A 144,179-nucleotide genomic window follows, 5' to 3' on the forward strand; every position below is an offset into this window, starting at 1 on the left:
ATCCAGAAGACATAAAAGTATGTCATCTGCAAACATACAAATTTTATGGGGAATCTCACCCACAACTGGGCCCACTATTTGGCTGTTTGTCCTAATTTTTTCCGCCAAAGGTTCAATAGCCAGAACGAAAATTAGTGGGGACAGGGGGCAACCCTGTCTGGTCCCGTTGGTAATATTAAAGCTAGAGGACAGGCAGCTGTTCACGAAGACCCTTGCGGAAGGACAGGAATACAGGGCAAGTATGGAATTCAAAAAGATAACCACAATGGAGCCTATCGAACGCTTTCTCAGCGTCAAGAGAAAGCAACAATAAGGGCTCTAGATTCATATTACAGTACTCCACAATATCAAAAACCCTTCTTGTATTATCCGGTGCCTGCCTCCCCGGGACAAATCCCACCTGATCGGCTGCCACCAAAGCAGGAAGCAGAGGAGCCAAACGATTGGCGACTAATTTAGCGTATAGTTTAAGGTCAGTGTTTAAAAGGGCTATAAGGCGAAAGTTCTGGGCCGAGGTTGCAGGTTTACCAGGTTTGGGGATCGCCACTATTCTCGCCTCAAGCATTTCCCTAGGGAAGCCCTTGGATTCCGAGGCTTCACTAAAGACAGTTAACAGTACAGGGATAAGTTCTGACTTGAAGCATTTATAGAAGGTGGAGGGATATCCATCCGGGCCAGGGGCTTTATCTCGTGGCAAAGAGTCGATGGCAGCCTCTATTTCGGAAGTGGACCAGGGAGAGCATAGAGACAGCGATGTCTCGGTCCAATTTTGGGAGATTGATGCTGTTCAGAAAGTTATCTATGTCGGCTGTCGTGGGTTGGTAAGTAAGTGGGTCTGAGTTGAGATTATATAGCTGTGAGTAGTAATCAGCGAAGGTATTCGCAATGCTAAAAGGGTCCACCACTCTCGAGCCCTGGGAGTTAATTAGAAGGTTAATTTTTGCCCTGGCTCTATGGCCTCTTAATTTCCTCGCCAAAAGGCGCCCCGCTTTATTCCCAAAAATGTAAAACCGCTGATTTAATTTGGCTAGATTCTTTTGTACTTCTTGCATAGAAAATGAATTAACTTTATCTCTAGCTTGAACCAGTTCTTTATGTAGAGCCCTATCTGAGGGGTTCGCTTTATGGGCAGACTCCAATCTAGTTAATTCTTCTTCAGCTAGTAAGCGCTCTTTGATTTGAGCCTTTTTGAACCTGGAGGCTGCCTGAATGGCAGAACCTCGGATTACCGCTTTGAGCGAACACCAATGAATGAATATGGAGGTGTCGTTGGGGTGATTAGTAGAGATATAGGAAGTAAGAGCGTCCTTAATAAACTGAAGGGATTCAGGGTGGGACAAGGCCGATTTACCCAGTCTCCAGGGGCCCGGGGGAGCTCTATAGCGAGATTGATCCCAGGAGATAAACAAGGGGGCATGGTCCGACCAAGTAATGGGTAGTATTTCAATTTTACGTAGAGACTCTAAAATCCATTTATCTGTTAGCGCTAAGTCTATCCTAGAATAAGTTTGGTGAGGGTGAGAGAAGAACGTATAATCTCGCTTCCCTGGGTGCTTAGCACGCCAAGCATCATGTAGGTCAAATTCATTAATGATCTGCCTAAACCTGGAGGAGTCGTCTGCTGCTTGGGTCCCCCTTCTAGAGCAATAGCCCGATCTATCAATATTGGGGTCCAAGACCATATTGAAGTCTCCCAGAACAATGAGGGCTCCCCTTGTATGCTTCTGCACCAATGCACAGAGTCTCCTTACGAACTTTACCTGCCCAGTATTTGGAGCATAGCAGGCAACCAGGGTTACCTCCACTTCATCCAATTTACCCACTAAAATTATAAATCTGCCCTCCGAATCAGAGTGTTGAAAAGAGAGTGTGAAAGGACAGTGAACAGAAAACAGAATTGCAACACCAGCTTTCTTAAGGGGACCATTGGCTGAATAACACTGGGGATATCTAGCATCTAAAAACTTAGGAGGGGACGATTTCTTAAAGTGTGTTTCTTGTAGTGCAACTATATGAGCCTTCAATTTATGGAAGGTGGCCAGAGCAACTCTGCGTTTATGGGGGGAATTGAGCCCCTTCACATTCAGCGATATAATGTTAACCATAATCTAACTTGGGTAAAAGTTTAACTCTATCTAGGCAGAGTACAATCTCATAATAACTCACCCACACCGGGACCCCGAGAGGAGGGATAGTAAGAAGAAAGGATAGGTTAAGCAGGGAGAATAGAGACAGAGATGTAAAGACAGCGACTCTCAGAAGAGTCACCAAGCAAAAAATACCTCACACATAGTTCAAAAAGGGGGGTAGTGGCCTAACACCCCAAGGTAGTTAAATCCAAACTAGTATTAAAACAGGCTTAAACAGACTATACTAAACTCTACCGATCTCCTTAATGCCAATATCAAACATTGGCCCTTATTCTGGTTGGTGCGGTCAGAGCCGCACACGGGGCTCCGACCGCACAAACCAAGGGCCGCCCACCGGACGGATCGCCACGGCCGTCCGTACACGGACGGCTGGCGATCCGCACAAAAATGGTGGAGGCTACGCCTCCACCATGGTGGGAGCTGCCCCCTGCCTTCGATGGTCGACGACCATCGAAGGCAGGCCCGCACGCCGCGGCAGCTCCCGCAAGCTCAGACCACACGGACAATCGTCCGTGTGGGAGCTTGTAAGGGGGCTGAAAGCTGACATCCGGCGACGTCAGCTTTCCGCCCCCATGTCATGGTAATGAGGGCGTCATGCCCTCATTACCATGCATACGCCCCGCGTTTTCATGGGAACGCCCATGAAACGCGGGGCGTACACATAGGGAAATGAGGGGCTGAAGCCCCTCACGCCCCTATACGCCCCCTTTGCGGCGGACGAAATCCGTCTGCGGCGAAGGGGGCTGCACATGCGCAGAATGACCTCTGCGCATGTGCAGACCACAAACATCGGCGGTACGGCCGCACGCGGGCCGTACCGTGCCGATCTGAATAAGGGCATAGCAGGAATAAGATAATAGAAATGCGGACACAGAGCCCTTGCTCATAGGTTGAAACATAACGGGGATCAGGAGGCCCCCTGCGGAGGTCCCCACGTTAGTTTTAATATTACAATATATTTATATATTTAAACAACATTAGACCAAGTGCTGAGGCCCGCCACAGACAGCAGGCCCTCCGCTCACTCCTCGGCACGTCCCCCAAGTCGGCATAGACTAGTGAACAGATACAGTGCGCCAACAGGAGGTATAGGGCGCATCTTAGAGGACACCTGGAGCGCTCCAAGGAGAGACCGGGGCCGGTCCGCCACATGCAGTGCAATTAACGGTTTGCTACATCAGACATGGCTAATAACATAAGTACGTTGTAAAACAATTATGCTCTATATGCTTAATTCAACAGGATAATTAGGGCTATGTGGGCACTATTAATAAAAGACGTATCACAGGGTATCCACTTTCCAAATAATTTGGGAATACCACCAGCGAGAAGGCGCCATTGGGCGCGTCCTTCCCCACCGGTGTGGACTTACTCCACCGTCGACCAGTCCTGCTGAAGCCGGCGGTTTGGAGAGTCCCCTGGGTGAGTTACCGGGATGTTCCATTTCTGCAATATTTTCAAACTGTCCTCCATTGAGGAGATAGAGATGGTTGACCCCTCACGTACAATCAGTAGTCGAGTCGGGAAACCCCAACGGTAAAGGACATTGGCCTTCCTGAGCGATAAGGTAATAGGTTGTAGCGCTCTCCTCTTAGCTAAGGTTGCCTGCGACAGGTCCCCAAACAACTGATAGGAGCCCAAGGCAGCAGCCGTCTCAGAGGAGGGTCTCGCCGCTTTTAGGAGAGCCTCTTTAATGTGGTAGAAATGTACACGCATGAGGACGTCTCTGGGTGCACCCTCAGGGGCGTTCCTGGCTCGTGGAAGCCTATGAATCCGGTCTATCAACAGGTCGGAAGCCGAGGCCGATGGAAGGAGCTTCTTGAAAATATCCAAAGTCACATCATGAAGGCTACTGTTAGAGACGTTGTCAGGAATGCCCCTTAGCTTAAGGTTATTCCTGCGGGAGCGATCCTCCAAGTCTGCAACTTTATCCCGTAACAAGGCGACTTCCGTCTCCAGATTAGCATGAGAGTCAATCAAATCGTTATGGGAAGCAACCACCTCCCCCATTTTCAACTCCAAAGCTGTCACGGCTAAAGGGCTGGATGGAGTCGTGTGGTGCACAGAAGCCGGAGACGGACCAGGAGGAGTAGGATTGAAACGTGCAGGTTTAATAACAGATTTCATAAATGATAAACTTCACTCAAATACTTCTTTAAGTGACAGTTGGGATAAATTAAATAGAGTCCAGCACAATATTAATAACGAGCAGGTAAATCTGGAAACGTGTACATGATGAGCCAGAGTACATAGAGGTCAGGAGAAAACTTCCTTGTAGCAAGATGCAGGGAGCAAGGCACCAGAGTCAGGGGAGAAAGAGCCAGGATCCGGGAATCAGCTAGGAGTTGTGAATGACTTCAAAGACTCATTGCAGTGACACTGAACAGCCTAGGCAGATCCCTTATATCCCCAGGGGACGGCTGCCATTGGCTGTCAGCGCAGGATGAGGAGGGAACCTCCACTCTGGGCCAATCTGTCTCCTGCCCTCAACCAAGATGGTGACGCCGGCCTCCCGGCACCACTATCTGCAAAGACACCGCTACCCGACGCTCCCCTGCTGCCATCCCTACCCAGAGCTGCCGCTACCCGCACACCGCAGACCGGAGCCTGCACACGCTAGCCGGCGGCGGGCGCGGACGGGTGAGTACTGTACCCGCCGCGCTCCGTCGCGGCTACGTGTGACAAAAGCATCCGTACATTCTCCCAGTTCGTTTATGGAACGCTGGCACGACTGTAGGGATGTACGTATTTCCGCGGATACTTCATCTTTCAGTTGTGTAAGTAGAAATTTCAAGGTGCCAACTGTCAGCGCCTCATCATCAGGAAGCTCCCTGCGGGTTGGGGTCTCCAGAGGAGAAGACAGGGAAGGGGCTGACGTAGGGAATAGTGAAGTGGGAGACGAGGTGGATGTGGAAGGTGGAGCATTTTCAGATTTAGAGGATCTTGGAGACGGTTTGAAAAAAGCCACCTGGGACACTGTCTTAGACACCTTGTTTTTGCGCGATCTCATAATGGCGAAGGCAGGAACATAGACTTCTCTTAAATCAATTCCTTAATAGGGTCAAGGGGGTCGGTAGCAATTTCACATAAACAGAACTGTCAGGCTGCACTCATGCAGAAAGAGGACAGTCTCACAGCATCCGCCTTGACATAATGGGGTGTATGGGAGGCCGTCACATCAAATGTACACAAGACCCATTCCTGAGCACACTGACTCCCCAATGGGCTGAATGATAAGGTAGGGATTCACAGCTAGCAGGAGGGGGGTGAGATCACTGTGTCCCGATCAATTCTGGTTGTAGCAGTATAGTGAAGTAAGGAGCAGTAGTGTAGATTCAGAGTAGGTGGCGCACAGGAGACACTTATTTTGTGTACCCACTATCTCATGCCCAGGCTGAGCTTACCCTGCAGTACAGTACAGAGGGGCTTGCCACCCAGTATGTGAGTGAAGGCAGTGCAGTACAGTAATATGCCCTGTGAGGTGTTATATTAATGTAGGCTAGGGTAGCTGTAAAGAAGGCACTGAGTGCCACTTACTGCAGCTTGCTGGGGGCAGCTGGGGGTCTGCAGGAATCCGTGTGGAGCACAGTATGCCGGGGAAGAGCAGCAGAGGTCTTAGGCTGCAGCTCCGGATCCAAGATGGCCGCCATCTCCCTGAAGCAGAGGGGATCACCGCAGGGAGGACTCCTCGGGCGACAGCAGCAGATCCTCAGCCCGCTGCCAGCCTCCTCCCGCTCCTGGGTGGGCTGCACGGGCTGCTGGGGGTCTCTGCTTCACTCCTGCCACTCCGGGCGCGGCGGGCTGGACCCGGAACCGCGTCGCGGGCAGCCGCAAAACTCGAGGCCCCGGCTCCACCACCGCGAGTAAGCCGCAACCCGCGGGGACTCCGGGAATGTCCCCCGGCTCTGCGGCACTAGTCAGCTGTGCGAGGGGGCCCCGGGCAAGTGATCTGGGGCAGTTGTGGGTAGGGATGAGGCTCTGGGCACCAGGTTTTGGCCTTGATAGTAGGCGCTCCAGCAGCCCACATCTGCTCAGCTCAGCGTCCTGGCCACGCCCCCCCCAGAAATGTGTTTAAGGCTAGGCTTTGGGGTGGGAGGGTTCGGTTGGTACTTATGTAGTATCTGGGCTGCCGATTTCTAAATCGGGTACATCGCATCGCATGCGACCATCGGATGCGATGCGATGCGATGACCCGATTTTTCCATAGGAATCAATGTTAAAATGGACTGAGTCCATTTTAACATGGAATTCAATGGGAAAAAGGGGTCCTTTTCATACCCCTACTATCCAAGTGGGCATGGAGATGGATATAAACCTGTGGCGAGCGTAGCGAGCCACCGAGCCCGAAGCGTGGCGAGCGGACACAGAATACCGTCCCCTCGCGGGGCTCGCTTCGCTCGCCACGCTTCGGGCTCGGTGGCATCCGATGGTCGCATGCGATGCGATGCGATATCGCATCGCATCTGATTGTATGCCTTAACTTAAGGCATACAATCAAAAAATCGGCAGCCCAGATACTACATAAGTACCGTTCGGGTAAGTGAGCAGAGTACTAGGGTTAGTCTGTGTGGTTGGGGGAAGGTTAGGGATAGGAAGGGGCTGTAAAGTATACTTACAAGACCCCTTTCAGGATTCCGTCTTACAGGATGCCGGTGTTGGTTTTCTGACTGTCAGCATCCTCACTGCCACTCATTCATGTGTATTTCATCTCTTAAGGCCCCCATACACTACACGATTTGGGCCCGATTTCACCCGATTCTGGAGGATTGGGCCAAGAAATCGGGTGAAATTGCCCAAATCGCGTAGGGTATGACATCCAATCTCTTCCGATGCGTGGTCCCGTGCGCATCGGATCAGATCTGGATGTCTGACGGTCTGCACATAAGAAAAATCTTATGTGCAGCCGGCATTGAGCTGGTCTGGGGGAGTGGGGACCAGAGACCGGAGAGCAGGGTCGGGTCCGTGGGTGATGCAGAGGGAGTAGTCAGCTAGTGGCAGGAGAGGTGGCGGGGAGCGGGGTCCGGTCCAGCTGCAGGAGGGGTAGTGGGCTAGCGGGTGGACTGGAGAGGTAGCGACAGGCGGGGAGTGCACTGTACAAAGTAGAGTCCATGTATCGGCAAGCGGGAGAATAGGAAACAACCTATTCAATAGACTGTGTGGGCAGGGCAGTCGCTGATTGGCTGAGCTCTCGGGCAATCAGCGTCCGCCCAGTCTCTCCGGTCTCTGGTCCCCGCTCCCCCAGACGGACCCTGACCCCCCCCCCCCCCCCGCCGCAAGCTCCCCCTAGACCCTGCTCTCCTGCAGCTCCCCCGGATTTGAATCGATCCGATTTATCATATGCAAAAAAATGGCACATCAAGTGCCAAATCATATCAGGAGCTGCCGGGGGGAGCTCAGTGGAAGTCGGGGCCGACATTAGGCCGACTTGTCCTAATGTCCCGGCAAAGTGTAAAAAATCACACACATCATCTATAGGGATGTGGAACCATTTGTAGGCAACAAGTAGATGGTTCCCACACAATACAATATGCGATCACTGACTACACTAACTGCATAACACTGACTGACTACGCTAACTACGTAAGCTCCGGCTCGACGGGCGGGAACACTAAACTACGCTGGCCGCGGGAACAATACGCCTATTTTGACAGGGACGCTACGTAACGGGCACCGCAATAACACACAAGTACCAAAAAAAAAAAAAAAGTAATTTGACATATTAATAAGAGTAGGGGTGTAGGCAGGCGTATACGGAAAGAGGTTAGTGTGTGCTCTTATTGGATCATAGTAAAATCGGGGTCTTAATAGCATAATGGAGCTGCTAGGAGACAGCCGTCATTCCGCGTCATGTGACATGTTTACGAGAGCAGGGGGTGTAGGCGGGCATATTTGGAAAAGGATGAGCGCGTGCGCTATGGGGATCACCGTTACATCGGGGTCTTAATATCGCATAATGGAGCTATTTTAATGCTATTTTGGCTTCAGGATGGCGAATTAAAAGGCCGTCATTCCATAGGAGGAAGCCGTCATTCCACGTCAGGTGACATGTTTACGAGAGTAGGAGTGTAGGCGGACATATTTGGAAAAGGATGAGCGCGTGCGCTATGGGGATCACCGTAACATCGGGGTCTTAATATCGCATAATGGAGCTATTTTAATGCTATTTTGGCTTCAGGATGGCGAATTAAAAGGCCGTCATTCCATAGGAGTAAGCCGTCATTCCACGTCAGGTGACATGTTTACGAGAGTAGGAGTGTAGGCGGACATATTTGAAAAAGGATGAGCGCGTGCGCTATGGGGATCACTGTAACATCGGGGTCTTAATATCGCATAATGGAGCTATTTTAATGCTATTTTGGCTTCAGGAAGGCGAATTAAAAGGCCGTCATTCCATAGGATGCAGCCGTCATTCCTTGTCACGTGACATGTTTACGAGAGTAGGGGTGTAGGCGGGCATATTTGGAAAAGGATGAGCGCGTGCGCTATGGGGATCACCGTAACATCGGGGTCTTAATATCGCATAATGGAGCTGCTTTAATGCTATTTTGGCTTCATGATGGCGAATTAAAAGGCCGTCATTCCATAGGGTGCAGCCGTCATTCCGCGTCAGGTGACATGTTTACGAGAGTAGGGGTGTAGGCGGACATATTTGGAAAAGGATGAGCGCGTGCGCTATGGGGATCACCGTAACATCGGGGTCTTAATATCGCATAATGGAGCTGCTTTAATGCTATTTTGGCTTCAGGATGGCGAATTAAAAGGCCGTCATTCCATAGGAGGAAGCCATCATTCCGCGTCACGTGACATGTTTACGAGAGTAGGGGTGTAGGCGGACATATTTGGAAAAGGATGAGCGCGTGCGCTATGGGGATCACCGTAACATCGGGGTCTTAATATCGCATAATGGAGCTGCTTTAATGCTATTTTGGCTTCAGGATGGCGAATTAAAAGGCCGTCATTCCATAAGGTGCAGCCGTCATTCCGCGTCAGGTGACATGTTTACGAGAGTAGGGGTGTAGGCGGACATATTTGGAAAAGGATGAGCGCGTGCGCTATGGGGATCACCGTAACATCGGGGTCTTAATATCGCATAATGGAGCTATTTTAATGCTATTTTGGCTTCAGGATGGCGAATTAAAAGGCCGTCATTCCATAGGAGAAAGCCGTCATTCCGCGTGATTCTGCATGTAAAATATGTGTAATGGTCTTAGCAAGAAGTATACCTAAAATATAGTTGATATGTCCAATAATTTCAGAAATATTAATATAAAAGTCATTTTCTCCCATTATAGTCAATTGGCATTCCTTATCTGCAGACAACACTGTCATTCCACTGTGCTATTTTAATGCTATTTTGGCTTCAGGATGGCGAATTAAAAGGCCGTCATTCCATAGGAGGAAGCCGTCATTCCACGTCAGGTGACATGTTTACGATAGTAGGAGTGTAGGCGGACATATTTGGAAAAGGATGAGCGCGTGCGCTATGGGGATCACCGTAACATCGGGGTCTTAATATCGCATAATGGAGCTGCTTTAATGCTATTTTGGCTTCAGGATGGCAAATTAAAAGGCCGTCATTCCATAGGAGGAAGCCATCATTCCACGTCAGGTGACATGTTTACGAGAGTAGGGGTGTAGGCGGGCATATTTGGAAAAGGATGAGCGCGTGCGCAATGGGGATCACCGTAACATCGGGGTCTTAATATCGCATAATGGAGCTGCTTTAATGCTATTTTGGCTTCAGGATGGCGAATTAAAAGGCCGTCATTCCATAGGAGGAAGCCGTCATTCCACGTCAGGTGACATGTTTACGAGAGTAGGAGTGTAGGCGGACATATTTGGAAAAGGATGAGCGTGTGCGCTATGGGGATCACCGAAACATCGGGGTCTTAATATCGCATAATGGAGCTATTTTAATGCTATTTTGGCTTCAGGATGGCGATCTAAAAGGCTGTCATTCCATAGGAGGCAGCCGTCATTCCGCGTCACGTGACATGTTTACGAGAGTAGGGGTGTAGGCGGACATATTTGGAAAAGGATGAGCGCGTGCGCTATTGGGATCACCGTTACATCGGGGTCTTAATATCGCATAATGGAGCTATTTTAATGCTATTTTGGCTTCAGGATGGCGAATTAAAAGGCCGTCATTCCATAGGAGCAAGCCGTCATTCCGCGTCATTCTGCATGTAAAATATGTGTAATGGTCTTAGCAAGAAGTATACCTAAAATATAGTTGATATGTGCAATAATTTCAGAAATATTAATATAAAAGTCATTTTCTCCCATTATAGTCAATTGGCATTCCTTATCTGCAGACAACACTGTCATTCCACTGTGCTATTTTAATGCTATTTTGGCTTCAGGATGGCGAATTAAAAGGCCGTCATTCCATAGGAGGAAGCCGTCATTCCACGTCAGGTGACATGTTTACGATAGTAGGAGTGTAGGCGGACATATTTGGAAAAGGATGAGCGCGTGCGCTATGGGGATCACCGTAACATCGGGGTCTTAATATCGCATAATGGAGCTGCTTTAATGCTATTTTGGCTTCAGGATGGCAAATTAAAAGGCCGTCATTCCATAGGAGGAAGCCATCATTCCACGTCAGGTGACATGTTTACGAGAGTAGGGGTGTAGGCGGGCATATTTGGAAAAGGATGAGCGCGTGCGCAATGGGGATCACCGTAACATCTGGGTCTTAATATCGCATAATGGAGCTGCTTTAATGCTATTTTGGCTTCAGGATGGCGAATTAAAAGGCCGTCATTCCATAGGAGGAAGCCGTCATTCCACGTCAGGTGACATGTTTACGAGAGTAGGAGTGTAGGCGGACATATTTGGAAAAGGATGAGCGTGTGCGCTATGGGGATCACCGTAACATCGGGGTCTTAATATCGCATAATGGAGCTATTTTAATGCTATTTTGGCTTCAGGATGGCGAATTAAAAGGCTGTCATTCCATAGGGGGCAGCCGTCATTCCGCGTCACGTGACATGTTTACGAGAGTAGGGGTGTAGGCGGACATATTTGGAAAAGGATGAGCGCGTGCGCTATTGGGATCACCGTTACATCGGGGTCTTAATATCGCATAATGGAGCTATTTTAATGCTATTTTGGCTTCAGGATGGCGAATTAAAAGGCCGTCATTCCATAGGAGCAAGCCGTCATTCCGCGTCATTCTGCATGTAAAATATGTGTAATGGTCTTAGCAAGAAGTATACCTAAAATATAGTTGATATGTGCAATAATTTCAGAAATATTAATGTAAAAGTCATTTTCTCCCATTATAGTCAATTGGCATTCCTTATCTGCAGACAACACTGTCATTCCACTGTGCTATTTTAATGCTATTTTGGCTTCAGGATGGCGAATTAAAAGGCCGTCATTCCATAGGAGGAAGCCGTCATTCCACGTCAGGTGACATGTTTACGAGAGTAGGAGTGTAGGCGGGCATATTTGGAAAAGGATGAGCGCGTGCGCTATGGGGATCACTGTAACATCGGGGTCTTAATATCGCATAATGGAGCTATTTTAATGCTATTTTGGCTTCAGGATGGCGAATTAAAAGGCTGTCATTCCATAGGAGGCAGCCCTCATTCCGCGTCAGGTGACATGTTTACGAGAGTAGGGGTGTAGGCGGGCATATTTGGAAAAGGATGAGCGCGTGCGCTATGGGGATCACCGTAACATCGGGGTCTTAATATCGCATAATGGAGCTGCTTTAATGCTATTTTGGCTTCAGGATGGCGAATTAAAAGGCCGTCATTCCATAAGGTGCAGCCGTCATTCCGCGTCAGGTGACATGTTTACGAGAGTAGGGGTGTAGGCGGACATATTTGGAAAAGGATGAGCGCGTGCGCTATGGGGATCACCGTAACATCGGGGTCTTAATATCGCATAATGGAGCTATTTTAATGCTATTTTGGCTTCAGGATGGCGAATTAAAAGGCCGTCATTCCATAGGAGCAAGCCGTCATTCCGCGTCATTCTGCATGTAAAATATGTGTAATGGTCTTAGCAAGAAGTATACCTAAAATATAGTTGATATGTGCAATAATTTCAGAAATATTAATATAAAAGTCATTTTCTCCCATTATAGTCAATTGGCATTCCTTATCTGCAGACAACACTGTCATTCCACTGTGCTATTTTAATGCTATTTTGGCTTCAGGATGGCGAATTAAAAGGCCGTCATTCCATAGGAGGAAGCCGTCATTCCACGTCAGGTGACATGTTTACGATAGTAGGAGTGTAGGCGGACATATTTGGAAAAGGATGAGCGCGTGCGCTATGGGGATCACCGTAACATCGGGGTCTTAATATCGCATAATGGAGCTGCTTTAATGCTATTTTGGCTTCAGGATGGCAAATTAAAAGGCCGTCATTCCATAGGAGGAAGCCATCATTCCACGTCAGGTGACATGTTTACGAGAGTAGGGGTGTAGGCGGGCATATTTGGAAAAGGATGAGCGCGTGCGCAATGGGGATCACCGTAACATCTGGGTCTTAATATCGCATAATGGAGCTGCTTTAATGCTATTTTGGCTTCAGGATGGCGAATTAAAAGGCCGTCATTCCATAGGAGGAAGCCGTCATTCCACGTCAGGTGACATGTTTACGAGAGTAGGAGTGTAGGCGGACATATTTGGAAAAGGATGAGCGTGTGCGCTATGGGGATCACCGTAACATCGGGGTCTTAATATCGCATAATGGAGCTATTTTAATGCTATTTTGGCTTCAGGATGGCGAATTAAAAGGCTGTCATTCCATAGGGGGCAGCCGTCATTCCGCGTCACGTGACATGTTTACGAGAGTAGGGGTGTAGGCGGACATATTTGGAAAAGGATGAGCGCGTGCGCTATTGGGATCACCGTTACATCGGGGTCTTAATATCGCATAATGGAGCTATTTTAATGCTATTTTGGCTTCAGGATGGCGAATTAAAAGGCCGTCATTCCATAGGAGCAAGCCGTCATTCCGCGTCATTCTGCATGTAAAATATGTGTAATGGTCTTAGCAAGAAGTATACCTAAAATATAGTTGATATGTGCAATAATTTCAGAAATATTAATGTAAAAGTCATTTTCTCCCATTATAGTCAATTGGCATTCCTTATCTGCAGACAACACTGTCATTCCACTGTGCTATTTTAATGCTATTTTGGCTTCAGGATGGCGAATTAAAAGGCCGTCATTCCATAGGAGGAAGCAGTCATTCCACGTCAGGTGACATGTTTACGAGAGTAGGAGTGTAGGCGGGCATATTTGGAAAAGGATGAGCGCGTGCGCTATGGGGATCACTGTAACATCGGGGTCTTAATATCGCATAATGGAGCTATTTTAATGCTATTTTGGCTTCAGGATGGCGAATTAAAAGGCTGTCATTCCATAGGAGGCAGCCCTCATTCCGCGTCAGGTGACATGTTTACGAGAGTAGGGTTGTAGGCGGGCATATTTGGAAAAGGATGAGCGCGTGCGCTATGGGGATCACCGTAATATCGGGGTCTTAATATCGCATAATGGAGCTGCTTTAATGCTATTTTGGCTTCAGGAGGCGAATTAAAAGGCCGTCATTCCATAAGGTGCAGCCGTCATTCCGCGTCAGGTGACATGTTTACGAGAGTAGGGGTGTAGGCGGACATATTTGGAAAAGGATGAGCGCGTGCGCTATGGGGATCACCGTAACATCGGGGTCTTAATATCGCATAATGGAGCTATTTTAATGCTATTTTGGCTTCAGGATGGCGAATTAAAAGGCCGTCATTCCATAGGAGAAAGCCGTCATTCCGCGTGATTCTGCATGTAAAATATGTGTAATGGTCTTAGCAAGAAGTATACCTAAAATATAGTTGATATGTCCAATAATTTCAGAAATATTAATATAAAAGTCATTTTCTCCCATTATAGTCAATTGGCATTCCTTATCTGCAGACAACACTGTCATTCCACTGTGCTATTTTAATGCTATTTTGGCTTCAGGATGGCGAATTAAAAGGCCGTCATTCCATAGGAGGAAGCCGTCATTCCACGTCAGGTGACATGTTTACGATAGTAGGAGTGTAGGCGGACATATTTGGAAAAGGATGAGCGCATGCGCTATGGGGATCACCGTAACATCGGGGTCTTAATATCGCATAATGGAGCTGCTTTAATGCTATTTTGGCTTCAGGATGGCAAATTAAAAGGCCGTCATTCCATAGGAGGAAGCCATCATTCCACGTCAGGTGACATGTTTACGAGAGTAGGGGTGTAGGCGGGCATATTTGGAAAAGGATGAGCGCGTGCGCAATGGGGATCACCGTAACATCGGGGTCTTAATATCGCATAATGGAGCTGCTTTAATGCTATTTTGGCTTCAGGATGGCGAATTAAAAGGCCGTCATTCCATAGGAGGAAGCCGTCATTCCACGTCAGGTGACATGTTTACGAGAGTAGGAGTGTAGGCGGACATATTTGGAAAAGGATGAGCGTGTGCGCTATGGGGATCACCGAAACATCGGGGTCTTAATATCGCATAATGGAGCTATTTTAATGCTATTTTGGCTTCAGGATGGCGATCTAAAAGGCTGTCATTCCATAGGAGGCAGCCGTCATTCCGCGTCACGTGACATGTTTACGAGAGTAGGGGTGTAGGCGGACATATTTGGAAAAGGATGAGCGCGTGCGCTATTGGGATCACCGTTACATCGGGGTCTTAATATCGCATAATGGAGCTATTTTAATGCTATTTTGGCTTCAGGATGGCGAATTAAAAGGCCGTCATTCCATAGGAGCAAGCCGTCATTCCGCGTCATTCTGCATGTAAAATATGTGTAATGGTCTTAGCAAGAAGTATACCTAAAATATAGTTGATATGTGCAATAATTTCAGAAATATTAATATAAAAGTCATTTTCTCCCATTATAGTCAATTGGCATTCCTTATCTGCAGACAACACTGTCATTCCACTGTGCTATTTTAATGCTATTTTGGCTTCAGGATGGCGAATTAAAAGGCCGTCATTCCATAGGAGGAAGCCGTCATTCCACGTCAGGTGACATGTTTACGATAGTAGGAGTGTAGGCGGACATATTTGGAAAAGGATGAGCGCGTGCGCTATGGGGATCACCGTAACATCGGGGTCTTAATATCGCATAATGGAGCTGCTTTAATGCTATTTTGGCTTCAGGATGGCAAATTAAAAGGCCGTCATTCCATAGGAGGAAGCCATCATTCCACGTCAGGTGACATGTTTACGAGAGTAGGGGTGTAGGCGGGCATATTTGGAAAAGGATGAGCGCGTGCGCAATGGGGATCACCGTAACATCTGGGTCTTAATATCGCATAATGGAGCTGCTTTAATGCTATTTTGGCTTCAGGATGGCGAATTAAAAGGCCGTCATTCCATAGGAGGAAGCCGTCATTCCACGTCAGGTGACATGTTTACGAGAGTAGGAGTGTAGGCGGACATATTTGGAAAAGGATGAGCGTGTGCGCTATGGGGATCACCGTAACATCGGGGTCTTAATATCGCATAATGGAGCTATTTTAATGCTATTTTGGCTTCAGGATGGCGAATTAAAAGGCTGTCATTCCATAGGAGGCAGCCGTCATTCCGCGTCACGTGACATGTTTACGAGAGTAGGGGTGTAGGCGGACATATTTGGAAAAGGATGAGCGCGTGCGCTATTGGGATCACCGTTACATCGGGGTCTTAATATCGCATAATGGAGCTATTTTAATGCTATTTTGGCTTCAGGATGGCGAATTAAAAGGCCGTCATTCCATAGGAGCAAGCCGTCATTCCGCGTCATTCTGCATGTAAAATATGTGTAATGGTCTTAGCAAGAAGTATACCTAAAATATAGTTGATATGTGCAATAATTTCAGAAATATTAATATAAAAGTCATTTTCTCCCATTATAGTCAATTGGCATTCCTTATCAGCAGTGTCATTCCATTGTCATTCCACTGTCATTCCTTTTAGTACATCCCGGGTCACATACATATGACCCACTTGCAATTTCTTTTGACCAACAAGGATTTGGGCAGAAATAGGGCACTAAAAGGGGCATAGGTCCCAGATATCATTTTGAATAAGTACCTGGTGTCCTGCAAGGGTTAAACAGCGTTGGTCAAAAAATATTACACTTGAAACCCACACAGGGTGGTCACTTACATGTAGCTGTAGTTTGCAAGGGTTAAACAGGTCTGGTCAAATAACTTATACCATACATTAATGTATAATCAGTTTAAACTTTATATACTTTAATATAAATCAGTGGTGCAAGTAAGGTGGTACGGCGTACCTGTAAGAAATATATTGCTGGTCACCGTACTGACAGAACGGAAGCGCTGACAGCTGGCCACAGAGCGATGGGCTGCCAGGCTGTCTTCTGAGCAGGTCCACGGCTATTTAAACTATCGCCAGCCAATAGGAGCTTGCGGCCCAGCAGCCAATCAGGAGCGGCTCCTATCGGCTGGTGACCAGGAGCTATATTTCAAACAGCCATGGACCAGATCAGAAGGGATGCCGGACAGTTTCCCGGCGGTCCCCGAGTGTGTTCCACCACCTCACCAGAACCACTTTAAGCACTGGTGTGGGGCATAATGTGAAGTGTGCAATACCGTGAGGGACATAATGGGGGAAATTTACTAAGGCTAATACGCCTAAAAAACTTGTGCCCTATCTCACATACCTATGAAAAGAATAATGCGGGCCACATAATGCCACCCTTAATGCAAATTATGCCCAACGGTGCAAAACAACCCAGTACCCAAAAAAAACAGGACAGTGTGAACCAAAGACGTGCCGCAAAGATTTAGGGCATGGCTTTGTGGGACAGGGAATTATATACACCCTAATGCCCATTACACATTATGCCACACACAGTAATGCCCATTGCACAATATGCCACACACGGTAGTGCCCCTTACATATTATGCCACATAAATGCCACTTACAGTACCTACATGCTCATTGCTAGAGTTTTCATGCACGATGCCAGGGGTTTCTTGCTCATTGCCAGGGTTTACATGCTCAGTGCTAGGGGTTTCTTGCTTGTTGCCAGGGATTTCTTGCTCGATGCCAGGGGTTTCATGCACTGTACCATGGGTCACATGCACGGTGCCAGGGGTAATATGCACAGTGCCAGGGGTAAAATGCATAGGGCCAGGGCTTACATGGACTGCACTCACTGCTGTCTCTCTTAGAGCAAGTCCATCCGTCTGCGACTCCAGGGCGCAGCTATTTAAAATATTGGCTCCTGATTGGCTGCCGGGCCACAAGCTCCTATTGGCTGGCGATATTTTGAATAGCCGTGGACCTGCTCAGAAGACAGCCGGGCAGCCCATCACTCTCTGCCCGGCTGTCATATCGCTTCCGTTCTGTCAGGTGAGCTGGCATGCAAAACATCAGCTGCGGTCGGGGGGAAGTGGTAAGCGGACCTGCAATATATTTTTTACAGGTACGCCGTTCTACCCTCTGCCCCCTTACTTGCACCACTGATTTATATTAAAGTATATAAAGTTTAAACTGATTATACATTAATGTATGGAATACATTATTTGACCAGACTTTTTTAAACCTTGCAAACTACAGCTACTTTGTCCATTCAAACAAATCTGTTGCCCATGCCAACATTACTGCCTATTTTTATACAAAATGCCTGTAGGTCAAATCAAATTTTTGGTATGTGATATGTAAGTGACCCCCCTGTGCGGGTTTCAAGTGTCATACTGTTTGACCAACGCTGTTTAACCCTTGCAGGACACCAGCTACTTATTCAAAATAATATCTGGGACCTATGCCCAGTTTTGTGCCCAATTTCTACCCAAATCCTTGTTGGTCAAAAGAAATTGCAAGTGGGTCAAATGTAAGTGACCCCCCTGTGTGGGTTTAAAGTGTAATATTTTTGACCAACGCTGTTTAACCCTTGCAGGACACCAGCTACTTATTCAAAATGATGAAATCTGGGACCCATGCCCACTTTAGTGCCCGATTTCTGCCCAAATCCTTGTTGGTCAAAAGAAATTGCAAGTGGGTCATATGTACGTGACCCCCCTATGCGGGTTTCAAGTGTAATATGTTTTGACCAATGTTGTTTAACCCTTGCAGGACACCAGCTACTTATTCAAGATAATGACATCTGGGACCTACTGTATGCCCAGTTTCTACCCAAATCCTTGTTGGTCAAAAGAAAATGTGGGTCATATGTACCTGACCCCCCTGTGCAGGTTTCACGTGTCATACTGTTTGACCAACGCTGTTTAACCCTTGCAGATCACCAGCTACTTATTCAAAATTATGAAATCTGGGACCCTTGCCCACTTCACTGCCCTATTACTGCCCAAATCATTGTTGGTCAAAATAAATTGCAAGTGGGTCATTTGTAAGTGACCCCCCTGTGTTGATTTCTGCAGTCAAATTTGTGGTTCAAGATTCATTAACCCTTGTAAAAGTGATTGTCCTGAATTGTCCTGAAAGAAGCTGGAGCTCGAATAAGAAGCTGGAGCTCGAATAAGAAGTGAATAAGAAGCTGGCCAAATAAGAAGCCAACTTCAGCCTCGTCCTATATACTGTGTGTATATCACCCCCTCCTATATACTGTGTTTATATTACCCCCCACACTCCTATATACTGTTTGTATATTACACCCACAATCTTATATACTGTGTGTATATTACCCCCACACTCCTGTATACTGTGTATATATTGCCCCCCATTCCTATATACTGTGTGTATTACCCTCCCCCCACCAAACTTCTATATACTGTGTATATATTCCCCCCCACACTCCTATATACTGTGTATATATTTCCCTCCCCCACCACACTCCTATACACTGTGTGTATATTACCCCCACTCCCATATACTGTGTGGGTGCCGGACGGGATCCTGACTGTCAAAACACTGACAGCCGTGTTCCCGACGGGAGGGAGAATAGAATAGGCGTGCCCGCAAGGGGCTTAGTTGCGCTCACCATGCTGTCTGGGTTCGGCCAGTCGGGATCCAGACGTCGGACTAATGACTGTCGGGATCCCGACGTCGGGCTAATGACTGTCGGATCCCGACTGTCGGACCCCTGTACCACACCCATACTGTGTATATTCCTTCTCTTCCTATATACCATGCTGATATTACCCCCCTACACGTACACTTCTATATAATGTGTGTATATTACCCCCCCACTCCTATATAGTGTTTATTATAACCCCCACACTTCTATATACTGTGTGTAAATTACCCCCCCCCCACACACACACACACTCCGATATACTGTGTGTATATTACCCCCTCCTAAATACTGTGTGCATATTACCCTCCCCCACACTCCTATATACTGTACTGTGTGTATAGTACCCCCCACTCCTATATACTGTGTGTATATCCCCCCACCCCACCCTCCTATATACTGTGTGTGTATATATTACCCCCCCCCCATACTCCTATATACTGTGTGTATATTACCCCACACACACAGTCCTATATACTGTGTATATTACCCCTCCTCCTATATACTGTGTATATTACCCCCACACTCCTATATACTGTGTGTATATTACCCCACACACACAGTCCTATATACTGTGTATATTACCCCTCCTCCTATATACTGTGTATATTACCCCACCATTCCTATATACTTAGAGTGACCAACCATCCCGGTTTGCCCGGGACTGTCCTGATTTAGACCTCCTAAATACCGCGTCCCGGCCAAACCCATTCCCGGGACGCAGAAAGTCCCGTTTTAACTAAATTGTTGGTGTTGTTGCCTGGTGACATGACGGGCAGCTCACTGCTCTATCCGGCCACACAGCATTAGACTTGGAGTGTGGGAGGGGAAGCTGTTACGCGGTGTGCGCCGACGCCTCCCCATCATTGGTTAGTTCGGCCGCCGCGTGACCGCGTCCCCTCCCACTCTCCCAGTAATGCTGTGCAGCCAGCCAGGGCGGGTGCAGTCAGGCAGCATTACTGGGAGTGCGGCGCCTGTGCCGCGTTAATGACCTGCTGCTGCCTGTACTGGTGAGCCCCTGGCGTGACTGAAGGAGGAAGGTGAAGGCAGTGACCCGACGGCTGCTGGAGGCTGGAGCCTGCGAGTCAACTCTGCGACTCTCTGAGACTGTCAGTCTGCTCTGCGTCTGCGACGGTGTGCTGCTGAGTGTGCCCCCTGCCTGTATATGCGGCCGGGTGAGTCACTCTGTGAGGGGGAGGGTTGTCGAGCCCGCGACCCCCTGTCCCGGGTTGGCCCTATGGAAAGTTGGTCACCCTATATATACTGTTTATATTACCCGCCACACTCCTATATACAGTGTTTATTATTACCCCTCACACATCTATATACTGTGTGTATATTACCCCCTCCTAAATACTGTGTGCATATTACCCTCCCCCACACTCCTATATACTGTACAGTGTGTATATTAGCCCCCCCCACACACCCTCCTATACACTGTGTGTATATTACCCCCCACTCCTATATACTGTGTGTATATTACCCCCCCCCCACACACACCCTCTTATAAACTGTGTGTATATTACCCCCCACTCCTATATACTGTGTATGTTACCACCCCACACTCCTATATACTGTGTATATTCCCCCCACACTCCTATATAATGTGTGTATATTACCCCCCATTCCAATATACTGTGCATATTCCCCCCACACTCCTATATGTGTATAAATTACCCCCCCATTCCTATATACTGTGTTTATATTACTCCCCACACTCCTATATAATGTGTGTATATTAACCCCCCCATTCCTATATACTGTGTGCATATTACCCACACACTCCTATATACTGTGTGTGTATTACTCCACACACTCCTATATACTGTGTGTATATTACCCCCTCCTATATACTGTGTGTATATTACCCCCTCCTATATACTGTGTGCATATTACCCTCCCCCACACTGCTATATACAGTGTATATTACCCCACACACACTCCTATACATTGTGTGTATATTATCCCCCACTCCTATATACTGTGTGTATATTACCTCCTCCTATATACTGTGTGTATATTACCCCCACACACTCCTATATACTGTGTGTATATTAACCCCCCCCCCACCCCACACTCCTATATACTGTGTGTATATTACCCCCCATACTCCTATTTACTGTGTGTATATTACCCCCCCACACACAGTCCTATATACTGTATATATCACCCCTCCTCCTATATACTGTGTGTATATTACCCCCACACTCCTATAGAATGTGTATATTACCCCCCATTCCTATATACTGTGTGTATATTACCCCCCCACTCCTATATACTGTGTGTATATTACCGCTCCTCCTATATACTGTGTGTATATTACCCCCACACTCCTATATAATGTGTGTATATTACCCCCCCCATTCCTATATAATGTGTATATTACTCCCCACACTCATATATACTGTATGTATATTACCCCCCACACTCCCATATACTGTGTATATTACCCCTCCTCCTATATACTGTGTGTATATTACCCCCACACTCCTATATAATGTTTGTATATTACTCCCCACACTCCTATATACTGTGTGTATATTACTCCCCCCACTCCTATATACTGTGTGTATATTACCCCCCCACACTCCTATATACTGTGTGTGTATTACCCCCCCACTCCTATATACTGTGTGTATATTACCCCCACACTCCTAGATACTGTGTGTATATTACCCCCCCATTCCTATATACTGTGTGTATATTACCCCCACACTCCTATATACTGTGTGTATATTACCCCCACACTCCTATATACTGTGTGTATATTCCCCCCCCACTCCTATATACTGTGTATATTACCCCCCCACACTCCTATATACTGTGTGTAGATTACACCCCACACTCCTATATACTCTCTGTGTATATTACACCCCACTTCTCCTATATGCGGTCTGTATATATTACCCCCACTCCTATATACAATCCGTAGATTCCCCCCCCCCACACTCCTATATACTATCTGTGTATATTGCTCACTCCTATATACTGTCTGTGTAAGTTGCCCCCTCCTCTACTCCTATATACTGCCTGTGTATATTACCCCCACACACACACAAACTCCTATATTCTGTACTGTACATATCCCCCTCCCCACTCCTCCTATTTACTATCTATTACCCCCCCCCCCAATCCTATATACTGTCTGTGAATATTAGCCCCCCCACACACACACACACACACCTATACACTGTGTGTATATCATTACCTCTACTATATACAAAGGTCAATGCAACTTTAAGTGTTTGATTTGTAGATTTCAGCACCGTCGCCGTGCCATATTCCCAATAACACGCCATGTGAGGGCACTGCCATGATGGCTGTGCATGCATGAATCACATCAGGTAATTTTTTACTTATATACTGTGAATCACTGTATACTGTGGGAGGAGCATCAGCTGTCTGTAAGGGGAGGAGCTCACTAATGTGGGAGGGGCGTCACTGTTTAAGGAGAGGAGCTCACTTAATGTGGGAGGAGTCTCAGCTGCCTGTAAGGGGAGGATCTCACTAATTTTGGAGGAGTTTAAGCCATCTAAGGGGAGGGGGTTCACCATAATTTGAAAGGGAGCTTCAGACATCTAAGGGGAGGAGCTCACTAATTTGGGAGTAGCTGCATTAAAAAGATAGTCCATAGGACACATAATGTAATGGAAGATATGAGCCACTTAGCCCAGGCATGTCCATACTATGGTCCTCCAGTTGTTGTGAAACTACAAGTCCCATCATGCCTTGCCACAGTTTTGCTATTAAGGAATGCTAAAACAATGGCAAGGCATGCTGGGATGTGTAGTTTCACAACAGCTGGAGGGCCACAGTTTGGACATGCCTGACTTAGCCCATCACATCTACTCTTTTTGGTACCTTCAGCCCTGTATGAGCCTTCGGACAACACTTAAAAAGAAATTATTTTTTTTCCAACTTTTTCACAAATTCCCACATCAAATACAATTGGGAATAACAGAAATTATGGACAGGAAAGAATGTCACTTTGTGGTGCACCTTGAGGAATTTTATTAAGATATAACCTATTTTTGATGTACGGTTAAAAGATATAGCGAATAAAAGACACAGAACATGAAAACATACACAACATTTTTAAAGAAGGATATAGGTATTCTTGCAACGTGGGGCCCCACACTCCTAAATGTCAAATTATAAAATATATATATATATATATATATGTTGTCTAGTCAGAGGTGCAATATATAAAGTAGATCAAACTGTGCGGCGGTGTAGTGAGCTTGTAGGCTTGTAATGACTCAGGACAGTTCAGAATCAGTCTCTGCCTGTTAGTCAGGTCACTCATGGATTTTGATAATCCCTAAGAGGAAAATTAGGCACGTTTAGGCGTATCAGCAGTATAGATGTATTGGTTCATATACAGTACTAGTCAGGTTATGATACCTATCAGGAGTATCTAGTGCTAAGTACTAAAAGCTGAAACGCTGTGAGTATAGACAATCCCCTTGGGTCCCGTGTATCCTGGGGTGCACAGCGCTCCACACAGACACGCCGTCTCACACTAAATATAGGACGGGAAACCCTGGTGCTATACTTAACGTGCGCTCTATCGCGCTTCACAGTAATGGGATAGTAGTTCACAGACCGCTCGCCATTGTACACTCTGTATAAGGCTGGAGGCAGCGGTGGTATATTAACAAGCGTTCTGTTGCGTCTCCCAGCCAACCGGCTGATAGTTCACTAGCCGCTCGCTGTCTTACACTACATACAAGACGGGAGACAGCAGTGATATGCTGACATGTATTCTCTCGCGTCTCACAGCCAACGGGCTGATAGCCTAGCAAACCGCTCGCATCGCACTTTTAAACTATGTGGAAAAATATGCACACAAACAATAAAAGCGCTCCCAAATAACACCATGTGTATATTGAAATAAATTGGTACTGTCCCTTTAAGGAGGTAGTTCCCTTTTCCTTTTGATCTCCAAATCAAGATCTGAAATAAGAACTTGGTTCTATGCAGCCCATATCGCATGCATATTGCCAAGAGAAGGCACTAATTTAGTGCAGATGGTATTACATAAAAGTGGAGTTACATAAGGTATTCAGTGCACTCACACTATCCAGAAGGATAATTTATAGCATTCAAGGTCTCCCACTGGCAAAACAGCAAATCTTCCTTCCAGAAGGTTTGGTAACATGGAGTGAATAAAAAGGAAACAGTGATAGTGCAGATTGATTAAACACTGAACCTTTTAATACATAATACACTCACATGAAGAAGACATAAACAAAGCATATGTGTATCCCCTGGGCAAACTGGAATCACGTCCCACCAGACAGCTCCCTGGAGTGGTAGTTGAATTTTCACTGACCCTCCGGAAAGGTCAGACTCAGGAAACCAATGGAGGTGCGCATCCAGTAGGTCCAAAGAAACGGGGTCCACACAGTCCTGATCACGCTAAACGCGTTTCGGAATTCACCTTTATCAATAGCATGCCTTAAGCTTCTCCCCACAATCTATTTATTGACCCGGTAATTGCGCTCACTTGCGGTACTGAATAGTTTTTCTCTATCCAGATGAACTGCCCGGCTCTTCTAAATCCATTTAAATAAAGAAAACGGACGGTGGAACGCATAGAACCCGGAACTTCCGGATATTTGAGACGCACCGCCATTTTGGATGAGTAATGCGCATGTGCAGGAAGCGGCAGGTGCCACAAGTGAGCGCAATTACCGGGTCAATAAATAGATTGTGGGGAGAAGCTTAAGGCACGCTATTGATAAAGGTGAATTCCGAAACGCGTTTAGCGTGATCAGGACTGTGTGGACCCCGTTTCTTTGGACCTACTGGATGCGCACCTCCATTGGTTTCCTGAGTCTGACCTTTCCGGAGGGTCAGTGAAAATTCAACAACCACTCCAGGGAGCTGTCTGGTGGGACGTGATTCCAGTTTGCCCAGGGGATACACATATGCTTTGTTTATGTCTTCTTCATGTGAGTGTATTATGTATTAAAAGGTTCAGTGTTTAATCAATCTGCACTATCACGGTTTCCTTTTTATTCACTCCATGTTACCAAACCTTCTGGAAGGAAGATTTGCTGTTTTGCCAGAGGGAGACCTTGAATGCTAAATTATCCTTCTGGATAGTGTGAGTGCACTGAATACCTTATGTAACTCCACTTTTATGTAATACCATCTGCACTAAATTAGTGCCTTCTCTTGGCAATATGCATGCGATATGGGCTGCATAGAACCAAGTTCTTATTTCAGATCTTGATTTGGAGATCAAAAGGAAAAGGGAACTACCTCCTTAAAGGGACAGTACCAATTTATTTCAATATACACATGGTGTTATTTGGGAGCGCTTTTATTGTTTGTGTGCATATTTTTCCACATTGTATATTTGTAAAAGTGTACCGGATGTCACTTTTTTGCACTCACTCTTAAGCTGCACCCCATCTATTTGTGCGCACCCTTACCATTTTTCTTCTATTTTCTTCATTGTACTCCACACTTTTAAACTAGACAGATCAAAATTTATGGTACATGTTAATGGGGAAGGGGAGCGGGGGTAGCCCACGAAGTGTACGGTCAAATTGGGAATAGTAACTTGGGCAGTGGTATCGGTGACGGACCCTGTCCCTGAACCAGCACGTCGTGGCGTACATTTTCACTAATCTGCCACAGACTGACAAAACCTTGTTTCGACCATTTTCATGTCAACCTCTTGTTCAAGGGAAATAGCTGACAATTGTGTCATTTGTGGAGTCCTGTAATGTGTACCCAGTACAATGGTCATGTCTTACCTTATAAAAGTACAGTGACTATCGTTATAAAAATCATGTGTCATATATAGGCCTGGAACTGCTACTGGTTGGACCGAAACACACAAAATAACACGCACACACACACGTCTTTGCAATGTGACAATTATTTATTATATGTAATATGTTTGTTCACACAGAGGTTGCACAATTCAATCTATCTCATCATACGCATCCCCACCCCGACATGCTGCGCAGAAAGAACTTTAATCATCCAACACGTTTGCAAAATAATTCTTTCCGTTGTTTGTCTGGGTGTAAAAGTTGATGCAACTCATTCAATAAATCCCTTTGTGGAAAGGGGAGGCAAATGCCTAAAATCCACAATAGACCTCTCATATATATATATTCCTTTTTGTTAAATCAGTAAAATTACCAAAATCTTTACATTCTTAATAAATATCCCCTATAAATTCCCTTTATTAAAAAAAAAAAAATTAGCAACAACCTTTCCCTTTCAATATCGCAGGGATCTCGTCGGTACGACAAAAACAATGACGGCTTCCCGGACAGACATTAGCCATCTCGCTGTATGATATTATCCTGGCCCCGCTATATGTTACAGGAACAGACAGTCTGGATAATGCGGAGATGGGGCCGGTTGATGTATTGCTAACTGTGGAGCTTGCAATCCGCTGCACTGCAGCGTGGCACAGCTCACTCATAAAGGACACGTGAATAAGACGAACGTTAAAATATGTGACCTACAAATATTAGCTAAACTGCATCAGTTATTTGCAAAAACACTGCAAATATTGTAGTTTGTATCCATTGTCTCCCTAACGCAGGGATAGAGAACCTTTAGCCCTCCAGCTATTGTTAAACTATGCATCCCAGCATGCCCTGCAACACATGGCCAAATAGCAAAACTGTTGCAAGGCATGCTGTGATGTGCAGCTTAACAACAGCTGAAGGGCCAAAGGTTCCCGATCCCTGATCTAACGTAAAACTCTTGTGCATTTTGATTGTAACCGTCACCACACACGGTGGAAGGAGCAGAAAATGACATCACTGCAGAACAATGATGTCACAACACTAATTGCATCAGGTTGAGAGATTAATAATGACGCCGAGTAATATGGGCCTAATTCATGTCTGTACACTACTGCATCAGCAAGTGCAATTCTCTCATCTCCGCTCATGTCAACAAGGGAAGCTGCCGACCCCAGCAATAAAGAGATGCCCACCGGCGCCATCGCCATCATGCGCACACGTCGCTGCCTATATGCAGAAACATTGGGACTAAGGCAGGGGTTCCCAATCTTTTTTGATTCACGGCACCCTAGAGAATCAGAATTTTTTTCACGGCACCCCTAGGTCCCAAAAAAATTAAGTAGATTGGGTTTATATGCGATTCTTAGCGGCAGTTATGTGGTAAAGGGCAGGATTTGCTTCTGTTTGTACACATTCTATGATTGGCAGCCACCAGCACTGGTTTTGCTCATAAATAATTAACCATTAATAATTTGAGTTGGTCCTGGACCACCAACCCGCGGCACCCCTGCATGTGTCCCGAGGCACCCCAGGGAGCCGCAGCACACAGTTTGGGAACCACTGGACTAAGGGTTGGCTTATGGCTACGTAGATTGGACATGGCAGTAGCGAGGCAGGCCGGAAGTTTGATGACAAATACACACCCGGGAATTAGCATGACACGTCTGCATTTTCCCAGCTGCTCGCTGTTACCACATCCAAATGGTCACTTCCTGTCAGTCCTCATTGTGAGTAGAATTTCAGCGGCACTTATGTATTCACATTGCGATTGAAGCACTGGCGCAGTGTGCCAATAATCACTCTGCTGCGAACGAACTGCCCATTGCGTACAACTGTCGAGTAGGCCCTCAGTTCCTAGTGAATTAGGAGGAAATGTATCAAACCTCTGAAGCTGGTTAAACACTGGATTACTTTGTGAGCGATATGCACGATAACGAGTCGTAAGGACAATTTTGTGTGTATCGTCCAGTGTATAGGTTCTCTATTGTAAATGATGCGCTCTTCCGCTGTTTTATTGATTATCGCCCAGCCTGCAAATTCGCAGCTTTTTAGTCCCCAATATTGTTTGTCTGGGAGTCCGGGATGTTCAACGTAACTAGTCAACCGATATCGTTCATGCTGCATGTCTTCCATTGTGTGCCCAGTTTTAGGAGGGTAGAACTTGCTCATAGCAACCAATAAGCTTGTTGCCATAATTTTATAAATTGTACAGTACTTGATAAATACAAGCTAGAATCTGACTGGGTTCCTCTATGATCTGCTGCAAAACGCCTGCGCCACCTACAGCCAAACAGGTGCTTAGATGTAGCACATGTAGGCAATATTACCCCCCCCCCCCCCCCATATAAATTGTTGCATTACTATCATCTTAATGCTGTGCATTGCCTACCTATTCTTTTACAAATATCCCTTATAAACCCCTCTGTAATAAAGACTCTGCCACCTCATTATTAGAAAGTGCTACAAGCAGCACCGCAATATACTGTACCGGCTCGTTCCAAGTATTTACAGCATAAAGCTACAAAAAGGGAAACACTTACAGAAATCGGGATAAACCTACACAATGCAGACAGTAATGTTCTACCACGGACTAGCGCTAAAACATAGGCTGCACAAAGCTCTGCACAGCTATCCCTTGTATCATAGTGCTTCGAAAAGGACTTCCCTTTAAAGGATATATAAAATACACACAAGTATGGGTTCTCTTATTAGACCAGGGGTCCCCAAACTATTTTGCTCTGGGACCCCATCAGACAATAAAAATAATTACAGGACCCCAGCAAGTGACTGCAGAAGGCCATGATGTGTAGTCAGCAGACAGCACATACATGTACAGCATTGTGGAGGCACAAAGTGATGTGAGGAGTCTAAAATAACAGACAATTCAACAGACTTTTTAGACTCCGATTAGAAAAGCCATCAGACTGATGGTACACAACATAAAGCCGCGACCCCATGATGAGAAGGTCGGGACCCACAGTTTGACAACCACTGTATTAGACTATTTATTGCTGCATTTCTACCATTCAACTGAGTTACTGTGTGACTCTGGGAGCAATACAGGGCAAAACTGGGCACTGTGGGGGGATTTCCATGATGTGGTTTCATGGATTAAAAAGAAAAACCTTTAGCATCTAAGGATATCCCCCCCCCCCTTCACATCATGTCACTGCCCCTGTCACATACAGCCCTGTCCTCACTGACACATCACTCACCTCTGTATGTACTGCTGCTGGGGACCCTGCTCCTCCCACTATAAAACTCAGTCTGTGGCTTCCTGCTGCCTCCATCCCCCTCCTCACATCATGTCACCTCCCCTGTCACATGCAGCCCTGTCCTCACTAACACATAACTCTTCTCCTGATATACTTGGTGCTGTTGGGTACCCTGCTCCTCCCACTGTATAACTGCAGTTTTGTCACCTGCAGAACCCTAGCCCCCAGACTCTGTAATTCCACTGATAGCCGGCTTCCTACACAGATGACAACAGAGAGTACTAGCTTGCCTGGCTACTTTAAGTTTACACCAACCATTAATATAATAGTAATCCAGACTACAGTAGAGTGGGCATTGCTTAGCAAGGACCCGCTAGACCCGTCACAACCCCTAGTGGCCACCAGCTACATTACACAGTAACAATAGCATTTTCCGCTAAGTAAGAGCCTGCAATATGTACACACACAGCCTTACAATGGTCCCATCAGTTACCCTGGCTGTTTAGCCAATACGGCTTACTGCCCCCAAAGAGATAATTCGTCCGGGTCTAAATCCAGCCTACAGTAAACAGGACCGATCCAGAGACTCCGGACCACGGGAATGGTGGTATCTGGGCCCAACACAGGTGCCAGAATGACCAAACTAATAGTGTGTCGTAATGGAGGGGACAGGGCGGGCTTCTCTTATGTACAATAGACATTAATATATATTATGTAAACTTGGTGACACACAAAGTACTGTATTATGTATCCTGTCCTCACCATACTGACATAATAAAATGTTGATATGACAAGTAGTCTCAGCTATTCTCACAGTATGTATATACCTGTATAAAAGTACAAAGTGGCGGCAGAACCGGACAGCGTCCTCGGATCAGTCTCACAGCTTCATGCGTTCACGGATGCATCTAAAAACCACCCACTAAAACTATAAAAACATTGCAGCATTCCAAAGGTAAAACAATTGGGGCAACAGAGGCCCACCCCCCGATGTGCCTCAATCTGGCCAGGGGAGAATAAAAATCAGGTCTCAGTGTGCTAAAAGATAAACTTTTCCATACCTAAAATGTTTCCAAAGGCGAACACCCTGGATCTGCCCAAAAGACACCAACTTTCAGCAAAGTTCTATCCAGTGCACTATAAACTCCGTCAGATTAATCAGGCTGGAAGAACTAGACAGCCGGGAAGTGCGCACTTTTTGTACCAGGTATGATAGCTCATCGTCTAAAGTAAACCTTTCAATGAGAGCCATATGACGCAGGATAAGATACAGATAACAGCGCCATTTCCACGCTATCGATATCACAGCTCTAAATATGCAGAGCGCTTAAAAGCCAAGACTCTAGGAAACAGCCGACAAGACCCTAGAACAAATCTTCACCTAGAGTATAAGCAGGACAAGACCTGAAGCAGATAGGACAAAATATACAAACATGATAACAGCGAGTCGCTAGACTGAGCACTGAGCGATCTGTACATATACAGCCAATGCTCTGAAGTCCCTTCTGATTACAGTACAAAAGTTCAAGTTTCTATTGTATAGAAAGAGAGGCAGAATCAGAGATTCAACCCCGTGCCTGGATCCGTACGTGTCACGGTTATACGGATCAGAAGAAGCTCACAGTGGAAAATCAGAATAAAGACCTGCAAAAGTTAGAAACCTAAATAGAGTGGGTTTTCCAGAGCCCACAAGCAGGATGTCAAAGTGTTATCGTATAGCTGGATACAATAAGATTAATGCAACCTTCAGTTAAAAGTCCAACAGGCAACTAAAGCGCAGAAATGCCGTTGGTGACGTGAGGCGCAGCGCGTGCAGGCTCATCAGAGTGCACGTGAATTTGAAATGAAGGACTGTGATAGACCACAGTGATCAAAGGGGTGCGCCAAGCGGAGTACCAATAAATAAAGATATTGCCACTTATTACAGCTGCCAGCGCATTATCGAACCACAAATCTCAGCATGCACCGGTCGCAGCGGCAGAGCCTAAAGTTGCATACGCCTGCTGTACCGTATACGTTTATAGCACGTAAATAAAAGCCACCTCAGAAAATTCACTGGCAGCAGGCAGTTGCATGGAAGTCTTATCAGCAAGTATGGGGTTAAATAAGGCAATATGTGCGATTGTCCGCAGCAGCCCTTACATGGTCTTAGGCAAATGAAAAGGGGTGAATTACAGCACCCAAATCTTAGTGCTTCTATGACAAAATAACACCCCAACATCCTGCAGCACCAAAGGTTCCGTAGGAAAGGACTGGATAAAAACAAAAGAATGGCTAAATGCTTTCAAGCCTAAGTGAGTTGCGCTCCGCGGAGATCTGGAAGCCGCCTCCCTAGTTTCTGTAGCTCGCTGGTGTCAAGGTGGCCTTAGTCCGTGAACTGGAAGATGGTGTTGGGGTTATTGCTGTCGCTGCGGCTGGCCGGCTGCAGAGTCTTTGAGGGCGAGGTTTTACCATGTGAGTGGGAGGAGTGCGAGCTCTCGCTAGAACTGCTCCGCGTCTCTGTGCTCGTGCTGGTCTTCTTCATCTTCCTGCGCTTCGCTAACGGGGCTTTGTCCACATTCTGGAGGAGGAACCCTTCCCGCTTGAACTTGTTGAAAGCCTGAGGAGATAGACACAATATCAGTTCAGCATCTTCATTCTGCGGAGAGTTACGCCGGGCCAACCTGCACTAAATCACAGCACACAGGGATAGAACAGGACACGTCTTATCCTGCAGAATGGGTTGCATCTAATTTCTTGTCTCAGGCATCAGAACAAAAAGAAACACTATGTGGTAGATGTATCAAGACAAGACATAGGCGAGGATGTAATGAGAGATTATTCTGGTCTAATATTTATGTACAAAATTGGAGTTTGTAACTGGAACACAAAACAGGTCGATAAAGTCAGACAAGTTGAAAAAGACAGCAAACTTGTATTAAATAGAAATAAAATAATTTCTAACCTTAAAAATGCTAAATATTTTTTTATTTGTCAAAATAGCTCATGTTCTGTACATGTAATTTGCATTGGGAGCAGACACACAAACAGCTTTTGCTGATTAAAATGATATATAGCATGCCTATATTCTGTATGTAAATGTGATTGTATTTGCATAAAAAATGTTCTGCTACAGTGTTTCCCAGCCAAACAGTAACACTTTTTGTTATGCAGATACAGTTGCATACAATATGTGGCTTGAAAGTAATTGTATCTGTATCACAAATGTTACAGAACGGAAAAGTTGCTCTCCATTATATGAACTGAGTTACGAGTTATATTGTCCAACTTAAAGCAACTTTTTTCAGAAGTGCTAAATTCGGCTCTCATTACATGGAGATATTTCTGTGGGCAAAGCTTGATACAACTCCCCTTGTGTGAGCCTTTGCTTATCAGAGTTTCAGCGGTAGACACTTTGTGGGTATGTCAAAATCTCATCAGCCCAGCAGGTTAATATTAGTGTTTCATTATTAGGAGGCAGATTTCTCAAGGACTTACATCACACTTTTTAGGAATGCCAGGGACTCACTTGATGAGGTCATGTGACCATGGTAGGAGGCCCCATATTTTTTGGAATTACCTTTTTTACTCTAATATTTTCTGTCAGCCTCAGTGCTACAATCAGATGGGAACTTTTAAAAAAAAAAAGAGTAACATATAACAGTAATCATCTCACATGAAATGTGGCTTTCACATGCGTGTGTACGGATGCTCCGGCTGAACCCAAGACGTCTGGGGTCATAAGAGGGTTGGAAGACAGCTGGCTGCCATCCTGAAGCCATTCATTATACCTCAATGTAGACATCTTAATTCTTTTATTTGGATCCACAGTAAGAAGCCCTGAGCAGAGAGATAATGTACAAGTGAGGACACCTCGCCTGCAGCAGCTTACTCACACAGCGGTTATGGAGCAGAGAGATAACGTACAAGTGAGGACACCTCGCCTGCAGCAGCTTACTCACACAGCGGTTATGGAGCAGAGAGATAATGTACAAGTGAGGACACCTCGCCTGCAGCAGCTTACTCACACAGCGGTTATGGAGCAGAGAGATAACGTACAAGTGAGGACACCTCGCCTGCAGCAGCTTACTCACACAGCGGTTATGGAGCAGAGAGATAACGTACAAGCGAGAACACAGCAGCTGTGGCAGCTTACACACCAAGCGGTTATGGATCAGAGAGATAACGTACAAGTGAGGACACCTGGCCTGCGGCAGCTTACACGCTCAGCAGTTATGGAGCAGAGAGAGAACATACAAGTGAGAACACAGCGCCTGCGGTAACACATGCGCCCAGTGGTTATGGAGCAAAGATAATGTACAAGTGAGGACACCTTGCCTGCAGCAGCTTACACGCTCAGCGGTTATGGAGCAGAGAGATAATGTACAAGTGAGGACACCTCACCTGCAGCAGCTTACACACCCAGCAGTTATGGAGTAGAGAGATAACGTATACAAGAGAGAACACAGCAACTGTGGCAGCTTACACACCAAGCGGTTATGTATCAGAGAGATAATGTACAAGTGAGGACAACTGGCCTGCGGCCGCTAACACACCCAGCAGTTATGGAGCAAAGAGAGAACATACAAGTGAGAAGACAGTGCCTGCGGTAACACATGCGCCCAGTGGTTATGGAGCAGAGATAATATACAAGTGAGGACACCTTGCCTGCAGCAGCTTACACGCTCAGCGGTTATGGAGCAGAGAGATAATGTACAAGAGAGGTCACAGTGCCTGCAGCAGCTTACTCACACAGCAGGTTTGGAGCAGAGAGATAATGTACAAGTGAGGACACCTCGCCTGCAGCAGCTTACACACCCAGCAGTTATGGAGTAGAGAGATAACGTACAAGTGAGAACACAGCAACTGTGGCAGCTTACACACCAAGCGGTTATGGATCAGAGAGATAACATACAAGTGAGAACACAGCGCCTGCGGTAACACATGCGCCCAGTGGTTATGGAGCAGAGATAATATACAAGTGAGGACACAGCACCTGCAGCAGCTTACACGCTCAGCGCTTCTGGAGCAGAGATAATGTGCAAGAGAGGTCACAGTGCCTGTGGCAGCTTACTCACTCAGCGGTTAAGGAGCAGAGGTAACGTACAAGTGAGGACACAGCGCCTGCAGCAGCTTACACGCTCGGCGCTTCTGGAGCAGAGATAATGTGCAAGAGAGGTCACAGTGCCTGTGGCAGCTTACACACTCAGCGCTTCTGGAGCAGAGATAATGTGCAAGAGAGGTCACAGCGCCTGTGGCAGCTTACTCACTCAGCGGTTAAGGAGCAGAGGTAACGTACAAGTGAGGTCACAGTGCCTGTGGCAGCTTACACGCTCAGCGCTTCTGGAGCAGAGATAATGTGCAAGAGAGGTCACTGTGCCTGCGGCAGCTTACTCTCTCTGCGATTATGGAGCAAAGATAACGTACAAGCAGTGGCTTAACTACCGAGGGTGCAGGGGATGCAACTGCTATGGGGCCCGGCGGCTGGGGGGGCCCGAGGTCCCAGCAGGCCATCCCCTGCACCCTTTTTATATTATTCTTTATTTTTTTTTTATTGTTGGGGCAGACTGGTGCCTGCGGGAACACTGTCTTGTGCTCCCTTCAGTGCCTATGACTCGCCAGCGGCGAGGATTAAGAGCAGAATACCCGGTGCTGAAACTTGGAGCACTGTGATGCCGGACCCGGGGAGAGGGAGATCAGCGCATTCTGCGATTGTGATCTGGCGCCCCGGCAGGTGAGGGAACCCTCCGTCAGCCCTGCGATGCCGGGGACAGGGAGATCAGCGCTGGCAGTGCTCGGGAGCTGGCGTCCCAGCAGGTGAGGGAGCCCTCACCCTCAGTCAGCCCTGCGATGCCGGGAGAAGCAGTTTTGCGCCCCGGCGCCAGTGAAAGGGACCCCCCAGCCAGCCTGGCTTTGAGCTGCCGGACGGGGATACACAGCTAAAGAAGAATGCCAGAGATGGGAGCCCTGTGATGCCGGGAACAAGCAGTTTTGCAGTGCTGGCGCCGGGCATCAGAAGGAGCTGAAGACCCGGCACTGGAGATGGGAGCCCTGTGCTGATGAAGGTACATGTCCTGCTGATTGAACTGTGGACAGAGCCCCCCTGGCTTCTGCCACCCCCCTCCCTGTCCTCTACAACCCACCTCTTATCCTCTACCCCTCTCTCATCCTCTACACCCCCTCTCATCATCTACCCTCTCCTCACACTCACATTCTCTAGCCCCCCCTTGTCCTTTACTACCCTTTACCCCTCTCATCTTCTAACCCCTCATAACACCCCGTCTCCCCCTGACAACCTCTGTCCCCCCTTTCTCTCCATGGCACCCTCTCTCACCCTCTCCCTTTCTATCTCTGACATCTTCTTTCTCCCCCTCTCTCCCCCATTCTCTCCCTGGCACCCTCTCTCTTCCCTTTCTCTCCCTGGCACCCTCTATCACTCATTGGGCCGCATTTATCAAGCAATATTTGCGGTTAAATCCCCGAAAACATCAGTTCTCTCTCACTGTAAATAGCACCATGAGAGAACTCCCTGGGGCTATTCTAGTAAATGGGATGCCAAGTCCTAACTAGTGGATTTCGGCTTACACCCCAGGAGAGGTCTGAGCAGAAATCTGGCAAAACTACTGTATCTCAGCAATGCTGCTTTGAGCCCTAATGCGGTGTAAACAGCATGGTGGCATGGCACATTAGTTGGAGAATGCCAGTACTTGCGACTAAACACCCGTGAGTCCCGGCATTCTCTGACATAACAGCATGCTGATTCGACTAGCCATGGGAGCTCCCTCCTGGCACTATGCTGAATTAAATTGCCACCCCAATAGGCATTGATGTGACAATGGTGGTGGTGGTGGTGGTGGTGGGGGGGGTTTGCTATGGGGCCCAAAATGTACTAGTTACGCCTCTGCGTACAAGTGAGGACACAGCGCCCGCGGCAGCTTACATGCGCATCGGTTATTGAGCAGAGATAACGTACAAGTGAGGACACAGCGCCAGCTTATGCGAACAGCGGTTATAGAGCAGAGATATCGTCCAAGTGAGGACGCCGTGCCTACGGCAGCTTACACACTCAGCGGTTATGGAGCAAAGCTAATGTACAAGTGAGGGTTCAGAGTCTACGGCAGTTTACACACTCAGCAGCCATGGATCAGAGATAACGTACAGATGAGGACTCAGCACCTGCGGCAGCTTACGCGCTCAGTGGTTATGGAGCAGATAGATAACGTACAAGTGAGAACACAGCGCCTACGGCATCTTACGCACTCAGCGGATATGGAGCAGAGATAACGTACAAGTGAGGACTCAGTGCCTGTGGCATCAGAGGTGTCCAGCAGTTATGGAGCAGAGAGAAAGTGTACAAGTAAGGAGCCAGCGCCTGCGGCAGCTTACGTGCTCAGCAGTTCTAGAGCTGATAACCCGTAGGCCTTGTATACCTTGTATCAAATCTTTTGCCTCTTGAGACACGTTTCTCCAACTTTCTCCATCAAAAGAGAAGTCTCCTTGCTTTATCTTCTTCATGATTTCCTCAGCACTGGCGTACATCAGCACTCTCTCATGACACTGAAACGGCACCTGCCCCGAGAGCATTGTATACTGGGAAGAACAAAGAAATGTTACATCAGACATGCCGAATGCACAGACTCCTCAGTTGCAGCAGTAGAGAGAGGGGACAGTGAATTATCAGAGGCATAGGTATCAAGGGGAGCAAACAGGGAAAGCAGCTGAGAAGTGCAGCAGGATGAGTACTGGCAGAAGTGCCATTGCAGACAGCAGAGATGGGCACAGAGTGGAAGATGTGCCAGTGATGAGGTCACCAAATTAGTAGAGGTATATGTAGCATGGGGAGCAGGTGTGGAAATCAGCAGAGAAGTGTAGCAGGTGGAGTATGGGCAACATGCAGTGGGGGAGATCGGGGCAGAGAAGCTGAGAGGGAATATGGCCAATGGATCAGGCTGAAGGCATTTTCTCAGTTACTGAGGAACAATCAAATAGAGATTAGATCAGGTGTGTGGGGTGCTCCTGGCCTGAGAACATATTTGGTCACATTTACATTTTGCGTTTCCATAAAAATAAATACTAAGCATCTAGATAAAACTGACCATCTTCCTGGAACCTACATCACCCCGTCCAGGCCCACACTAAATGGACTAAGTGCAACATCCAACTCATCTACAGTATACTGTATCTCTGTCCTATACACAGCAGCAGCAAATGATTCTGGGCTCAGATTTAGCTCTGTCTCACAAGTAGCTGGGATGATCAAACCTCCCTGAACCAGGGGGCAGCCATTTACACCTTCTACCATAAGTAAATTACTGTAAGGTGTAGTTTTAGGTGCACTTCTATGTATTCATAAGTCTACAAAAATACAATTAATATTAAGATCACGCTAGATCTGTTTTAATTACAAATCATTCTCCCAGATTTAGGAGCAGACATGAATTTCCACATCTTGCAGGGAGACTCGAAGCAAGGGACCGAAACACAAATCTAATCCAGGTACGTAAAGACAGGGACAGCCTAACAGCCAGCAATGCTCACTGCGCAAAGACAGGGACAGCCTAACAGCCAGCAATGCTCACTGCGCAAAGACAAGGACAGCCTAACAGCCAGCAATGCTCACTGCGCAAAGACAGGGACAGCCTAACAGCCAGCAATGCTCACTGCGCAAAGACAAGGACAGCCTAACAGCCAGCAATGCTCACTGCGCAAAGACAAGGACAGCCTAACAGCCAGCAATGCTCACTGCGCAAAGACAGGGACAGCCTAACAGCCAGCAATGCTCACTGCGCAAAGACATCGACAACCTAACAGCCAGCAATGCTCACTGCGCAAGGACAGGGACAGCCTAACAACCAGCAATGCTCACAGCGCAAAGACAGGGACAGCCTAACAACCAACAATGCTCACTGCGCAAAGACAGGGACAGCCTGACAACCAGCAATGCTCACTGCGCAAAGACAGGGACAGCCTAACAACCAGCAATGCTCACTGCGCAAAGACAGGGACAGCCTAACAACCAGCAATGCTCACTGCGCAAAGACAGGGACAGCCTAACAACCAGCAATGCTCACTGCGCAAAGAGGCTTTCATTTATTATCTTACTAAAATGACCCCCAGACTCCAAAGGTCACACGACTCGTCATAGCCGTTGTCATTCAGGAGCTCCGGTGCAGCGTAATGCAGGGTGAAGCAGGGCGTTTTCAATGGCTGGTTATCCGGTGGTTTTAACCGCGCAAATCCGAAATCTATAATTTTTATTTCAGAATTGTCGCTGTCATCTGTGAAGAGAAAATTCTGGGGGTGGGGAAACAGACAAAATCATATATCCCAAGTTCAATGCGAAAGTAAATTTTAAAGCTATAAAATGATAACTCAATTATACCATGGGGCAAATATCGCATTATAAGTCGGGGCAATAGGATACCTGCCTATGGGGGAAATTTACTAAGATATGAGTTCTATTTCACATGTGATGTTGCTATGGACAACAAATCAGATACTATCCATTATCTTCTAGAAGGTGCTAAATAAAAAAGAAGTGGATTCTGATTGGTTGCCCCTAGCAACATCCCATGTGAAATAGAACTCACAGCTTAGTACATTTCCCCCTATGTGTCTTCCATCATCTCATGGTGTATTAATTAGATTATTATTAGGACACATCCAACACCAATAAGTATACTACAGAAGGAAAACTGATACACTGTAACAATGTATCTGACGACATGGAAGCTTCTGGATACACCTGACCATAAAAGTACCTCCGGCTTCAGGTCCCTGTGCACAACCCCAACATCGTGCATATGGCTGACTGCGGAGACCAATCTGCGCATTATGTGGCTGGCTTCCGCCTCGCTGAACGACTTCTTCTTCTTGATGCGCTCAAACAATTCTCCTCCTCTCAGTAATTCCATCACCAGGAAGGTGTGAAGCTGTGATAACAGGGACAATGGTGATTATAGAAGTACATGAACGCTGACACAATGATCTGACTGCAAATTTTCCACCCGACCTCGCCATTTCCAGCCATGCCTGCTTCTCCAAATGACATTGAACACTCTTACCTGGTCATGGTGGACATCAAGCAGCTTCACAATGTTGGGATGGCTCTCACATAGCCTCATGGCTGCTATTTCCCTCTGGGTATTGCTTTCCATCCTACAGATGTAAGACAGACAGAGATAAGTCTCTGTAGGAGACGTGGGATCAGGCTGTACTGGTAAAAGGTAGAACATTGCAAGAATCGAGGAAGCAGCCAGGTGTGCGGGGAAAGGCCCCCTGAGGGAGCAGCCAGGTGTGCGGGGAAAGGCCCCCTGAGGGAGCAGCCAGGTGTGCAGGGAAAGGCCCCCTGAGGGAGCAGCCAGGTGTGCGGGGAAAGGCCCCCTGAGGGAGCAGCCAGGTGTGCGGGGAAAGGCCCCCTGAGGGAGCAGCCAGGTGTGCGGGGAAAGGCCCCCTGAGGGAGCAGCCAGGTGTGCGGGGAAACCCCCCTGAGGGAGCAGCCAGGTGTGCGGGGAAAGGCCCCCTGAGGGAGCAGCCAGGTGTGCGGGGAAACGCCCCCTGAGGGAGCAGCCAGGTGTGCGGGGAAACGCCCCCTGAGGGAGCAGCCAGGTGTGCGGGGAAACGCCCCCTGAGGGAGCAGCCAGGTGTGCGGGAAAACGCCCCCCTGAGGGAGCAGCCAGGTGTGCGGGAAAACGCCCCCTGAGGGAGCAGCCAGGTGTGCGGGAAAACGCCCCCTGAGGGAGCAGCCAGGTGTGCGGGGAAACGCCCCCTGAAGGAGCAGCCAGGTGTGCGGGGAAACGCCCCCCCCCCCCTCCTGAGGGAGCAGCCAGGTGTGCGGGGAAACGCCCCCTGAGGGACCAGTCAGGTGTGCACATACCTTTTGCTGATTATCTTCACAGCATACTCCTGCTGGGTCTTCTTGTGCAAGCATTTCCGGCAGATGGAGAAACTGCCCTCGCCCAGGGGCTTATCTTTCAGATCAAGCTCATAGTGCTGGTAGAAGGAGGATTCCTGTCAGAATAAATGAATGACAATGCCAGGCGGTTACCCCACACGGAACGGTGACTGGACACAGCCATGAGATGTTGCGCTGGCTAATTCTGCACATTTATATACAGTATAAGAGATCTTTTCTGCAACACAGGGAAAGGGCATCTGGTGCCAGCATACGGCTTCCAATTAGAACACGGGTCAGTTTAGAGCAGCACAGAACAAAGGAGTGACCTCAAGCACAGAAAAGGTTAGATACACACAACAGGTCTGATTGTTTATTGGGGGTGTTAATTGGGATGATTATTCGCCTGGACCAGGTATTCCATCCCAACCTCGGTCCTCAAGCCACACTAACAGGACAGGTTTTAGGGATATCCAGGTTTCAGCACAGATTACATTAAATAACTGAGGTACTAACAGAGGCCCTTATTCTGATCGGTGCGGAAATTCCCGCATGCGGACGGACCGCCGATGTTGATCGTCTGCGCATGTGCAGAGGTCACTCTGCGCATGTGCAGGCGATTTCGCCGCACGGATTCTTTATACGCCGCACAGGGGGCGTAGAGGGGCGTGAGGGGCTACTTAGCCTCATTACCCTATGCATACGCCCCCCGTTTCATGGGCGTTCCCATGCAAACGCGGGGCGTATGCATGGTAATGAGGCCGTGACGCGTGTGTACGGGGCGGGCATCTGACATCGCCGGATGTCAGCTGCCCGCCTCTATACATGATTTCACACGGACAAGTGTCCGTGTGGTCTTGTGTTGCGGGACCTGGTGGAGCGTGCGGCCCTGCATTCGATGTTCGGCGACCATCGAATGCAGGGGCTGCTCCCACCATGGAGGAGGCGTATCCCCGTCCAATTTCATGCGGATCGCCACATATCCGCATACGGACGGCAGGTGGCGATCCGTATGGAAGGCGGGGATTCGCCTGCATGGTTGCGGCCGCATATTCTGATCGGGCCGCACCGATCAGAATAAGGGCCAAAGTCATCTGTGCTCAAGCCTAGATATCACCAGCACCTGGACTGTTATTGTGCCTGGAGGACATGGCCTAGAGCAGTTGTGGTTGAACATGATTGGTGTAGCGCTCGAATTACCTCTGTGCGAAGGGGCTACAGACCTAGAGTGGTCCAGGCTCTGGTTACAAATTGTTAGCAGGTGGGGAGGTACTGCGCTCACCTTCTGGGTGTCTGTACAGTGTGAGCTGAAGACTGTGCGTGAACTTAGAATATTAAACAGTGTCACTAAAAGGTGACCTGTGGTTTGACAATAAGTGTCATTAGCTACCACTTATTGTCAAACCACAGGTCACCTGTTAGTGACACTGTTTAATATTCTAAGGTCACGCACAGTCTTCAGCTCACACTGTACAGACACCCAGAAGGTGAGCGCAGTACCTACCCACCTGCTAACTAGAGCAGTTGTGTCAAACCCATGGCTATCCAGCTGTTGTGGAACTACTCATCCCAGCATGCCCTGCCACAGTTATAGCAATCCAATTTTATGAAATCTGTGGCAGGGCATGCTGGGATGTGTAGTTGCACAATGCCTAAAGGGCCATTAGTTTGACCCCACTGGCCTAGAGGAAGGTCCCCACATCTGTGCTACACAATTTATTATATTTTTGAGAAACAGGCTAATGGAAATCAGGATTCACCCACACTAGACGATTTTTCCACCTGGAAGTATGGTCAGATTATTACAACATGCTGAGATGGTAGCTGAGATTTTCTGTCCTGTCCTACAGATTGGGTTTGTGGGTAACATCTGTCTAATGCCCAAACAATAATTTATATACACTATACTATATAATAGGCATATTACCCGTTTAGTGGTAAATCGGCCCAATAATTGTATTGGGCCGTTGATATAACTCTTGCTCCACCTACACAACCAGACGACAGATCTCGCCCGTACCGCAGGAGCACACCCCTGGGCGACTAACTATAGATCCCTGTGGTTTGCGCTTTACACATACTGTAGAAATAGAATATGGGAGTACTTTGCTGACTTGGCGTTTGGGATATGGTGCTTTATTTTTTTATGAACTACAATTTTACGGGGCCAATAAATAACGAGGGGAAAAAACATTTGGTACCCGACACCCTGACGTCTAATTCAAGGCCTAAGAGGGTAATTCAGACCTTCATGTCGTGTGGGGGGTGGAAACAGTTTAGTGGGAGTGTAGAAAAACACAGGTATGCCTAGGAAAACTCTGGGAGTGGGCGGGAAATCGTTGGATGTGCCTGAGCATTTTAGGGAAGGGTCTGTGACATCAGCACCAGGCCGGATATGCCTTTTTCCAGTGCACCACCGAGTAAGTCCGGGGCGGGCATTTCCTGCGATGATCTGTGCGCAGTGTAACAATAATTCGATCGCGAGCCTGTTACGATGGTTTTGGACACAGTCACACGGCTGTGAATGGATGTGTAGCTGTACATATCCATCCGCACATCGAGCACACTGATTCGAAAGGCGGGATTTCACTCTAGCGAGGCGACACCTAACTGAACGCTGGATGTGCAAATTCCCAGCCGTGCAATCAGGTCTGAATTACCCCCTAAGTGTATTTAAATCCAAATCATATTCTCCTTCATCCTATATCCATACGCCGGTGCCATCTGCTACTTGGTGCACTAATAAAGAGTGACACCCCTTCCTCCTGTAACACACTACCTTCATCATGGCGCTTCTCGCGATGTTTGTGACTCCCGGACGCTCTATTCCCAGGTGATACTGGATGGGATCTGTGATTGCAGCATTGCGCTTGAACAAGATAGATGGCGCAACAAAGGAATAGCCCTGCGTACAGAGATCACATTATGGTTACACACCGAGCCACCTGCTGGGTGGCCAAAAAAAAAAAAAAGTCGGCCACACCGATGCACCTGTGGGGGGGGGAAATTGGGCACACAGACGCCTGCGGGAGAGAAAAAAAAATGCACAACGATGCGCCTGCGGGAAAAAAAATTAAATAAGAAAAATCGGGCACACCGATGCGTCTGTGGGGAAAAAATAAAAAACGGGCACACCGAGATGCCTGCGGGAAAAGAAAAAAAAAAAAAAAAACGGGCTCGCCGAGATGCCTGCGGGGGAAAATCGGGCACAGCGAGATGCCTGCGGGAAAAGAAAAAAAAAAAAAAACGGGCACGCCGAGATGCCTGCGGGGGAAAATCGGGCACAGCGAGCCACTGCTGGATAGAGGGTTCAATCAGTTACCTGAAATATCCGGTCAGCGTTCATGGGAAGAGCAGCAGGGGAGTATGTGGGATCCATCTCTGTAAACTCCTCTGCAAAATTCCCCACGTCCAGCTCGTCCCTAATGACTGGCTGAAATGGGGCAGGAACTTTCTTTGCTGCCAAATCATCCCAATTTATGTCCTGCAAGAATAAATCATGAACATTCTCAAATTATCTATTAAAATGAAAGGGTTATATTCTCTGTATATCTGTATCAAGGTCTAATGATGTCTGTTACAGCACAGCTGCACTGACCTCAGTGATAGCCGCCATACAGCTCGCCCATTAGAGGGAAGCAGAGAGACGTTGCAGTGCCGATATACACTATAGAATACCAGCCTTACTTTATCTGCTTTCTAACAAATCCTATTTTCTATACCAGATTCAACAGAATAACTACTTTGTCAAGTTTTGTGTATCAATGAGCCTTACATCGCTGCTCTGTGCTGCTGGGGACCCTGCTCCTCCTGCTATGTAACTCTCAGCCTGTGGCTTCCTATATCAGTGTGACAGCAGCCTCACAACACTGCTGTGTGCTGCTTGGGATCCTGCTCGTCCCACTATGTAACTCTCAGCCTGTGGTTTTCTGCTGCCACCACCCACATGACAAAACCAGATGTATCTGCTATAATAATACATCACCCACCTGGAAGAAGGGGTGTTTCTTTATTTCATCGGAGCCATCAGAGCCGCAGCCCAACCGCTTCTTAGGATCCTTCATCAATAATCCTCGAAGAAGATCTTTCACCTGATCACTCATGTCCGCAGGATATGGGGGATCACTTCTGAGTATTCTCCTGCATACAGACACAGTGACTGATGTCAGTATAGTCCTCTTGTTAGTTATGCTGTATCTGTGATTTATGCTGATGTAATAGAGCATGCGCTGCGACCCATGAAGCCCCTCGCTTTACCTCTTCCGATAACTAGGACTTGGGAAGGGTCTCTGCCCCAGCCAGCCAGCTGCATACATGTACTACTATACCATTCTCATACGACATACAAGTGAGGGGCCGTACAACGCGCATTCTAATGGTGCTTACTTAGAGATTTCGGTCTGAGAGTTCTTCTCTCCGTCCACAGTGAATGGAGATCCTCCAGTCAGTAGCTCGTACATCAAGACCCCCAGACTCCACCAGTCCACAGCCTGGAACAGGAGAAAGTATACAGGACTTTAAAGGTGGAAACCAAACATACTGCAGAGTACACTGTACGCTAGTCAGTGTCTCCCTGTACTGGCCAATGAGAGTTACTGTGATAGGAATGAAGCCAGGGGGAACATCATGGCACAAACTGATACTTGTATCCCTTTAACGCCATACTCTGAGCTGTTTTAGCACTCTTGGCCATGAAATAATGAGCAGATACCGCAGGCACACTGACACAAGAGCATAGTCATCTCTGTATGCCCATCGCCCATGTCTAGTAAGGTATTGGCTGCAAGTACAGGTGACAAAATTATCTGAGCAGGCATTGCTGGACCCAGGGCCTCCAGTCTGTTCCTTTTGTAGTAGCCATTGTATCATTATAGTTTCATAGCTGCAGCCAATCTGTCTGGAACTTTCTGACTTGAGGTTATGGTTTGTCCTTTGTGCGTGTGGACACAGAGGAACCTGCTCCCCTAGTCTTAATTCTGCCCACGGTCCTAGGAGTATTGGGACTTCATGGATATAGATAAAGCAGTTCTAGAACCATTGTCAGGTGCCTCTGCCCAGACATACTCTCGATTGCTATTTACATGTGACGCTGGGTTCATGTCACTTATGAAAGGGGAGCGTGCTCAGACATAGATGATGGATGGCAGTGGCTACTTATCTGTGGAACAAGTATCGCTGTGGTAGGGTGTGGAAAGCGAACCGTCCCCTGCGCACAGCAGTGTAACATTTAGAAGGATGCTGCCTATAACTCTACCAGCAACCAGTTATCATACACTGACACCCAATCCCCCGCATGACAGCTGTACCTTATCATGGCCCGAATCTCCTCCTCTGACAATCTCTGGTGCCATATACTCTATGGTCCCACAGAAGGAATATGTTCTCTCATTCTACAAAAGAAAATAAATGGTTAATTTTGGTTTAAAACAAAATAAATGTGGACACTCGGATGTAAGGCCTGCAATAGCACCAATGTACAGTACTTCCCGGTATGCCTGAAAGGGCACCAATGTACAGTACTTCCCGGTATGCCTGCAAGGGCACCAATGTACAATACTTCCCGATAAGCCTGCAAGGGCATTAATGTACCATATTTCCCGATAAGCCTGCAAGGACACCAATGTACAGTATTTCCCGATATGTCTGCAATGGCACCAATGTACCGTATTTCCCGATACGCCTGCAAGGACACCAATGTACAGTATTTCCCTGTATGCCTGCAAGGGCATTAATGTACCATATTTCCCGATAAGCCTGCAAGGACATCAATGTACAGTATTTCCCGATATGTCTGCAATGGCACCAATGTACCGTATTTCCCGATACGCCTGCAAGGACACCAATGTACAGTATTTCCCTGTATGCCTGCAAGGAAACCAATGTACAGTTTTTACCGATATGTCTGCAATGGCACTAATGTACCGTATTTCCCAATACGCCTGCAAGGACACCAATGTACAGTATTTCCCTGTATGCCTGCAAGGGTACCAATGTACAGTACTTCCCGATAAGCCTGCAATGATACCAATTGTCCAATATAAAGCGAGTGCCAACCAAATACCCATGTGTCCCTGATTTACCCTCTGATAGGGCCTTATTCTAGTTCACTCTTAGAGGCAAATTCCTTCTCAGATGGACAAAACCATGTGCACTGCAGGGGGGTAGATATAAAATGTGCAAAGAGAATTAGATTTGGGTGAGTTATTTTGTTTCTGTGCAGGGTAAATACTGGCTGCTTTATTTTTATACTGCAATATAGATCTCACTTTGAAGAAAAAAAACACCCAAATCGAACACTCTCTGAACATGTTATATCTGCCCCCCTGCAGTGCACATGGTTTTGTCCATTGGAGAAGGAATTTGCCTCTAAGAGTGAACTAGAATAAGGCCCATAACCCTAATGCCTACTGAAGACCCCACTTAATACAGCTCCCTCTATATCACATATACTGGAGATGTATCAGTAAAGTAGATAGAATGCAATCATTCCTTGTTACAGCCTTACCCATGAGAAATCTACCGGCGTAACTACGTCCTTAGCAATCGATCTAAAATAAAATTACCTGTGGGGGGGGGGGGATTAACGTCTCCAAGTGGAGAGATAAACTACCATTCAGCTCCTCTTATGTCACAGGCGGATAGATTATCCCTCTCCAAGCTCCGATAACCCCCCTCCCAACCCCCCGACCAGATACAATTACAGTTGTGTAGCACTTGCACTCACAATGGCCAATGTCTGTACATTTATGTTATTTTTATTTAAAATCTATATCGAACATGCTGGTCTCTTCTTGTGAAGTATAAAGACCCTTCCCGGGACTGATTCACACCCACACATGCGTTACACAATATTATCCACTTCCCATCACACCACAGAGGCCCAGGAGACTTCCGTTGGCGGCTTGTGCAACAACTGCAATGTATCTGCAAAAGTCCCTTCTATTTATGCCTTTCAGCCTTGTACTAGCATCATTCTGTGGACCACTGACATGCCCATGGAGGTCTATAGCTCTGCTGCAACATCCATTGCACATTATGTAATTTTGATCTGTCGGAATTTGACAAATTTATTTTATTTATTTATTAACAGTTTCTTATATAGCGCAGCATATTCTGTTGCGCTTTACAAAAGGAGACAGTGATACAACAAACAGGGTATTTACAGACAGTCAAAAGGTAGGAGGGCCCTGCTCGCAAGCTTAAAAATCATTCAAGAAGTAGAGTAGTGTGTACCCAGCTCGTGTCGCTGTCTTATGTGTTTGTCAGTTTATGCAGAACAATTGTGGCACCATATAGAAGATCATAATAATTAATTTACCTCATCAGACAGAAACTCCTTGCTGAGCCCAAAATCTGTTAGGACCACGTGTCCGCTGGAGTCCAGAAGAATGTTCTCCAGCTTTATATCCCGATAGATGACCCCCAGCTGCAGGAGGAAAGTGACATGTATTCACTCCTGTCAGTGGATTATTTACATTAGATAGCAGCAGAGAACCAGCACAGGAGGAGGCAGAGAGAGACAGAAGCAGAAAACCTGCACGGGATGAGGCAGCAGAGAGATAGGAGCAGAGAACTGGCAAAGGACAAGACAGAGACATAGGAGCAGAGAATGACACAGGACAAGGCAGCAGAGAGATAGGAAGGAGCAGAGAACCGGCACAGGACAATGCAGAGAGAGATAGGAGCAGAGAACCAGCACAGGACAAGGTAGAGAGAGATAGGAGCAGAGAACCGGCACAGGAGGAGGCAGCAGAGCGATAGGAGCAGAGAACTGGCACAGGACGAGGCAGCCGATTGCTAGGAGCAGAGAACTAGCACAGGACAAGACAGAGACATATGAGCAGAGAAACGGCACATAACAAGGCAGAGAGAGATAGGAGCAGAGAAACGGCACAGGACGAGGCAGAGAGTGGTAGGAGCAGAGAATCGGCACAGGATGAGGCAGCAGAGAGATAGAGGCAGAGAGAGATATGAGCAGATAAACGGCACAGGACGAGGCAGCAGAGAGATAGGAGCAGAGAACCGGCACAGGACGAGGCAGCAGAGAGATAGGAGCAGAGAACCAGCACATGAAGTGGCAAGGAGATAGGAGCAGAGAACAGGCACAGGATGAGGCAGAGAGAGATAGGAGCAGAGAACCAGCACAGGACAAGGTAGAGAGAGATAAGAGCAGAGAACCATCACAGGAGGAGGCAGCAGAGCGATAGGAGCAGAGAACTGGCACAGGACGAGGCAGCTGATTGCTAGGAGCAGAGAACTAGCACAGGACAAGACAGAGACATATGAGTAGAGAAACGGCACATAACAAGGCAGAGAGAGATAGGAGCAGAGAAACGGCACAGGACGAGGCAGAAAGCGGTAGGAGCAGAGAATCGGCACAGGATGAGGCAGCAGAGAGATAGAGGCAGAGATAGATAGGAGCAGATAAACGGCACAGGACGAGGCAGCAGAGAGATAGGAGCAGAGAACCGGCACAGGACGAGGCAGCAGAGAGATAGGAGCAGAGAACCAGCACATGAAGTGGCAAGGAGATAGGAGCAGAGAACAGGCACAGGATGAGGCAGAGAAAGATAGGAGCAGAGAACCGCGCAGGACGAGACAGAAAGAGATACTGTAGGAGCAAAGAAACAGCACAGGATGAGGCAGAGAGCGATAGGAACAGAGAAATGGCACAGGATGAGTCATAGAGAGATACAATAGGAGCAGAGAACCGCGCAGGACGATGTAGCAGAGAGATAGGAGCAGAGAGCCGGCACAGGATGAGGCAGGGAGATAGGAGCAGAGAACAGACACAGGACGGGGCAGGTAGATAGGAGCAGAGAACCGGCACAGGACGAGGCAGGGAGAGAGATAGGAGCAGATAAACGGCACAGGACGAGGCAGCAAAGAGATAGGAGCAGAGAACCAGCACATGGCGAGGCAGAAGAGAGATAGGAGCAGACACCTGGCACAGGACGAGGCAGAGAGAGATAGGAGCAGAGAAACGGCACAGGACGAGGCAGAGAGAGATAGGAGCAGAGAACCGGCACATGGCGAGGCAGCAGAGAGATAGGAGCAGAGAACCGGCACAGGAAGAGGCAGAGAGATAGAGGCAGAGAGAGATAGGAGCAGAGAAACAGCACAGGACGAGGCAGAGAGAGATAGGAGCAGAGAACCATAACATGACGAGGCAGGGAGATAGGGGCAGAGAACCGGCACATGACGAGGCAGGGAGATAGGAGCAGAGAACCGACACAGGACAAGGCAGAGAGAGTGATAGGAGCAGAGAAACAGCACAGGACGAGGCAGAGATAGGAGCAGAGAACTGCCACAGAATGAGTCACAGATATTGGAGAAGCCAAGTCAGACAAGAATTCAGCAGATATACAGCAGTAAATCTCTTGGGCGCTGCAGTGCAGGGAATGTAAAGCATTTACGAGGCTGTGTAAAATAAACCAGAATAAACCTAGGGGGAAAACATTTTAGGGCTGCCGGATCTCCACATTGTGCCCACTCCTGTATGAAGGGAGAGCCTAGCACAGCTGTGCAGCACAATGCACATGCACACATACAGAAAACTGTACTTTGTTTTTATATATAATATGAATTCTTGGGTAGCCCCGGCAGCCTACACTAATTTGTTAATTATTTGTTACCAGTTATTTAAATAGGACACACATATTGTTCCACGCTGTACAGAGACTATTTCTTCATTCATCAGTCCCTGCCCCGAGGACGTGCAGTCCCTGTCATTAATGATTAATATAATAAAATAATACAAAGAAAATACTTATGACACATATTATGTGTCATATGTATATGCTTTGTATTATTATAATACTTTTTTCTCCATTTTCCTTTATTTTTAATAGTTTAGGAGGCACCAAGTGCGGTGCCTCCCGTTGCCTATAGTATAGAATTAGAAACAGGGGGGCGGGCAGTGGGAAGGACCGAGCACCAGGCTGCAAAAGACCATTTAAAAAAGGTGCATATACGGCACCTATAGCAGTGCCTCAGTGACAGGGATGTGCTTTCTGCTTACATGAAAGCACGCCCCTGTCACTGAGGCAGATGTGATTGGGGACAGTGGCGCCTCCTCAGTGACAGGGGCGTGCTTTCATATAGGCAGAAAGCACATCCCCCTGACTGTCACAGAGGGACTCTATCTATACAGTAAGTGCTGCTTATATAGGCGGATGGCACTGGGTGCCGTTGTGGGGGGGGGATGGGCGCACGGAGCCAGGCTGATAGCTCCCGCTATTAGCTGGCCACTGGCACCACTTATATAGGCGGACGGCACGGGGTGCCGTTGGGGGGGATCATCTTGGGGGGGGGGGGGGGGGGGAGGAGGGAAATGGGCGCACAGAGCCAGGCTGATAGCTCCCGCCAGTAGATGGCCGCCGGCACCACTTATATAGGCAGACGAGCCACACGGGGTGCCGTGGGGGGTGAAATGGGCGCGCGGAGCCAGGCTGACAGCATCTGGCCACCGGCACACACTGCTACACGCAATCTCTCAGCTAGCACCATCTCCTGTCCGGTTCCTGTTCTGTATCTGATTCTGTATAAATGCTGGGCCAGGGACGTGCTGTGCTGCTTAGGTAAGCAGTATCAGTGAAAGATTGCTGTGTGTGGCAATTTTGGAGGGTGGGGGGCTGTGTATATGTTAAGTGACAGATGTGTGTTTGTGTAATGTAATAGAGGTGTGTGTATGTGTAAAATAATAGAGGTGTGTGTATGTGTAAAGTAATAGAGGTTTGTGTAAGTTATCTAGTTGTGCACTGTATCTATGTTTCTGTAAAATAAGTGTTTTTAAATGAAAGAAGTATACAGTATGGGCCAAATGTACTAGCCTCTGCGTTCAGTGGTTGTGCAGGATGCCGGCTGAACTCGAGGTTCTTTAAAGAGGCAGACATTTACAAGGCAAACCCATCCCTTGTAAATGATTGCCCTCTTAAAAAAACCTCGGAGTTCAGCTGACATCCTGCACAACCACTGAACACAGTCAGGTACATTTGGCAAGTGTTTTTTTTTTTTTTTTTTAAGTAGAAGAGGTAAATGGGCAGACCAAAGGGCAGACCCCGTGACAGCTCGTGGAGCCAGCGACGAGGGGGTATATGGCAAGTGCTGGGTCCATGTTGCTTCTGCGCTGTCAGGCAGGAGCTGCTCTGCCGGTCTCTCTGCTGCTTATGCAGACGGCAGCTGCCTGCCTGTCAGCGCAGAAGCAACCCGGACCCAGCTCTCCCCACAGACCCCCCTTGTCGCTGACTCCACCAAGCCAGTGCCTCACCAATATCATTATGACCCGTGATTGCTGCTCACGGGTAACACTCTTAGTGGGATAATTAGCCCTGGCAAGCTGGTAATACTGCCTGTCACAATCCGATCACATGATGGATCGAATAAATCATGTCTCCTGTTAATATTATGGGCCAAATGTAATAGGGGAGAGTTTCCCCCTTTTTTTTAAAGCAGCAATCAATTACACTGCAAAACCAGGTTGATTTTGCCATGTAAATGATTGCTGCTTTAAAAAACATGGGAAAATTCTCCCAAAATCTCTTACTTTCTGAAACTCTCACCCTATTACATATAGCCCAGAGTGTGAGATCAATGTATTTCTTGTATTCTGCATGTAAACTTAATGTGACTCAAAGAGGGCCATGGGGGGTGGGGCTGCCTGTCATTTCCCCCTGCAGAGTGTAAGCACGGTGGACATTCCCTCAGTGTGACCATCTGTAGAGGTTTCTGGAATCTTCAGGTATAATTGCACGCTTCTCCCTATAGCCTGTGTACTTCTTGGGGGATCAGCAAGAAGGCTGGAAGCGACCCGATGTTTCATGTAAAATCCCCCACTACAGAATCAGTACTGGTGTGTAAGATACAGTTCTGTGATTTTCATCCCTTTTTATTTTGAGTTGTATTCTTCTGTGTGTACTTTTAAAATCATTGTAATCATCTTTGTAACAATTTTTATAACTAAGCTCTGAAGTATTTCTTGGAATAAATAATGCATAATTCCAGTACTGAATATATATATTGTATTGTGTATCCGGACGTATGCAAGCGTTCTTCAAACTTGCATTGGTGGCGGCATACCTCCTATAGGGGACCCCTGTGTCCAAAGTTAACCGCAGTCATGGCCGGAGCTGCTCAGATTGACGTATCTGGAGGAGCGACCGGTGGGTCCGTGACACTGCCATTTATCGAGGATATTGTATCACCTATGTCCTCTCTATACATACAGCATCTGAAAGCCTCATTACAATAGTCACGCACCTTGTGCAGATGGTCGATGGCCAGAACAATCTCCCCAATATATATCTGGACTTCATTCTCTGTGAAGTGCTCTCTCTGGGATAAATGGGTAAAGAGCTCACCACCATTAATATAATCTGCAATAAAATAAAATACGAAATAACAAAGCTAGTTTTCAAACAGACAAGCATGGACACGCGTATGGGTAACAGTGATCTGTGCATGCCTCTAGGAAATATGCCAATGAATTAACGTGTATTACAGTCAGTAATAAGCAGCCTTTCAATGACCCACAAAGCACATATATCTCTGTCCCGTCTCAGTGCTTGTGTCAGGGGGCAGAAAATAAAGAGATACTTTGGCAGTTGCTAAGATTTAATGTTTAGTAATTACTTCTGCATAGCGGTGTCCAGGCTGCTCAGCACAAGTTACCGACGCCAGATCACTAAATCCTGCTCCAGCAGGACAGTCCTCATTCTCTCTTACTATAATAGAAATGATTGAACTTACTGTACTTTTCTCTGGTTGACTCAGCACTTGGGTAAAACCAATGGGCCAAGCGTTACAGAAGTCTTGCTGGTATGTCCTGCACCAACCATCGCCCGCTCTGATTGCAGGGTTGACCTTAAACGGCGACTCCACCAAAAGTGGGAAGTGATAAGGGTAGAGGGGGATTTGAAGAAATGAAATAATAATAATGAAATATTTATTTTAAAAAGAATCGTCCCCAATCAGATACCTTTCACTCTCTACTGGTGGAGTCCTCTGGGCCTCACAGTCCTAAGCTGCACTACAGTCTACTCAACCTGTTGAATGACACCCATCCAGCTGACATTTAATAGGCTAGTAGGAAACAAACGCAGAGTGCATTATGTGGCCCATAAAATGCTGTGGGCTATTAAATTTATTCCCGCATGGAGTATGGCTTTGGGGCTTGGCGCCAAATTATTGTACTGCTCCAATCGCTTGGCATGAGAGAAGTTGCATTGCGTGGACAATGCTGTGCATTTTAGTGAGCAATGGTGACTGTCGCTGGTATGGACTCCTGGGCATGTCGCTAAATTCCCACCTGACACCTGAATCATCCCCATTAAATGTAATTATTTGCAACTTTACTAGGACTTGGGAGGAGGCTGCATCCTCATTTTGACGGGCACCAATGTAGCACAACACAGGACTACACACATTGCAGCTGCCGGTTATCCCCTCAGAAGTTTACACAATGTAAGACATGAAGCTGACTAGCGCTGGCGGATATGACATAACTCCCAGGACGTATTACGCTGACCAGCACTGGCGCACATGACATAACCCCCAGGACGTATTGCACTGACCAGCACTGCCGGACAGGACACAAACCAACAGGATGTATTATGCTGACCAGTGCTGGCAGACATGACACAAATCCCAGGACATAGTACACTGACCAGCACTGGCGGACATGACACAAACCCCCAGGACGTATTACGCTCTTCACACGAGCGCTCTCTCACCCAGGATCAGATGGAGCTTGGTGTCTGTCTGGAAAGCATAATGGAGAGTCACGAGGAACGGCGATTGTCTTATATGTTCCAGCACCTGGCGCTCCGTCCGCGTGTGCTCTGCCGTCTTCGCCTTCTGCACGATCGTGGCCTTCTTCAGGACTTTCATTGCATACAGCTTCCCGGCATCATGGCCGCTGATCTTCCGCACCAGGAACACTTTGCCATAGGCTAGGGAGACACATAGGAAGACAGAAGCTGTAATCTCTCACTGTATCATGTTATGGAGACATAAAAGTAACAGTAATTACATAACGCCTGCTCTATAAAATGCAGAGAAGACGTCTCACTACAGCATTCTGAGACACAGTCTCATTAAATGCAGCTTATTGCTCGGGAGAGTAAAGGTCGCCATCTAGAAGAAATCATCTTTCTGGTTGGTTCTTTTGCTCATCTGTCTTCCAGCTGGGTGGTTCTCTGACAACTATCCAAAGCACATTTGTCAGACCCCCACTTTCCTCCCTCATAGTAATTACAGGCTGACAATCTCGGCATGGAGACAAATATCCGGTAATGAATATTTCTTCCCTAAAATCATCTAATTCCAATAAAATTTTCCGTATCTGAATTATAGATTAGAGGAAAGACTGACAGTGCTGATTTATTTTCCACGTCGGCATCTACTGGGAAGAGTAACCTGTGCCCCAAGGATTCCCTGCATGTACTGATGGTGGTCCCATAATATGGAATATATAAGATGTGGCCTTGAAACCCCCCCCAAATTATGTCAACCATTTTTATGTTGACCATTGTAATGTCAACCTATTCCCCTCGTTGACCTGCGTATGGAGCAGACAGGTGTCTAGGTCAACAATGACAAAAGGCCAACTTACACAAGGTCGACACAATCAAAACATCAACAAACGCCAATGTCAAGTCCTGAGCATGTGGACCCCGGCAGTGCCGGCACACTTTACTGTAGATGGTATAAAAACTCAGGTTGACCTTTTTATGCGTCAACCACTGTCAGGTCAACTTTTTGCTTGTGTCAACTGTAACAGTCGGTCGCAGTAGTCTAGCGCAACATGTGTCCGTACAATGGTCTGTAGTATAGGCATCTCATTGGTCGGCTTCCCCTCTATTACCTGTAATGGTTGGTTGCAGTAGTCTAGCACAGTATCTGTCTGTACAATGGTCTGCAGTAGAGCCATCTCATTGGTCGGACTTCCCTCTATTACTTGTAATAGTTGGTCGCAGTAGTCTAGCTCAGCACATGTCCATACCATTACCTGCAGTAGACTACTCCAACCAATACAGGTAATAGGTCTGCGGGGAGAAATACAACCAATGAGCTGACAATACCCTAGAGCCATCGTAGGGTTTGTATTCCCAGCACAAATCGGTGGGAAGCAGCGTAGAGAGGATGAAGCTGCAGGCAGATGCACAGATGTGCCCAGAACTCAGGTCTGCTGACACATGAAGCAGGAATTTCCCCACAGGGTCAAGCAGTGACACACCTATTCCTGTGCTATACATTCTGCACCTTGTGCCTGCAGATGCCTCTACCCCTCCGCTGAGGTGCAACGAGTGCAGATAGACAAAGCCAGGTCAGCCGGGTGGGACCAGACACATTCTGGCTGCATGCACAGACCTGCATCTACCTTGTTACATTATATACTGTGCATTATCCAGTCTTACTCGGCCCTCATGTGGAGAATGCAGAATTTTTTGTATAAAAAGGTACGCAATTCTATAGTGTGTGCCAATTTTATGTGGTTAGTCGCAGCCTAGTGCCCATGGTACGCTGTGGGCGGGGTTAGGCTGTGTAAGACAACTTGCTCCACCTCCCAGTGCCTCGGTTGCACCTGGTAGGTTATGCCATAAAGTTATATGAATTTGTTACTGGCCATGTGGTCCTGTATTCTAGCAGCACAGGTGACAACTGCGGACATCGTGCCCAGGAATATCTGTTACTTAATGGAAGAATGGAAACAATGGTGAAATATATTCGAATCCCACCATTTCCATATACAGGTAAATGCTGGGCATGTACACCCACGTACATCAAAGGTCTGAGGCCTGGCAAGAGTGCAGTAAATAGGTCACAGTTTACCAATAAGGGGATTTTTGTAAGAACTTAGCGTTCAAATCCCTTTCTCTGAGTCCATCCTGGTGACACAGCTCAACAAGGCACCTATGCTGATTTCTTTGAGAGGCAGGCTCCTCCCTTCTGCATCCAAGCATTCCTCAGTTCAACTTCTAAAGCACACAAGGATACATTACTCAGTACAACGCCTGACCATATTAAATAATAACATAATAATACATCATATTACATGAATGGTATAAACTTACTGAGCATAAGGGCGGGATCACTGTGTTACTAGAATGGACACAGAGAAAGGGATTCGAATGGTAAGTTTTACAAAAATCCCCTTTTCTCTTTCATCCATCCTGGTGACACAGCTCAACCTTGGGACATTCAAGAGCCGGTCCTTTGGGAGGGTACGCTCAGGTCCGCAGTTCTCATCACTGCTCGCCTAAATGAAGCGTCCTCCGATGCGAACTCATGGAACCTGTAGAATTTGGTAAAGGTATGAAAAACAGATGACCAGGTGGCAGCCCTGCATTAATTCTCCACTGTGGTCCCATGACGCACAGCCCAAGAAGAAGCCACTAACCTAGTGGTATGGGCATTAATCCTGTGGGAAACGGTCTGCCTACCATAGTGTAAGCAAAGGCAATTGCCGACCTTAACCATGTAGCAAAGACCTGCTTGGAAGCATGCCACCTTCTCTTATGTACGTCCTATAGTACCAATAGCAAATCAGTTTTTGCAAAAATCCTTTACACTGTCCACATAAGTGCGCAGAGCGCGAACTATGTCCAAATTTTTTTTAACTTGTCCCTATCTCTTGCCTCCTCTGGAGGACAAAACACCGGGAGCACAATCTACTGGTTTAAATGGAATTTTGATACTACCTTCGGTAGAAACTTCGGTACTGTTCTGAGAACAGCCCTATCATCATGAAAAACCAGAGATGGAGACTTGCAAGACAAGTCCCCCAATTCTGAAACTCGCCTAGCCGAAGCCCTGGCTAACAAAAAGATAATTAAGACTCAAAACGTAGGTTTTAATAAAACCGACCATACCAGAAAAAGGTCCTTGCGAGCCCTAAGCATGGTTTGGATAACAGCATCTGAGAAACCTTTCTTCCTTAATAAAGAGGTTTCAAAAGCCAGGCCGTCAAATTAAGACAAGCTAGGTCCAGGTGTAGAAACGGTCCTTGATTGAGTAAGTCTAGGTAAAGAGGAAGACGCCAGGAGTCCGTTGAAAACCTCAGTATGGCTGAATACCACGACCTCCTGGGCCAATCCGGAGCAAACAATATGACTAGCACCGCCTGTGTCCTCACTCTACTTGAGGATCCGAGCAATCATAGAAAATGGAGGGAGACCATAGGCGAGGGTTAAACACCATGGAATGGTCATGACAACTACTGCCCATGCAGTCGGATCCCTGGTCCGCGAGCAGAACCTGGGAACCTGACAATAGTGTCTGGACGCTATCAAGTGTATCCCTGGGAGCCCCCAAAGAGTCATTATTTCCTGAAAGACTTCTGTGTAACTTCCACTCTCCTTCCAGCAGATCTGCCCTGTTGAGAAAGCCCGCTTCCACATTCCGGATCCCCGGAATGAACACCGCTAACAAATTTGGAATGTTCACCTCTGCCCACTGAATATCCGTGAGACATCCTGCATAACCATCCTGCTGCGAGTACTGCCCTGATGGTTTAAGTAAGCCACGGTTGTGGCATTGTCTTACTGTATTTTTCTTTGGACCACAGACCTTGCAATCTGAGGTGCAGGATCACCGCCTGCCCCCCTACCCCCCCACCCCCATCGGTCGTGACGGCCAGCCAATCCCACGAGCAAAGGGAACGCCCCATTTGCAGAGACTCCAGATCCGTCCACCAGATCAATGAGCACCTTGTCTCCTGAGACAGCAACAGTGTTTCCTGTTTCACGGTTTCCGGGTTCCCAGACCAACAAGCCAGAATGTTTAACGGAAAGGACCTTGATTGAAACCTCGCCAACTGGAGAGTCTCGAAAGTTGCTACCATTTTGCCCAACAGTTTTAAACTCTACCAAATTGTTGGATTCGGCGATTGGAGAATCGACCACACCAACCAGTGAAGGTCTATTGCCTTAGACTCTGTAAGGAACACACGAAGATGTGTGTCCAAGCTCACATCCAACGACTGAAGTTTCTGAGTGGGTGTTAGATGAGACTTCGGAAGATTCAACATCCACCCGTGATCTCCGAGAAACTGCAATCTGCCATCACTAGATGTTCCTGCAGTTTTTTCTACCGATTCGGCCTTTAAACAAGAGGTCACCCCAGTAAGGAATAATCACAATCCCTTTTAGCCTGAGAGCTGCTGCCATGACAGCCATCACTTTTGTGAAAACTCTCGGAGCGGTGGCTAACCTGAAAGGCAGAGCCTGAAATTGCAGATGAGTTTCTCCTATTGCGAAACACCGTAAAGATTGATGTTCCTTATCTATTAGGCACATGTACATAAGTCCTGGATGTCCACTGACGCTAGAAATTCTCCAGATTCTATGCTTAAGAGCACCGACCTCAGAGATTCAATCTTGAAGTGGTCTACCCACATATGTAGCCTTAAAGACTTCAGATTTAGAATGGGTCTGAAAGAACCATCTGGTTTGGGGACTAAGAAAATAATAGAATCCCTTCTTTCTTTCCTCCTGAGACAACAGGTTCACCACACCCTTCTTGAGAAGCGACATGCCGCCACCAAGAGGGCTTTCCGCCATAGGGGTGTAGAAAGAAAACTATTTTCGGGAACACCCCAGTTGATTCCATCTATCCCTAAACTGCAGGAGGCGACCCCCCACTCTGACTCCAAAAAGGGGAGTCTCCGCCCAGTCATGCTGAGGACTTTTGCAAAGGTCCCGAAATGTGATCAGGGAGCCTTTCCTATGCTAGAAGGAAACTTTCCTCTACCTGTATGTCCTCTATTGGACACACCCCCTTTAAAGGAGGTGCAAAAGGACGGCCTAAAAGCTCCAACCTAGACACTGGAGGCTTATACGGCCTACACACATGCCGATATTAAGGCATTTTCTAAGCGACTTTGCTTAGTTTTGCAAAGTCGCTTAGAAAATGCCCCTACATCGGTGTGTGTGTGGGGGGGCTATATCGACAGGAATGCGCGTACCCGCGCATCGCTGCCGCTGGCCGATATTGATGAGCAGTGTCCATCAATATCGGCATCGCCAGTGTTCTCTCACCGGAGAACACTGGCGCTGTCAGCTCGCTCAGCACACAGAGCTGACAGCTCGCTCTGTGTGTGGGCTGTCAGCTCTGTGTGCTATGCGATAGCGGCGCAGCACAGCCCGATCTAGCATAGCTAGGTCGCCCTACACACATCGCTATGTGTGTAGGGCCCATTAGACGTGTCGGGAAGAAAATAGCTCTTTCCCCCTGTGGCCTGTATAATAGTGGAATAGAGTTCCAATCCAAAAAGAATTTCTCTCTAAAAAGGCACGAGCCTCTAGAGACTTCATGGATTTACTGTCAGCTTCCCAAGCTTTAAGCCCGAGAGCTCTCCTGGCTGTCACAGATTTAGCTGGCACCCCTTGACGCCATCTTGGCGCCTTCTTCCCCAGCTACACAAACGTACTCCACAGCTCACTTTAACATTTCAGTCAAAGCAAAAGCTTCTGTGTCAGACTGAAGCTGAGTACACCAGGCGCCGGCCCACTTTATCATGGCCTTAGAAACCCAAGCCGATGCTGGGTCCTTAAAAGCAGCACCCCCCTGTAAAGGGAAAGCAGTGAATTAGACAACCTGGCCACAGGCGCCTCCACCAGATTGTCTTTTCCCCCCAATTTTTAGTGCTCCTCTGGCACAGAATACATGTTTGCAAACCTATCGGGGCATGAGACACCTTTTATCAGACGTCTTCCATCCTTCCCCAAGTAAAGCTTTCATGCCCTCATCCGAGGGGAAGGTATCTGTATCCCTGCACAGTCTCTTAAATACTCTGCACTGGCACTTTTATCCTATCTGAGATATTCAAAAGCCTGCTTAACTGCTAGAATCAAATTCTCAATGCCAGGGACAGGAGACTTTCTTCCCTCTGGTCTCAAAAGGTGTCCTCGGGACACACACCTCAACCTCCAAATCTAATTCAGCAGGGGAGGTGTAGATAAGGGGGTGCCTAGGGAAAATTACCTCAGGAGCCTTGCAAATTGTTACATGAACGCTGTCGGAGTCGGAGGAGGAGGAAAAAGGCCTAGGAGATTCTTCTAAGTCATCTCTCTGCCTATTCAAAGCCTGTGCTAAGGCAATCATAGACCTCCCCAGGGCAGGCATCCCCACAACACCCCCCCCCCCTCCCCTCCCGAGCAGGGAGCCGGTTCAGGACGCCCCCAGGGACCAGGAAACCTCTCTGTAACAGAGATTGAATCGCCGTTGTGTCTCTCTGCACACAGAGAGCTGACAGGACGTGCTTCTGTCAGCCTCTGCTGCGCTGTCAGTGTGTGTGAACTTCTAGTAGAAGTAACACACTGGACACCTGCACTAACTAGTGAATATTAATAAAATAACAAACACCTAGCTACTCTACTCAAAATGGCTGCAGTCAGCACAGCACCCACGCCAGTGGGCACCTAAAACAAACTGAGGAATGCTAGGATGCAGAAGGGAGGAGCCTGCCTCTCAAAGAAGTCAGCATAGGTGCCTTGCTCCTGTGGACCCGCCTACATCCCACGGTTGAGCTCTGTCACCAGGATGGACGAAATAGAAATATATCATCATCATTTACATCCAGCATCCACACTTCCTGGGGTCTCACTTCTATCCCCCCCAATGCAGGTGGCACATCTCTGTCCTGCTCTCCTCTCATTCTGTCCACCCATGAAAAACAAAGAACACAATCCGGTTCTCTGGCAGAATTATCTCCCAGCGTCAGCAACCCGAGACGGGGCATCTAATGTCTGCTGGGATGGAAAGCGGCAAAACAAAGGAAGATTGTTCAAAAGGCCAAAAGCAGGATAGAGATACTGGGATATTGTTTTCTTTTCCCTCTGCTGTGCAACTTCTACTCTCTTCGTCCCTGCTGTGGGACCTGTCAGCCCCCCCCCCCCCCCCCCCTTGTCCGACACATTGCTTATCGCTTCCCAAAAACAACTTGACACCCCCCAAAAATTTATAAAGCGATACATAGCGAAGGCCTTACCTCCTGTGCCCAGCACCTTCAGCAGCTCAAAGTTCTCAATCCCAACTTTCTCTGCATGTCCAGTCAAATTGGCTGTAACATAAGAGAGATGAGAGTGACACAACTTCCACAGACATAACGAGGACAAGTTAATTACAGGAGCCGCAGAGCAGCCATCTGTTCCTTCTAATCACCTCTCCAGGTATTGATCCAAAAGGGATGAAATATGTCCTGCTGTGAATCTCGTCTGAAGCCCAATAACACTAACGGATACATTTCCATCAGCGCTGGGTTAATTAAGAACACAAAATAAAGTCTATACAGAAAACCCGAACTGCATGAGGCTGAATCATCAGTATTGGCACTTAGTTACAGGCGCCCACTGCCAATGCAGTGCGTTAGAGTTACATACATATTACAATGTGCAGAGGTATATATGTGGCAAAGGCTATCTGATATATAATGCACAGAGGATGGACGAGGTTCTATCACTAAGTCAGCAGCAAACCCATAGTACAGGCAGAAATCTATGGCTACGTATATTACGCACTAAGCGGCTATGTACACACGGGCGTACAGACATCGCCGCTCGGCTCTTGTCAGACAAGGCCAAGGCCAGCATGTGGTTACACTCTGTACACTTCTTATGGGAAGAGTACGCCGTGTTCTGGCGCAGGAGAAAGGGCAATTAGCAGAAAATGATCAACAACTCTATTAACACAATCAACTCCAGTCATTAATTGCACACTGGGGCGATAGAACGTGGTTGGGTTTTCTTCTTCCCCTTGTGGTAATTATCAATGTCAAAATAATCAGAATAATATTATTACATATATAGATTATTTTACTATACACATTATACTATATTGCTATGGTTTGTGCCAAACTTTGGCTTCTCTGTAGCAGTCTGCCACGCTGAGGGGGCCGATTCCCCACCTGGGCCGCATCAGTGCGATGCCCGCCGGGCCCTATTCAATGCTGTCTTCCCCGACAGCATTGAGCAGGGTATCTCGGCAGAACGAGCCCAACATCACAAGCTGTCGGGCTTGTTCTGCCGAGAACGGCCGGGAAGTGACAAGCTGCCGGCTGCAGCTCGCCTCTTCCTGGCCGCAACTCACAGCCATGCCCCCTTCTCGCCCCGCTGCAGGGGGGACATTGAATCCTGATCAAGAACGGGACTGGGTCACGGCGGTCGAGCAAGCACGACTGCCGTGACCCCCACACTGAATACCCCCCCAAGACTGAGGAGGGAGGGAATACAAATAACCAGTCCCATTCATGCGGTCAGAGCACTTTGCATGTAGAGAACAACTGAAATGAATAAGCCATTGAGAAGAATGGGGAAACACAGCAGGGCATTGGTGTAAGGTGGGTGACTCCCTACCACAGAGATTAGTGCAGTTATATGTGCGCACGCGGAGATGAATCACGAGGTGGCGTTTAAAAGGGACTCACAGTGTAATACACAATAACACAAATACGAACGACAATGTTTCTAGACACAGAACACTGGGCCTTATTTTGGTTCATTCTTTCTGACAAAATCCTTCTTAGATGGACAAAACCATGTGCACTGCGGGTGAGGCAGGTGTTACTTGTGCCGAGAGAATTAGATTTGGGTGGGGTTTAACTTCAAAGTGAGATCTATATTGCAGTGTAAAATTAAAGCAGTCAGTATTTTCCCTGCACAGAAACAAAATTACTCACCCAAATCTAATTCTCTCTGCACATGTTACATCTGCCCCCCCCCCCCCCCCCCCTGCAGTGCATATGGTTTTGTCCATCTAAGAAGGATTTTGTCAGAAAGAGTGAACCAAAATAAGGCCCACAATGAGGTTTATTTTGCACGTGCTTCTGTAAGTGCTTGGGGAAAAGAAACACAGGCCAGCTGGAGAATATACATATGTAGGGGTCCTTGGCCACATGCATTCTCCGCAGCCGCCATTAAAATACAGGGGTTATTCAGACCCGATTGCAGTCCTGCGATTTAACAAGGCGGACGATTATCAATCACCCTCGCATGGATTGTAGTACAGTACATATGCGAAAGGCCGTCCTGCAATAAAATCCAGCTTATTTTTTAATTGCTGGCCATGTACAAGTTTAAAGACAGGAAGCCGGCGTTTGTGGGTGGTAACAGGCTGTTATCTGGGAGTGACAGGAAAAATGCAGGTGTGGCCAGGTGTGTGAGGGGAAGTCATGTGACATCCGCTTCGGCCTCCATCAGCATGATTCTATCGCAGCCACTGAGTAAGTCCTGGGCTACGCACAGACTGTGCACACTGGGAATCATTACATGGTGAGCGGCTGTTATCTGGGAGTGTCAGGGATATGCAGGCTTGGCCAGGTGTCTGATGGGAAGTCATGTGACGTCTGCTTTGCCCCGATTATCCTGATTGTATTGCAGCCACCTTGCAGGTCCTGGACTACGAACAGACTGGGGGAATCATTGAATGGTGAGCTGCTTGTGCGTTGATTAGCTGCTAATTGCAGGGCTGTGATATTTGCGCAGGCTTTTTGCAGCCTTGCAATGGGCATATCACCTGATCGCAGGGCGCTGACAAATGGTCTGAATAACCACACAATACAGACTAACAAAACAATACTACTATGGGTGTGGTATGAGTCACCGACAGTCGGGATCCCGACAGTCATTATCCCGACGTCGGGATCCTGACTGCCTGGCGTCAGACAGCGTGGCCAGCGCAACAAAGCCCCTTGCGAGCTCGCTGCGCTCGCCACGCTGCGGGCACGGTGGCGAGCTACGCTCGCCACCTATTCTATTCTCCCTCTATGGGGGTCGTGGACCCCCACGAGGGAAAATAGCCGTCGGGAACCCGGCCGTCCGTGTTTTAACAGTGGGGATCCCGACTGTCGGGACCCCGTCCGGCACCCTACTACTATGGGGGCAGAATGCCGGGTTTATTGGTATCCGTTTGCTGATAGACAATGACTTTAACAACATTCAGTAAGTCAACACCATAAAAGGTCAACATGACTTTGGTTGATACATGAAAAGGTTGACATGGATTTTGGGGACATTTTCTTACTTTACCATTGCGGTGGATGATTGGGAACGATACCGTGTGCAGAGCTTGACACCTGGGCTGGGACATGGGGCCTTATTCTGATTCACTCTTTCTGACAAAATCCTTCTTAGATGGACAAAACCATGTGCACTGCAGGTGGGGCAGATGTTACTTGTGAAGAGAGAATTAGATTTGGGTGGGGTTATAATTCAAAGTGAGAGCTGTATTGCAGTGTAAAAATAAAGCAGCCAGTATTTACCCTGCACAGAAACAAAATAACTCACCCAAATCAAATTCTCTCTGCACATTTTACATCTGCCCCCCTGCAGTGCACATGGTTTTGTCCATCTAAGAAGGATTTTGTCAGAAAGAGTGAACTAGAATAAGGCCCATGGTGAGCAAAAAGCCACCCAAAGGAAAGGGGGACATTAATTGGGGGTCCACATCCTCTGGTGTTAATACTGGAAAAAATTTAAAACATGTTGACTTTTTCATACCTTTTCCGTGTCGCCTGTGTGATGTTGACTTTTTTGGGCATAATTTAGACAGAGTCAACCTAATATACCACACCCAGGTTTATAACATGTTCTAACTCACGGGTGTCAAACACAAGGCCCGCGGGCCAAATCCGGCCCGCCAGACCTCGTCATGTGGCCCGTGCGCAGGGCCGTCTTTTCGTATGGGCTTAATGGGCACTTGCCCAGGGGCCCCAGGGGTAAAGGGCCCTATACTGATAGCTGAGGATCCCCTTTTTCCAGGGATACCAGATTTTTGAAAATCGGCCCTGGGGAACTGGAGATATCCAACTTTAAAGCAGCAGTCCACATTTGACCTATTAATTGCAATTCCCAGTCATATTTCTCAGTTTCTCTTTGACTTAGAGGTTTTCTGAGAGTAAATTCCAAAAGCTGGGACTCTCCCCTTTCTGTCGACACTAGCGACTTGTCTCTATCATGCCCAGAACCAGAGATATCAGCCTTCCAGCAGCCAGTCCCTGCTCCAGCTCCAAACGTCTGGTGTGGTTTCATATTTTTGTCAATGGGTTGCTCTGGCTCCTGATCTCCAAGTTCCCAGCACCTTCTGAAAGTTGGGACTCTAGGTTTTTATACTATTGAAGGCTAAGCAATCTATTTCCAGATAATGTCGATATCTGCAGTCAAACAAGCTGCCCTTCCACCGGAAAATGGCAAATATTAAGCCCACTCCATTATCCAACCCTCCCCTGCGTATAAAACACACCCTACCTCCCTGGAAGTAATTTGCAAGGGACCCTTCATTCAGCTCATTGCCCCCTTCCACACGTTAGTGTTCACCCTCCCACCACCTGTGCAGTAAAGGAGTAATTAGCAGAAGTTACTGCTCCAGGTCCTACATGTTGAATGGAAGAAAGAGCACCCCCTGCCACCCGTGGGACATCAAAGCTGCTGCTGATAGCACCCCCACCCCTAGGAGGGGAGAATGGGTAAGGGCCCCAGTGCATTGCTTTGCCCAGGGGCCCACACTGCTGTTAAGACGGCCCTGCCCGTGCGAGGAGATAGCACGCAGGGGTAGTGTGTCCCAGCTCCTGCCTAGGCCACCTCCTCTCACCCACCCCACCGCGGCCGCCTTACCTGTTCCTCCACTGTCGGCGGCCATGTTCCTGTAGGCACATATGTATGCGTCTACAAACACATGGCCGCCGGCCTCCACGGCTACGTGGAGGAGGGCCCGGCCGCCTGTTCCCTCTGATGCCCGGCAGTGACAGACACTGGGTGGGGACGTCATGACGATGACGCCGCCCGCCCATGCGTCTGTAGAGAAGTAGGAGCAGGCAGGGAAGCTGGACCGGGAGTCGGGGACAGTGTGGCCGCAGCAAGCAGTGAAGAAAAGCTGGAAGCCGCAGCAGCTGCAGGACAGACGGAGAAACAGTAAGTGAGGATAAGGATCACACTCACAATAAAAAAAATATATATATCTGCTGTTTCCTGAGGTGTCCCCGTGTATAATAATAATAATGCCATGACACCACAGGCTGCTCCTCCTGTATAATCATTTGTGTCATGGCATTACTTTTATTATATTATACAGGGGGAGCAGTCTGTGGTGTCATGGCATTATTATTATACAGGGGGAGCAGCCTGTGGTGTCATGGCATTCATTTTATATTATACAGGGGGAGCAGCCTGTGGTGTCATGGCATTATAATTATACAGGGGGACCTACAGATACAACCGGCCCTTTGAGGGTGACCAAACTGCTGATGCGGCCCCCGATGAATTTGAGTTTGACACCCCTGTTCTAACTGAACATATGAAACACAATTATGTGATGTGGAAACATGTGGAGCCACCGTATCCTGAGCCAGAGGACTGGACTGGAGATGGTGGGAATTGTAGTCATCAGAGTGACAGAGCTGGATGGAGCCAGGACCAAGGATTCTGCGGGTACAGGGGAGTAGGGACTGGAGATGGTGGAAGTTGAAGTCCTCAGAGTGACAGAGCTGGATGGAGCCAGGACCATGGATTCTGCGGGTACAGGGGAGTAGGGACTGGAGATGGTGGAAGTTGTAGTCCTCAGAGTGACAGAGCTGGATGGAGCCAGGACCAAGGATTCTGCAGGTACAGGGGAGTAGGGACTGAAGATGGTGGGAGTTGTAGTCCTCAGAGTGACAGAGCTGGATGGAGCCAGGACCATGGATTCTGCGGGTACAGGGGAGTAGGGACTGGAGATGGTGGAAGTTGTAGTCCTCAGAGTGACAGAGCTGGATGGGGCCAGGAACGGGGTTCTGAGGTACAGGTGGAGTAGGGACGGCTGGTGCCTTTTGCTGGTAACTCCCATTATGTACCCCGGGGAGCAATGATGTTGGTTGCAGAGCTGGCACGTTGGATACTGAGCCCCACATAATTCCTTAGGAGATGTGCTGAGGAAACGATGGCTACAGAGAATCCCTGAATAGCTGCTTGTGCCATAACGTGATCCATCGCCTACACTGCCGGCAGCCAGAGGAGGAAGAGAATGGTGTCACTGTCTACCATCTGAGCTAATCCTGGGGCTTTTGCCGCCGTTTTATTGATCCATTCTCGCATCTCCCTTTTCTGTATTCACTGCAGTATAGAACACCTTATTCTGCACATTCCTGCAGATGTGGAACCATGACATGCCCCCTAGTTATAGCCCCAAGGCCCCAGGCATTCTGCAATAATCAGTGTAAATGTAAACATAGAAACATAGAATTTGACGGCAGATAAGAACCACTTGGCCCATCTAGTCTGCCCCTTTTTTTAAACATGTTACCTCAAACCATATTTGATCCTTATTTTTTTGTAAGGATATCAATATGCTTATCCCAAGCATGTTTAAATTGTACTACTGTATTTGCGTCTACCACTTCTGTTGGGAGGCTATTCCACTTATCTACTACTCTTTCTGTGAAAAAATTCTTCCTCGCATTTCCCCTGAATCTTCCTCCCTCTAGTTTCAGTGCATGTCCTCGTGTTCTGTTGCTCCTCTTCCTGTGAAGAATGTCTCCCACCTGTACCTTGTTAAAGCCCTTGATATATTTGAAAGTTTCTATCATGTAGAATTATTCATCTTTCTCTCAGTGTAATTCCGCATGTCACTGGGACCAGATTACTGGCTGCTAACATCCAATCTCTGGCCGGGACTATGCAGCAATCAGACACAGGATTAACAAAAACCTTTAGACTCTAAAGTTTAGAGCATGGTCCACATCTGGTGCCTTATATACAGTCACCCCTGCACAGCTGCTCCATCCAGAATGCTCTCACATTAGACCCAGCACCCCTTAACTGCCAGAGCAGCTAGTAATACATACAGGAGCACAGACATTCTAGGGCTAATACTGTTAGGAGCTAATTAACCTACCACTATATTTTGGAATGGGATACGGTCGTTTTATCGAATGACATTAGGTCGAATGTCATTTGGTCGACCCCACTAGGTCGAATGTGTAAAAAGGTCGACATGGGTTTATGTCGAACTTCCGACTATGTCGACTGCCATTAGGTCGACTGGGGTTAGGTCGAATTGCTCTTTTTGGGTTTTTTTTGGTTCCGACAGGCGGTGGTTCATGCCCTACCATCCACTAGGGCGTGGAGGAGGTTATTAAAGCTGTGGCGAGCGAAGCGAGCCACCGCGCCCGAAGCATGGCGAGCGAAGCGAGCGATGCGAGGGTCCGATTCACTATGTCAACAGTGTCCATGTCGACACTGTTGACATTTCGGCCAAAAAAACCCCAAAAAGAGCAATTCGACCTAACCCCAGTCGACCTAATGGCAGTCGACATAGTCGGAAGTTTGACATAAACCCATGTCGACCTTTTTACACATTCGACCTAGTGGGGTCGACCAAATGACATTCGACCTAATGTCATTCGATAAAACGAACCGTATCCTTTTGGAATGTAGGAGGAAACCAGAGTACCCGGCGTAAACCCACGCTAGTACGGGGAGACTATACAAACTGCGCACAGTTGGGGCCATGGTGGGAATGGAACCCATGACCTCAGCGCTGTGAGGCAGTAATGCTAACCAATACACCACCCTTGCTGCCCAATTACAGCCTAAACCTAACCGGTTGGTGGCCACGTCTCACAGCAGTATGTGACCATCTGATCCCTCCTTCATGGGACCTTCCAGGGCGGCAGGATCGCATGCGACCCCCTTCTGCATTTATTTATTTATTAACAGTTTCTTATATAGCGCAGAAGATTCCGTAGCGCTTTACAATAGTAGACAGTGATAAAACAAACTGGGTAACAACAGACAGACTTGGAGGTAAGAGGGCCCTGCTGCAAGCTTACAATCTATAGGATGTGATGTATCGTATGAGACCCCCTTCCCTGCCACCTGGTGGGGGTCCAAGTCGGAAGATGGGCGTGCAAGCAGGTCCGACTTCCGGTTGCAATGCACATGAGGCCGCACATTGGATCGGATGAGATAGCAAACACTGACGATCCGCTAAATCGGGTAAAATCATCCCAAATCGCATAAGTGTAAAGGGTCCTTTAGGGTTAGGGTAAGAGAGAACGTACACTGACACACAAGGTGTCCTGATCCTCAGCATCAGGATGCGGCTGTCAGTTTTCTGACTTCTGGCATTCTAAGTGCCGGAATCCCGTACCCAACCCAATTAAGGTGTACAAATATCCCTTATAAAAGTCCTCCTGGCAATGGCTGCTGTGCATTTGTGGTCAGCGGAACTGTTCATGTGCAAAACCCCACCAGCACTCATCCTACCGTAACAATCACATACTGCAATGCATTATGGGTGCACAGATCGCACTGCACCTGGTACTAACCAAGCAACAGGCAGCAAACTATAAGCGCAACACTGCACTGTATATACATACGCTACAAAACTGTGCAGCCTGCATTCTATGTCAGCCCACCAGATACCACCGCGCTGTATGTACATAACTACAACACAGTGCAGCCTGCGTTCTATGTCAGCCCACCAGATACCACTGTGCTGTATGTACATAACTACAACACTGTGCAGCCTGCGTTCTATGTCAGCCCACCAGATAACCCCGTGCTGTATGCACATAACTACAACACCGTGCAGCCTGCGTTCTATGTCAGCCCACCAGATACCACCGCGCTGTATGTACATAACTACAACACCGTGCAGCCTGCGTTCTATGTCAGCCCACCAGATAACACCGCGCTGTATGTACATTACTACAACACTGTGCAGCCTGCATTCTATGTCAGCCCACCAGATAACCCCGTGCTGTATGTACATAACTACAACACCGTGCAGCCTGCGTTCTATGTCAGCCCACCAGATACCACCGCGCTGTATGTACATAACTACAACACCGTGCAGCCTGCGTTCTATGTCAGCCCACCAGATACCACCGCGCTGTATGTACATAACTACAACACCGTGCAGCCTGCGTTCTATGTCAGCCCACCAGATACCACCGCGCTGTATGTACATAACTACAACACCGTGCAGCCTGCGTTCTATGGCAGCCCACCAGATACCACCGCGCTGTATGTACATAACTACAACACTGTGCAGCCTGCATTCTATGTCAGCCCACCAGATAACACTGTGCTGTATGTACATAACTACAACACCGTGCAGCCTGCGTTCTATGTCAGCCCACCAGATACCACCGCGCTGTATGTACATAACTACAACACCGTGCAGCCTGCGTTCTATGTCAGCCCACCAGATAACACTGTGCTGTATGTACGTAACTACAACACTGTGCAGCCTGTGTTCTATGTAAGCCCACCAGATAACACTGCGCTGTATGTACATAACTACAACACCGTGCAGCCTGCGTTCTATGTCAGCCCACCAGATAACACTGCGCTGTATGTACATAACTACAACACTGTGCAGCGTGCGTTCTATGTCAGCCCACCAGATAACACTGCGCTGCATGTACATAACTACAACACTGTGCAGCATGCGTTCTATGTCAGCCCACCAGATAACACTGTGCTGTATGTACATAACTACAACACTGCGCAGCCTGCGTTCTATGTCAGCCCACAAGATAACACTGTGCTGTATGTACATAAATACAACACTGTGCAGCCTGCGTTCTATGTCAGCCCACCAGATACCACAGCGCTGTATGTACATAACTACAACACTGTGCAACCTATGTTCTATGTCAGCCCACCAGATACCACAGCGCTGTATGTACATAACTACAACACTGTGAAGCCTGCGTTCTATGTCAGCCCACCAGATAACACTGCGCTGTATGTACATTACTACAACACTGTGCAGCCTGCATTCTATGTCAGCCCACCAGATAACACTGTGCTGTATGTACGTAACTACAACACTGTGCAGCCTGCATTCTATGTCAGCCCACCAGATACCACAGCGCTGTATGTACATAACTACAACACTGTGAAGCCTGCGTTCTATGTCAGCCCACCAGATAACACTGTGCTGTTCCAAGCCACCGCCAAGCGCCGCAAATCAACACTCTGCAAGAAAAAACCAAAGTGGCTAATTTTAAGTCTTCTGATGTGAAAGTAAGGTCCTATTTATAATCACTATGCATATTCATTTCCCACACCAGAGACAAAACAATTAGTGGGGTTTGGGGTCCTCGAATGACATCCATCTGCTTATCAGTCCAGGAATGAAGCAAGAAGCTGCAAATCCAGAAATAGGACATCGGGAGGCTGAGCTGTGACCCTGTGTACCTGGGGGGTGATATTACTGACAGATGGGGGATAGCACACACCTGGCCTTACATAACGACAAACTCTGTATTCACTTCATATCATTTACTGCATTCACAGGAAGCCATGATGATGGGCCACACAGTCACCAAGGGCCTTATTTTGGTTCGCTCTTTCTGACAAAATCCTTCTTAGATGGACAAAACTATGTGCACTGCAGGGGGGCAGATGTAAAATGTGCAGAGAGAATTAGATTTGGGTGACTAATTTTGTTTCTGTAAAGGGAAAATACTGGCTGCTTTATTTTTACACTGCAATATAGATCTAACTTTGAAGTAAACCCCACCCAAATCTAATTATATCTGCACAAGTTACATCTGCCCCACCTGCAGTGCACATGATTTTGTCCATCTAAGAAGGATTTTGTCAGAAAGAGTGAACTAAAATAAGGCCCCAAGTGCTTAATACTCCAGAAAAGGAAGAGATATGTATAACCCTATCAGCAGAGGGCGCTGTGGGGGATAGGGAGCAGTAAGACAAGGCGATGTAGCATTATAGGATAATATATTGCAATATAATAACCAGACATAATTAACTAATGGATAACGATAACGAGGAAGAACAGGGGCACTGTGCATTTGACTAGTCGCTATCACAGGAACAGGCAAAGGAGAGACAGCAGTGTTATAGAGGGTTCACACTATTTTTCGATTCGATTTTGCTTTTAGAAGCAATATCGAATCGAATGCACATTGAATGAATTTAGCAGCATTCAACGCAGATTCGATCCCAATGCGCGTTCACGTATAGTGGAAATCAAATAGAAATAGTAGCCTTGCCAGGCAAGACTATAGAGTAGAAATCGAACGGCATAGCTAATCGAATCCCAGATCTAACCATGTGTACACACGCATCGATTTACATTCAATTTCGGTTCGATTGGCTTTCAATTTACCCAATTCAAACCCTTTTCATTTGGCCTTGCTTTCCATTCGATCAGTACTTTTGCATTCAATACAGATGTCGATTTGCATTCAAGGCACAGTGTACACATTCGATATTTCCTTGCCTGCAGTCTATTTTTTTCTTTTCAATATAGTGAAAACAGGAGTGCACGTGGAATCGAATGTGGACCGAAAGAGTCTTAAAATCCATTAAATTTCATTTTGCTTCGATAAGCTTAATCAAATCGAAAACCTATCAAAATCGAAGCATGTGTACACCCCTTTACTATGCATAATGGGGGAACATATGCTGAACTGTGTGGGCTATTAGTGGCATGAGAATGTTTTAGAGATGAGGAAAAGGTTCTGTCAGTAGCACAAGGAGAACCTGAGGAGGGGGGTAAGGAGATGTCAGTGATACTGTGCACAAGGGCTACTAAAGAGGGGTGCAAGGTATCAACAGTAGTGTGCACTGAGGGGTGGGCATAGAGAGGTCAGTAGTAGTGTGCACTGAGGGATGCTGAGGAGGGAACAGAGTCAGTGGTAGTGTGCACTGTGGGGTGGTCATAGAGATGTCAGTAGTAGTGTGCACTGAGGGAACACTGAGGAGGGGACACAGATGTCAGTAGTAGTGTGAACTGGGGAACACTGAGTAGGGGATAGATGTCAGTGGTAGTGTGCACTAGGGAACACTGAGGAGGGGACAGATGTCAGTGATAGTGTGCACTGGGGAATATGGAGAAAGGGGACAGATGTCAGTGGTAGTGTACACTGGGGGACACTGAAGGGTGGGCATAGAGATGTCAATAGTAGTGTGCACTGGAGAACACTGAGGATGGAACAGATGTCAGTGGTAGTGTGCACATGACTACTAAAGAGGGGGATAAGGTGTCAGCAGTAGTGTGGGCATAGAGATGTCAGTAGTAGTGTGCACTGGGGGTCACCGAGGAGGCGACAGATATGTCAGTAGTAGTGTTCCATGGGAGACACTGAGGAGGGGACAGACGTCAGTGGTAGTGTGCACTGAAAAACACAGAGGAGGGGACAGAGATGTCAGTAAAAGTGTGCACTGGGGAACACTGAGGAGGGGACAGAGATGTCAGTAATAGTGTGAACTGAAAAACACAGAGGAGGGGACAGAGATGTCAGTAAAAGTGTGCACTGGGGAACACTGAGGAGGGGACAGAGATGTCAGTAATAGTGTGAACTGGGGGACACCGAGGGGAGGGCATAGAGATGTCAGTGGGAGTGTGCAGTGAGGAACACTGGGGGACACAGAGTTGGGCATAGAGAGGTCAGTAGTGTGCACTGGGAAACACTAAGAAGGGGGACATAGAAACTTTAGTAGTAGTGCTTCGCATGGACACAGCTAGAGGTAGGTGGAAGTTAGTAGTACTACGCATAGGAAGACACTGCTGGAGGCAGGGGGTGAAAATAGTACTGAGAACCTGGGGATCCGGGCACTTTTGGGGGGGGGGGGGGGGGGGGCAGGGATAGGTCAGTAGTAATGGGCACAGTAGGACACTGTTCACTGCTGGGGACATGGATAGGTCAGTAGTACTGTGCACAAGGGATACCGGATAGCTTAGAAATGCCTGTAGCCCTATAGCGGGCACTGCTGGAGACAGTATATCAGTAGTACTGTGTGTGGGGGCGAGGCACTGCTGGAAACAGTATATCAGTAGTAATGTGAATGCGGGTGGGTGGGGCACTGTTGGAGAGAGGGGATGTCAGTAGTACTGTGCATAAGGGCACTGCTGGAGACTAGGGGTAGTAGTACTGTGCATAGGGACACTGCTGGAGACAGGGGTTGTAGTAGTACTATGCATAGGGGCACTGTTGCAGACAGAGGGTAGTAGTAGTGTGCATAGGGGCACAGCTGGAGACAGGGCGGTCAGTAGAACTGTGCACAAGGCACAGCTGGAGATAGGGATAGGTCAGTAGTACTGGGCACAAGGGGGGTACTGGGCACAGCTGAAGACAGGAATAGGTCAGTAGTACTGTGCATAGGGACACTGCTGGAGACAGGAAGTAATAGTAGTAGTACTGTGCATATGTACACTGCTGTAGACAAGGGGTAGTAGTAGTACTGTGCATAGGGACACTGCTGGAGAAAGGGCTTTCAGTAGAACTGGGTACAAGGGGGGTACTGGGTACAGTTGGAGACAGGGCTGTCAGTAGAACTGTGCACAAGGCACAGCTGGAGACAGGGATAGGTCAGTAGTACTGGGCACAGGGGGGGGGGGGTACTGGGCAAAGCTGAAGACAGGAATATGTCAGTAGTACTGTGCATAGGGACACTGCTGGAGACAGGGGTAATAGTAGTATTATTGTGCATAGGGACACTGCTGTAGACAAGGGGTAGTAGTACTGTGCATAGGGACACTGCTGGAGACAGGGCTATCAGAACTGGGTACAAGGGGGGTACTGGGCACAGCTGGAGACAGGGATAGGTCAGTAGTCATACTTGCCTACCTGACCCTCTCCATGAGGGAGAAAATGCTCTGTTCCTGGACTTCCCTGGTAACGTATGATTGCCATCACCTGTGGTGACACCTTTCTTATCAAGTACCTAGCTCCCCACAGATGATGGCAATCCTACATTACCAGGGAAGTCCAGGCACAGAGCATTTTCTCCCTCATGGAAAGGGTCAGGTAGGCAAGTATGTCAGTAGTACTGTGCACGGCTGGGGCACTCACCGCTCCGGAGCTCGTGTGTCACTGTCAGCAGGTCACCTTCCCGGGAGGGCCCCTCCATGTCCCGTCACACAGGAGCCCCGCGTACACACAGAGACGGGTAGCCTGGAGAACACGGTGTCCGCCACGGGAGAGCCACCCGCTGCCTCGCACCCCCCAGCGGACACTCAGACCCCCTCCCGGAGCGCACTCGTACGGCACGGCGCAACCTAACCTTTGCCAGCAAGTACTACCTAACACCAGCGCACGGATCCCCGGCCGCTCATTGGTTGGCACACGACGAGTAGGCGGAGTCCTGGTACACCCAGAGAGATTCCCTTTCCCGCCCCCCGCGGTTGACAGAGAGAATGGGCGGCACAACAAGAGAAGCCACCGCTTTATCATTGGACAGGGCGACGCCTAGACTCCGCCCACATACTGCTTTCCCAGTGGTTGCTGGGATGATAAAGGGAAGGCGATTGGCCGTTAGGAGCTAGCTACCGTGTACTGTGCGGATTACCGCTTTATTTACTCCCCTCTATATACCCGGCCGGCCCCTCTCGTCTTATAGTACATATGGCGGGCTCCGCCCACCCGTGGTCACAGCGCGCTGCTGCATTTGTCACTGTCGGGTATGTGGACCCAGCGGCTCCAGCCTCAGGCTCCGACACTGCTGCGCATGCGCGGCTCCAAGAGATGTTGACTTGGAGTAACCAAGGCCTCCCAAACGCCGTGGACCACGCCCTTTCTGGAAGGGGGGGGGGGGGGGGTGGTGGTGGGTGAGATGCTGGATCCAAGTGGGTTATAGGGCCTGGCGTCTGCCCGCCTCCTCACACACTAGAACGTTTTTTTTTTGCTGATTGGCCAATTTCCGATGAATATATATCGTCCGATGTTTACCGATAATCGGACGAAAATCGGCCGATATTGGTGTGATGTGCGCTCCCGTGGATCTTTTGCTAAATCTTCTGATCTTATGCTGCCCATTCATTTATGCGATCAGATGCGATGGTGGTTCCCAGGGCAGCACCCGATGTCGCATGCAATCCTGCGATGGACATCGGGTGCTGGAAGAGGGTGGTGTGGAGCTGTGTAGGCAGGACCGGAGCTGGGGACCATAGCATTGGAGCTTTCAGGCGGCGGGACTTGTCAGCAGCAGCAGTGTCTTTGAAACACTGGACGCCCTCTGAATGGATGATAAAGCTTTCACTCAGGGGCCTCAGCCAATCAGAGGGCCATCCAGTGTTTCAAAGTCATCTGCTGCAGCGAGTCCCGCCGCCTGAAAGCTCTACCACTCAGGTCCCGGCTACACAGCCACCATGCCTCCCCAGCATTAAGGTACCTGCTCTCCGCTAGCGCTCCGGTCCCCATCCCAGCCTTGCTCCCTGAACCCGCCGCTGATTGCATTCGAGCAATCGCATGTGGTTAAAAACCACATGCGATTGCTCATGCAATTCGATAAATATTATGTGCAGCTCATAATATCTTTCGATGCAACATTCGACGGCGTCCCTGTGCATTGCGTCGAATGTCAGCTTAAAAATGCATGCAATCATTCGATTTACCAGCCAGATGTGTCCGAAATCGAATGATTGCATGCGATATCTCACATATGTATGCTCCATTACATGCTCCATGAAAGATCAGAAGATTTAACAAAAGATCCATAGGAACGCACATAGGATCTTAAGAGAACTCTTTGGTAAAGATGTGCGCTTGCCTGAAATCTTTGAAGATTTCATGGCTAATTTATGCGCACATCTTAAGATCGCAGATCTTTCTAGTGTGTGGGCACCTTTAGGATTCAGCACATCAAGGGGGGGGGGGGGGGGTAGGGTTATGCTGGCCATACATCTACAGATCGATTATCAGATTGGGCTGGTTGGCACAAAAACCTGGTAATGGATGAGAGCAGATCACAAGCTGGACTGCTTCCTCATGTGCACCCTCCGCTGCACCCGCCGGCCACTCATTTAAGAGCCACCGCTGCAGGAGGTCGGACGTGATCTTACATGCTGCACGTCCGACCTCCTGATCTGGGCTGATGCGCACGGGACCGCGCATCGGATCAAATGTCAGACACATGCGATTTTGGGCGGATTTCACGCGATCGATCGGCCCAAGTGCTGAATTCGCGTGGAATCGGTCCAAAATCGCATAGTGTATTTGGGCCTTTAGATTCAAGTGCTATGCAATCTTTGCTATCTCTTTACTATTTACATACAAGTCATACAATCAGCATTAGATTTGCACTATATAGTCATTGCTGCCCTGTCTATCTGGGTTTCGATTTGTGCTGCCACGGGAGCGCGCATCGGGATCGCAAGGTAAAAAACCTGTGTGATCTGCAAATCTAATGCTGATTGTACCCGTGTGTACAGGCCACTGGATGGCGGTAGTGAGCTGGAAAGCTACTGCAGCAGCAGAGGAGCAGGAGAGCTGGAGGAAGGAGCTCACAGGTGTTCAGTAAGTGAGCAAGCCACTCCCCCCCCCCTTCCCCCAGCAGCACGGCAGCCACATCACACACACCCCCACGGCATCCGTGCGGCCACGTCGTGCAAACCCCCCCCCCCTGGCGGCCGGGTGGCCACATCGCAGACACCCCCCCCAAAGGCCAGACAGCCACATCGCCCCCCCCCTCAGACGGCCACATCACAGACACCCCCCCCCCAGTCACATTGCGCACCCCCCCCCCCCCCCCCGGCCCTGCGTGTGTACACACCATTAGGCTGTGTGGGGATAGAGGAAGGTTGGGAGGTAGGGTTAGACTGTGTGGGGGAGTTAAGGTTTGGGACCACGCATCAGATGGGATGTCAAACATGCGATTTTGGCCCATTTCACCCAATTTGTCGTCCTGATCTGTCGGAATTGGGTGAGATAGGGCCAAATCGCATAAAGGTGGCCACACGCGGTGCAATGCGATCTAGTCCAAACAGTATGTTCAGCACACAAGCCCAAAAAGCTCCATGTGTTGGCAGTGTGTATGGGGCCTTTACCTTACTCAGGCCTGTAGCAGGCAGCTTGCGAGGCCAATGAAACAGCCATTGCTGAAATACGGGGGGCCATCCCATTTCTGGAAACCCGGCCGCCCCGTCTCTCCCTGCGAACACCTCTGCGTGATTGACAGTTTGCAATGTGATTGCAGGAACTGTCCTGCACATGACGGGTCCAGTTGCGCCACCATCGGTAACTGTGCTGCGGATCGCTGAAGCAATTATAGTGAATGAGGGCCTATGAACGTGAAGCTCTCGGGTATGGATCAGTGGATAGACAAGAACTAGGTTGACACCAGTAGGTTGACATGCATGAAGGTTAGGTCGCCACAAGCATTAGGTCGACATGGTTTTTTTTCACCTTTTTGGACCCAAATGTCGACACAGTCGGCATGGACACTGGAATGTAGAAATTGCTACTCTCGGCACGCTATTTTATTCTACCTAGTGGATGGTGGGGCATGAAATACCGCCTGTCGGCACATGTCGGCTCAAGAAAGTGAAAAAAAAAAACCATGTCGACCTTTTGACTGTCGACCTAACCCCATGTCAACCTAGTGGTGTCGACCTAATGCTTGTAGGCCTAGTGCTGTATCCCAGGCTCTCTGTTGTATTTATCTGCAGAACATTCCCTTCTCTTCTAATGATCTTATCATAAGGGGAAGTGACAGTTTCCATCTGATGCATGAGAGGAAATGTCAGTATTCTGCCACCGTGTGCATAGATTGTGTGCGGAGATTCTGCAAACCACAGCCTGAGCCATGAGACATTACACGTGTACACAGAGGCCCCTCATAGAAGACGTTTTGGCAAAGCGCAAAACACGCAGAAACGCTGGACATTTCATTTACTACACGAAGGTCTTTTTCATATGAGCATGTATAATGTGCAGCACCGGGCACTCGCTGTGCCCCAGACCAAATACGGATCATGACCGATCTCTTAATGTCAGTGCGAAGTCCTGTATTGTGCACACTAAGGGACAGATTTAGGGGGTTATTCAGACCTGATCGCTGCTGTGCGAATTTGCATGGTGATCGATTATCCAATGTACATGCGTATGGATCACAGTGCGCTTGTATGTCGCTGTTTGGGTGCTAACCATCCATGTTCTGGAAGCATCAGCCTCAATCAGATTAGGTTCTGGGTTACTCACAGACTGGGAGAATCTATCGATGGTCAGTGAGTTACGAATGGATTTACGATTGGCGATGTTTTCGTAAGCCATTTGCAGCCTTGCACAGGACGGGACTTCACTCTGGCATGGCGATGGCTATTTGATCGCACACAGCAGCAATCAGGTCGAGTCCGAACTTAACTCAAGTTTGTTTTTTTAAAGGGGCAGTGATTTACACGACATGTTCTTCCCTTGTACATTACTTCCCCTTTACAAAAAAAACCCCTCAGAGTTGAGCTCACCATATCGTACCAGCCACATGCACCAAATCCAGGGCTGGTAAAGTCACAGCAGCTCAACTGACTGCAGTATTAGGACACCCTTCTGATGGTAATAGTCATCAACTGTGTCTAATATGGCATATAGTTAGAAACCCCTTTTAGGAAAGTACTGCAGATACTACATATGCACATTGGTCATCCTGCTAGCAGGCTACACACAAGCGCTTTATAGGAACAACATATCACAATCCACCCCCAGAAGACCAGAACAAGCGGTACGTTATACAGTCCATTCACCGACTGCGCACATACGAAATATCATTAGATGTGAGCGGTATGTATATGGCTTTGCAGTTAATTCAGACACTTTTCGCAGCCTTGCACAGCGCTTGATTGCACTCTGGCTGGCCAGCGTATACCTGTTTGCAGGGCTCTGTAATTTAGTAGAGCAGCAGTGATCTCCGGCTCCCCCAACAGCCCCCTTCACTTCTCCCCCCCCCCCTGCAGGACTGTGCTACCCACAGGAGGGACAGCGAGACAGTCTGTAAACTGGACAGTTGGAAGGTATGTAGTTCTCACCTGAGCTCATGCAGAGCACAGGGTGGATCTGTCAGTGTCTTCACCACAGAATCCTGCAGACTATTCAATGACAGGTCTGGTTTGTCCAGCGATGGATTTGTGCTAATAAGTGAGCAGAGATCACTATCTGTGTGGAGTTTGTATGTTCTGCACATGCTTGCGTGGGTTTCCTCCAGGTTTCTCCCACACTTCAAAAATATACCGGTAGGTTAATTGGCTCCCAACAAAATTAATCGTAAAATGTCTGTGTGTGTGTGTACATGTGGTAGGCAATATAGATCGTAAGCTCTACTGGGGCAGAGACGGATGTGAATGGCCAGGTATTCTGTGTACTACAATGTGGAATATGGTAATATAATATGTGACTGAGGTTTCTGATAACTCTGTGGTGAGCAATGTTTGCTTTGCACTGTCAGTCTGATATCTCTCCATTAGATGTCGCTGTGGTACCCAGAACTTATATTCCATAGGAACCTTTGTGCTGGGGCTTTGTGTTCCTCAGTGGGGTCAGGTGTTTCTCTGTCATGCTGCAAGGTGAGTATTGCTGTGTACACCTCTACTATCTGCCCCACAGCCCCATACTCTGTATAATAATAATATTATACTATGTAGCCACTGCCCAGGTAGGACATGCATCCCATTCAACCACAGACCATAGTAACTAACCATTTCCTGTCCTTCACAGATCAGAGGTACTGTCATTACAATGTCACTGTGATGGGCACTGAAACCAGTGTCCTGAGCCTCCCTGCGCCAGTACTTGAGCTTCCCCGACTCCTGCGCAAGTACTTGAGCTTCCTCGCCTCCCTGCGCCATTACCTGAGTTTCTCCACCTTCTGGCCAGTACCTGAGCGTCTCCGCCTCCCTGCGCCAGTATCTGAGCTTCTCTGCCTCCCTGCGCCAGTACCTGAGTTTCTCCGCATCACTGTGCCAGTACTGGAGCTTCTCAACCTCCCTGCGCCATTACCTGGGCTTTTCCACCTCCCTGTGCCAGTACCTGAACTTCTCTGCCTTCTACGCCAGTACTTGAGTTTCCCCTCTTCCTGGGCCAGTACTTGAGCTTCCCCGCCTCCCTGCGCCAGTACCTGAGATTCTGTCTCACTGCGCCAGTACCTGAGCTTCACCACCTCTTGCACCAGTACCTGAGCTCCGCATCCTGCACCAGTAACTGGGCTTCACCACCTACTGTGCGAGTACCTGAGCTCCACCTCCTGCACCAGTAGCTGAGCTTCACCACTCCTGCGCCAGTACGTGAGCTTCTATGCCTCCTGCGCCAGTACCCTGACCTGGGCCTGTATCTCCATGCATACCATAGAGTGTTCTTCTGTCACTCAGTGCAGCCATAGGGGGAGGGTTATCAAAACTCGGAGAGAGATAAAGCACCAGCCAGTCAGATTCTATTTGCCAAGTGACAAGCTGTGCTAGACAGGAAATGTTTGGTTGGTACTTTATCTCTCTCCAGTTTTGATAATCCTCTTCACCCCAATAATCTGTAGCTGTAACACAGACAATCATATCTGCCAAGTACCCATGTATAACTGTGTAACCAGTGCCCGTGTATAACCAGTGCCCATTTATAACTGTGTAACCAGTGTCCCTGTATAACTGTGTGATCATTGCCCGTGTATAACTGAGTAATCAGTGCCCGTGTATAACTGTGTGATCATTGCCCATGTATAACTGAGTAATCAGTGCCCGTGTATAACCAGTGCCCATTTATAACTGTGTAACCAGTGTCCCTTTATAACTGTGTGATCATTGCCCGTGTATAACTGAGTAACCAGTGCCCGTGTATAACTGAGTAATCAGTGCCCGTGTATAACTGAGTAACCAGTGCCCGTGTATAACTGAGTAACCAGTGCCCGTGTATAACTGAGTAATCAGTGCCCGTGTATAACTGAGTAATCAGTGCCCGTGTATAACTGAGTAATCAGTGCCCGTGTATAACTGAGTAATCAGTGCCCGTGTATAACTGAGTAACCAGTGCCCGTGTATAACTGAGTAACCAGTGCCCGTGTATAACTGAGTAACCAGTGCCCGTGTATAACTGAGTAATCAGTGCCCGTGTATAACTGAGTAATCAGTGCCCGTGTATAACTGAGTACCCAGTGCCCATGTATAACTGAGCAACCAGTGCCCATGTATAACTGAGTAACCAGTGCCCATGTATAACTGAGTAACCAGTGCCCATGTATAACTGAGTAACCAGTGCCCATGTATAACTGAGTAACCAGTGCCTGTGTATAACTGAGTAATCAGTGCCCGTGTATAACTGAGTAATCAGTGCCCATGTATAACCGTGTATAACTGTGTAACCGTTGTCTCTGTATAACTGTGTAACCCAGTGCCCGTGTATAACTGTGTAACCCAGTGCCTGTGTATAACTGAGTAACCAGTGCCCATGTATAACTGAGTAATCAGTGCCCATGTATAACCGTGTATAACTGTGTAACCGTTGTCTCTGTATAACTGTGTAACCCAGTGCCTGTGTATAACTGTGTAACCAGTGCCCATGTATAACTGAGTAACCAGTGCCCGTGTATAACTGAGTAACCAGTGCCCATGTATAACTAATTAATAAGTGCCCATGTATAACTGTGTAACCGTTGTCTCTGTATAACTGTGTAACCCAGTGCCCATGTATTACTGTGTAACCCAGTGCCTGTGTATAACTGTGTAACCAGTGCCCATGTATAACCGTGTATAACTGTGTAACCAGTGCCCATGTATAACCGTGTATAACTGTGTAACCCAGTGCCCGTGTATAACTGTGTAACCAGGTAGTTAACAATTGATACTTATAAGTGATCACTTGGAAGATGAGAGCAGCCTGTACTGTCCTCTGCCACAGGCTGAGCATATGCCTGTCATGGATATACCAGTAGGGTCGTCATCACAGGTAGGTGGCATAGTTATGGTGTACCGAACACCTTCCATGGTACAGAAACCGTATGTGGCTTCCACTACAGAGCATTGCAGGACACAGACAAGGGTTATAGACATTGCAGCTCTAGAACCCAAACAGCAGCTCGACCCAGAACCCAGGGACCTGGTGATGCTGCAGGACGTTGGGAGGAGATGATGGTATAAGAGGGAGAGGAAAACACACATGAGGGAAGAGGGCCCTGCTCGTTATCGCTCTACCTCCCCTCCTCATTTTCTTTGTGTTCCTAATGCTGTATACTGGGGTGCGTTACTGACATAGAAAGGGGGTAATGATGTCATCCGTTCCTTCAGTCTACGTCTCCTTGGTTTTAGAGCACTGGGGTTGTGCTTCGGTCTAACTTGCCTGTGCAGTGTTTGTATGTAAAATGCAGATATCATGGCTTAACCAGGCGCACCTCTGATTGCCTTTGGTTGTAATGCTTGTGGTTTGTTTATTAGGGGGCCGCGGGTATGGTTTGCCTGCATGCACTGAGGTCTCTTGCACCGGCTGCCGTCCGAGGTTTAATCCGACACAATCAAATCAACATTCGGAACACATCGGGGATGTCTGCAGGTAATAAGCACTTTCCATGGCACTGGTCAATACACAAACAGCCCCCCCCTCACGAGCCCCTAGGCAGCTGCCTACTGGTAGAGCTGGCCCTAGTCACTGCTCCCATAACTTGTAATAATTCAAGTCCAGCAGGAGAACTGTATTACTGACCATATGTGACAGAGCGATTCTGAACTCTGATTACCAGGTTATATTGTTTTATTACAATTTTATGTGTCCTGTGCAGGGCTCAACTCTTTCTAGTATCTGTACAAATTAAATATTGTCATGATCATTATTCTGTGATTGAGACTCTAACAATGGTATAGATGTCTAACTGTAACTAAGAGGCTACCTAGGGTGCCTAAATGTTGTTTGGGGTGTAATGAAGAGATAGGCTCCCCATTACACACATCTGGTGGGATTGCTAACTACTTTGCACTTTTTGGGATCAGTTGGTATTTGGGTCCCTTCTCCCTCATCGTGGCTCCTCCATTTACATCCATTGGTCATCCCAATTGATATGTATACATCCATGGAAGATTTGTGGTGGACCCTGGAGAGGAATCAGGGGTTCACAACTATGGGGTATCTGTGGTTAGACTTCAAGTTGTCTCGATTGTATCTACTAAACCCTGCCGGAGCGTGGATCTCTGTTATGCTTTCTACACTGATTAAGCTGTTTTAGTCTCCCCTGTGGACAACTGTCTCTTCCCAAATACCATTATGTTTGTATTATGGGGTTCCACATTCTTCCCCTCCTCATTTTCCTTCTGCCCCTTGACCTTTTATTTGTGCGTTGTCTTTGTCTGTTTTTGTTTGTTATTATTCTGCTTGTTTGGTTTATAATGGACGAGGTTTAATGGATATTGTTGGTATGTGACCCATTTAGGTTGCATATAATCTGTATTTGTTTTTTGTATGTACTGTTAAGATCTCCTATCGCAGCGTGCAATGCAACGCGTTATCGGGCGGATCGCAACGGATGCGTTTTGCATGCTATGCGATCCGCCAGCAGTACAAAAAGTAAGTGTAGCACATACTGTGCGATGCGATGCCCATGAGAGCGCGCATTGCAACGCATTGCACACTGCTATTGCAGCGTGTATGGGGACCTTTACAGTGTTTGACTATTTTGTATTTTGCTACCAAAATGTAATAAACATATAATACATAGAAACAAAACAAAAAACAAACAAACCAAATATTGTCGTGATCACGTGTAATAATGTCCAAACTCCAGAAATGGTCACTGTGTCAATTATTAGACACTGGAGCCAAAGTACAACTACTACAACTAATACCCCTTTTCCACCAGCCTAAAAATACCAGTTTTTTGCACATAAATGCGCATCTACATCTATCCAGGGTTTTTGTCAATGGAAATGGTGACAAGGTAAGAATTTCTTGCCCATGGTAGGAGCTAGATGTTTGGCTGGTCTTTCCTGGGTAACAAGCGGTTGAAACGGCTCTTACCCAGGATTTTCAACTCAGACAGGGGCGTGAATGGGGCAGGGTAGCTGGGGAGGGGGAGTTAGTCAGAGGGGGTCAGTCAGAGAGACAAGTGCTGCCTCAGCTCAGTGGTGCCTCCCCTCCATCCCAGCCCACCCCCACCAGCCAATACTGTACACAGTAGCCAATAGGCTCTGTGTACAGCTTTACAATGTCATTAACAAACAGGCAATGCCTAGGCCAGCAGCAGTGGATCTTCATGCCTGTGCACCATTGCCACAGCTGGGCGATTGTCACTGTTCTGTACTTCTGTCACTGACACTGACTATCAGATGAGCGGCGCCCACCACAGACCCCGCTGGCGCTGCTCCCCCAAGCCGCTTAGGGGTCTACCACATAATAGCTATGCCACTGCACATGCCTCCTCCTTTGCTTCCCTACTTTCCCAAGTTTCCCGTTTCAGCCAAAATCCCAGATCAAAAATCCTATGTGTGACCTGGAATTTTTGTAAAATAGCAGTATTAATGTATGAAACACCCGAGTATCGGTATTATCAGGTGTCTTGATATCGCTCAGCCACAAATAGTTTAAGGGTTTGACAGAACTTTTCAGGCGAGTTTGCTTTATGAAGAGATTGTAAATGTAATTTATTGTCCCGCATATGGTGATTCATTTCACTTTGTGGTACTCTTTACTTATCACGGCGCCCATCTCGGCCATCGCGGGCATTGAATGCACTAAAAATCGGGTGCGACGCGATGCCCGCGATTTCCCATAGGGAACAATGTTAAATGTCTCAATTGACCCGATTTTCCTGTTCAATGCCTCAATTGACCCGATTTTTCCATAGGAAACAATGTTAAATGGCCCACAGAGGCCAAATAGGCACCCTGAAGTGTGAAATGGCCCCCACAATTGTTAACGCCACCCCGCGATCAACGTCAACCCGAAGCGCAGCGAGCCCGCGAGGGGCGGCGGTACGCGTCCTACGACCTTTTCATACCCCCACTATCCACGTCGGCGTGGAGTTGAGAATAGAATAGTGTGGCGAGCGCAGCGAGCCACCGAGCCCGAAGCGTGGCGAGCGGACGCGGATACCTGTGAAGCCCGTGAAGAGACGCGTTTACCTGTGAAGGTATCCGCGTGCGCTCGCTACGCTTCGGGCTCGGTGGCTCGCTGCGCTCGCCACACTATTCTATTCTCAACTCCACGCCGACGTGGATAGTGGGGGTATGAAAAGGTAGTAGGACGCGTACCGCCGCCCCTCGCGGGCTCGCTGCGCTCGCCACGCTTCGGGTTGACGTTGATCATGGGGTGGCGTTAACAATTGTGGGGGCCATTTTACACTTCAGGGTGGCTATTTGGCCTCTGTGGGCCATTTAACATTGTTTCCTATGGAAAAATCGGGTCAATTGAGGCATTGAACATGAAAATCGGGTTAATTGAGACATTTAACATTGTTCCCTATGGGAAATCGCGGGCATCGCGTCGGTCGCGTCGCACCCAATTTTTAGTGCATTCAATGGCCGCGATGCCCGCGATTTTTTTACCTGCGATGCCCACGATCATTATCGTGGGCGCCGTGCTAGGTAAAGAGTACCCACTTTGTTTTACTGTTGATGTCACCGAAAATATCCTTTTGTTATTGCACTTACAGCAGGATTCATATGTCATTTTAAATTGCTGAATAACACTGAGCAGTTCTCTGTCTCTGCCACAGGGGCGCTGCAGCTCTTGTATTGAGTATTAACCAGTAGTAGTAGTAGTAGTACGTTTATTTATAAGGCGCCGCAAAGTGTCCGCAGCGCCGTACATAGCAAACAAAAAAATTAAATAAAATTACAAGGTAACGTACAGGGTGTGTTGAAAGATACAGTATAAATAGGGGTATAGCTGGTAGAACTAAAATCAGCATCAGTTCAGAAGTAGGTGTCAAAATTGTCAAGGAGACTGAAGATGAAGTAGAGGAAGGGAAGAACAGGACAGGAGCACAGGTGAGGTAATGAGGTAGGGTGAGTGCGTGAGGAAGGAGGGCCCTGCTCATAAGAGTTAACATACTAAAAATAGGTGGGTGGACGAACGAAATACAATAGGATAAGTAGGAACGGAGGCAGGATAGGAGGATAAAAAAACCAGTCTTTCATAGTTACCGATAAGTTGGAACGTTGTACATCCCAACTAAAAGGGGCCCCAGAAAAATGAGTTACTACAGAGTAACATAGTGCCCCCTAGATATACCCTATGCCATCTCCCCTAATGAACGGGTTGCGGTGCACCGCTGTTTCAGCTCCCCTGGCTCATTTTACTGTGGTGGCAGCAGACATACCGGTACACTGTCCCACAATATTATTTTTTTTCACAAAATGTTGCAATTGTTATACTTTCCTCTATTTAGGGAGACATTGGGGGTAATAGTGTAGGCGTTGTACATGCCTACATAGTACTGCCCACACCCACATGGCACTGGTTGGGGTGTGGTGTAGCTCACAGACAATTACTAGTTAGACAGTCAATAGGTCATTATACATACATTAGTTAGACAGTGACAAAAGTTAGGCATGCATTACACAGTGAAAAAAGTTAGACATGCATTAGTTACTAATACCCCTTTCAGACAGAAAAATCCCAAAAACCCAGGTATTTCCCGGATACAAAAACCCGGGTACAACTAGGCAGCAAGGGGCTGACCCCCTTTCACACAGGAGCAAAATCCCGGGTATTTCCCGTGTCTACCCCTTTCACACAGAAGCCAGATTTTTCCTGCAAAACTCTGTGTGTCATAAGAAAAGGACAGTTTTAAAGGCACACAGAGACGAGGTCATCAAAAGTGGGTGGTGACTGGTCACTGCATTGCATTAACCATGGCATGACACAAGGATATGTTGTAAACAAGTTTTATTGTTTTTCTATACTGGAAGGTACATGTTACCTCACATGGCTGTCAGTATATTTGCAATGTTTGAGTACACTGTGGCATCTTTGACTGTCCCAGTCATCTGTTTGCCGATATCCTCCTCTCCTCTCACTGCCAGCAGCTCTCACCTCTTGCTTCTACCAGTGGGCCATGCCATCCTTTTTTCAGCTCCCTAATGACCTCAGAGGCCAGCTCCATTGCCATGCCCTCCCAGCCAATCAGAGAAGCCTATCCTCACAACCAATCAGCCAGCACCCCACCAGGAGAGCCAATCTGTGCCTAACAATGTGTAATAATCCCAAAAACCCGGGTCGTTTCCTTTCAGACAGCCGGCGACCCGGGTTTTTGGAATACAGACCCGGGAAAAACCCAGGTAAATACCTGGGTCGAAGTCCCGGAACTTTAGACCCGTGTTGACCCTTTCAGACAGAAGAAAAACCCGGGTCGACACGGCAAGAGCAGGGAAATTCCCGGGTCTTTTTTTCTGTCTGAAAGGGGTATCAGTGACAAAAGTTAGACATGCATTAGTTACTCAGTGACAAAAGTTAGACATTTATTAGTTACACAGTGACAAAATTTAGACATGCATTAGTTAGACACTGAAAAAAGACATGCATTAGTTACACATTGAAACAAGTTAGACATACATTAGTTATACATTTCAGATTGTGTGCACATAGTCATACAATGCCATCCCCGGGAAATTGGAGGATTGGTCCTCTGATCTGACGTGCTGCGCGTCAGATCAGTTGGGATTGGGAGCAGATTGCATGTGCTTTTAAGCACATGCAATTTGTCTTTAGATGGCTCATACAACCAGAGTCATGTGACACTCCCTCCCTGACTAGCAGAGAAGAGAGTTGCAGCTTCCAGGCGGCCCGTGGCATTAATGACGCTGGGAGCCGCAGAAGTATCCAAGCGGCAGATGGGCGGGCGGCTGAAGAGAGCGGTGGATGCCCTTTTGCACAATTCTGTCACTACTCTGAAAACAGTTTTCAGAGGATTGCTTCTTTGGGGCTATTTAATAATGGCATAACACAGCAGATGTGAGCAGATTGGTAGTTGCTGGCAACCTGTAAATTAACAAAAAAACACGGGATTTTTGGTACTCCTATCCTTTTGATCCCTTATTTAAATGAAGATTCAATCATACAATCATGCAGCAGATGGATTGTATGACAGATTATGAGTACATTGTATGTCCAAAAACCACCAAGGACTGCCGGGGAGTTGAAGGGAAATTGGACACAATCATGATTGAAAGACCGATCTTTCTGATGAATGGCCACCTTTAGACATGCATTAGTTAGACAATGACAAGAGTCAGACCTGCATTAGTTAGATAGTGACAAGAGTTAGACATGCATTAGTTAGATAGTGATAAGAGTTAGACATGCATTAGTTAGACATGATGCCCCAAATCACAGGAACCTTATACATCATGTCTGCGTTTTAGGTTATAGCCAGGCCAATGTGGTGGTCCTGCAAAAATCCTTAGCGAATGACTTTGAGAATTTCTGCCAGGCCAACTCCGGCCCCCTGCCCCTGTTGTACCGCAGTGCCCCTGGGGAGTGGGCGTGTCCTCCTCTGAGCAGTGACTCGGATATTCGGTGAGTGACCCTCACTTCGGGCTCCTTTTCTATCTGTGTGTGAGGTTATGTCATGTCCCTGTCTGGATTATATTGTAGGACAGACTGCATCCAGTATCGGAAGTATGAGCATGGTAGCTACACTGGCACTACCACCAGCCTGGAGTCTTACTCGCAGCAGCTGAAGGACATGGTGACCTTTTACCTGGGCTGCAGCTTCTCCTTTGAAAGTGCGATGCAGAAGCTGGGGGTCCCGGTGCGGAATGTGGAGCAGGAACGGAATGTCAGCATGTACATGGTGAGGGGTATGACATCTTTGTGCCAACGGGTGATGGGGCTATTACCCCACCAGTGTGTGCAAGCAGCGCCCCCCTGCTGTGACAGATGCAGTATCACACTGCAGTACTGGGGTGGCATAGCGCACATTAAATAGGTAGCAAAAACATAAGCTGTATACCATCTCTGCATGTAGGGTGACTTTCCTCATAGACAGAGAACATTGTGCTGTATATCTCCTGTTTTTCATGCGGGCTCTCTCTATCCTACAGACCACAGTTCCCTGCCAGTCGGTGGGTCCGTTCTCCTGTAATCTGGTGGTCACCATGAGACCGATTCCTCAGGACAAGCTGCATGCTGCAGTAATAGCCACACATTCTATGGAGACCTCCCATGGGGCCCCCGTCCATATCGGCTCCTCAGGTCAGCTGTCCTCATAACAATCTCATTATAACAATGTAATATGGAACAGCAGCCCAGCTGCCATGTATACAGATGTCATATACAGGAGTTTACACTTCCATCACGTGTATTATGGCTGTAACAGCAGCCTGACTGTAACAGTAACCGCAGCCTAACTGCAACCTAACCACAAATGGAGCCTACCCGCGGGTGTGGTATAGGGTTCCGACAGTCGGGATCCTGACAGTCATTATCCCGACGTCGGGATCCCAACTGGCCGGACCTAAACAGCATGGTGAGCGCAACAAAGCCCCTTGCAGGCACGGTGGCTCTCTACGCTTGCCACCTATTCTATTCTCCCTCTATGGGCGTCGTGGTCGTGCCCCCGTTTGTCAGGGTTTTGACTGTCGGATCCTGATGTCGGGTACATGACTGATCCCGACTGTCTGGACCCCGTCCGGCACCCCTACCCGCAACCGCAGCTTACCCGTAACCGCAGCCTAACTCTAACCATAACTTGTCTGTGTAACAAAGATTACTCCCCCCTCCCCACCACCATACACACTTTGGGGGAAATTTACTAAAGGAAATTTGTAAAAAATAGGTGTATTTGTATCCATAAATATACTTATTTTTGACATTTACTATCCCGAAAATACGGCAATTCGTATTCATATTGATAGCACATCAATATGAATACGAATTTCCGTATTTTCGGGATAGTAAATGTTAAAAATAAGTGTATTTCTGGATACAAATACACCTATTTTTTTACAAATTTCCTTTAGTAAATTTCCCCCTTTATCTAGCACACTCACTTACCTCTCAGGTTCTGCCACCACATAACTCAGGACCTACACAGAGAGGCCGCCTTGCCCTACTACAAGTACACCTTCAGTCAGTCCCCGGCACCATTACCCGAATGATAACAAGATATACAGCATGAATGAGTCAACAGGCAAACAGATCCCATCACAGGTACAAAGCTTATTGAAATACATTTATTCTGAGAAAAAGCAATGCTAAAGGATGAATTAAGAGCCAATACAAATATATTCTTAGGATATGAGGTTTGTACTGCGCTCTAACTCTTGGACGTAATTTCTTATGAAGCAAAGGAAGAATGAAAGGAAATGTCTCATTATAATGGCAGAAATTTGGAACCACCCACCAACTGCAGATTCAATCTTCCGGGAGCACGCACATGTGGTATTATCACAAGTGCTTCATTAGTGTTCCTTCTAGGAACTAGGGCGGGCAGGGCACCGCTGCAGTGCACGGGGCAGCGTAAGGGGGGTGTACCAGGCCCACCGACGCCCCGGGCCACCAAAGTCACAAAAGGGGCGTGCCTAGGCCGCGCCGTGACAAAAAGGGGCAGGCCCGGCCGCCACCGTCAAGAACAGGAGAGCGGGCCCCGGCGTCACTGATGGGGATGGCCACCGAAGGCTCTACACTGATAGTAAAAACAGCCTGATTCGCCGGGAAAAACTGGATTGGGAGCATTGAATACTGCCCTTAGTCTGCACAATTGATGCACACAAAGGGTTTATTAGTAATTTAATGCTACAGTGCCAGCTGATACCCTCCTATAGGAACAAAGTAATTTGGGAGGAGTAGATGCATTTGTGCACATCATTATATATATATATAAGGTTATTTTACCATCTTACATCACTTCTTCTGTATTGAGTTCTGCTAATACTATTCCGCTCTGTCACCGCTCAGGTTTCCTCGGCATCAGAGATCTGCAGAACACAGATTATGGAGACGCCGTGCAGCTGCAGCCGGGTGATGTTCCGGTATTCTGGGCTTGTGGCGTGACCGGGGTGGATGCTGTTCTTAGCTGCAGTAAGTATTATATTGGGGGGGGGTAATATACTACAGATAGGGGAGAATCCAGCAGGAATGTACAGCTTTGCGGTGCTGCACAGGTCGAGGGAGTTATCATTCGCTGCACACTGCCCAATATGTGAAAATGTAAGTAATATGTCTGTGTAGTCTGCCGGATGAGACAATGGATCGCTCAGTAGTGTGTGTCCAGCTTTATTGGTAGGGAACTAATTTATTCAACGATGAATTACATCTGCTGCTTTAATGCGATTAGGCTGCTACTGTAGCTGGGCAACAAAGTTCAGGATCATTCCTCCGTAACACCTGGGGAGTGATAATAAACAGCAGCAGAATAATTGCGTCATCTGTTATATTCGATGTCCCTCTGTTCTCACAGAACCCACCTTAGCTTTCACGCATTCTCCTGGCTGCATGTTCATTACTGACGTTAAAAATGAGGACTCGGCAGATCGGCGTTCCGCAGAGGTGCCGGAGGTTGTGCAGATCTCGTCCAATCCCCTGCATTACAGCCTGGTGTCCCAGCGCACAGCAGACAAAATCCGAGCACTGGAGACCATTATTGGGGTGGACCCAGGTAAGAATAGTACCGTCGGTATAATCATAAAGACTACAGGGGTCTACCTACTAAGCCCTGGAGAGATAAAGTAGCCGCCAATCAGCTCCTAACTGTCATGTTTCAGGCTGTGTTTATAAAAGGAAGTTTATATGCTGTGTGAAAGAGAAGAGCTGAAAGATATATTAATGTATAACGTTATACCCTGTATGTTACAGGTGAGCGCGGCATTAAACACCTGCTTACCAGGGACGAGCTGCTGAAGTCCTGTCTGTCTCTGTCTCACGCCAAGTCTGTACTGATAACCACCGGATTCCCCACCCACTTCCAGCACCAACCTCCAGAGGAAACAGATGGTCCCCCTGGGGCGCTCGCTATGGCGGCCATGCTGCAAGCCCTAGGGAAGGAGGTCGCCATAGTAACGGATGAACGCGCCATCAGCATGAACAGAAGTATCCTGGAGAAGGCTATAGAGCAAGGTATAGATTATATCTTATAACAGTGCCGGGGTGGGGGGTGTGTGTGGGGGTTATGGGGCTCAAACCGGGGGGGGGGGGGGGGTTGGATGGAGGGTGTCTGGAAGCTTGACAAGGTCGCACTGTGGATTATAACCGCTTATGCACTGTCCCTGGCTTCTGGTGCTATAAATCACAGACAGACTGAGCACTCAGTGCTAGGTGATTGCTTGCACTTACTGCTAGTCTCAGGGGTAAAGTTTCTAAAAATCAAAAGGGGCCCATAGCAACCAATCAGATTCTATAATTTTCTAGGATGCAATGGAGAAACGGTAGACTGAATCAGATTGGTTACTATGGGCAACATCACCTCTTTTCAGTGTTAGAAGCTTTAGTAAATTTCCCCCATCCTGTAGGCACTTAAGTCCTGATTCCTGACTACTCCCTATAGGTATTGATCACTCCTATTGGTCCAACGTCTTTTCCTGCCCCTGAACCGTTGCCCACCGTCTGTGCACGACTGCTGTTACGGGCATTGACCATGCTCCAGCTGGACCCTTTCATCAGATTGTATTTGTAGATAGTTTTGTGGAACCCCTTCCTGCTGCCTCTTAGCTCATACAGAACCCAGGACTGTATTTAGGAGGAAAAAGGGAAAGACTCTCTCTTTGTTGGGGCACTCTTACTTGGAAAAATTACAAAAGTTTGTAAATTATCCCATACATTTTTACAAGAAAGAACTATAAGGAAAACCTAATCACATTATGGTAGTTTGGATAATTAGTGACACACTATTTTAATCTTCTATGTATAGATTTAAGTTCATTTAAAAAGATTTCTTTATTCGTAATTTTTTAAAAATAAGCACTAGACATTGACAAACAAAACCAGACAGGTACACATAACAAAAACATTTTTAAGAGCTTTCAGAGTGAGCACTTTAGTATGGAAAAAAGTGATGCTATTCAAAATTCACAGACCCTACCACAAACAGTGATCAGAATCAGAATCAACTTTATTGGCCATGTGTGCTTGCGCACACTAGGTATTTTTTAGTGGATATACAGTGCAGCATCAAGCAGGGATGAAGGGGGGGGATTACATACATTACATTGAGACGTTACATGCGGGGAACACATACCCGCCAAGCAGCACAGCGCCTAGGCAGCCATCAGCGGCGCCACTGGTCGCTGCACCAGTCAGGTAGGTAGCAGTATAAGCAGGTACAGAACAGTATCACGCAAGGAACACATACCTGCTGAGCTGCACAGCGCCTAGGCAGCCATCCGTGGCGCCACTGGTCGCTTCAGCAGCCAGGTAGGTTACAATATAAGCAGGGACAGTATACTGGCACACAGAGAACATATACCCGCCAGGCTGCACAGCGCCTAGGCAGCCATCAGCGGCGCCACTGGTCGCTGCACCAGTCAGGTAGGTAGCAGTATAAGCAGGTACAGAACAGTATCACACAAGGAACACATACCCGCCGAGCTGCACAGCGCCTAGGCAGCCATCCGTGGTGCCACTGGTCGCTTCAGCAGCCAGGTAGGTTACAATATAAGCAGGGACATTATACTGGCACACAGAGAACATATACCCGCCAGGCTGCACAGCGCCTATAGAGCCATCAGCGGCGCCACTGGTCGCTGCAGCAGCCTGGAAGGTAACAGTATGAGCAGAGACATCGTAGTTATAGCAGAGACAGTACAATTATCACACAGGGGACAGGGGATAAGAGGTTACATGTGGCTGAGTACACACATCCGAGGCAGCCGTTTGCGGCGCCATTTGCGGGGGTGGGGGAGGGGAGAGTCAGTAAGGCCTGGGGAGAGTCAGTGAGGCCTGGGGCTGGAGTTGGGCCCTCCTTGTGCTGAGTTCCATGCTGCTGCCCCGATAGTCTTTTCGAACCTGCTGTTAGCTGCTGGTGAGACATCCAGGGGCAGGGGTCTCATCTCCTAGGTGAGGCAGGGGGCCGGGGTGTGGGCCTGCAGGGAAGGTAGCATATGCCGGTGTCCTCCAGAGCAGAGGCCTCCTCTCCTACCGGCCTACGAGGGGGTGAGCCAGGGAGCCTGGGGCCATGAATTGGCACTGCTGGTGTCCAAGCCAGATCCTCCTCACCTCACAGTAGGTCGTGGGGTGGACGGGGGTTCTCTTCTGCCGCTGCGCCCGTGGTCCACTGGCCGGGGATGCTTGGTTAATGAGGTGTGGGGCCTCTGCTAGGCCCAGACTGCCACTGCCCGGGGGGATCCCGGTCCGCTGCTGCCCGGGGGGATCCCGGTCCACTGCCTGCTCGCAGCTTGCCCATCTTGTGCGGTAAGGGGAGGGGGGGCGCCAGGGGTGGGAGCTCCGAGGAATGGAGCGGGAGTGTGGGACCGACCCCAGCAGCCTCCGGCTGCCCCATCAGTCTGGAGGACGGAGCTAGCGTGCTCTGCCCCTTCAGCTTCCTCGCCTCCTCCGGCTGCCTCCAACCGTCTCCTACATCCGCCCTCCCGACCGTCTCCCGATGCCTCCGACGCCTCCACCACTCTTCTCCGGGGGCCGAGGATGGGGGAACTCCTTGGGTGGGAAAAAGGAGCTCCGTGTTCGTGCGACCATCCTCGGCCCCCACCGGATGTGATAAGTAGGTTATTCAAAAATCACAATTCCAACATGGGCTATTACAGCATACGCACTAAGGGACAGTTTGTAGGTATGTTAAACAGACACTGTAACACGTTTGCTAGTTGTTCTTGTGAAACCAAATTAGTCGGTTATAAGCAGAAATACATGGTCATTGCAATAGGCCTATACATATCTAACCAGTCTTGAATACAAAGAGATATATATATATCAGATACATTGTTATTGTTAGGCCATTAACAATGTATCTGATATATAGTAATCTGTCTGTTCTTATTCAGGTTGTTCTGTCCAATCTTATCTAGCCAATTTTGCTGCTAACTCACACATGTATAGTATACGTTCCAAATCTCACTATTCAAAAAAAGGGGTTCTCACTTTATTCAAGAAGGTGATCTGAATGGTACTGGATTAAAGCGTACAATGACGGTTTAATTACACAAAGTTAGAAACCAGCGAAAAATATATCATAGTTGTAGGTATTATAGGAAATGACTGTCTCCTCTCCCAGGGGGAGAAAGTGGGGGTGGGGCAAAAAATGGGGAAGAGAAAAGGAAAGCTGGAGAGGAAAAAGAAATTTCCCTGTAGGTGACACTTCTCCAACTTTATATACCTATAGTATATCAGGAAGAATGATTTCTCGCAGTGAGGTCTCCCTCGTTGCTACTCGTCACAATCCAGTATACCAGCTGCCACTCAGAGATCGATGGGCCTTCAAGGTGTTGTGGGAAGTCAACCTGTACTCCCTGATTGTAACCTCCGGGACCGCTGCTGCCCAGCTTTATATACCTATGACAAGGTTGGGGTACACTAATTTTCCTCAGTTGGGTCATCCCCTCTGTCTACTCAGGTGACCCGGGTTTGGTCAGCTTCCCTCAGCATATGGTAATGCTGGTGGGTTTGAAGGTATTGCGGGTGAGCGAGCCCCGGTTGTTGAGGGTACAGGGAGAGAGGAAAAAGAGTAGTGGAAAACTGCTGTCCTTTAGGGTAGGGTATGTTCCCCTGGTTAGATAAATCCAGTGCAGTGTGAGTCACTGCCCCTCCGTTGGGATGAGTGTTTCCTGTGATAACTGGAATAAGTGTCAGGAGAATAGGCTCAGCTTAAGTGCTAATTCTGGAATGCGCTGCTGTCCCCCACTTGCAATAAGCTGTATTGGTGGGGGGTGAGCGGCACCCAGTATGCAGTCCAGCTGTTATCAGTAGGAAAACATTAGGGATAATAGTGGCGTGAGAGGGGGAGAAAAGAGAAGGAAAAAAGGGGAAGGGAGCGTGGAGGAGGAGACAGTAAATACCTCCAATTTCACCCCGGGGATCAAGTCCTTGATCTCGGCTGGGTGTGCCGCTGTGAATGAAACACAGTCCCGGAAGTCCGTGATGCTCTGTAGCAGCGTGTCCCCGGAGCCGCCGTCTGTCAGCGTATTTCCAATGTACTCCGGAGCCGCTACAAGTCAGCGTATCGGCGGGGAGTTTTCTGCGGCATGCACAGGTGTGTGACGAGCGGAGGCACTTGTAAATGATCAAGTGTCTCCTTGGTGCTGTAAATCAGCGTTTCTGACAGCACACAGACAATCGTTGCACCAAGGGGCTTTTTCAATGTGTGTGTTTTTTTGTGACACATAAGCAGCGGTCCCGGAGGTTACAATCAGGGAGTACAGGTTGACTTCCCACAATACCTTGAAGGCCCATCGATCTCTGAGTGGCAGCTGGTATACTGGATTGTGACGAGTAGCAACGGGGGAGACCTCACTGCGAGAAATCATTTTTCCTGATATACTATAGGTATATAAAGTTGGTGAACTGTCACCTACGGGGAAATTCTCCCTTTTTCTCCTTTTTTCTTTTTCCTCTCCATCTTTCTTTTTTCTTTTCTTTTTTCTCTTTCTTTCTCTTCCCCTTTTTTTTGCCCCACACCCACTTTCTCCCCCTGTTCCTATAATACCTACAACTAATATATATTTTTCGCTGGTTTCTAACTTTGTGTAATTAAACCGTCATTGTACGCTTTAATCCAGTACCATTCAGATCACCTTCTTGAATAAAGTGAAAACCCCTCTTTTTGAATAGTGAGATTTGCAACGTATACTATACATGTGTGAGTTAGCAGCAAAATTGGCTAGATAAGATTGGACAGACCAACCTGAATAAGAACAGACAGATTACTATATATCAGATACATTGTTAATGGCCTAACAATAACAATGTATCTGATATATATCTCTTTGTATTCAAGACTGGTTAGATATGTATAGGCCTATTCCAATGACCATGTATTTCTGCTTATAACCGACTAATTTGGTTTCACAAGAACAACTATCAAACGTGTTACAGTGTCTGTTTAACATACCTACAAACTGTCCCTTAGTGCCTATGCTGTAATAGCCCATGTTGGAATTGTGATTTTTGAATACCATACTTATCACTGTTTGTGGTAGGGTCTGTGAATTTTGAATAGCATCACATACCTACAAACTGTCCCTTAGTGCGTATGCTGTAATAGCCCATGTTGGAATTGTGATTTTTGAATACCATACTTATAACTGTTTGTGGTAGGGTCTGTGAATTTTGAATAGCATCACTTTTTTCCATACTAAAGTGCTCACTCTGAAAGCTCTTACATTTGTTTTTTTGTTATGTGTACCCGTCTGGTTTTGTTTGTCAATGTCTAGTGCTTATTTTTAAAAATTACGAATAAAGAAATCTTTTTAAATGAACTTAAATCTATACATAGAAGATTAAAATAGTGTGTCACTAATTATCCAAACTACCATAATGTGATTAGGTTTTCCTTATAGTTCTTTCTTGTAATTTTTCCAAGTAAGAGTGCCCCAACAAAGAGAGAGTCTTTCCCTTCTTCCTCCTAAATACTTGATCTTACTCTCCAGGGAGCACCTCCACAACAGTTACTAAGTAAATGACGAGACTTACCTCATCCTAGTAATTTATCTTTATTGTGGATTTCAACATACTTCTTCATAATAACCAATACCAACCTGTGCACTGGTCCATTCCCACAACCCCATTCCCACAAAAAAGTAATTCAGAACCCAGGACTGCCCAGAGTATACTATTGGGGTCCCTTTCTGAAGTGACCCGGTGACGTGACAGTCAGTGTAGAGTCGCTTCTGTTCTGCCGATACCGGAATGGCAGCTGAAACCATTATCCGGGAGATGACCCAGCTAGGAAGAGTGCCAGGGATGTGTGGAATTATATATCGCAAGCATCTGCTTTATAATAGCCATTGCTCCTGGGGTCAGTAGTTGGCACCTCCTCGCTTTATGGACCCCTGGGCTGCCCTGAGTGTACTTGCGTCAGGCAAAATGAAGCGAGGTGCAATCTGGGCTGTCGGAGTCACTTGCTGCTCTGTCATCTATTGCCCGTTGTTTTGGTCTCTCTGCATTACTATTGGCTGATCGTTCTGTTTGGTTTACACCCAGGAGTGCTGACGGCGTCGGTGCCTCTGCTTTCTTATAAAGAGGACACTCCAGATTCTGCTCTGAAATTCCTGTGTGAGAACGGAGACCCAGCCTCACCCAGGTTAGACGAGACTATACCGATGAGTGGTGCTTTATCTGACTCGCAACACCTCCGCCAGCCTAGGGCAGGTACAGGACTACAAGTCATTTATCTCTGGTGCCTAATAAACCAAGGGTATCCTATTCTGTGGTGGCTGGTAGATTACTCATCACTATTCTGGTATGTTAGTCAGTGTGGCAGATCGGCAGTGTATGGGCACACCTGTGGCTATGTACGGGCACACCTGTGGCTATGTACGGGCACACCTGGGACTATATACATTCACACCTGAGGCCCAGTTCTGGGCCCCGCACTATAAAAAGGACATCATAGAATTAGAAAAAATCCAAAGAAGAGCAACAAAGCTTATTAGAGGAATGGAGAATTTAAACTATGAGGAAAGATTAAACAATTTGGGACTATTTACACTAGAGAAGAGACGTTTAAGGGGGGATATGCTCAACATGTATAAATATATTAGGGACCAATATAAGGAACTGTCAAACACCCTTTTTTCTACTAGAAAGGAATCTAGGACGCGAGGGCACGAGTTTAGATTAGAAGAAAAAAGATTTTGTTCATCTATAAGAAAAAAATTTCTTTACAGTCAGAGCAGTCAAACTTTGGAACTCTCTTCCTGGAGAAGTGGTGTAGGCAGACACTATAAATATGTTTAAAATAAGGTTGGATAAACATTTATTGGTTAAAAACATCCATGGGTACGAATAAGTAACAAAATCTGTCTGTAAAATATCATAACATACTATACAACAAGGGATAAGCTACTATAAACATAGATTGAACTAGATGGATGCAAGTCTTTATTCAGCCTCACCTACTATGTAACTATGTATGTATGTATGTATGTATGTATGTATGTATGGAGACACCTGGGGCTATGTACTGGCACACCTGAAACTGCACGGGCACACCAGGGGCTATATACAGGTGCACCTAGGTCTATCTACAAGCACACTTGGGCTATATCCGGGCACCCTTGGGGCTTTATCCGGTTACACCTGGGGCTATATCCAGGCACACCTGGGGCTATATACAGGCGCACCTGGGTCTATCTACAAGCACCCTTGGGGCTATATCCGGGCACACCTGGGGCTATATATGGGCACACCTGGGGCTGTATACAGGTGCACCTGGTTCTATCTAGGATTGCACTTGGGGCTATATCCAGGCACACCTGGGGCTATATCCGGGCGCACCTGGGGCTATATCCGGGCGCACCTGGGGCTATATACGAGCGCACCTGGCACACCTGGGGCTATATACGGGCGCACCTGGGGCTATATCCGGGCGCACCTGGGGCTATATCCGGGCGCACCTGGGGCTATATCCGGGCACACCTGGGGCTATATACGAGCACACCTGGGTCTGATTGGTGGTGTTAGAATGTAAGTTACATTAGCTCCTGCTGCTGCAAACTATGGCAACGCCAAATCATTTTTCCTCTCATCTCTCCCAAGGTTTGACCACTTGGTTGCCATAGAACGAGCTGGCCGGGCCAGCGACGGCAATTATTACAATGCCCGAAAAATAAACATCAAACATTTGGTGGATCCCATTGATAACCTTTTTGTGGCTGCGCAGAATATTCCAGGTGTCACCACGACCGGTATGTATGCTACGTCACAACTCTCCACTCTCTCTCTTGGTGTAATCACCAGGGGGGTCAGCGGTGAGACCAGATCACACACCGTGCAGTTGTAACGGGCTGTTCTCCCATCAGGAATCGGAGACGGGGGAAATGAGCTGGGAACGGGCAAAGTAAAAGAGGCTGTAAAAAAGTACATCCCAAACGGAGACGTCATTGCGTGTGATGTGGCCGCAGACTTCGCTGTTATCGCCGGTGAGTGACGCGAGAAGACGATGGAGCGGGTACGGGGTTGTCACATAGAATGTCCTTGTGTTGGGAAGAGAATGTGCTCACTAATTGCACTATACAGCTTTAGGGTTCAGTGGTATGAATCTGGGGTATAATATGCGTTTAGCCACAACAAGAGAGTAGCACTTGTCCATTTTCTATATATTTCAGACGTATTTTACATAACTCTACTAATGTTGGGGGGGGGGGGGGGGGGGGTGTACATATTGAATGATAAATAGCCCCTACAGCACTTTTATCAGTATGGTTTATGTGTTGGCATCCTGCACGCACATTGCTGGTGAAGTTAGTGCATGTGGCCCCAACATACTATATGTTACTCTAGGACAGCTGGGTTCCACAGTGGTTAACATCGCTGCCTCACCCTGTGGTTGCTGAGCATGTGTCAAAATGTGGCTAATGCTGACATAGTAGACTCTGATGATGATAATAGGTAGAAGTAATGAAGCTGTCAGGCTGTGGTTGCTGAGCATCCAGCAGAATGTGGCTATTGCTGACATAGACTGATGATGATGATAATAGGTAGAAGTAATGAAGCTGTCAGGCTGTGGTTGCTGAACATTCGACAGAATGTGGCTATTGCTGACATAGACTGATGATGATGATAATAGGTAGAAGTAATGAAGCTGTCAGGCTGTGGTTGCTGAGCATCCGGCAGAATGTGGCTAATGCTGGCATAGACTGATGATGATGATAATAATAGGTAGAAGTAATGAAGCTGTCAGGCTGTGGTTGCTGAGCATCCGGCAGAATGTGGCTAATGCTGACATAGACTGATGATGATGATAATAATAGGTAGAAGTAATGAAGCTGTCATGCTGTGGTTGCTGAGCATCCGGCAGAATGTGGCTAATGCTGACATAGACTGATGATGATGATAATAGGTAGAAGTAATGAAGCTGTCAGGCTGTGGTTGCTGAGCATCCGGCAGAATGTGGCTAATGCTGACATAGACTGATGATGATGATAATAGGTAGAAGTAATGAAGCTGTCAGGCTGTGGTTGCTGAGCATCCGGCAGAATGTGGCTAATGCTGACATAGACTGATGATGATGATAATAGGTAGAAGTAATAAAGCTGTCAGGCTGTGGTTGCTGAGCATCCGGCAGAATGTGGCTAATGCTGACATAGACTGATGATGATGATAATAGGTAGAAGTAATGAAGCTGTCAGGCTGTGGTTGCTGAGCATCCGACAGAATGTGGCTAATGCTGACATAGACTGATGATAATAGGTAGAAGTAATGAAGCTGTCAGGCTGTGGTTGCTGAGCATCCGGCAGAATGTGGCTAATGCTGACATAGACTGATGATGATGATGATGATGATAATAGGTAGAAGTAATGAAGCTGTCAGGCTGTGGTTGCTGAGCATCCGGCAGAATGTGGCTAATGCTGACATAGACTGATGATGATGATGATGATAATAGGTAGAAGTAATGAAGCTGTCAGGCTGTGGTTGCTGAGCATCCGGCAGAATGTGGCTAATGCTGACATAGACTGATGATGATGATAATAGGTAGAAGTAATGAAGCTGTCAGGCTGTGGTTGCTGAGCATCCGGCAGAATGTGGCTAATGCTGACATAGACTGATGATGATGATAATAGGTAGAAGTAATGAAGCTGTCAGGCTGTGGTTGCTGAGCATCCGGCAGAATGTGGCTAATGCTGACATAGACTGATGATGATGATAATAGGTAGAAGTAATGAAGCTGTCAGGCTGTGGTTGCTGAGCATCCGGCAGAATGTGGCTAATGCTGACATAGACTGATGATGATGATAATAGGTAGAAGTAATGAAGCTGTCAGGCTGTGGTTGCTGAGCATCCGGCAGAATGTGGCTAATGCTGACATAGACTGATGATGATGATGATAATAGGTAGAAGTAATGAAGCGGTCAGGCTGTGGTTGCTGAGCATCCGGCAGAATGTGGCTAATGCTGACATAGACTGATGATGATAATAGGTAGAAGTAATGAAGCTGTCAGGCTGTGGTTGCTGAGCATCCGGCAGAATGTGGCTAATGCTGACATAGACTGATGATGATGATAATAGGTAGAAGTAATGAAGCTGTCAGGCTGTGGTTGCTGAGCATCCGGCAGAATGTGGCTAATGCTGACATAGACTGATGATGATGATAATAGGTAGAAGTAATGAAGCTGTCAGGCTGTGGTTGCTGAGCATCCGGCAGAATGTGGCTAATGCTGACATAGACTGATGATGATGATAATAGGTAGAAGTAATGAAGCTGTCAGGCTGTGGTTGCTGAGCATCCGACAGAATGTGGCTAATGCTGACATACTTGCTGCTATCTTCCTGTAGGTGTGTCTAACTGGGGAGGTTATGCCGTCTCCTGCGCCTTATACCTCCTGAACACCTGTGAGATCCATGAGCGGTACCTGAGGAGAGCAGTTGGATTCCCCAAATGTTCAGCAGCAGAGCCCTGGGCGTCCTCGCTGCCATCTGTCAGTAAGGTAATGCACCCGTGTCACTGGATACAGCTATGTATGCTCCCCTGTAACGGTGTCACCTCGTTATTGCCTCTATAATATATCCTGTGGAGGCCATGTTTTCTGGTTTGTTTTTATTGGCTTTTCTGTACTGTATTACATTCATTCTATCTCTGGCGCCGCTGATGGCTGCCTAGGCGCTGTGCACCTTCCTGCAGCCTTACCATTCCTCCACCAGCCCTAACCCTTCGATCCATCCTGCAGCCTAACCCTTCATTCCATCCTGCAGCCTAACCCTTCATTCCGTCTGTTCTCTGTGTGATACTGTACTGTCCCTGCTTATATTGTCACCACCTGGCTGCTGCAGCGACCAGTGGCACCGCTGATGGCTGCCTAGGCGCTGTGCAGCTTGGCGGGTATATGTTCTCTGTGTGATACTGTACTGTCCCTGCTTATACAGCTGTGCTACTCGGCGAGCATGTGTTGCCAGCATGAAATGTGTCAATGTAACCTATGTAATGCCTCCCCCCTTCATCCCTGCTTGATGATGCACTGTATATCCACAACAAATTCCGAGTGTGCGCAAGCACACCTGGCCAATAAAGTTGATTCTATTTTATTCTATTCTATTCTATTAAGCGCCTTGAGTCCTATTGGAGAAAGAGCGCTATATAAATAAAATTATTATTATTATATTATTGGTAAGATGGCTCCTCCTTGTTACTAGTATCTGCCACACAAGCACCCCCATTGGTGGCAGATGACCTGTTGCTTGTGGCAGGGGCTTCTGGGTCTTGCGTTACTCTCAGCTTGGGGCAGGTAGCCGCAGACCCAGAGTTATATACTGGTCGTTCCCCAGCAGAACAGGGAGATTGTGGCCACAATGCACCTCTGTATGAATTACACCACACGTCTTATTCCAATAGGAGGAGAAGCTGCTGGGGATACTGGTGACTCATGGAATCCGCAGTGGGAAGACTGGGAATCTGGCCATGGAGGTGGATGGTCTGCCATTCTTCAGCGCACATTCCGAGATGATCCAGCGGCTCCTGGACGTCACGGTGTAGCCATATGTTGTATTCAGGAGTTCACCCGTATTCCGCAGGACGTGCACATGTAATAACACGTAGTGTAACGCGTGATCTGCGTCAATAAGTAGGAGATGGGAGGCCCATGTAATAATTTATGTAGCAGGAGATGGGAGACACATGTAATAATATATGTAGCAGCGGACAGGAGACACATGTAATATTATATGTAGCAGGAGACACATGTAATAATAAACGTAGCAGGAGACAGGAGAGATGTAATAACATACGTAGCAGGTGAAGGGAGACACATGTAATAATATACATAGCAGGTGAAGGGAGACACATGTAATAACACGTACAATATATATAATGTGCGTTTTGCGCCACTAAGGAGAAGGGAGACACATGGAACATTTTTGTTATAATACTGACCTTTCCGTGTAATTAGCTTTGTGCTGAAATGTAACACTTTTCATCTGTTGTGTAATTATTGGCCTGAAAAATCTCTGTTCAATTAAGTTTTTTTCTATTTCTATTTTTTCTATTTCCAAACACGTTTATTTCCTCCATTAGAGTTATCGCAACTTTTGGTCATCTCCTCCCTGTTTTGAGGTGGGTAGCGATGGAACTCCCGCCATTCAATCAGGTCACCAGGATCTACACAGCGGCACAGAGTATTTCACATCACAGGGATTTGTCATATTTATTGCACTCCTCTCGTCCTATGCACCAACTATTCACATGGTTTCATACAGTGCATGGCTGTCAGCACTCTGATTGGTAGATAGCTCCAGCCATACACCAGTCAGTATGCTGACAGCCATTCACTGTCTGGCTGCAGGACGGAGACTGTAGTGTTCCCGCTAGGCTGTTTTTGCAGGGCGCTGCGCCCTGCCCCTCTCACAGCGCCCCGCTAAAACAGCCTCAAGGGGAAGCCCAGCTTAGCCGCAGACGGCGATGCCCGGCGCTTCCTTGGCAGCACAGTGGCTTCGGAGGGGCCGGACCCGCCCCCTTTGATGACGGTGGTGGTCGGGCCCGCCCTCTTTGATGACGGCGGTGGCCCGGGCACGCCCCTTTCATGACGGCGGCGGCCCGGGCACACCCCTTTCATGACGCCGCCGGCCCGGGCACGCCCCCAGCTGTGATGTCGGCGTGCCCTGTCCGCCCCCCGACACCCTGCCCGCTGTCACTCATAGAGTGAACACTACACTGGTAGAGAATGCTGCACACTGATTGGTGGATAGCTCCATCTATCCACCAGTCAGCATGCTGACAGCCAATCACTGTGTAGTTGCAGGCTGAGAAGCAGGAAGAGAATGGTGCACTCTTATTGTGTGACCACAGCAGCTCCTGCTCAGAGCCTGGCTCCTATAATTGTGGGGACCTTGTGCCTTTATATTAAGAAGACCATGGCCTGCGCTACTTACCACCCTGCTACGGTTCTGCTCAGGCCCCTAATCTCAGGCAATGTCTCTTCCGTTCCCCTCTCTCCTTCTGTCCTCTGTCTCTTGTGTGTATGATATGGCTCCATGTAGTATGTCTCATCGGCTGATCAGATAGAGCTGGCAGATTCCCCTACTGACAATACCCTACACATCCGCACGTAGTGGTGGCGGTACTCCTAGCCTCTCTCATTCTGCAATATTGTACAGATGCAGTAGGATACTGCAGCCTAGACAGGACGGCGGGTGTTCATTGTAACCCTCAGACATCTGCCTCCGCCCGCAGCTATACTTAGCAGAACAGCAGCCTTTTCCTGGCAAACCGCAGACCACGGTGGTGGAAAACAGATTCCTGGAAAATATCAGTGATGCTCAAATGCTGTGACCACGATTTCTAATGTAACATGGTATTGTTCTGCAGTTACAGGATTTTTGTGAGACAGAATGCCTATTATTATTATAGATACTAATTCAGGCCATGGTCCGTCACAGCTGTCAGCGCTGCCATCACTCACAGACTGTCTGATGCCGAAATGACCGGACAGACCTTTATCACTCCACAAGGCTTAGCACATCTGCCCCAGAACGTCCACATACATGGTGGTCTAATGCAGCTGTCTGGCACCCAGGCACTATTTGTGCGGCAAGAGCACTGGGCCCCTGTGAGTGGATTTAGATATGGACAACAATGAAGTGACCCTTCCTTCCTGCAGCCTTCCATTCCTCCCTTCCCACAGCCTAAACCTTCCTTTCGTCCCGCAGCCTTACCCTTCCTTCCCCCCTGCAGCCTTACCATTCCTCCCTTCCCACAGCCTAACCCTTCCTTCCGTCCCGCAGCCTTACCCTTCCTTCCCTCCTGCAGCTGTACCATACCTCCCCTCTCGCAGCCCTAACTCTTCCTTCCCTTCCTCAGCCTAACCCTTCCTTCCGTTCCTCAGCCTCAAACATTTCCTCCTGCAGACTAACCCTTCATTTATTCCCGCAGCCTAACCATTCCTCCCTTTCCACAGCCTAACCCTTCCCTCCCTCAGCCTAACCCTTCCGTCCCATAGCCTGAACCCTTCCCTCCGTCCTGCAGCCTTACCCTTCCTTCCTACCCACAGCCTAACCCTTCCCTCCCTTCCACAGCGTAACCCTTCCTTCCCTCCTGCAGCCTAACCTTTCCTTCCCTCCTGCAGCCTAACATTTCCTACCCTCCTGCAGCCTAACCCTTCCTTCCATTCCTCAGCCTAACCATTCCTCCCTTCCCACAGCCCAACCCTTCCTACCCTCCCGCAGCCCAACCCTTCCTTCCTTTCCGCAGCCCAACCCTTCCTTCCCGCAGCCCAACCCTTCCATCCTTCCTACAGCCCAACCCTTCCTTCCCACAGCCCAACCCTTCCTTCCCTCCCTCAACCTTACCCTTCCTTCCCTCCCGCAGCCTTACCATTCCTCCCTTCCCACAGCCTACCCCTTCTGTCCCGCAGCCTTACCCTTCCTTCGATCCTGAAGCCTAACCCATCCTCCCATCCCGCAACCTTACCCTTCCTTCCTGCAGCCTTACCATTCCTCCACCAGCCCTAACCCTTCGATCCATCCTGCAGCCTAACCCTTCATTCCATCCTGCAGCCTAACCCTTCATTCCATCCTGCAGCCTAACCCTTCATTCCGTCTTGCAGTCTAACCATTCCTCCCTTTCCACAGCCTAACCCTTCCTTGCATCCCGTAGCCTAATCCTTCCTTGCATCCCGTAGCCTAATCCTTCCTTGCATCCCGTAGCCTAACCCTTCCTTACATTCTGTAGCCTAACCCTTCCTTCCCTCCTGCAGCCTTACCCTTCACTCCATTCCTCAGCCTAACCCTTCCCTCCCTCCGCCTAACCCTTCCTTCCCTCCTGAATGCTTAACCCTTCCCTCCCTCAGACCCTTAGCCTAACCCTTCCTTGAATCCTGTAGCCTAACCCTTCCTTCCCTCCCGTAGCCTAACCCTTCCCTCCGTCCTGCAGCCTTACTCTTCCTTCCTACCCGCAGCCTAACTCTTCCCTCCCTCCCGCAGCCTAATCCTTCCTTCCGTTCCTCAGCCTAACCATTCCTCCCTTCCCACAGCCCAACCCTTCCTTCCCTCCCTCAACCTTACCCTTCCTTCCCTCCCTCAACCTTACCCTTCCTTCCCTCCCTCAACCTTACCCTTCCTTCCCTCCCGCAGCCTTACCATTCCTCCCTTCCCACAGCCTACCCCTTCTGTCTCGCAGCCTTACCCTTCCTTCCCTCCTGAAGCCTAACCCATCCTCCCATCCCGCAACCTTACCCTTCCTTCCTGCAGCCTTACCATTCCTCCCCCAGCCCTAACCCTTCATTCCATCCTGCAGCCTAACCCTTCATTCCATCCTGCAGCCTAACCCTTCATTCCGTCTTGCAGCCTAACCATTCCTCCCTTTCCACAGCCTAACCCTTCCTTGCATCCAGTAGCCTAACCCTTCCTTGCATCCTGTAGCCTAACCCTTCCCTCCCTCCAGCAGCCTTACCCTTCCCTCCCTCCAGCAGCCTGACCCTTCCCTCCCTCCGTCTAACCCTTCCTTTCCTCCTGAATGCTTAACCCTTCCCTCCCTCAGACCCTTAGCCTAACCCTTCCTTGCATCCCATAGCCTAACCCCTACTTGCATCCTGTAGCCTAACCCTTCCTTCCCTCCCGTAGCCTAACCCTTCCCTCTGTCCTGCAGCCTTACTCTTCCTTCCTACCCGCAGCCTAACCCTTCCTTCCGTTCCTTAGCCTAACCATTCCTCCCTTCCCACAGCCCAACCCTTCCTACCCTCCCGCAGCCCAACCTTTCCTTCCCTTCCTCCCACAACCTTCCTTCCATCCTGAAGCCTAACCCTTCCTCCCATCCCGCAATCTTGCCTTTCCTTCCTGCAGCCTTACCATTCCACGTCTCCCCCAGCCCTAACCCTTCCTTACCTCCTGCAGCCTAACCCTTCATTCAGTCCTGCAGCCTTACCCTTCCCTCCCTCCTGAATGCTTAACCCTTCCCTCAGACCCTTAGCCTAGCCCTTCCTTGCATCCCGTAGCCTAACCCTTCCTTGCATCTTGTAGCCTAACCCTCCCTTCCCTCCCGCAGCCTTATCCTTCCTTCCCACCCTCAGCCTAACCATTCCTTCTCACAGCATAACCCTACCTTCCCTCCTGAATGCTTAAACCTTCCCTACCTCCGTCTAACCCTTCCCTCCCTCAGCCTAACCCTTCCTTCCCTCCCACAGCCTAACCATTCCTCCCTTCCCACAACCTAACCATTCAATCCCTCCGCCTAACCCTTCCTACCGTCCTGCAGCCTAACCCTTTCTTCCTTCCCCCAGCCTAACCATTCCTTCCGTCCCGCAGCCTAACCCTTCCTTCCCTCCTGCAGCCTTACCATTCCTTCCTACCCATATCCTAACCCTTCCCTCCCGCAGCGTAACTCTTACTTTCCTCAACCTAACCCTTCCTTCCCTCCTGCAGCCTAACCCTTCCCTCCTGCAGCCTAACCCTTCCTTCCCTCCTGCAGCCTAACCCTTCCTTCCCTCCCGCAGCCTAACCCTTCATTCCCTCCCGCAGCCTAACCCCTCCTTCCCGCAGCCAAACCCTTCCCTCCATCTAACCCTTCCCTCTTTCAGCCTAACCCTTCCTTCCCTCCTGCAGCCTAACCCTTCCTCCCTTCCCACAGCCTGACCCTTCCCTCCCTCAGCCTAACCCTTCCTTCCCTCCAGCCTAACTCTTCCTTCCGTCCCACAGCCTACCCCTCCCTCCCGCAGGCTAACCCTTTATCCCCTCCCACTGCCTAACCCTTCCTTCCCTCCTGCAGCCTAAATCTTCCTTCCCTCCTGCAGCCTAACCCTTCCTTCCCTCCTGCAGCCTAACCCTTCCCTCCCTCCCGCAGCCAAACTCTTCCTTCCCTTCTGCAGCCTAACCCTTCCTCCCTTCCCACAGCCTGACCCTTCCCTCCCGATGCCATACCCTTCCTTCCCTCCCGATGCATAACCCTTCCTTCCCTCCAGATGCCTAACCCTTCATTCCCTCCCGCAGCCTAACTTTTCCTTCCCTCCTGCAGCCTAACCCTTCCTTCCCTCCTGCAGCCTAACCCTTCCTTCCCTCCTGCAGCCTAACCCTTCCTTCCCCCTTGCAGCCTAACCCTTCCTTCCCTCCCACAGCCTAATCCTTCCTTCCCTCCCGCATCCTAACCCTTCTTTCCATTCCACAGCCTCCCTCTCCCTCCCATAGCCTAACCCTTCATTTCGTCCCACGGCCTAACCCTTTCTTCCTTTTCACCGCCTAACCCTTCCCACCCTCAGCCGAAACCCTTCCTTCCCTCCTTCAGCCTAACCCTTCCTTCCCTCCCGCAGCCTGACCCTTCCATCCCTCCTGCAGTATAACCATTCACTCCCTCCCACAGGCTACCCCTTCCCTCCCTCCCACAGCCTAACCCTTCCTTCCGTCCAATAGCCTAACCCTTCCTTCCTACAGCCTAACCCTTCCCATCCTCAGCCGATTCCTTCCTACCCTCATTCAGCCTAACCCTTCCTTCCATCCCACAGCCTAGCCCTTCCTTCCCTCCTTCAGCCTTGCCTTTCCTTCCATCCAACACCCTAACCCTTCCTTCCGTCCAATAGCCTTACCCTTACTTCCTACAGCCTAACCCTTCCCATCCTCAGCCGATTCCTTCCTACCCTCATTCAGCCTAACCCTTCCTTCCATCCCACAGCCTAGCCCTTCCTTCCCTCCTTCAGCCTAGCCCTTCCTTCCATCCAACACCCTAACCCTTCCTTCCGTCCAATAGCCTAACCCTTACTTCCTACAGCCTAACCCTTCCCATCCTCAGCCGATTCCTTCCTACCCTCCTTCAGCCTAACCCTTCCCTCCCACAGCCTAGCCCTTCCCTCCTTCAGCCTAGCCCTTCCTTCCACCCCACAGCCTACCCCTCCTTCCCGCAGTCTAACCCTTCCCACAGACTAACCATTCCGGACTTGCCATAGCCTAACCCTTCCTCCCTTCCCACAGCCTGACCCTTCCTTCCCGCAGCCTTACCAATCCTCCCCTCCCTCAGCCCTAACCCTTCCTAACCTCCTGCAGCCTAACCATTCCTCCCTTCCCACAGCCTAACCATTCCTCCCTTCCCACAGCCTAACCCATCCTTCCCTTCCTGCAGTCTGACCCTTCCTTCCCTCCCACAGCTTGACCCTCGCCATGCCCACTTCTAGCTTAACCTTACCTTTCCAGGCATCCTTATGTTAGGGATTCTGTCGCTGGTATTCTGACCTCTGGGATCCCGTATGTCAAGATGCCATCTACATCCCCTACGTATACCTCCTGCTGCATTATTATATGTTAGTACGCTGCTCCAATGGGCCTTATTCATGTGGCCCAATAATTACTGTAACTTGTGTTAATGGTAGTAGGACAGATTGGTTGTCACCACTTCACACTGATGAAATAATAGGCATTGGCAATCTCTAGTTACAATGTGTTTTCTGAGTTTCCAACAAGCTAAGGTATAAACTATTGTATCAGTAGATATTATAGTGTGCCGCAAAGCCGGGAATAATAGGGCAACTTCATTTTTGTACAGAATACAGCTATTATATATTTAAAAAAATTACTTTATGAGTTTTGGAGAGCTCCTACTCCCTATACTATTTAAAAGCTTATTACTGCTCTTGGGGCACAAATTCAACACCCGCTGCAGTCCAACTGCCCCACTAACATCATCCGGAGTGAGGCTGAGTGTGCTGCGGAGCCGGGGGTGGGAGAAATCTTACCCTGCAGGTTGCGGCCCTCGCCTGCTGGAAGCCGCGGCCTCAATTAGCTGCCTGCACCCGGAGACCGGGCTCCATGCCCGCATCGCGCTGAAGTACGGGTTCCGGAGGAGACATCTCGTGCTGCCCTTACTGCTGGAGGTAAGCGGGGAGCGCCCTTGCCTCGCCCGGGGCTTCTGCTCTGCCCTCCTGGCCGAAATTGAGAGGAGAGAGTCGGGAGTCTCCTCCGGCTCCAGCCGCGGCGGCCATATTGGATTCGGCTGTAACGCAGCAGTAGCTGTGCGTCGTCTGCACAGCACAGCCATCCCTGCCTGCACCCACTAAAATAACTGGGGGGTGTATCCAGCCCCTTACACCCACCATTGATCGCTCTCACCTCTGCCACATATTCCCACAGCCCAAACCCACCCCAATGCAGTGCGTTTAATGCTGAGCTGTCCTGCACTGTACAAATCCACGCTGTATAACACTACAGGGAGGTGGGCTGTGAGGGGCAGAATCAGTCCTGCTGCACAGTGTACCCCTGTATCCTGACACCCACTGGTTGGATTTCATCTGTAAATGGTGATAGAGCTGTGTGGTCCTTATAATCTCTCAAGCTTAGGGGAAGCCCACCTTACACCCCCGCCAGGCACAGAACCCATGATAGAAGCTGCAGGCCGTCCAGCCAGAGCCAGAGCTATCCTTGAGTCGTGAACCGCAGTCATCCCCCCTGAAAGCACAGGAGGCCCGCCTGTGTGTGCCCCACAAGATTATCATATGATGTTTGGCCCCTAAAGGCCCCCACTCTACCCCTCGCATCACGATGCAGATGAAGAAGTAGCCCCAATCCCCCTATGAGCCTGAGATTCAGGTCCTGAACCGACGGAGTGAGAGCATACAGCGTTCCCCGACCGCCTCTACGGAATTTGTGACTGACGTCTAAGACGCGATTACTGAAAATGCCTCCCAAAAGACTCAAGACACCCAAACCGGTCTCCCAGGTCCCGTTTTTCAAGCCGTCCCCCAGAAGTCAGGGCAACAAAACGGAGGCCCCTTCCACGTCATCTTCCCCACCCGACCACATACCATCGCCAGACGCCATACCATTCCCCCCAGTTTCTCAACAAGAGCCCGCTAGTAGACCAGAAGTGCCCGATGATGCGGCATTAACAGTGGGGACCCTCAAGCTACTGCTCAACCAAATGAAGGAGGAGGTGTCATCTGAAATTAGAACATCCCTACAGACCTGCCAGCGCTCTATCGACGAACTGGGAGACCGCACAAATGCGCTAGAAACGAAAATGGGGGAAATTGTTGGCTCCCACAACACCCTTATAGACTCCCATTCGGCACTGGAAGAGGAGGTGGTCGCCCTGCGGGAGAAACTGGTCAGTATGGAAGATAGATCACGGAGAAATAACCTCAAAATACGTGGTATTCCAGAGAACATCTCCAACAGTAGCCTCCATGACTACGCCATCAACATCTTTAAAAAACTGTTACCCTCGGTGACCTCTGCTGACCTCTTGCTGGACCGCATACACAGGCTACCGAAGGCGAGGTCTGCCCCCGAGGGGGTCCCCAGAGACGTTCTGATGAGAGTGCACTTTTTCCATATAAAGGAAGCCCTCCTCAAAGCTGCAAGACCCTCTGCGGACTCTGCTGCGGCCTTGGGGCCCCATCAGCTATTTGGAGACCTGTCAAGAGATACCCTTCTTAAAAGACGCTCCTTCCACCCGGTCACAACGGCCCTACGTAAAGCTAACATAATTTACAGATGGGGTTTCCCGACACGTCTGTTAATACAACGGGAAGGATCCACAATCGCAGTTTCTTCGGTGGAGGATGGCTTGAAACTAGTGTCCAGATGGGGGCTGCAAGACGCCTCCCCGGAAGCCTCCCCTAGCCGGCGACTCCAGCAGGACTGGTCGCTGGTTGAGTAGCTCCGGAATAGAACAGAGACCACACTCCACCACGTTGGACACTTTCCCCCCACCCACCCGCATCGGTCATAGACGCTAGGTGGCAGAAAAGAGTTGAAGATATCGGAGGGAGGTGTCCACCCTAAACAGTTTGTTTAAATTTAATGGTTACTTAAGGTTGTTTGTGGGCCCCTATGGCCCTGCATAAGCGAGGTTTGGCAGTCCCGTCGTGCTCTAATGCACTCTTCTATTTTATCCAGCACTATAGCTCGAAGGAGGTCGGACCCCCACACGCCAGGCCCTTTTAGTTTTAGGTCCAGAGCCACTTAAAATACACGTGACTCAGGCTCGTTGAAGTTCACCTCTATGTTAAAGTAAAAAAAAAAAAAAAAAAAAAAAAAATTTTACACAGATCAGGGACTACTGGTTGCTTCATTCTATCTAGGTTTGTTTTTGTTTTATATTCTTTTTTTTGCGAGGGGTGTCTGGGCCCAAACCCACTACCCCCAAGATACTCAACTCAGTTGAGGTGGCCTTGGACAGGCCCCTCACTACGACCCCACTTGGGGTCGCCTGTCTATTTCTTCTCGCTGTCTTTTCACCCCCCCCTTTCCCATCTCCACCCCATGTGTCTTACCCTCCTGTCTGTCCGTACAGAGTAGCTTATATTGTGATTGTGCCTTCTTATGCTAAAACTCATCTGGTTAGACGTGTATATATGCAAGTTCTATATGCCCTATAAATGATTAATGTTTTATCTCTGAATGCTAAAGGTCTGAATTCGCCCCAAAAAAGGAAGGTAGCGCTGGATTACTTCCACAAGCAGAAAGCCCATCTCGTAGCCATACAGGAGACTCACTTTATTAAAACAGCACCACCCAGATTTTTTAACCACAGATTTCCCCAGTGCTACACAGCTAACGGCCCCCACAAAAAGGCAGGTGTCGCAATACTTGTGTCTGCTAATTGTTCCTTTAAGGTGTCCTCCCAGCATATAGACCCGGAGGGTAGATTCTTAATATTAGTGGGTAATCTAGAGGGAGTCGAAACCACCCTAGTCTCTTGCTACGCCCCTAACACCAGACAGATTTCATTTATTAGATCGCTCTTCACCACTATACAGAAATACGCCAAAGGCGCATTGTTACTGCTAGGGGACTTCAATATGGTCCCTGACCCTTTCATGGACAAGTCACATACCCCGGGACATAGAACAGCCCAGCCCCCGATGCACTCTAAGAAATTCATGCAGCTCATTAAGGAATACGACATGTATGATGTTTGGCGCGCCAGACACCCGGGCGTGAGGGATTACACCTTTTTCTCTCACCCCCACCGGACATATTCGAGAATCGATCTCGCCTTAGCCGACAAATGGACCTTAGCCTCCATCCGCAAAATTGACATACTCCCCATCACCTGGTCCGACCACTCCCCCCTACGTTTGAGGTGGGAACTGACCTCATTCAGGTCTACCCCGGGTCCATGGCGTCTGGGCAGCTCTGCCCTGACTCAGATAGACTCTAAGAACTCCATTAGAGATGCCCTGTCCTTATATATCACCACCAACGACCCAGCCGACACCAGCATACTCACACACTGGTGCGCCCTAAAGGCTGTAGTGAGAGGTGCGGCAATACAGGCCGCAGCCAGAGCGAAGAAAACGGAGGCAAAGGAGAGGTTGGCGGCAGAGACAGAGCTGGTTAAACTAGAAGTAGCCCATAAAAATAACCCCTCTGATGAGGCTATATATGCTGCACTTGCGCGAACTAGAGATAAGGTAAATGCGTCAGCTTTCAGTGAAGTACAAAAAAATATCTCCAAGCTGAACCAGAGCTTCTACCTCTTTGGTGACAAGGCGGGAAGATTGCTCGCCAGGAAACTGAGAGGCAGAAGGACCAAGACAAGAATAGACCTTTTGATAAATGCTAGGGGAGCTAGGGTCACCGACCCCTTCCAAGTAGCAGACACTTTCGCAGAATACTATGCTAAACTGTATAATTTAAAAGAGGACCCACATACTCCCCAGCCCTCGGATGCTGACATCACTTCTTTTCTGGACGAAATTGACCTCCCCGGGTTACAGTCCGAAGCCTGCCAAGCCCTTAATGCCCCCTGGACCCTGTCAGAGGTAGAGGCTGCGATAGACGCTCTGCCAAACAACAAGGCCCCGGGCCCAGATGGGTACCCATCCAATTTCTACAAATGTTTTAAGTCTGAATTAGGTCCGATCCTACTGCAAGTCTTTAACAAAGCCTCTCAATCCGGGGAATTCCCTGGCGAAATGCTCGAGGCTAGGATAATCACGATCCCCAAACCTGGGAAGCCCACCACGGCGGTCCAGAACTACAGCCCAATCGCCCTATTAAACACTGATTTGAAACTGTACGCAAAATTAATCGCTAACAGGCTGGCCCCGTTACTCCCCTCCCTGGTAAAGATTGACCAGGTCGGTTTTATACCGGGCAGGCAGGCTCCGGACAACACTCGGACAGTACTAAATGTTGTTGAAGTATGTGAGCGTGTCCAGTCCCCGTTATTATTGCTTTCATTAGATGCCGAAAAGGCTTTCGACAGGTTGCATTGGGGATACCTGAGGGAGGTACTGGTACGTTTTGGAATCCAAGGGAGAATGTTAGACTCGATACTTGCTCTCTACTCACACCCATCTGCGAGAGTGTTTGTGAACGGAACTATCTCTAGTAGCTTCCAGATAACAAACGGCACTAGACAGGGGTGCCCCTTATCCCCTTTAATATTCGTGTTAGCTATAGAGCCACTTGCAGAGAAGATCAGGTCGGATAGCCGAATAGAAGGACCAGTCATAGGGAGAATTCTACACAAAATTTGTTTATTCGCGGACGACGTCCTCCTTTGCCTCCAAAAGCTAAACACATCATTGCCCGTGCTGCATGAGATCTTAGATGCGTACTCCGCAATTTCATATTATAAACTTAACACCACCAAGACAGAGGCCTTCCCTCTAAACATACCCGAGACAGAGTTGGCTCGTCTGAAAGACCAATATCGCTACGCATGGCAGGGAAGGGCGATTAAATACCTGGGAGTGTTAATATCTCGGGAAACTCACTTGATGGAGTGTAATTACCTGCCGCTGATTGTTGCATTCCAAAAACTAATAACGGAATGGTCCATGCACGAAATTTCGTGGATGGGCAGATTGGCAGCATCCAAAATGGTCCTCCTCCCGAAACTCCTCTACCTATTTCGGTCAATCCCCAGAAAACCTCCCAGGTCTTTGATGTGCAAAATCAATGCCATTTTTACAAAATACATTTGGAAGGGATCTCGTCCCCGGGTGGCTAAAAAATATCTGGCCCTACCAAAGGTTCTAGGGGGGGGAGGTTTCCCGGATGTGGAAGTGTATCAGGCCGCGTGTCTATTGAGCCAGGCCGGGGATTGGTGCGACTCCAGATCCTCTAAACCGTGGGTGGTGGTGGAACGCTCGTTAGCTTCTGATATCCCGTTGGTGGACCTACTATGGGTCCCCCTGCGGGCTATCCAGAAAAAGTCGGAGCTATGCTCAGCAACAAAGGCTACACTGGAGGTGTGGCATGGGGCACTCGCCAGTGTGGGTGGGCTAAGCCTGCCTAATGCGGCGATCTCTCTGGAAGCCATTTCTAAACTCATCCCCAACCTTAATTTGAACCCGTGGAACATCGCAGGGATTTCCACTTTGGGCCAATTAATGCAAGGGGACTCCTTACAGCAGTTTTCCGATCTCCAAGCGAAGTACGGCCTGTCTAAGAGTGAGTTCTACAAGTACCTTCAAATCCGCCACTGGCTAGCGGCTAACAGAGAGGGCCCAGCACCAATGACGCCTGCTCCCAAAGTCCTTACCTCCAGACTAAACAGCAAATCGCAAAAAGGGGGTATCTCACGTTGGTACAACTACCTCATCTCCGTAACAAAAAAAGGGAAGTTACCGGCTCAGATCAAGTGGGAGACGGACCTCAATATTTCTCTTAATGAGGAAGTTTGGGATACTATTTTCCACTCAGGTTTTAAAATGTCTAAATGCATTCAACATACGGAAATGTTTCTTAAAATCTGTCATAGATCATATTTCACTCCGACTAGACTACATGCCATTTGGCCAAATGTCTCACCACTATGCTGGAGGAAATGTGGCTATGTGGGCACATTGCTACATATATTTTGGCAGTGCCCCTTGCTGGCCCCCTTCTGGTCGGAGGTGTCCTCGCTGGCTAATGATGTCCTTAGACTCCAGGTCCACCTGACCCCAGTGTTGGCCCTTCTCCACTATTCCGAAACACTTACAGGGGGTGACCTATATATACTGAGGCACATCCTAATAGCCGCCAAGGCAGTCATTGGACGTCTGTGGAAGTCGGTGGAGGTGCCCCTGGCTGGCCAGGTAGTTAGCAAGGTACATAACCACTTTCTATATGAGACAACGAACGCTAAGTACTCCTCATCAAGGGCATCGATCCACTTGAAATGGCTCAAATGGGCAGAATATAGAGAAGCGCAGGGCCTCACCCTAACCAGAATAGATATATGGGACAGAAACACCTTGACATCTACCCCGCATTCGCAAGAATAATGACCAATACTTGAATACCAGTTACCTTTTACATTCTGCTGCATGTACTCCCCCCCTCTCCCCATGTCTTTTTCTCCCTAATGTGTCTCTGCAAAACTGTCCTTGTCCTGCCCACTTTCCTGTTTCCTCTACATCTCAGTCTATCTGCTATCTTTCTCTCCCTATCCTAATTTCTTAAGTAAAATTCAGGTCAATCCTCTGCGCAGGTTTAAACTCCTTTGTTTCCCAAAATACAATTAGCCATATGAGTTTTGTGATTTGCTATGTATATACAATTTGTTAAATGGCCTTATGTTGTTTATACCAAATCCGTGTACAAATTAACTACTTGACCTAATAAAAATCTATTATGGAAAAAAAAAAAAAAATTACTTTATATAACACTAAGTCCAAAGAAAAAAATAATAATAATACACCATTCTGCTGGTCCTATGGTCCTATATGCTTTGGGCTGAGCAGTCTTCAGTTCCATTTTCAACCCTAGAGAGCGTTTGCTTGTACAGGGCGGAGGTCTCTGTGTCCACAGAAGACGGCTTTGTTGTGTCCTTCTCCACGTTGGGGACGTCTGTACAGTTTAGTTCATACGAATCTTTCCTTCTAGGCTGCACACAGCTGAAGACGCTACAGCAAGAGTCCTTACACCTAATGAAGTCCTTGTAGGTGCTCTCACTGGCGAAGCAGTAAAGCGCCGGGTCGGCCACACAGTTGAAGCTGGTGAGGAGCAGTGAGAAATGATAGACATTGAATATTTGCGAGGCAAAGGAACAGTTTTTCTCAAACAAGCTGCGTATAACCACCAGCACATGGTAGGGCCCAAAGCAGGTCACAAATATAATGACCGTGCTGAGAACCAGCTGCTTGATCTGGAGCTTCTTCCTTGTCTGGGTTCCCTGACTCTTCCGAACCACCTTGAAGATTCGGCAGTATGCAAACAGCAGTAAGAAGATTGGGAAGAGGAACCCAGCGAAGAATCGATAGTAATTAATACTGTGTTCCCAAGTTTTAATAGGGTAGTGTTCAAAGCACACAATATGGCTGTCAGGGTCCTTGCTGACCTCCCCGTGTTCGAAGAAGATGTAACTAGTCATCAGTTCCTTCAGCCAGATGACTGCGCTGACTACCAGCGCCGCCTTCATTGTCCGGAGGTTGTGGAAGCGGAAAGGGTGCACGAGGGCAAGGTATCTGTCCATGGAGATGCAGCACAAGAAAGCAATACTGATGTAGATGTTTTCATAGAGGAGGATGCCGCAGATTTTACACATGGTCTCATTGTAGGTCCAGTTGTCATGTTGGAGGACGTACTGGAGCCAGAAGGGCAGGGAGAAGATATACAGGAGGTCTGCCAGGGTTAGGTTCACCAAGTAGATTCCAAGCTCGTTCTTGGCCTTGATCTGCAGATAGCCATAGTACAGGGACAGGCAGTTCGCTGGGAGGCCGATGACAAACACGGCGACGTACACCACTGGAAACAGCGTCTGATGTATCGTGTGGTCAATGGTGCAGAAGGTGACATTGTCCTCCAGGTCTTCTGCTGTCCTGTTCTCCATGTCACAGCATCCAGGCCCAGAATCTAATGTAAACCAGGTGTGGCATGTCTGTAATTGGTAATCTTACATGTCATTGGATTCCTGTGGATAACAAATGTCAGCCTGTGTTACATATATACACACACACACACATATATATATAAAACAACAAATATATATATATATATATATATATATATATATATATATATATAACAACAAATATCAGCCTGTAGATAAATACATGCATAATAACAAATTTCAGCCTGTTAGATAAATACATGCATAATAACAAATGTCAGCCTGGGAAAGCCAGCGCTGACGTCACAGACCCTCCTCATAAACACCTGGACATACCAGTGCTGACATCACAGACCCTCCTCATAAACACCTGGGCACGCCAGCGCTGACTTCACAGACCCTCCTCATAAACACCTGGGCACGCCAGCGCTGACATCACAGACCCTCCTCATTTATTTATTAACAGTTTCTTATATAGTGCATACATATTCTGCAGCGCTTTACAGAAAATATTTGAACATTCACATCAGTGGAGCTTACCATCTATATTCCCTATCACATATACACGCGCACACAGACATTCTAGGGTTAATTGTGTTGGGAGCCAATTAACCTACCAGTACATATTTTTGGATTGTGGAGGAAATCAGAGTACCTGGAGTAAACCCACGCAAACACAGGGAGAATATAGAAACTCTGAATAGTTAGGGCCAAGGTGTGAGGCAGTAATGCTAACCATTACACCATCCATGATGCCCCACCTGGGCACACCAGTGCTTACGCCGCAGACCCTCCTCATATAGACCTGGGCACGCCAACGCTGACATCACAGACCATCCTCATATACACCTGGGCATGCCAGCGCTGACATCACAGACCCTCATAAACACCTGAGCGTCTGCATTTTTCCAACCGCTCCCAGAAAATGGCCAGTTACCGCCCCCAAATGCCGACCTGTTAGCCAACCTCTAACCACATTGTATATATAATCTATAAGCATTTTCTAACGCTAATTCCCCTCATTCGATAATTGCTCGATTTGCGAATTCTCTGATTAGCCGTCCATGCAGATTTAGGCCCCAAATCAGAGATTGTGGCCCTTATTCAGGTCTGATCGCAGTACAAATTTGTTCTCAAAATGGGCAAAACCATGTGCACTGCAGGTGGGGCAGATGTAACATGTATAGATAGAGTTAGATTTGTGTGAGTTATTTTGTTTCTGTGCAGGGTAAATACTGGCTGCATTATTTTTACACTGCAATTTAGATTTCAGTTTCAACACACTCCACCCAAATTTAACTCTCTCTCCACATGTTACATCTGCCCTACCTGCAGTGCACATGGAACAAATTTGTACTACGATCAGATCTGAATAAGGGCCAGTATTTCATTATTCTACATAAAGACAATACACATCTTTCCTCTGGATCTCTGTATTAGATACCCGCACACAATCCCCCTCTATCTGCCCCTACAGCCTCCGGATCGCCAGCCTGGGGTGTATTACTATGCCTCAATCACTGTGACTCATGCTAAGAGGAAGCCCCCAAGCATTAAGGGAAGCAGGGCACAGTTACTACAGAGGGTATTGTAGGAAGGGTGTGTGATAATATATAACAATGGCTGGATTATAATTAGGGGAAATTACCAGTCCTGGGAATATGAGGCTGGTAAAGAAAATACATGAATCAGACATGTCAGGGCTGCAGTATCTTACAGTATCTGGTCACAGCCTGCTGCAATCCCCTCACTGTATAGTGTGCCTGTGCTAATATTTAATAGAGACCAGTGACTGGTCACGCGGGCCCCCCTCATGGCCTTCATGACTCGTTGACTCCCCCCGCACGGCCTAGGACCATCGACTCCGCCCTACACGGCCTAGGCCCGTTGATCCACCCACCAATGCGGCCTAGGCCTGTCGACCCCTCCCCCCACACGGCCTAGACCCATTGACCCCCCATGGCCTAGGCCCGTCGACCCCCCACGGCCTAGGCCCTTCGACTCCCCCCACACACGGCGTAGGCCCGTGGACTTCCCACACATGGCCTAGGCCCGTGGGCTCCCCGCAACATGGCCTACCGTGGACTCCACCCACACGCCTAGGCCGATGGACTCCTCCCCCCACACGGCCTACACCCATCGACACCCCACCGCCTATGCCGGTCGACATCCCCCTTCCCCACGGCCTAGGCCCATAGACTCCCCCCCCCCCCCACGGCCTAGGCCAGTCCACTCCCCCACCCACGGCCTAGGCCCGTCGACTCCCCACACACGGCCTAGGCCTGTGGACTTCCCACACACAGCCTAGGCCCGTGGACTCGTCCCCCCCACACGGCCTAGTCCCGTGGGCTCCCCCCAACATGGGCTACCATGGACTACCCACACATGGACTATGGAGGTACATATGTGACTAGTAGCGGCGCTCCATGTGGCACTATGTGCATACCTCCCAACATGAACCAATCCAATGAGGGACAAAATGCTCTGTTCCTGGACTTCCCTCTTAATTTATGATTGCCATCACCTGTGGTGACACCTTTCTTATCAATCAACCTGTTTAACACAGGTGATGGCAATCATACATTAAGAGGAAAGTCCAGGAAAAGAGCATTGTGTCCCTCCTGGAATGGGACATGTTGGGAGATATGCATATGTGACTAGTAGAGGCGCGGCGTGTGGTTGCACATACAGTATGTGATCAGTATCGGTGCAGTGCTTGGCGGTACATATGTGACTAGTAGCGGCGTAGTGCTTGGTGGCACATACATGTGATTAGTAGCGCTGTGGTGCTTGGCAGAACATATGTGACTAGTAGAGGCGCGGCGTGTGGTTGCACATATGTGATCAGTATCGGTGCAGTGCTTGGCGGCACATATGTGACTAGTAGCGGCGTAGTGCTTGGCGGCACATACATGTGATTGTGTATGTGATTAGTAGCGCTGTGGTGCTTGGCAGAACATATGTGACTAGTAGAGGCACGGCGTGTGGTTGCACATATGTGATCAGTATCGGTGCAGTGCTTGGCGGCACATATGTGACTAGTAGCGGCGTAGTGCTTGGCGGCACATACATGTGATTGTGTATGTGATTAGTAGCGCTGTGGTGCTTGGCAGAACATATGTGACTAGTAGCAGTACGGTGCTTAGAGGCACATATGTGATTAGTAGCGCATGTGGCGGGATGTGCTGCAGGAGATTAGTACATCCTGTCCTAAGGCTGGTGTTTTGGAGGTTACAGATATTCCCAGTGTGGCCCCTGAAGTGTACTGTGCTGCAGAACATGCAACGCCGATCACTGGGAGTGTATCCCGATGACTGCTGTGGATGTCATATATACCTGTGTGATGTGCAGCTGGCTGGTAACACGCCACCCGCAGCAGCTGCCAGTGTGCACAGAACGACATTACCGGGGTGAAATGTAATTAATGCAGAGATTTCCATTCCTGCGGATCCCAGGCCTAAGACTGGTTACACCTGCTTGTGGAACACGGTGGGTGCAACCCAGGTGGGGAAACACTCCAGGGGAGAGGGGATGGAGCATGTACAACACAACAAACAGACAACACAGATTGGGCCTTATTCTAGTTCACTCTTTCTGACAAAATCCTTCTTAGATGGACCATGTGCACTGCAGGGGGGGCAGATGTAACATGTGCAGAGAGAATTAGATTTGGGTGAGTTATTTTGTTTCTGTGCAGGGAAAATACTGACTGCTTTATTTTTGCACTGCAATATAGATATAACCTTGAAGTAAAACCCCATCCAAATCTAATCCTGAATGGCGTGAATTTCAAAGCGCCAGCCCTCCGTTTCAGCAGCCTGAATGGCACCGAGCACGGGAGGCAGCACTATCCCCAATACTCCTCGATGGGGGCACAGCTGTTCCACCCCCCCCACCCCCCAAAGCTCCATCTCTGCCCTACAAGCACAAAGCTGATTCCCTGTCCTTGCCCCCAACTGGCAGTTCATAAACATATTCGTAGATTAATGAAAATCACCTATTAGCATAATCCATCATGGTGCAGCTTTCAGGCTAATCTTCCTCGCCAGACATCATCGCCTGCACAGCTGCTTTGTCAGTCGCACCATTGGCTACCTGTATTGTATGGTACTTAATCTAAATACTGTTACTTACTGTACACACAAGGCCATAAACCAGACTACACCAAAATACATCTCTTATAGTGTCACGCCTGAGGGTTTAGTCGGATCTGTTTGCGTGACGCTCTAGGGCTTGAGTGAAATGGAAGCTAGGAGGCTTGATGTGGTCTTTCCACGTGGATAAGATGACCCAGAGTGGGAGGTAGAGTCCTAGGCCTGGAGGCGTTGCCAAATAGCAGGTTGGTGTACAATGATCCAGAGGAGACAGCTAGGCTGGAGATATCATTGCACTGGCAGTTGGGGTTGGTTTCCCAGGATACTTCTAGTAGCCAATGTGCGCTGATTGGCTGCAGTGAACAGGTGACAGAAGCTGGCATCACATATTTGGCTGTGGTGAATCAGGTGATTGCATCCAACATGGCTTCACCCACGATTGGTTCTTGGAGCAAACATGTCTGTGGTTCATGATAATGGCGGCAGCTTGGAAGGCTATAGGCACAGGGGCATAACTCCCAGAGCAATGAAGTTATTTGCCTCCAGCTCCAAGCCCTAAAGGGGTACCTGCATGTATAGCAGCACCTGTGCGAGATCCAAGGGTGACCACAACTCTTCCAATGAAGCTCTGCAGAGCAACCACTGCTCTGCAGAGTCAGCAAGCTCTGTCACAGGAGCTCTGCCAACACCTGCAATGGGTGAAGGAGTCACCAAATTCCAACTTGGCTGCTCGAGTCTGGGATGAACTTACGCCTCTGCATTGGGAGCTGAGAATGACATGAGAGATGGCTGGATGAGTACTGTATGCTGTACAGCAAAAGTATGGACAGTCCTCAGTAATAGCTTTGCAGGAACAGCATAAAGAGACTTGGTGATGTCAGCATTAGCACAGGTGTATAATCAGCACAGAGTGCAGCCTGCTGACCGCTCAGACCTTCCAGATACTACACAGGATCCAGCACAGATGGCAGATGTATGTCACCAAGTATATGAGAGTCAGGATTGTGACAGTATACTGAATACACACACACACCACATATACACACAGGTTAAGTCTATCTTCTTTCACTCTCCTATACTCGTGACCCCCGGCAGTGCCAGATTAAGCCTTCGGGGGGCCCACGGCAATTTAGACAGGGGGGCCCCCTTGCACTTGTCATTACTGGCCGCAAACTGCATGGGAGAATATTACACTGTCAAAACACAGAGTAAAGGCAGTATAAACTCGGTCAATGGGTAACTGCTTACTCTGTAGGACTGTAGGAGACCTAACAGTCCCAGTACTGTCTCTGATTAAAAACCCTCCCATGACTAGGCTGCTGCTGCTGCTATCCTCCATGGGCCCGAGAAGCATGTAATGAGCGCCACCAATCAGAGCTCAGCATAAACCTCTCAGCCTCTGCCCTCTTGTGCAAAGTGTCATGGGACTTAGTAAACTCCCAGTAATGCACTGAACACTTGTGCAGTCAGTGTGCCTTGGCACCCCATGCTCAGCACCATTAATCATTGTCACATTGGTAGATAGGTGAAGCTGCAGCACTACCCCATTCCCATGCACAAAACCTTTTGCTAAAAAATAATAATAATAATAATTTTTTATAAAAATACATGCCAACCACAGGGGGCCCCTAGCTAGAGGGGGGGGGGGGGGGCAGGGGCACTGACCCATTTTGCCCCTGATTTAATCCGGCCCTGACCCCCGGCCAACATTGCTGGGTGACCTTATCATACAGCAACCAAGAGCCTCTGCAATCTGGTGGCCATTAAACAACAGATAACTCCTATCCTTGTGTATTGATGGCTATTTCCCTATAGAGTGTAAGCCTGCAAGCAGGGCCCTCCTACCTCTATGTCTGTTATTCTCCGGTCACATCTGCCATATGTAGCACTTATCCTCATGTATCCCACTCGTATTTACCTATATAGTGTTAGCCTGCGAGCAGGACCCTCCTACCTCTATGTCTGTTATTCCCCAGTCACATCTTATTACTGCAATACGTAGCACTTATCCTCATGTATCACACTCCTATTTCCCTATAGTGTAAGCCTGGGTGCAGGACCCTCCTACCTCTATGTCTGTTATTACCCAGTCTCATGGTATTACTGCAATATGTATCACACTCCTATTTCTCTGTATAGTGTAAACCAGGGTTGCCTACCCTCCCGGAATGGCCGGGAGGGTCCCATAAATCGGGTCCCCCTCCCGGCCCCCGGAAAGGTGGGCAACCCTCCTGGATTCTGGGGGACCCCCACTCTGCCCCCTGATCGCGGCTTCCTGCTCCCTGACCACAGCGTTTAAATTACCTGAATTGCCGATCTTTGTGGAGGGAGTGGGGCTAAAGTGTTGCCAGCACGTCATTTTAGCCCCGCCCCCTCCACGGAGATTGTCAAACCGGGTTATTTTCCATCCTGGGGGCAGGGCTTAACGACGGTACGCTCAGGTCCTGCACCTGAAGGCCTGCTGAAAGTCTCCTCTCCGGGCTTCTCTGGAGAGGAGATTACGGTACTTGTTTCCTAGCACGGCCACACCGATTTACATCGGGGTGGTCGTGTCGGAAAAATCGGGTCGATCGCATCGCATGCGATTTGGTCGCATGCGATGCGATCGACGCGACCGACCCGATTTTCGACCCGATTTTTTGATTGAATGAAATGTAAATCGGGTCCCTGGGACCCGATTTTACATTGGATTCAATGTAAAATATTCCCTACACCCCCAAATTTAACGACGTAAACCCCACCCCACGATAGACGCCAACCCGAAGCGTGGCGGCGGTGCGCGTCCTCCGACCTTTTCATTCCCCTACTATCCACGTCGGCGTGGAGTTGAGAATAGAATAGTGTGGCGAGCGCAGCGAGCCACCGAGCCCGAAGCGTGGCGAGCGGACGCGTATACCTGTGAAGTTATACGCGTCCCCTCGCGGGGCTCGCTGCGCTCGCCACGCTTCGGGCTCGGTGGCTCGCCACACTATTCTATTCTCAACTCCACGCCGACGTGGATAGTAGGGGAATGAAAAGGTCGGAGGACGCGCACCGCCGACCCTCGCGGGCTCGCTGCGCTCGCCACGCTTCGGGTTGGCGTCTATCGTGGGGTGACGACGGGGACATCTATAATGTGTAATGGGTCATATTGGCCCATTTCACATTTTTCACATTTTTTTAAAGGTGAGATGGACTTAATCAAGTCCATCTCATCTTGTGCCATTATAATGGCACAAGACCGACGCGATCCTCACGATTTCAATGTTAAAAAATATTTTTACATTGAAGCCTATGGGGAAATCGGGGGCATCGCGTCGGTCGCGTCGGGACCAATGTTAATGGTCCCGACCGACGCGATGCCCCCGATATTGTACCTTTGCCGGCAAAATGGACCTGATTTCAAAGGAAATCGGGTCCATCGTGTGGATCGTGTACCTTAACTTAAAGGTACACGATCCACAAGATTGTGGCCGTGCTAGGAAACAAGTACCGAGATTACAAAAGTTGGCAACCCTGGTATAAACCTGCGAGCAAGGCCCTCCTACCTCTATGTCTGTTATTCTCCAGTCACATCTTATTACTGCAATATGTAGCACTTATCCTAATGTATCAAACACCTATTTCCCTATAGTGTAAGCCTGCGAGCAGGACCCTTGCAGTATGCACAGTATTCAATGATAAATTACGTGATGTGCAGCGAATCCTGTTTAGGATTCGCTGCACATTCGCAGGGTTCCGGAGGGCTGGAGCATTCGCTGACAGCCCTCCCTGTCACCCTATTCAATGCCGCAGGGGCTCGCTGTCCCTGACTGAATTTTAAACCCTGCGGCAGAAAGGGAGATGGAAGCCTTGCTGCCTGCCCCAAAATGTGTGGGGGAGAAGGAGGGCTCCCAGGGACACAGGCAGTGTGAAAAACCTTTATTTTAAAAGATCACTTTCAAGTTCACCTTTAAAAGATGTAGAATGCGGACTTCCGGTTCCGGAGCTGGAGGAGCAAGCAGCTCAAGCTTAGAGCTCCGGGCGCTCCCCAGCCTTATACCGGCACAACTAGCTCTAACCTAGCGAAAACCTGCCACAGCACTCCACCGCTGACTCAGACACATATCCCATCCACCGAGGAGATGCCAAGAGATTTACCCGCACGGCTACGAGTCCCGGAGGTCTGAACGCTGCAGACGCCATTGCTGAGCCCCAGCCGCGAGCACGTGACCGGCGGGGAAACAGCCATATACCAGCTGGCGCCTGACACTCGCGGGCGCAGATTCACCCAGATCCCCCGATTACCGAAGGGAGGCTGGGAGACCTCCTCCTGCGGCCACGACCCTCGGAGACCCGAGCCCTACAGACGCCATTACTGAGTCCCGGCGGAGACCACGTGACCGGCGGCGAGTCATCTGTGTGCCCGCTGCTGACTGAAACTGAAAACTCGCGGAATTCTTTGCCCTGCCTGCCTCCTTACCTGAATCCAGTCATTATGGACAAAACTAAAGAGGGGAATACTGCCGCAGATACTCCCAGGCACCGCTCCTCTAGTAGAAATACTAGAGACAAGATGGCGCCTAAAGCTGCCGCACAGAACCAGACACAAGCGAAGCAACAGCAACCAGCTGGGAGAGGAAGGAGAGAGGCAGAAACTGCAGACACCACGCCGCTTACATTCCAGACAGTAAGTGACAATCCTTCTGATTCAGAAGACTCCCGTGACACCCCAGCACTCCCCCCAGCCACTCCAGCCCTATTTCCCTCTGCTGAGGACACAGCATTGCTCTCACAGCACACGCATGAAGGCCCTATAACATACTCTGATATGGTTAAGGCCATCCAGGACACCATTGGCCCCATAATGGAAGCCCATGCAAATAAAGTATCACAGGCAGTACAGGACCTTAAATCGCAATATAAACAGATCTCTAAGAGACTCACTGGCACAGAACAGGTGGTGGGAGGTGTATTCCAAGATGTTACTGAACTAAAGGACAGCACCACTGCCATGCAAAAAGCACAATTCCAGATGCAAGCCAAATTAGATGATCTCGAAAATCGCTCACGCAGGAATAATCTGCGTATAGTGGGTCTCCCTGAAACCTTGAAAGGTCCAGCCCTGTTCACATTCCTTCAATCTACCCTCCCGGGACTATTGGAGGTGGCTGATGAGTGTTCCGGGATGATAGTAGAGAGAGCTCACAGACTTGGCCCCCAAAGAGCCTCAGCAGATGCCCGGCCCCGCCCTGTGATTCTTCGCTGTCTAAATTACGTACATAAAGAGGCATTATGGTCGGCGTCACGCCGAAAACGAGATTTGATGTGGAATGATGCGAAACTTTTCATATTTCAAGACTATTCAGCGGAGGTAGCGAGAGCAAGGAAGGAATTCGCCCCCCTGTGTTCCCGCCTTGCAAGAGGCAACCGAAAATTTGCTTTGCTCTACCCTGCTCGCCTCCGCCTCTTCTCGGGTTCAGCCTTCAAGGACTTCTCCACTGTTAAAGATGCAGAGGATTTCATAATAGAGGAAGATAGCGAGACAGCCTCCCCCTCCTCGCCTCCCCAGGACCACCACGCTTAAGACTCAAGGGTCACTGAATGTGAAGAACTCACAGACTTTACGGGATATCCTGATTTATTTTGGCTGACACCAAGAGATTCCCAAAAGGTTTATTACACATCACGGTTATACCCTCCTTGGAGGATTGGGAGAAGAGTGAAGGAGGATCTTCCAATCCCATGTCTATACTTTTCGTTAAAGTATTTAGTTTTATTGCTTTTTTCTCTTAACTTTATTCTTTTAGGATTCTAATCATTGAGAATGAGCGGGTTCACAGATGTTTTGAGTTATATGTTTGATATTATTTAACTTAGAGCGTTAAAAGTTGATGCTATTTGAACCAACACCGATTAGGTGTTTACATTCATCTGTATGGCAGGGTTGGGGGGGTCCCGAAGCCGCTGGTTCGGATCTAGGGCCCTATGCCTGATTTTGCCACACGCGTAATTAACTGGAAGATACTATTTAGAAATGTTTTGCTAGCCAGGAGTGGTGGCATTCCTGGTTGCTACAGTTTGTTTATTTGTTTGTTTGTCCCCCCCCTTTCCTTCATGTTTCTTCCCTCATGTGTCAGAACCTGTCTAATGTCAAATTGTACTTTCAGTTCTCTTCGGAATAGAACAACCTTTATGTTGGATCTCACGGATGACGACTTGACCTCCAGGACCTGTAGTGTATCACCTATCTTGATTGGTAAATGATTTCTCTAAAAATAGGTACGTTTAATGTTGGAGGCTTCCACTCACCTGCAAAGCGCAAAAAAATACTTATATACCTATCCAGATTAGCCTTGGATGTAGTCTTTATACAAGAGGCCCATCTGATTCCGGCAGAAATACTCAAACTAAATACAAGGGGTTGGACAGTGTTGCTGTCTGCCCCATATAACTCTAAGGCACGGGGAGTGGTCACTTTAATCAGAAATAATATCCCAAATACGACCCATTCGCTCCAAATTGATACTGAAGGACGATATTGTATAGCTGATGTCACCTTATATGAGACCCGATATATTTTGGCAAATATTTATGCCCCAAACTCTAATCAAAGCCAATTTTATATAAATCTGACGGCTAAGTTACTGCCCTTGTCTCACCAAAATGTAATACTGGCAGGAGACTTTAACAACACAGCGTCCCCTACGCTGGATAGAAATATACGTACCACCATTAGAAGATCTAATCCAAAATACGGAATAACATATCTTATGACCCAACTGCATCTGATAGATGTGTGGAGGGCATGCCACCCGATTGATAGAGAATATACGTGCCTCTCGGCCGCCCATGGCTCACTATCTAGAATAGACTATGTTCTCATGTCTACTTCATTATTCCCGAAGGTTATAGATTCAGCATTAGAACCAATTACTTTATCAGATCATGGGGTGAGCTGGGTATCAGTGGCAACAGAATTTGACAAAGGCCCCAATAGACAGTGGCGATTCCCATCCCAGCTAACAGATAATTTGACTTTCCGAAATATGTTGGAGGCGTCCTGGATGGAATACAAACATAATAATATTCAGACAGAGGAAGAATCACCCTCATTGTTTTGGCAGGCCTCTAAACCTGTATTACGGGGGAATATTATTTCCTACACAGCTAAACATAAAAAGGATTCCCAGAAATTATACCTAGATGCTCAAACAGAGTTGACCGAAGCGTATCAAACATTCCAGAACTCCCCTACACCGACCAATAAAACAAAATATAATGAAAAAAAGACTCTATTTGATGCTCTTTTATCTCAATTAGAGTCAAAAATCACATTTCTATCACAGGCCAGATTCCATAGATTTGGCAACAGATCAGGCAGACTACTGTCTAATCTATTGAAGGGCCAGCACCCCCCTAGTGTTATTCATGCACTTAAAACAATAGATGGTACTGTGGTACACTCTGGACAACAAATCACAGACACACTTCACAAGTTCTATGAGACATTATATTCCCCACCCTCAGTAGATGATCAGCGAGGGGAGACGTTCTGGGAATCGCTCCCACACCCAACCCTAGATTCAGACTCTTCAAATTCACTACTGACACCTATAACTGAAGAGGAGGTTTTAGCCACGATTAAAACGCTTAAACTAGGTAAATCCCCAGGCCCAGATGGACTATCTAACGAATATTATAAACTACTGGCCCCTAAAATCGCAAAACCTTTGTCCATATTATATAACTCCATATTACAAGGCACACCTCCCCCACTATATTTTAATTCGGCCCTCATCAAAATTATTCATAAGTCTGGCAGAGACCCTTTACTCCCGGGATTCTACAGGCCCATATCTCTTCTAAATTCAGACTACAAAATTTTTGCAAAAATATTGGCAGATAGGCTTAAGCTTAAGCTCCCCTCGCTGGTACACCCTGACCAAACAGGATTTGTTTGGGGCAGGCATTCGGTCCTTAACGTCCGCAAAGCCCTTACGGCCATGCAATGGGTGGAGTCCGCTGGTGACCCACAACATTATGCCCTACTCTCATTAGATGCTGAAAAGGCGTTTGACATGGTCACATGGAAACATTTATTCGATACTATGGAGAGATTTGGGCTTCCGGCGGACTTCATACGTACTATCAAACTATTGTACTCAGATTCGAGATCTCATATATTAACAAATAATTATTTATCCAAACCGGTGTCATTGTTTCGAGGCACCAGACAAGGCTTCCCCTTGTCACCCTTACTATTTGCGCTAGCAGTTGAGCCACTGGCAATAGCGCTAAGAGCCTCAAAAGAATTTAATGGAATAATGGTAAACCGTGCTGAGGCCAAGCTTAGCCTCTTCGCGGATGATATCCTTTTATTTATAGCTAAACCCGAGACTTCGATCCCTGCTATACAAGAGATTATATCTCGTTTTTCAGTCTTCTCAGGGTTTAGGGTGAACTATGAAAAATCGCGTTTGCTGCCATTGAACTCTTCCTCGGCATATTTTAATTCCCCCTCTTTCGCGTCACAGTTCACTATCTGTACACACTCTCTTAAGTACTTGGGAGTCCAAATTCCTAAAAAACTAAATGATCTCTATAATACAAATTTTAATCCCTCATACACACTAATTGAAAAACTTCTGGTTGGGTGGATGGGATTGCCTCTGTCTCTAGCGGGCAGGATAGCCGTAATTAAAAATATAGCCTTTCCCAAACTATCCTACCTCATTCAGATGTTGCCACTACAGCTTAAAAATGGAGACTTGCAGAGATTCAGGTCCTTATTTCTTAAGTTCGCATGGGCGGGAAAGGGGGCACGGATACCATATACTCGATTAAAACTTAACAAAGCAGATGGTGGCTTTGGCATGCCCGACATACAATCATTCACCCAGGCAGCCCATTTTAGATATATTACTGATTGGTTCACAGCTAGATCAGAATATACCTCCCCCTCCCTTGAGAAACAATTATTTTATCCTTATTCCCCAGCGGCGCTGTTGCATGCTCCAAAAAAACTAATACCTAAACCAATCAGAGATTTCGTGTTATTCAAAGACACTTACAGGTCCTGGAGGCAAATCAATAAAGTGTTGCACAGGCAATATACCTCATCCCCATTTACAACTCTATGGGGAAACCCGCAGTTCCTACCGGGACTTGAGAGTGTCGAATATCTAGACTGGAAAGAAAAGGGTATATCTAATGTTCGCATGTTATTTGATCCGGGTGGTTCAATACGCCCATTCTCAGATCTGGTAGAAAAATTTGGTTTACCTAACAGACAATTCTTTATGTACCTCCAGTCGAGACATTTTGCGCAGTCTCAGCCACCCCCTATGAGATTGTCCATCCAGACAGATCCAATAGTATCTTTGTTACGTCCTGAATGTGTGTTGGGGTATAGGATTAAGTATTTATACTCAGAGCTTATTATGGCAGAGAAAGATATACAACTTCAAAAATTACACGCTAGATGGCTTCTGGATATCCCTGACCTTCCAGAACCAAACACTCTATATGATAAACTGTTATCTACAATGAAGCATCTGCAGTCGGCTGCTTTACAAGAAACCCATTCCAAATTTGTAAATAGGGCATATATGGCCCCAGCGCAGAGGGCGCACTGTGTTCCCACAGATACTGGGGCATGTTATAAATGCCAAAAGTCTAGCGCCTCCTACTTCCACAATTTTTGGGAGTGTAGAAAAATCAGATCCTTTTGGGATAAAGTAACTAACTATATAAATAATATTTATAAATTGAAACTACAAAAGCATCCGACTGCATGCCTATTTCTATATTTCCAAGTCTGGGACCTCGGTCCCAGAAAATCACAGATCATACCTGTATTGACCATTATTCTTACCCTAGCAAAAAAACTGATCCTTACACACTGGATTCATAGAGTGGCCCCATCTATTGCTGAGCTAAAAAAAGCCATTTTAAATACTTTGTTCTTCGAAAGACAAGCAATGAGATCAGATCTTGAGAAAGGAGCTCCACGCTTTTACAAAAAGTGGGAGACATACATACTGAGTCTTGAACAACAAACTCAGATGCAAATACAAAAAATATTTGAGTCCACTACCTGGTTTCTTCTCCGACAATTATAGATTTTATCTTTTTCTTATGAGATATATGGCTAATTTGGAGATCTATATACCAAACAATAAATTATATGAAGAGAATGTTACGTTATACATGAAAAACTTTTTGGTTCTGTCTTGTGTTTCCCCCTTCCCCCCCCCCTCCCTCCCTCCCTTCTTGTTATGTCCTTACCTTATTATTTTATTTATTTATTAACAGTTTCTTATATAGCGCATACATATTACGCAGCGCTTTTACAGAGAATATTTGAACATTCACATCAGTCCCTGCCCCAGTGGAGCTTACAATCTATATTCCCTACCACATGTACATGCACACACAGACATTCTAGGGTTAATTTTGTTGGAAGCCAATTAACCTATCTGTATATTTTTGGATTGTGGGAGGAAACCGGAGTACCCGGAGTAAACCCACGCAAGCACGGGGAGAATATACAAACTCCGCACAGTTAGAGCCATGGTGGGGATCGAACCCATGACCTCAGCGCTGTGAGGCAGTAATGCTAACCATTACACCATCCGTGCTGCCCGTGCTTATCTCACCCATTTATTATTAGTTACAAGTTGTAGTATAGAATAATACTATCTCGATATAAATAAAATTATGTTGAGTGAAGAGAGGTATAAGTTTGATATTGGTTAAATATTTTGAGAATGCTAGATACGTTGATGATAAAGCATAAACAAAAAGAAACTAAGGAACTCAGACAAGATGATTGACAATACTATGTTTATTGATACGTTTTTTGTTTGACAGACGATACAATAGGACCATTGGACTTGATTAACAAGTTTTTCATGTCTAGATATAAGTAATGCTATTTTTCAAGAGGGCAGGTCTTTCTGATAAGTGATAACAATATCATCTCTTATATGAAGATTATGTATATCTGGCTTCCAGAAGACTTGTCACAACACTATGTACCTCAATTCATGTCATTTGCTATCTGCTATTTGTATTAAGCTATATTGCGCTGTTTTGTAAAACAATAAAAATTGTTTAAAAAAAAAAATAAAAGATGTAGAATGCAAAACGGTGAATCATGGAAAAAATCATACTGAAAGCAGTTCTCCATCCTAGCATTGAATACACTCTCAGCGAATCCCAGTGAAAACCCCATTGAAATACACCAGCGAATTGCAGCGAAACGGAGAACTGGTCGGCATTCACTGTTCACTTTCGGTGAACAGTGAACATTGAATAGGGTAAATCAGATTTTCAGCGAAAAAGATTCACCGCAAGGAGTGAAAACAACAAGCCTAAAAAAACGGTGATTCGGGAGCATTGAATAGTTCTTACCCAGTCTCATGGTATTACTGCAATTTGTAGCACTTACCCTCAAGTATCACACTCCTATTTCCCTATAGTGTAAGCCTGCGAGCAGGGTCTGTTATTCCCCATCCCCAGTCACATCCTATTACTGCAATACAGTATGTAGCACTTACTGTCCTGTATCACACTCTTATTTCCCTATATAGTGTAAGCCTGCGAGCAGGACACTCCTACCTCTGTCTGTTATTCCCCAGTCACATATTATTACTGCAATTTGTAGCACTTATCCTCATGTATCACACTCCTATTTCCCTATATAGTGTAAGCCTACGAGCAGGACACTCCTACTCTCTGTCTGTCACAGTCACATATTATTACTGCAATTTGTATCACTTATCCTCATGTATCACACTCCTATTTCCCTATTGTGTAAGCAGGGCCGATGCAAGGCACCTCATTGCCCCAGGCAAAATGGGGGGGTTTCAGACATACTTGTCTACTTTTCAAAACTAGTTTCAGGGAGATTATAGTTGGTGGTAGAATTTTGCACAGTGCCCCATTGAGGGGGCGTGTCATGCTCCACCCAATGGGCGTGTCTAGTTCCATATACTGTATGGAGAGATTGTGAAAAGAGCTTGTGAACATGGCCCCCAGAAGCCTGGCTGTGTACTGCTACATCGGAGAGGAATCTTTTAAAATGACTTATGGACGATTTGTCCCAAAATGACCCAATTTAGATACAATCTCAACCGATTGTATGTAAAGTGGGCATGTTTTGGGCCATCTCTGATCCGATCCAATGTGTGGCACCGCAGGTTGTTAGGCCGTTTTTCAGATCCTACCTGCAGCAGTTAGGATCTTTAAATGACCATTTTAGTGGGTACCGGTCGCGAACGGATCGGGCCCGGATCAGATGCAGATCGTGAGCAGATCGTGAGCTCCACAGATCGTGAGTGGGTCGCACGATCATCTTATGACCCGCTCATGATTAGGGATGGCCATCATTGCCATTGCCATCGATGACAATTCTGCAACTGGCCATCGAAAGTGCTAAACTATGCTATGTTCATCCATTGTGTTTGTTTGATTGGCCTGTGGGCCAATCAAAACACGGGGGCGAGGCTTCGCGGGTGTCGGGGGCGGAGCTATGCTCCGTGTCCCGGCACTTAAAAAAAAAGCAAGACATCGTTTTGCTGTTCCATCGATGAAGGGAAACCATCTGGTTCTCCCCCATTGATGGCTAAAGTATTCGACATCGGCCATGAACCATCGATGATTTTGAATCATCGATGGTCGATGGCCATCCCTACTCACGATCTGCATTGTTGTGGTGTGTTCCCAGCGTTAGATCCAAATGTAGATGATGAGCCCCAAAGCAGTTAGTCAGAGCTACTATACTTGGTAAAGTGCTGGGAAATGGTGCTGATGATTCAATGTAAATGTATCTCTCTCTGTCTTTTTTTCCCCCAAAAAATGTAATAGTGTAATGTGGGCTAGGTGACATGAGGGAGATTGCTAGACTAATGGGCCCCATACATCAGCAATCACAATTAATGGTTTTCCAGATCCAGTGATATTTGACTTGCCCACACATTACAGATGTATTTCAGTGATCGGCAGATTTTTCCCATCTAAAGATTGCATCTTCATATCTGGAAAGTGCCCATACATCACCTCAATCGATTGTCATTTCAGATGTTACTTTTCATAATGTAAATAGAAGAAGACGAAACGGGAATGCCCACACATATAAAAAACAACCGCAGATAATACCAGATTATTAAACATGTTTAAAAATCAGATTCGGCAATCGATTGGCGTTTCCTATTAATTGTTGATTGGGATTGCCAAAAGGGGGAGCCCACACATTAAAGATTAATTGTGACAATCATCTCCAGATCTGAGGATTGTCACCAATTAATTGCTGATGTATGGGGCCCATAATGAGGGAGTGAGGAAGATTGCTACTATTTCAGGGAGTCTCCTGCAGGAGGGGAGGATACTATGATGTAACAGTGTAATGTGGGCTAGGTGACATGAGGGAGATTGCTGTTATTTCAGGGAGTCTCCTGCAGGAGCGGAGGTAACTATGATGTAACAGTGTAATGTGGGCTAGGTGACATGAGGAAGATTGCTGTTATTTCAGGGAGTGATTACAGGAGGGTAGGCAACTATGGTTTCAGGGAGATTATAAAGGTAGTAGAATTTTGCATGAGGGGCGTTGAGGGGCCTTGTCATGCTCCACCCAAAGGGTGTGTATAGTTCCATATAAGGGCATACATGTGCTTATATTATTGTTGCTAGATATTTCTATATAACATTATTAACAATATATTTGGGGAACTGTAGCGGGTAGTGATAATAACATTCCTGCTTGCAATATTGTATTATTTGGTTGCAACTATTTGCGGTTATATTTATCTTCTCTTCACTCAGCATATTTGATAATAAATGTGGTGCCTATGCAATAATTTCCAAATGCAATTTAATATTGTGTAAACTCTCAGTTTTATGATCATTTCTTGGTAAAAAGAGGATTTTAATCTTTCTATTTTCTTGTGTGTGTTTAACTAAACCATAGATTGTAAAGGTGACACCTACAGTAGAAGCGCAGTGGGCCTGACACATCTGAGAGGCATGTGATGTAGATGATCCCGAAAGCAGTTACTAAGATCTACTGTACATGCTGAAGAATAGACACTGATACATGTCAGGGCCTGTTAATGTGTTTTACATGTGGTTCCATATAAATGGAATTGAGAAACCTTATATAAAATGCATGTAGTCATAGTGTTTTAGATCATTGTGTTTTATGACACAGGGAAATGCCACTGATGATTCCTTTTGAATGTATAGATGAATAACGTAATGTCTGCATACCTCCCAACTTTTCCCGCGCGAGCGTCCGAAAAGGGAGCGTGGCGTATGCAAATGAGGGCGCGGCTTATGCTAATTAGCCGCGACCTCATTTTCATACGAGAATAGACGCTGTGCGCATGCGCACAGCGTCTATTCTACTACATTGGGGGGTCTCCCAACTGCCACCCCCCCGCAGCGGGACAATGCCTGCCGCGGGTGGGACGTCGGGACAGGACCCGAAAATCGGGACTGTCCCGACGGAATCGTGACAGTTGGGAGGTATGTGTCTGCAATAGGCATGGAGTGGGTTAAACATCCAAGACTGTTGTGTGACCTAGGGAAGCATGTGACTCGGTGGTCCAATAAGGACTTAGGGAAGGGCAGTGTTAGCTGGGATATCAGGGCAGGAAAGGGAGGAGATTTCTCTCTTTCCTGAAAGTTTTCCCGCCCTCCCTCCCTTGTGTTATTATGGTTGGGTGGGTGTTAATCGCGTTGGCTGATAGGCGGGAAAGAACGGCAGGTGAATAGAATTAGTTCTTATTCAAATGATGATGCTACGTATATGTTTGCTTTTCGGTGTGCTCGCCTCTCATTGGCTTAGGCCTTCGCTCGATCTCCCGCTCGGGGGGCAGCGAACCCATCAGATGGGTGGGTAGTCAATGCAGTAGGTCGAGCGGATACCGCTTGTTAGGGTAGGCTTGATTACGTATGCAGATTGTGTGGGTGGAGCTTAGTTAACTAGCCGTTCTTTCTGGGCCACCATTAATTAATTAATTAATTATTAATAAATTAATCTAGCTTAAAAGTGCTAAAATAAATCAGTCTGCCAAACCTAAGTCTCCGAGTCTTTATTTCAGGTTTAGTTTGTAAGTTTTGAAATGTGATGTATACACATGCTAGAGGTCACACACATCAGATGCTAGGATGTTTAATCTTTTATTTTCCCCTCAAAAATGTAACCGCATACCTCCCAACTTTTGTGAGTTTGAATGTGGGCATGACCTATGGAAAGGAGGCATGGCATTGTGGGATGATGCGTCCTTAGGCCACGCCCCATTTCAGGGAGAATGCTAACTCTGCAGGGAGACAGGGAGCTTAATTCATGGTGTGAGCATGTGTGTAGACAGTGCTACTAATGTCGGCTACTGGTGTGGGCACGTGTATAGACAGCGATACTACTGTTGGCAACTGGTGTGAGCATGTGTATAAGCAGTGCTACTACTGTCGGCAACTGGTGTGGGCACATGTATAGGCAGCGCTACTAATGTCGGCAACTGGTGTGGGCACATGTATAGGCAGCACTACTACTGTCGGCATGTGTATAGGCAGTGCTACTAATGTCGGCAACTGGTGTGAGTATGTCTATAGGCAGCGCTACTAATGGGCAACTGGTGTGGGCACGTGCATAGGCAGCGCTACTGCTGTTGGCAACTGGTGTGGGTATATGGTTACACAGCGCTACTAATGTCGGCAACTGGTGTGGGCATTATGGTGTTCTGCATATTGTGTAAGGGGCATCATGATTTGTGGCATAATGTATAATTTGCATTACTGTGTGTGGTATAATGTGTAATGGGCATTGAGGTGTGAAGCATAATGTGTTATGGGGATTACGGTGTAATTGGTATTTTTATGTGACCCTGCCCCTTCCCCATGAAGCCACGCTCCTACATTTTTGCGCGCTACTACAGCGCGAACTCTCCCTGTTTTTTAACTCATGGCACCAAAATGGCTAGTTACAGCTGTGTAAGGTGAATAATATTGTGCTATTGTGTGGTATAATTTGGAGTGGGAGTACTATTGTGTGGCCATTCCCCTTCCTTGTGAGATCACATGTTTTTATTTTGGTGTGCGCTGTCCCTTTGTAAAGCTTTTTTGGGTGCAAATTTATAGTTTGCAGGAGGGCGCCGAACCCCCTAGCACCGGCCCTGCTAAGGAGCCCACTGCTGTGTGGCATATTGTGAACTTGGGTTGGAGTGTAGGAGGGGGGCCCAAGTTATATTTTTGCTCCTGCGCCAAAACCTCACAGGTTACGACCACTGGACCAATGTTCTCATGTATCACACTCCTATTTCCCTATGCAGGCATGTCCAAACCATGGCCCTCCAGCTGTTGTGAAACTACAAGTCCCATCATGCCTTGTCACAGGAATGCTAAAACTATGGCATGTTGGGATGTATAGCTGGAGGGCCACAGTTTGGACATGCATACCCTATATAGTGTAAAGGTGCGCATACACGCATCGATACTCATGTGCTGTGCGTTTTGAACTTTGAACTTTAAAGGTGCCATGCGATTTTGGCACAGGAAGGGGATGCGATGCAATGCGATGTACTGTACTGTGCGGGTGCAATGCTAGTACTTCCTCTTTTTTTTTTTTTTTAGTTAATAGTCACTAATCATCGGACAGCGCATCGCATGTACTCCAAAACTGATGCGATGCGATGCAATGAAGCACTGCTGCAGGGCACTGAAATTTGCTGTTTTATATGAGAAATGGTTAATATATGTTACAGATAGATCCACTGCGCTCCCCACTCCTAGATGTGGGGTACAATATGGAACGTGACACATTGTATAAATAATGACTGGGGCTGCAGGTATAATATATATATTGGTGAATATAAAGGTGTAGCCAAGCTCTACGTTCCCACGCTGTGTACTCATCACGGCTAGTGTGGCCGGGCTGTTAACGTACGCACGCAATATACTAATATGCAGAGGCGTAACTAGATATATGTGGGCCCCATAGCAAAAGTTTGAAAGGGCCCCTATTTATCACCTAATGCTGAAAAATGTATACAGCCCATGTAACTTTGACAGGCAAAGTGGGCCCCTCTCAGCTCTGGGCCCCATAGCAGCTGCACCCCCTGCACCTATGGTAGTTATGCCTTTGCTAATATGGTGATAATCGCAGCCTTGCGCACCATGAAGCATGCCACAATGCGTACACATTGTGCGGCTACATCTGCCGATGAGCGGTGAGCGCTGCAGTGCACTCCCGCATCATCGCTGGGAAAGCCGCCAATCTGCTGGTATCACCAGCAGATGAGTGGCTTTGAGGACGGCTTTGCATAGCGCTGCGCTATGCGATGCTGTCCTCTCCCCGCTGATGGCGCTCAATAGGTGTATAGAAGAAAAGGTTGACATGAGTTTTCATTACTTGTTCTCACCATCCCAGTGACATAGAGGGAGAATAGCGCAGCAAAGGGACGCGCTACACTCATACGGTGTCCATGGTGACATTACCACAAAAAACATGAGAAACTCATGTCAACCTTTTCCCATGTCGACCTCTTGCTTGTGTCAATCTTTTGATCATGGTGACCTAATGCATGTCACGCTGTCAACCAAATCAAGCATGCACACACACACACACACACACATATATGGTACTTGTTTAGTTTCACTGTGGCAGTTACATAGCGATGTATTGAGAATACCAATACAGCACTATGCTGCCTACGGTAAACTACGTAACTGGTTCTGTAGCACTGAAACTAAACACTGGTTAATATCCCCACTATCCACGTCGCCACACTTTATTAAATCAACTCCACGCCGCTGTGGATAGTGGGGGAAATGTGTGTGTGTTGTTTGTTATACTTACCCTCCTCTGGCCCAGCCACCGCGTCCACTGGGTCCCAGCGATCCACCGATGCGTCCCCCTCCTCCAGCAATCACTCCCCGCCACCATCGTTCAGTCCCCCTCCTCCGGCACTGCCAGTGTACAATGTACGCAATTAGCGTAGTGCCGCTGGGGGAGCAGGGAAACCATGTGGTGCTCCCCCAGCGGCAATGCGCTGAATGACGTACATTGCTGGCGCCGGGGACTGAAAGCTGCTGCCCGTCGCCCGCTTCGGTAAGTATACAACGAAGCACCCACCCTGCTCCCTATGCCACACACCACCCTGCTCCCAGTATATTTTCACGGCGGTGCCTGCTACACTGACAACGTAGGTTCGGCTACGTTGTCAGCGTAGCGTACAGCTGCCACCATGAAACTAAACAAGTTATATATATATATATACACACACACTGTCATCAACTCTAATAATCAGAAATATATATCCTTTATCAAAATGTGATATATAGGCCAGCAATATATAGGAACGTACCTCAAACCCTCAAACCTCTGCGCCTCCCTGGAGGGACATGTATAGAACAAATCCCCATCAGACTGTGTCCCATCCGCCGTCCCTGCGTGTAATCCCCGGCGCTCTGTCATGTTCCTCAGATGTCTCTTTATTAATAAAGTGCCCCACCCGCATCAGCAGCTCACAATGAGGTGACACACATCCTCCAACACAGACACACACACACACACACACACACCTTTCCTGTATACACAGTAACACATTAGCATATAAACACCAATACAGGATTTACTACACAAACACTAGTGTGGGATGTATAAACATGTATGCTCCCACACGTTGACAGCGTTGTCCTCTGTCAGCCCCACACAATGCTAGCAAGGCTGTAGTAAATAGATGCATCGCAGCAGATCTCCCCGATATCGGCTGACAATACAGCCGTGTACACACGGGAGCGATAGGGTCTGATATCGCTGGGAATATGGTCGCTGGTGACCATATTGCCAGTGATGGAAGTGCGAGCTCCCATTTTCAGCCCCGTTCTAATCGCTGGTCACAGGAGCTTGCTCCTGCGGCCAGCTGATTACCTCTGCGGCACCGCCCGGCAGAGGTTTCTTTTCATCAGCGACCATCTCTGGTCGCCGATGAAAAGGGGGCATTGATCGATATATCGCTTGCTGATATATCGCCCGGCGATATATCGCCCCGTGTGTACGCACCTTACCTGGTGTGTAAGCTTTTACCAGTTTTGCATAGTGCAATATCCTAACTAGGTAATTGTGCAAATATCTTTGTAAGATTTGAAAGTGATTTAGAATTAGTGACTGGATATGTATGTAACCTCTTACCATTTGCTTATCTTAGTTTTATTGCTAAAGCCCCGTACAGACACGGGGGAGATATATTGCTCTGTGTCTCCTGTTCATCAGCGACCAGAGATAGTCGCTGATGAAAAAGAAACTGCCGGAGGGGGGGAGCCCGGCAGTGGTAATCAGCTGGTCGCAGGAGCGTGTTTCTGCGACCAGCGATCACTACGGGGAGAAAACGGGAGTGCGCACCCGGCGATATATCGCCGGTGCACACTCCCATCGCGGGCAATATGGTCGCTCAGCGACCATATTTCCCGCGATATTACACAAAATCGCCCCCGTGTGTACGCACCTTAACTTTCTCTAGTGGGAGAGGGGCACTGGCTGGGTGGAGTCTCAATCAATGAACTTACAAACCGCTTTTAGAGGTATTCTTATTAGAGGATAGAGGGCTGACCATAGCCTTGGTTGACTACTGAATGCTGACTATCGATATTTTGTCAGATTTTAAGATAGGAAGATTTTTAAGTAGGGAGGTAACAATTACATAACTTCAGCCTGGACTTCAACTGGACAGAAACTGAAGGAAACTGACAACCATAAATCGCTGTCTTACATACAACACCGCCACTCTCATCTCCTATATATTTGGCTACATCTGTCACTCAAAGTGGGTGTCTGTGTCTATAACGCTCTGTTCCTGGACTTTCCTCTTAATGTGTGATTGCCTTCATCTGTGCTGAACACCTTTCTGAGAAATTAACCTGTTTAAAACAGGTGATGGCAATCATACATTAAGGGGAAGTCTAGAAACAGAGCATTGTGTCCCTCCTGGAGAGGGTCATGTTGGGAGGTATGTGACAGAGAACCAGCCCAGTGAGCCCACAGACAGTGCCAGACACCCACTGCCTTCCCATGTTGCCCAGCACTGCTACTCCACAGCCACCAGGTGAGCGCCCCCCTCCCGCGATTTGCGGCAAAACCTCCCCCCCCGCGCGCCCCCGCTCCCTCGATTCGCGGCAAAAACACCCGCTCCCCCGCGACCCCCCCTACCGCGATTCGCAGCAAAAACACCCCCGCGACCCCCCCTCCCGCGATTCGCTGCAAAAAGAACCCCCCCACGACCCCTCCCGCAATTCGCGGCATAACCACCACCCCGCGACCCCCCCTCCCGCGAATCGCGGCAAACCCTCCCCCGTGACCCCCCCCCGATTCGCGGAAAAAACACCCCCCCCCCCGCGACCTCCCTCCCGCGATTCGCGGCAAAAAGAACCCCCCCTTGCACGATTGGCGGCACACCCCCTGCGACCCCCCTCCCGCGATTCGCGGCACCCCCCCCCCGCAATTCGCAGCAGCCCCAGGATTAAATGGCACATGCAAAACACTGACATGGCTATGGTCGACAATGAAAAAGGTTGACATGAGTTTTTGAAGATTTATTTTAAATTTTTAAAATTTTTTCATATTCATTGTCATGTGTCGACATGGACAC

The 144,179-nt window shown here is 48.0% G+C and overlaps 3 protein-coding genes across 9 annotated transcripts; 1 reads left to right on the forward strand and 2 right to left on the reverse strand.

Moving 5' to 3' along the window:
- Positions 1-26,020: 26,020 nt before the first annotated feature.
- RPS6KA5 (ribosomal protein S6 kinase A5) lies at positions 26,021-75,044 on the reverse strand. Of its 2 annotated transcripts, XM_083167161.1 has the most exons (17): positions 74,815-75,044; positions 61,003-61,074; positions 53,744-53,962; positions 52,272-52,387; positions 47,332-47,439; positions 45,320-45,403; positions 44,400-44,503; positions 44,003-44,153; positions 43,336-43,497; positions 42,793-42,918; positions 39,996-40,129; positions 39,184-39,277; positions 38,881-39,051; positions 38,222-38,413; positions 36,550-36,709; positions 32,796-32,959; positions 26,021-31,739 (listed from the first exon to the last, which is right to left on the reverse strand). In XM_083167161.1, the coding sequence occupies exons 1-17, from the start codon at positions 74,870-74,872 to the stop codon at positions 31,506-31,508; spliced, it is 2,349 nt and encodes a 782-aa protein (XP_083023287.1). In that variant the 5' UTR covers positions 74,873-75,044; the 3' UTR covers positions 26,021-31,505. The 2 variants fall into 2 exon arrangements, with proteins under 2 accessions (XP_083023287.1, XP_083023288.1); XM_083167162.1 differs by lacking the exons at positions 53,744-53,962; positions 61,003-61,074; positions 74,815-75,044 and adding an exon at positions 52,761-52,781.
- A 179-nt stretch (positions 75,045-75,223) lies between these two features.
- Positions 75,224-104,771, forward strand: DGLUCY (D-glutamate cyclase). 6 transcript variants are annotated; one of them, XM_083167164.1, is made up of 13 exons: positions 75,224-75,242; positions 83,145-83,259; positions 89,061-89,214; positions 89,293-89,491; positions 89,742-89,892; positions 91,597-91,719; positions 92,099-92,296; positions 92,494-92,754; positions 98,785-98,884; positions 100,342-100,490; positions 100,605-100,724; positions 103,078-103,229; positions 104,132-104,771. In XM_083167164.1, exons 2-13 carry the CDS (start codon positions 83,157-83,159, stop codon positions 104,270-104,272), a joined length of 1,851 nt encoding a protein of 616 aa, XP_083023290.1. In that variant the 5' UTR covers positions 75,224-75,242; positions 83,145-83,156; the 3' UTR covers positions 104,273-104,771. The 6 variants fall into 6 exon arrangements, with proteins under 6 accessions (XP_083023290.1, XP_083023293.1, XP_083023291.1 ...); XM_083167167.1 differs by lacking the exon at positions 75,224-75,242 and adding an exon at positions 79,275-79,456; XM_083167165.1 differs by lacking the exon at positions 75,224-75,242 and adding an exon at positions 79,899-79,964.
- A 13,598-nt stretch (positions 104,772-118,369) lies between these two features.
- GPR68 (G protein-coupled receptor 68) lies at positions 118,370-119,492 on the reverse strand. Its single transcript, XM_083167169.1, has one exon. The coding sequence runs from the start codon at positions 119,477-119,479 to the stop codon at positions 118,370-118,372; it is 1,110 nt and encodes a 369-aa protein (XP_083023295.1). The 5' UTR covers positions 119,480-119,492.
- Positions 119,493-144,179: the final 24,687 nt, after the last annotated feature.

Source organism: Crinia signifera, chromosome 12, assembly GCF_055691185.1.
Source record: "Crinia signifera chromosome 12, ASM5569118v1, whole genome shotgun sequence".
Lineage (NCBI taxonomy): Eukaryota > Metazoa > Chordata > Amphibia > Anura > Myobatrachidae > Crinia > Crinia signifera.

Bases quoted from the DNA above. Each gene is read 5' to 3' on its own strand.
- RPS6KA5 (XM_083167161.1), bottom strand. From the start codon at position 74,872: ATGGAGGGGCCCTCCCGGGAAGGTGACCTGCTGACAGTGACACACGAG. The intron at 39,278-39,995 runs GTATGTGCACAC...TTACATCTGTAG, and splicing joins GTGAAGATAATCAGCAAAAG to GATGGAAAGCAATACCCAGA. The intron at 36,710-38,221 runs GTAAGATAATAA...TGTTCTTCCCAG, and splicing joins GGAGTCTGGGGGTCATTTTA to TATACAATGCTCTCGGGGCA.
- DGLUCY (XM_083167163.1), top strand. From the start codon at position 80,196: ATGTCGCTGTGGTACCCAGAACTTATATTCCATAGGAACCTTTGTGCT. The intron at 80,295-83,144 runs GTGAGTATTGCT...TTTGTTTATTAG, and splicing joins TTTCTCTGTCATGCTGCAAG to GGGGCCGCGGGTATGGTTTG. The intron at 103,230-104,131 runs GTAATGCACCCG...TTATTCCAATAG, and splicing joins CGCTGCCATCTGTCAGTAAG to GAGGAGAAGCTGCTGGGGAT.
- GPR68 (XM_083167169.1), bottom strand. From the start codon at position 119,479: ATGGAGAACAGGACAGCAGAAGACCTGGAGGACAATGTCACCTTCTGC.